Source organism: Episyrphus balteatus, chromosome 2 (assembly GCF_945859705.1).
Source record: "Episyrphus balteatus chromosome 2, idEpiBalt1.1, whole genome shotgun sequence".
NCBI classification, from domain to species: domain Eukaryota; kingdom Metazoa; phylum Arthropoda; class Insecta; order Diptera; family Syrphidae; genus Episyrphus; species Episyrphus balteatus.
Window position 1 is genome coordinate 2,027,357 of NC_079135.1, and position 116,930 is coordinate 2,144,286.

The 116,930-nt window shown below is 29.9% G+C and overlaps 1 protein-coding gene and 1 long non-coding RNA gene across 4 annotated transcripts; one reads left to right on the forward strand and one right to left on the reverse strand.

Annotated features, from left to right (window-relative positions):
* The first annotated feature begins 17,193 nt into the window (after positions 1 to 17,193).
* On the forward strand, positions 17,194 to 100,316 carry LOC129909199 (lachesin). 3 transcript variants are annotated; one of them, XM_055986230.1, is made up of 13 exons: positions 17,194 to 17,469; positions 36,568 to 36,650; positions 36,710 to 37,450; positions 63,417 to 63,523; positions 72,109 to 72,316; positions 72,477 to 72,644; positions 76,063 to 76,191; positions 76,754 to 76,844; positions 77,002 to 77,085; positions 83,793 to 83,902; positions 91,853 to 91,915; positions 93,646 to 93,888; positions 98,411 to 100,316. In XM_055986230.1, the coding sequence occupies exons 3-13, from the start codon at positions 37,336 to 37,338 to the stop codon at positions 98,497 to 98,499; spliced, it is 1,407 nt and encodes a 468-aa protein (XP_055842205.1). In that variant the 5' UTR covers positions 17,194 to 17,469; positions 36,568 to 36,650; positions 36,710 to 37,335; the 3' UTR covers positions 98,500 to 100,316. The 3 variants fall into 3 exon arrangements, with proteins under 3 accessions (XP_055842205.1, XP_055842204.1, XP_055842206.1); XM_055986229.1 differs by having other exon boundaries at positions 36,568 to 37,450; XM_055986231.1 differs by lacking the exon at positions 91,853 to 91,915 and having other exon boundaries at positions 36,568 to 37,450.
* Positions 72,509 to 76,171, reverse strand: LOC129909200 (uncharacterized). The gene is made up of 3 exons (XR_008771421.1): positions 76,061 to 76,171; positions 75,854 to 76,007; positions 72,509 to 72,617 (listed from the first exon to the last, which is right to left on the reverse strand). It is a non-coding gene; the product is annotated as an uncharacterized LOC129909200 (long non-coding RNA).
* Positions 100,317 to 116,930: the final 16,614 nt, after the last annotated feature.

The following is a 116,930-nucleotide window of genomic DNA, read 5'->3' on the forward strand; positions in this document are numbered from 1 at the left end:
CAATCCAATACTCCAATAACTTGAACAAGCCTGGTTTCGCATGTGTTCAAGCTAGCGAGATTCCACTGTAATTGCAATACAAATTTTACATTCAATGCAAATATTTTTCAGTTGCAATAAAATTTTTTTTTAGTTTCTAATGAATTTTTTTTGAATTGATATTTTCAGAATCGTTAATTCCTGGTTTCTGCAATAATTGCAAATGTTTAATTTACGCCAGTGGCATTTAACTTTATATCAGTAAAAAAGCAACTCTTGATTGCATTAATTTACAAACCATTTTTTTTTTACAATTTTGCAAAAAAATAAATACGAGGAAAAAAAAACTCCTGAAGGTTAAATTAAATTTAAAAAAAATACGATAAAAGTGAAACTAATCATTAGGGGTTTTTCTTTTGGAATACCTTGTCATTTTCCTTTGAGAATGTCTATACAATATGAGAATTTTTTAATGTTAGACAAATAGGTTTTATTTTTATTATTTTACATTCTGAAAGAGTAAAATATAAAATAGTAGCAATGTACGAAAAATCATAACCATCTTACAAAAAATAAAAAAGCAAACGTTAATGTTTTAAGAAGATTTTCAGATTAATTTTAAATGATTCCTTTTTTAGTAGGTACCTATGCACATTAAATTGATAAGAAATCTTTTTATTTTTGCAGAGTTTTTTTTTTTTTTTAGAAAATTCTTATTAAATTGAAAAGACGTTCATTTTAAATTTAACAGAATTTAAGTGGATTCTATTATTTTAATAAGGAATATAATAGTTTTAAACAGATGAGATTTTAAGAGTACATCATCATAATTTAAACTGCCTAATTTTTCCCTTGTAACAGTTCGAAATGAAATAAAATTTTATAAAAGGATCTTAAAACAAAGTGAATTCATTCATTTAAATTACCTAATTCTCTAATCGTTTGATATTTTTTTACAGTGTAGACCGCTTACCTTACATAATGTTTAAATTAAATTATTCTTTTGTTGACTCCTCCCCCCTTCTCAAATCCTTCTTCATACATAAAATGAACATTCTAATAGAAAAAAGAGACATTTTAAACATGTGCTCCGGGTTTTTTTCTTCATTTTTTTTTTTTGTTCGTAGCTAGAAGCCGACATCATTATTATCCTTTTGTAAAATTTTATTATCCTTGTCAGGTGGTTAAATGTATAATATAGCTTCATTAGTTTTTCTGACTAACGGCGATTTATGTGGGTGTTCGGTTTTCATGTGCTGCTGTGAAGTTTGTTCATTTTCTGTCTGAAGTGGAAGTTAGACGAGTCAACGATTTTTGTTCGATTTTAAGTGACGAGACCTCTAGGATACAATATTGGCCGTTTTCGAGACCTCTTGAAAAACTTAACCTATAGAAAAAAAAGAGTGTGACTTTTTTTTAAATCTAGTTCTCTTGTAACTGACAGTATTTACATGTCTATATAGTTTGGACATTTTCTTTATTGCTTCACTTTATACTTTCTCTCTTTTTCTGGGTAGAAAAAAAAAATGATATTACAAAGTAAATACCAAAAGGATTTGTCGTTTATTTTTCTTTTTTCATATATTCTATTTTTAAGTTTCTCTCTCATTCTCTGTTCATGATGCTCAAGTATCCTATGTTATAAGGGTAACAAAGCAAATATTGTATAGGACTTTTTGCTCTTCTACGATATTCATAACACTTAAATTTTTAAAAAACATGATATTTTCAATAGGTGGACCCTTCAACTGCACGCTGAGAAGAATATTGCTTTTTGAACTTTAGCCACATGGAAGTAAGAGCCATATGAACTTAGGTATGTTATATGATGATGATGACAATGGTTTCTCTATGTTGTTGCATATGTGGAAGAATTTTCTGTACTTTCTAGGTATTAGAGTTGTTTTTTTTTTTTCAAAACATGAGTATAGTTTTGATGATTTTTTACTTATAGGTGGTATTAGGATACCGGTAAAATATATAAGTTGTTATGTTTACTTTTTTATCCTTTTATAACTGTGTCTGAAAAGTTATGAAAGTTTTTTTTTTTTGTTTAAAAGTTGCTTTAGGTTTCTAGTGGAACAATGTTTTGAAATTGAAACTATTTAGAATTTGATGATTTATAATTTTTTTTTTTACAAAATGAAGGGTTGTAAAATAAATTAAGGTACCTTGTTTTTGGTCCTCTGTTGCTATATGTTAATTAACAGTTTTTTTTAAATAACAAAAAATAAATACATGGAAATTTATTTTATTTAGGGCCAATTTTTAAAAAGTCAGTTAAGCAGTCAGTTAGTACTTATTCCCCAGATAGAGAAGAAATCAATTTTTTAACAGTCAGATATAGCTTATACCTAGAAAAAAAACATTAAATAGAGGAATAAAACTATCTGCTTCTTTAAGAGATGAATAAAAATTATTCTAAGGAATAACCTCAACAAAAATAGTGTGTCAATTTTCAAAGCTGTTCTGAAAGAAATTTTGTATACAAAATACAGCGGAATGACTGTTTATTATTAGAAGATTGAAAATTCGAGTCTTAACGTGATTTGTGCATGTACGATTTTTCAACAATTCATAAGTAACAGAAAATAAATCCACGAAAATTATAGTGTAAATTAAAATCATTCTTAAAATACAATTTCATCATTTCACTGATTAAAATTGATTTCAACTAACAGCTGATTCTTGTTTCCATATATTTGGAACACAAATCATTACATAGAAGATGCTCTAATCTCTTTCTGTTCTCATCTGTCAGTTTTTATTTCAATGATCAACTCTTACCTCAAATGCCTACTTGCAGTAGTAAATTTCCTTGACAAGGTTTTCCAATGATGTACATTTTTCAATGATAGTTATAACTGACTTGTCAAAAACCACTCCACTGATTTGTTTCAATGATAAATTTCAATGATAGCTATAATTGGCCCCTTAGCAACCGAATTATAGTAATCTTAGTCGGAATAGCTTCTAATGTAAACTTTAATATAAAAAAACCCTTTGTAAAAGACGAAAACTATACGACAATGTGTTTCCGAAAATGTATTTTCGAAAATGTTTAATAAAAACTAACATTACGTGACGTTGCGTTTTCTGAATGTACAAAACTTTTAAGAAAATACTTCAAACACACACATTTTTTTTTTCCGACTTCCAAAAAGGAGGAGGTATTCAATTCGTCTGTATTTTTTTTTTTTTTTTTATGTTTGTTACCGCATAACTTTGGACAGAGTGAATCAATTTTGATAATTCTTTTTGTATTGGAAAGCTAGTGGCTGCAATGCGGTCCCAATTTAATTTCGTTCAGTTTAAGCCATAGGAACTATTAGAAAAACCATAAAACCCCGTTTTGAATCATGGAAGTCGGTTTTGTTTTTTTGATAAAAATAATTATAACTATATTACATTATTTTTCCATTCTTTTCTATATTTTGTTTCTCACAAATTGCATCAAACAGTTTCTAAGAAACTTTAATTTAGTTTTTTTACCGTTTTGATTGAAGTGAACCGTTTGCCGTATTTCCAATTCAAAAGCGGTATCAATTCTGTTTTTTAAGGTTGCTTTTATATATTCTGCTTTTAACCCTCTACTGCATGAATTATGAACGAAATGAAATAAAAATTTTTTTAACAATTTTTTAGTTTTATTAGGGGTTGAAAAAAGGTATTACATAAAATTTTTTATTTTTTTACATATATATAAATTTTTAGAAACATAAACCATATATGGGTTAGTATGCAGCAATCAGCAAACAATTAATTACCCATATATGGTTTAGTATGCATTCAAGGTATGTTTTGTAAAATATTTTTTTATTACATTGGACTTTCCTTATTCATGGAATTTATTCAAACTCTTTCTTTTATCATTGCTGCAGAAGAACCGCTTCATTTTCTACATGTACACAATACGTTTTCAGTCCCGAAATTTGATATATTGGTATTTTTGTTTGCCATTCAGGGATATGGTCGATGTTTTCAGTTAGTACTGAATTCAACGGCTTTTGCCCTTGGTTGTTGTGAGTGAATTGGAGTTTCGGGATTAGATGGGGCTGGACTTCCGTGACTTGTATATAACTGCCTCAGCTTTGTTTTGTTCCATCTCTGCTTTGATCACATGCCAAAGCTGAAGGGCATCATCTTTTTCGTGACATTTAAGGTGTTACAGATTTGCAAAAGTGCTCGGAGATGGCTTGTTTGATGTTAAAAAGGGCCAGAATCTGAAGCTAGATCGTCATCACTTCGAAAGCCATCACCAGTTTTAGCATAGCACACTTATTTTTTCCATAGAAAGTCTTCCAATTCATTTTACAAAAAAAAAAAAAATTCCTACAAAAATCAGTAATGTAAGTCGCCAACGCATGATAACCCATATATGGTGTTTTGGAAAAAACGCAAAAAAAAGACAAAAATTATTAAAAAAAAAAACAAAAAAGAAACTTCTTAAACATATAAAAGTATAATAAATTCATACGAAACTTATTTTTAATTGGATGCAACTTACTTATTTCTTATAAAAAAATACTTGAAAAGTTCACACTTTTATTCACTGATTTGCACTTTAGACATGCTCTTGAAACAATGAGTTTATTTCAGAATCACGACTCTCTTACTGATAATAAAAACCGGTTAATTATAAAAAAATAGACATAGTTTTATTAAAGTTTTTTCTTTTTGACATTTGGTGCAATATAACAAGAATAAATCGATATGAAATCGATAAACCATATATGGGTTAGTATGCGGTAGAGGGTTAACACGAAATTTAATTTTCAAATTTGTGCTGTTGTTCTCTTATTTTTTCTACTATTTCTTTTCAAAAATTTTGTCAGCTTGTAATCAAAGGATACCAATTCAACTCATTTCTTTATTTTATGTTCATGGGTCTCATTCATATCGAAAGATAAAATTGATAACAAATAGTTCCTTCAAATGTCCTTCCAAACAAAGTAAAGTTCAATAATATAAATAAATTTTAAGTACAATATGCACAGTACATATTAATACTAAAATGCGGTCATCAAGTCCTGCTGACTTGAACGAAAAAAATCTTTCAAAAATGTAATTCCATAATTCATTTGAGGTCATTAAATTGTATTTTGCTAACTTTTCCCTTGTAAAAACATATATAAAATACAAACTTCTCTGCATATTTATTTAAAAAATATTACAATTTGAACTCCATACCGCCACCATTATCTTTCTAATGTACCGCATCTATCTGCAACCGAAATTTGCCATAAATATTCAAAAAACGTTCGACCCTGAACACAAGTAAAAACGCAGAAATACTGCATCGATGCCTTCATCGGTGGTACCGTGTCGTCAAAGTCTTCATATCGGTTGGTTGGTATATAGTCTCCTTGGTCGTTAGTGTAACCTCTCTCCGTTCCACACTCACACACAACTTTCACACACGAAACTTCATGTTTCTTCTTCATTCATCTCCTAGTTTACATGTGCTACAAAGTGCTTTCCAATTTTTATATTCTTCAACAGCTGGTGTGTGTCGTTCAAAAATGCCAAAATACCAAAATCGACAACGTTAGCGTATATCGAACCACCATACTTAAAAAAAAATAGAAAAAAAAAAAAAAATTGAAGACAACATACAAAGTACAAAATAACGAGCATGCTGTGTTTCAAAATCGAACGGTGTCTCCCCTTGCCGCTTGCTCCCGAGCAAACTCTGATGAGGAACTTGATGCGATAGCTATGGTAATATCTGAGAAATCGCTAGCTCAATTCCGATTTGTTGTCTATGATGGGTAACAAATGCGATATAGCTTTGGCCCATTTGGAGAAGGGAGGTGAAATAGCTTCCCTTCTGCCCCCTCTAATTCCACCGACTATATGGTAGTAGTAGGTTCTGACATTTATTTTATGTACCAAATTTCCATTTTATTATCTTGGAAGGATAACAAAAGCAATAGTAACAAGAAGAAACAGAAAGAAGCGATTCCATAGAACAAAGACTGCTGACTTGTTCTGGTACTAGCAAAATTTTTTTTTACTTTCCTTCGTCTTTTGTTCAAGGAGGTTTTGAACCGTTTGAAACCTTATACGAGAACAAGGAGAATATAGTTATACGTGTTTTGGTTGTGAAAACATTATTGCATTGATGTGAGCTCTGATACAAAGGAAAGTATAAAAAAAAGATGCTTATTTTGATCTTGACACGTATGAATACTACACACTGGAGCATCAGTGGCTGTGGTTGTCTTATACTGTTACTCTGCAAGTACCTATATTCTTAAAATCTACATACTCCACTACAAGTTGTTTCGTCTTTAGTCGGCAAAAATGGTGAAATAGGTTTCCGAGTTAGTTGAACTTTTGGAATGACAAAGAGTTTTGAGGAATATTCTGCTTACTATTTCAATGCAAGTTTATGTGTTTTTTGTTAAATTCAGTTTTTTGTATGAATTCGATTAATGATTTTTTTTTGTAGAACAATGTCAGAGAATAAGGTTTCTTAGTAAAACAATTTTGGTTAAATGATAAATTTTATAATTTTTTGAAGTGAAAACTTCTTTAGTATCGTAGTGATTTGAAACAAGATGAAACTAAAACGCGACACGACTTCAACTTGTTTTAACTTTTTTGTTTTAATAGATAAATTAATGAAATTTGTACTGTAGATAGGTATAATGTAGATAAATTATAATTGTACAAAATTTCAATTAATTTCATATACAAAATTCGGAGATAACGGTAAAAAGATGTTCTTTTCCAACACACGCTATATCTTTTGATCAAGTGCATATACAAATTTGATTTAACTTTAATACGCATGTTGATAACATAACCTTTTATTTGATATTATCACACATAACGTTAAGTGCTCTACAAGTTACACAATCTTAAATTGAAAAAAATTTAAAAATACCTCAAAACACCTGTGGAGATCTGTTGGCTATGACCAGCTACCAGTGTAGGAAGTACCGTAAAATCAGTCTGGAAATTCGACATGGTTGACTTTAAAAAATTCTAACTTATCTTGTAGACATCTTTGAAATAAGATTTATACATAATTATACAAGGCGAAACCATAAGCTTTCACATGGTATAAAATTTTGTATAGGTTGTCAAACAAAAAAATTGATTTAATAGCATGAGAACATAAAAATAAATTTTTTTTTGCTTTTTTTTATGAAATTTCATCGAGTTTAAAAAATTCTAGCTCTTTTTGTAGATGTCTCATAGACCTGATCGATATATATATTTTGAGCTAAGACAATAAGCTTTCAGATGATATAAAATTTATATAGGTTGTCATATAAAAAACATGGATCTGAAGGTGATAGAATAAAAATAGGTTGATTTTTTCTATTTTTTTTTTTTCAAGAAAAATGATTTTTTAAGGTTTCACTTCTATCACGTGTGAATTGCACACATGATTTTTTTTTATAGTTAATTACGGTTATATTTATAAAAAAATTGAAAAAAAATTAATCAGTAAGTGAATTTTTTCATTTTAAGTAGGTAATTCTTTATGAAATGCTAAGAAAACCTTTTTTTGCGCTCGATTTCGAAAAGCACTTTTCAAGAAATTTCATTTGAAGTAAGTTATATCATTGTTAAACAATGTTGAAAATGGGCTCAAAAAAAAAATTATAACTAAGATGTTTTAGAAAAAAAAAAATGAAAATATTATTAAGTAATCGTTTCTTTTTAAATAAAAATATTTTGAATTAAAAAAAAAAAAATAGGTATACCTATAGGTAAAAATGTTAATCGATACACAAAAACAAAGTTGCAACAAAATGTACCTACTGATTCGTTTTCAAAAAATTGATTTTTCAAAAAAAAATTTGTATTTTCTTAAATACACACATTTTTCTGTTTAATTTTTTTAGTTTCAACACTTAGGCCCAATTTATTCACTCTCCATTATTTTTAAAGGCTCCATTAAAAATTATAAAACTGTCAAATCGCATACAAATTGTAAAATTTCCCTTTTTTAATGGCGACTTTAAATTTAATGGAGTGTGAATAAATTGGACCTTAGTTCATTTATAATTTTTTTTTTCACAAAAAATTTCGTTGAAATCAGTTAAGCTGTTTAAGAGAAAGTCAGAAATGAGGAAAGTGGTTCTATCAGAGCTACCGTTAATTAAGGTTAAAATTTTTTTGTAGGTACATATTTTAAAAGTATCTACGATGTTAATACTGCCACAGTACTCACGCAAATTTTAATCAAAAGTTTAAGAGCAATTTTTGGAAAAATAAAATTTCTTCATATTGATTATATCTGCCGTAAAACCAATAACTATGAAGAAAATTCATTTTCTGTTTATTTTTGTCCTTAAAAATAAAATTTCAATTTCACCTCTAGAGATTTTTATAAAACTCATATACATAACTCATATAACATATTATTTTATTTTTATTTATTTTTATTTTTATTTATTTATTTCGTTATTGCTTAATAACAGTAAGATACAATATCTTATAATTTAGTTATAAGCTAATTTTACTATTAGAGCAAGCATAATTTAATATTAAAATACCTACTTCAAAAAGGATAATTTAATATATAATTCTTCAAAAACTATTAAATCTAAACATTTCCTGCTGAATAATATTTTCTTAAATCCTTTCGCATTCTGTTTGTGTCTTGTATTTCTTTAATACATCGAGGTAAAGAGTTCCAAAGGCGTACCGAGTTTACGAAAAATTGGCGCTCCGATGTTAAAAATGAATATCGAGGATGAATTAAATGATGAGATCGATTTGAGGCTGCAAATCTTATTTTTTCAAAACAGTAATGAGGTTTGTGTGTTAACAATATATTGGAGAGCAAGATCAAAGAGCGAAACTTTAAGTAATTTTCAAAAGACATATCCAACAATCGTGATTCGAGACCGGCCAACCTATCATATTTACGAAGTCCATAAACATAACGTACTGCACTATTGAACGCGACATTCAGCTTACGTTTACTTACATAGTTGCAATTACAATAAATTTCGCACCCATAGACTAAAATTGGTATTATCAAAGTCTTCACAAGAAAAAGACGTGTTTTAACAGGTGTAAACGACTGAGTTACCCATAAAGTACGCAGAGCCCCATACACTTTACCCACGAGTGAATTAATATGGTTATCCCAAGTTAAGTAACGATTAAATGTAACGCCGAGATTTTTTGCAGTTTCTACGTAAGTAATGGGCACAGTGTCCAGAACAATCGAAGGAAAATAGTTAACATCAAGATTTTTTCTTGATATTACCAGACTCTTAGATTTTGTTGGGTTTAAAACAAGGCAATTCAACTTGGACCAATTTACAATTTTCTCAATATCTTCATTAACACAAAGAACTGCGTGTTCAATTAACCCAAGGGGACAGCTTATATACATTTGGACGTCATCAGCATACATATGGATGGAGCAGTTTTTAATGATGGATGGAAGTTCATTCACATACATAGAAAAAAGTAGAGGACCAAGTATTGATCCCTGAGGGACACCGGAAACGTTAGGCAAGAAATCAGATAATCTATCTCTAATTTGGACAGCTTGTTTTCTGTCACACAGATAGGAATAGATGAGTCTAGTGGCACTTAATGAAAAATTGAAATTTTGCAAAAGCTTCCAACACAAATTAACGTGATTGACTGAGTCAAAAGCCTTTGAAAAATCAAGGAGCACCAAAAACGTGACTTCATCCTTATCCAACTTTTGCCTTATATCTTCTGTGACGCTTAGGAGTGCCGTGATACAGCTGTGCTTTTCGCGAAAACCCGATTGTTTTGGAGTAAGCAACGTATTGTCTGTAAGAAAAGAACTAATTTGTTTTTGCAGAATTCTTTCGAAGGCCTTTGACAGGAATGGTAATACTGCGATAGGCCTAAATTCATCACCTTTGGCATTTTTGGGAAGAGGGATGATTTTAGCTAACTTCCAGAGACTCGGATACACACCAGACATAAGAATGTTGTTGAAAATGCACGTTAGAAAAGGTAGGACAATTGGCAAGTTTATTTTTAAAAACTTAGGGTGAATTTCATCCAACCCAACTGCATTTGACTTGATAGAGAGTATACTCTCGACAACATCAAGACTATCTACTGAATGAAAACCGAAGCCAGATTCATTTGATTCTACAACATTAGCAAATGGATTTATGCTTAAAGGTAAGTGTTGTGAAGGTAAGGAGACGAAAGTTTTGTTGAGAACATTACCATCCGCATCTTCAACTGTGCAGCCTTTTGACTTTCCAATGCCAATTTTTTTAAGGTTGGTCCACAACTGACGTCCGTTTAAGGAAGTACTAAGCTTGTCAGTGTACATTAATTTTTTGGCCGATCGTATTTCCATTATAACTCTATTTCTAAGGGAGCAATATATACGCCTTAACTCATTTAGTCTGTACCGTTTCCAATCTTTATAGGCATTATCCCGTTTCTGCATTAAAATTCGTATATTGTTGGTGAACCATGGTTTTTCGCAGGGTTTAAAGAGTATCAAATAAAGTTTTAATGTTGTTAATGTTAATATAAATCAAAAATAAAATTTTCAAAACAAATTTTTTTTTCAAAAATCGATTGTTTTTTGAAACTTTTTAAACTTGTTTCTTTTTTTCAAAAATTATTTATAAGAAAGTCTTTTATTTAACGACTTTAATTTCGCATTCTTTTTTCAAACGCTTCTTTTTTGGTGCTCAAACTCAATTAAATTTTGATACAAAATTATAAAATTTAAACAAATTAAACTCTAACAGAAAGTTTGTGGTAACAAGTCACCCATTTTTTTTTTGTAAATATAACGGGTTTCAAAGGATATCAACTGTCAGATTAGCTTAACTATGTTTGTAGCTTACCAAATTAATTTTGACTTAACTATGTATATTGTCATAGTGTCAACTAATAATATATAATAATTAAAGTTTTTTTTCAGAAAAAATGTTACACATACACCACAGTACCTACATATAAAAGAGAGGGACGAAGGCCACTTTTTCAAAGGAAATCTTCAAGAAATTTTATAAAACGATGAGAGATATTACGAAAAATAGATTCTATTTCCCTCATTTAACCCAGATGGGCAATTTTCAAAAAAAATTTAATCAAAGTAAGAAAAGGCGATTGAAAAATAACACCAAAAAAAATAATACCTAAGAAAAATTTGTTAAAATTTGTTGGTCTTTATTTTTCAAAATCCTATGTTCAATTTTAATAATCTTATAGACTTAAAGACCAAGATACAAAATATTAATCTGTGCATAACTTTTTTTTGCGGGAAATCAAAAAAATTGTTAACAATGGGAATCATAAAACCATTTTTTACCTACCAATTTTTCTTGAAGAATAATTCGTTAAATTCAATGATAACGGCCTGAAAATCAATAACTGAGGGATATCAATAACAAATGCTAATAACACGTTTATAATGTATTATAACTAATTATTCCAAAACAAACACATTAAATAAAAAAAAAATTGATTTTAATCTAGTCAACGAAAAATAACAAAGAAGTAAAGCTTTTAAGCACTTAAGTTCCTCAATCTTCACTTTTCATTCACAAATGATGGTCCAAAATAATGATTTCAACTTGCTACTTTCTCAGAATCATCTTAATTAAAATTCCAAAAGTGTGTATTCGAAAACAAATAATTTACTGTACTAAAATAAATTTCAATTAAAGCTAATTGAGTGGAAAAAAATCTCTCCATTTTCCAAACAAACATTGAATACGTGTTTAAACTTTGCTTTCGAATGTTAATGCCAAAACCACACTACTTGTCGGATAAAATTTCAAAAAAAAAAAAAAAATCAACCTTAAGCACGTTTTTCAAAACAATAACAAAATAATACGAATACATTTTATCGGTATTCACAAAAACATGCACTTTCAATTGAGACTACCCTCTTACCCTTATTTTAATCCCCTCAACACTCACATAGAGGTGAAAAAGTTAAGCAAATTGGATCGGCCGTGAAAGCTCCTGAGGATAGACAATTTAATTGATTACATGAACGAACGAAACGATTTTGTGGTTTTTCCAAATGGTAGTTGTGAAAGGGGATTGAGGGGGTTGGTATGAAAGTGGTGTGAATTGTTCGTATATATACAAAACTTAAGTCATATAAATTTAGTTGTATGTGTCGCCACCTCGACTCGCTTCATTTAACTGCACGTGAAGTTGATGTCTTCTCAAGTGCGAATGTTGGAAACAAGACCAAGAAGAGTCTTTGGCAATTTTACGGAACGGAACGTGAGGTATTCCCTTTAAGCTATAATTAATCACTCTATTGTCAAGGTGTTTTATAGGAATCGCTGCTGGTATTACGACAGCTTTACATCTACATTTGGCTCCCAGCATGAGTCCTTTTTTGCACACGCAAGACCGACAAGGCTGACCACCAACCAAGAACATTTTTTTTTATATTTCCATGAGTGGCGAGTTGATTTAATTAGTCACGAGTCGCTGTGTGTCCTTGTCATTTTAATTAAAAAATCACTGCTTGAGAAATGTGAAAATTTTAATTGGAAATTTATAGCGATACACCACCACCCAATACCAACACCTATAGAAAGCAGCAGCAAGAAGCAGAATCAGCATCAGCAGTCAGGATCAGAATATTATTGAACAAAAACACAAAAAAAAAAAGAAAAAAGGATGGGGAACATTTTTTGCTTATTCCCACACAATCAAAGTAATTGAGTGAAGTCATTAAGCGGTGAGCTTAATACACATTCTTCTTTGAATACATTCTTCGATGGAATATCCTTGCAAAGGAATTTAAATTGTCAGGAATTCAAAATGTAAATGTCCAACACAGAAATATTAGAAAGGGAATGTAGAAAATTGATTTTTTTTTTAATTTGCCAACAAAATTCACAGGAAGGTAGAAATTACACTTTTATATGATTCTAATTTAATATCTTATTGCAATTCAAGGTCATTGCACAAAATAATCAGTACACAGAGAAAAATAGACCACATAAAATAGAACAAAAACAATAAGATTTCTCTATGGTTTTCATCCAAGAAGGAAACCTTATTAAAACAATCGGGTTTTCCTTATTGTTTTAAAATCTGCAAAAAAAGTAAAAAAAAAAACGATGACCAGGCTGGGAATCGAACTGGAGACTTCAAATCATTAGTCGCCAACCTTACCACCTGAACCAACCTGCCATGAAAATATTGATCGCGATTTTTGTTCTACTGCTAAGTTGCAAAAAAAATCAACTTTTCAGTCAAATTTTAATAAGATTTTCTCTATAAAAATAATAAGAAATCTCCTTGAAAAAACCTTATTAATCGTTGATTTTAATAAGATTTCCTTATGAAATGTATGGAAGGTAAAACAATATGGCAATCTGTTAGTTTTTAGCGGGTCATATTTTTCTCTGTGTAGTTTTTGAAACTTGCGAAGTAGAAAAACTACAACTGGATAAAGTTATTCAACATTTAGAATTTGTATATTTTTTTAATGTTTAAATATTCTTACACCTAAAACTTTTATGAACACATGAAACACGTTTTGTCTTTAAAAGGAGGGAAATAATTTTTAAACTACATACCAGCAATTTGCATAATCGTATTTAATTTGCTCCCAGGAGTGTGAATTGGGGACGATTTTTATTTGTTGTTTTTTTTTTTTTAGTTTGTTTTTGTTTTGGAGGAAATTATTTTTTTTTTTTTAAATAGTTTTATGAAGTTGCATTTGTATGTAGTTGAATATGGGAAATTGGTACAATAGATAGAGCATATTTTTTTTTTCAAATTTTCATTTCAATGCCATATTCTTAGCTCATTCGTGCTGATAATGTGTGTTAAAACTGTGTCAAGGATAAGAAAATTTAAACGCATTGATTTGAAAGGACTGTTTTAATCAGATAATATTATTGTTTTAGAATTTACTTATGTCATAAAAGTGTTTAAAAATTACATTAACAAAGTGAACAAATGAAAAATAACGGACCTAATTGGCTTCCTGTTGGAACACCAGAATTGACATTAAATTATTTCAAAATTATGTCAGAAAACTAATATCGGTCATTATAAAACAACATTTAAAAAAATTTTGACAAGATTACTAAACTTGTGCTTGGTACTGAAAGCAGCATTGCAAAAATGTTCGATCTGGATGAAATTGGTAATTTGTGAAAAGGTATAATCTCAAAGAAATGATTTAAGATTCCAATTATTGGAAGTATATGAGCTTTCAGGCCAAAATACACCGTTTTTTTTTTAGACATTCCTGGTATTTTAACAATGTTACGTTTAACACTCGTGCCCAAAAATTTAAGACTCTCATTAGGCAATTATTAAAAACCATTGAGCGAAAAATCATTATCTTATGCAAAAAAGTAAATTTTCATTATTATTTTTTTCAAAAACCCCAAAATATCTGAATTAAGGAGCAAAAGGGCCTTCAGCATTTGCAAAATTCTTTCTTTCTCAATTTAAAAAAAATTTCAGAAAAAAATCATTCAGACCTTTCCAAAGGGGTTGGGGTTAAAATGCCTGCTTTAATCTTGTTCTAGCGCTTAACAGCTATTTTGGCACATTCTATGTAGTTCCTCATCAGATTCTTTACTGCAACAGCTGTAACGCGCTTAAACAAGATCAAACTGAAAATTTTTCAATCAATTAATTGCTACAAATCGTTTAGTTTGACTGTTCTATTATGTATTTTAACCCTTTCGAACCCAAGGTACGAAAATCAATAATAAAAAATGTTTTTTCGGTATTATCGGGTCAAAAACATCACAACTAAGAAATATGAATAGCAAAACGTTATTTTCCAAAATAATAAATAGAAAAACTAATGTGTTATTCTCATGTTCAATGTAAGTAACATGCACTGCCTATGACCACCAAAAAAAAGTCGGAGAACTGAGAAAATAACTTTTTATGAAACTATAATGTATGCTACTTCTTCTAAGCAAAAAAACAAAACACTTTCTGCATTAACATTTTTATATCTTTTTTTCAAAATTATGACCATATTTAAAAAAAAAATTTTTGCAAAAAAAAAAAAATGTGAATTTCAGTCCCTTTTTCTATAGAAAAAAATTAAAGGTATGATATTAAACTAACTTTTTGTAATAACCCAGTAACTAGGCACTATTATCTTTCAATTAAGCCATCAAAACCTAACCTACGAATTTTTAAAAAAATATTACATGAGAGTAACGCTGGGTCCGAAAGGGTTAAAAATTTGCCCTGCTTTTGTATTTAAAAAAAAAGTATTATATTGTATATTTGGGGCACCCTAATAAATATATGCGAAATAAGAAACTTTTTCAAAAAATACATTTTCAAGAAAATACAAACGAGATTTAAAAAAATCCATGAAACTGTTTAAAAAAAAATGATTTATAAAAAACAAATTTTTTTTTTTAATTTTGAAAATGTATTTTTGAAATATTTATAAATTTTTTTGTTGAAATCGGCTCAGCCAGAAAAGAAACTGCTTTAACGGTGTAAAAATATATTTTATTTGCAGGTCGGCGAAAATTATAGAAAAAATATTAACTGCACACATTTATCATTAAAATTATTATATTTTAATGCAAATAATGTCATTATTTTAATGCAAAAAAATTTCGTTTTGCAAAATTTTATTTTTCATTTAAAAAAAAAAATATTTTTGTAATATTTTAACTAATTTTAAGAGTTTAATAATAAACAGACACTGTGGCGTATACGTAACATTTTTGCACTGGACAAAAACCTTAAAATGTTTCTTGAATACCTGATAACATAAATAAGCATATTGGGCTTAGTAGGAAAAAGTAAAAATGTCATTTAAAAACTAGTTTCATAAAAAAAAATATAATTGACAAAATAAATTAATGTTTAAGTATGTACAAGTTCTGTTTCGCAATAATTTCAAAATGACAGAAAAGCTTAACAATATATCCAAAATTCATACCCTATTACTAATTTATTTATTACTTTGCAAAAAACTCAATTTATTTTTTTTCTGTTCATCTTCTCTATAACAAGCTCTAACAATTCTTTGAAACAAAGGAATAAAGAAAAATATGATTTATGTTACATTTCAAGGACAAAACATATATAAAACTGACATTCTTTTAACTTTTTTCTTTTTGAGACAGCACAGGTATTTCATTTCATATAAAAATATAAACGACGTCGTCTCTTTGTAATAGAAATGTGACTGTCCACCTGTCAGCACATGAATGAAAAACCACCTGATATCCAATTCTGTTATAAATTCATTCTCTTCCTCAGGCACAACTAATCCATCCACACAAAACGCACAACATTATAACACCCTATCTCTGGTTTGTGTTCCCATTCCATTATAATCCCCCCATACAACTCAAGTACAATCACACACCGAGGACAAGGGAATTTATGTCTTTTTTTTTTTCCACCGGCCTCGTTGAACGCCGCGCAAAAATGGTTCCTTGGCCAATGAAATTTATGCGTTTTCCCACACATCTGAATCTGAAATTCATCCTCGTGGGACACGAATGACAACAAAAACATTTACCTCCAAGCCACGTGCTTGCTGATAATATGCTCTGCTCTGCTCTGCAAACTGATATCAGTCAGAGTCGTCGTAGACTCTTTGCTCATTTTCGAACTTGTCCAAAAAAAAAAAAATGTCCTTTTTCCTCCACATGCTTTGGTTAGAAATGTCATTTGATAAATTTTTGGGATATTTTCAATGCACCAGGACGATAGTGTGTCCTGATTTTGTTCTGGTAGGTCCTGGTTTCGGATAACTTTACTCTTCGGTTCTTCTCTTCTTCAAAATTTCTAGTTCGGATAAAAACTTGATAACCTTCTCTGAGCGATTATGCGCATAAAATACCAACCCCCTTCTTCCGGTTTTACCAAAAGCAAAAGACTATGGTCCTTATGGACATTAAATTTTGCCAGCCGATAAGCTCTTGGAATGTATGTGTTGCAACTTGCACCTCAGTTATTTTTGGAGTATCGCCGGAAGTAGACGTGTTTTCCAATTAAATCAGGCTTAAATTTTTAATTTTCAAAGTTTTTTTCACAGTTTTCCATCTGTCTCGATTATCATCATCATCCAGTAGACCGAAAACAATAACTGTCGTTAACTTGTTTCGCCGTGTTCGGGGGGGTTCTCCTGTAAGGATATGAGTGTGCGGTGCTTAACTAAAAAAGTGCCTAAGTCTGATTTCTTGCCTCAAGTTTAAGTGAAGTCCTTTTTTTTTTCATTAACAAGTCCTCCCAGGGGCTTCAAACGAGCAGAAAATAGAAAGGAAGAAATAAAAAAAAAAAAAAGTGAATTAAAACAAAAGAAAAGGACGAAGAATCAAAAAAAATAAGAAAAAAGTGAAAAAAAGAGAAAAAATCTTTAAGAAAAGTGCTGTGCTTGTGGAGTTTGAGTTTGAGTTTCTGCAAGTTTCTCCAAGTTCTTCCGCACCAACAACCGTTTTAAAATATTCACAAAGTCATTAAAAATTTAATGGATTGAGGATACTCGTCGCTGTCGGCCTCAACATAAAAAGGATAATTCAAGTATGGCTGGGATTATTCGGAGAAGAACTTTTGTTGTTATTTTTTTGTTTATTCTTTCGTTCTTATCCAAGTTGCCTTCTCTTCCCAAAGAAGAAGGACTTAGCTTAGAGTTTAGTTGAGAAATTGCCCACTCCTTGTTTTTTTTTCTTTTTACCGAGTTTTTGTTTACATAAAAAATATCGTCGAACGTGAAAGAGGAGTCTTACCAAAGCACACCCTGAGAGTCCTTAATGGAGAAATATTTACAGTTTTAAGCTCTGTAAGACATTGTGTGTGTGTGTTTTTGATCTGATCGAACTTGGGATTGGGAAATACCGTTTCCAGACAGACAGACACTAAACACCAGAGAAAGGCTCCTTGCTCCTGTTCCTTTTCCACAATGTTTGGCATTGAGTAGAATGATGTAGGGGGTGGTTCTGGGGCTGCAATTAATTATGCCGTGTTACGATATAAGGGTGAAATGGGATAATATTGCAACTAACTGCACTATGCTGGTATATAGGATTCAGTTTTCGCACTTCGCAGCTCTGTTGCTTGTATAGAAGAGGTACCTCGTGCCAGTTAACTATTATTCACAAGAAGGATTATCGCTGTTAGCTGGTAGCTGAGAATACAGAATTAAACTTGTATTCCATTTAAAAGGGGAGGGGGAGGAGGGTTGTTGCTATAAAGTTTTGCTTTGCTTTTAGCTGATTGCATTAATTCGTTTGATTTCCGGTGCTAGACTTCTCCTGCAGTGTTATTAATTCCTGACAAAAGGGATGAGGATATGGATAGGAATACACATATTTGCTTAGAGGCTTTTGTACACATGCAACTATATCGTAAAAGGAATTACTAACATCCGTTTGTGATGAGTTCTTGGAGAGAGAGAGATAGGAGGAGAGGAAGAAGCGAGGTTTTAATTAGATGTACACCAGGTAGATGTATTGATTGTTTGTTCTTGTTGAAGGAGTTTTAAGTTAAGCAGGATGTTAATCGTTTTTGTAAGAAAATGAGTCTTATATTCATTTAACTTTTGTGTTTTTTTTTTTTCTTTCTTTGAGGTCGGAGTATTTATTTTGTTTGCTATAGTGGTAATTAAATGTTTTGTGAAAAAAAACTGAAAATTCTTGTAGAAGTTAGATAGAGCAAAGTTGAAGAATGTTTTGAATGAAAAAAATACTAGTTCCTCCTCTTTGATCGTTTTTTTTTTTTTAAGTAATTTTCTTCAGAGGTAAAGAGAATAGTAAAAAAAAAATTAAACCAAAGACATGCGAGGGTATGGTCGTAGTTCTCTAGGTTCTTATTTAACTTAACGTAATACAGAAAACTTTCTATTAACATTTTTGTGAGTATTATTATAACGAAAATTTGGATTTTCTAGACAATAAAGTTAAAATTAGTGTCAACCTTATTTGACCATTTTAGTTTTTGATGAATGGAGTTCTCCTACAAAATTAGTAATACATATTTTGGAAAATGCTTAAATAAAATAATTGATAGTTAATTTAAATAGAAAAAAAATCTAGGAGTTTTCTGTAAAAAAAATTAATTAAAATAAGTATGAATATTGCCCAAATATGAAAAATAAAATTTTTCAAAAACTAGGAAGAAACTAATATGATTTTTGAGTTTACTGAACCCAAATCTATAAAATTAGATATAAATATTTCTGGAAAATTTTTAAAAGTTGAAAATTGTTGGCCAGTGTAATAATTGTTATTTCGGGCGAAATACATACGAGTATGTTATACGTTTCATACAAAATTTTTGAGCTACTGCAATTTTCTCAAAAACAACTGTTACTAGCAATTTTGAGTAAACTTTGCACAATTATAATTCCAATCAACTGAAATAAAATAGCATTTTGAGTGTCTATTAAAGTACCTACTTTAAAAACCAAAAATGGTATTTTCGCAAGAAGTCTGTTTTTCAAATTTCTTTAAAATTTCTTTAGATTGCAAGTAAACTAGTATTATAATTGCTTTGACAAGTGGAAGCACATGCAAAACAGTTGTGTTTTTTTTTAATTTCGCTCGATTAAATTTCAATACACTCTAGGTGATATTAGATATTAGATAGAGTGTGATGAACCAATACTTTTAAGCTTCCACTTTACAATTTTCAAATTTTTGACGTGCCAAGTTCCTTGGATTTTTACTTCCCATATATTTAATATAGGTACAAGTATAACAACTAATATAAAGAAGTTTAATAAGAAAAAAACATTCTAAGATAGATAATGTCAAAAACGTGCCTCTATCCCTAAAACGATTTTCTTAAAAATTGGTAACTAAGGGTTTTGGGGTATTTCCTGGGGGAAAATCGAAATTTTATTTTACCACCAAAATTATTGGTTCCAGCCATACATTTAAAAATTAACAACTTATACTTATCTCAAGAATGGATCCAACGATTTTGGTTATAATGTTTGTGTGTTTTGTCGCAAATAAGATAGTACCTACTCAGAGAAAAAAAGTTAATATCAGGACAACTTTTTTTAATAGTTAAAAATGGTTATGTGTGACTATTTGAATGGTCAATTGAAGTTTTGTCCATATTAACTAAAGTCAAAATATCTAACAAATCTCTTGACTATTCATATTATAATATATGTTAGTTTGTAGAAAACTTCAATTTACTATTCAAATAGTCACACATAATATAAAATAGTTATCCAGATTATAACTTATTTTTCTCTGATTATATTCGAGCAAAAAAAAACTAGAATCTGCATTGAATAAAGTGAATTTCTTAATGTTTTTTTTTCAAGAAGACTTCTGTCTTAAATCAAGCGGACAATTCTTCTTAATTTCTTGATTGTTTTAATTTAAAATAATCTATTTTATTAAATTAGATAATATAATTTTATTTTGGATTTCAAAACAGATTTACCTAATCTGAAAACACATTAATTTAAAGTGGATTTCCATATGAAAATGTGTAATGCACTTGAACACTTTAAATATTAATATAAGACGTCTAAAGATAAATCTAAAGAAATCGTTTAAGACTTCTGAAGCATTATTATAGGAGCATCTTTTCAATTTTTTTGTATGAATAAAAAATGAGACTTTTTACTGGAAGACAAATAAATTTTATTTTTATTATTCTGCCTATTGAAAATTATAATCTGTATCTTTTTAACAAATTTAATTTTTTACTTTTAAAATCATTCACTTAAAAACTATCAAAAACATTTTCGAATTATTGACCACCATTCGCTTTCAAACTTAACTTATCATCTGCTGACAGAAAAAAAAAATAACTACCAAACATTTGAATCGTTTATTTCAGAAACGACATAAGTCCATGAGCATAAACTTTTCAGGAGCAACAAAAAACTGTTTTTTATTTAAAATTCCGCAACACTTCAAATTTAGAGTATGTTGAGTTATAATCTAGCCTAAGATGCATTTAGAAACCTTTAAAATATAAATTTTTTTTTATGTCTTTGCAGGTTTTTAAGCCTTTAAAGTCGGTGGACTTATGTCGTTTCTGAAATAAACGAAATTTTTTTGGTAAAACTTTTGTTTTTATTTAGCTATAGTTTTTGAACCCTACTTTCGATTTTAATAAGTTAAATAGCAGTAGATAGAGTAAATTTTTACCTTTTTATAGATGTATAACTTAAAGGCTTGCGTGTCATGATGTTTGCCAAAATAATTTAAAACTGGTAAAATGTCATGTATTTAACAGTCAAAAATGTTGTCACCGGGTGAAATTTTTCCATATATTTTGAACCCTTTTCTTTCAGTTTACGTATTTTGGGGGGTCTGACATACTTAATTTTTTTTCAGAAGATGAATAACTATACATAAATGAGAAATTTCCAAAAAAATTTTTTTTGAAAAAAGTGGACTTATGCTGTTTCTGAAATAAACGATTCATTTATATAATCGATAGATAATTTTCACATTAAATTTAAATGATTCCTTTTTTTAAGAAAGTCTTTTAATATCAACTATAGTATGGGCATAGAATTGATAAGAAATCTTTTCATTCTTTATTCTTAGTGTAGTTATTTCTAGAGAGGAATTGAAGTTCATTTTAAATTTAACAGGGAATCCATTTATTCATATGGATTATAAGAGAAGATAATACCGCGGAGTGCTATAAAATAATAGGGTGGAAATTGAATATTGGAAAAATGTTTTTAAAAAATTGAAAAAAAAAAAAAAATTTAAATACCAAAACAGGCCAAAAAAACATGGAATAAGTCAAGAAGAGCGATTGTTTGAGTTGTTTTGTTTTTTTAACGGTATTTTTTTTCGGGCTGAGATAGTCATATGCATTGCTCTAAATAAATACAGAAGATTAAATTTCCTTCAAAATGCTGGGCTAAAAAAGTGTTTTCATTGAAAATTAATCGAAGAATGACCATTCGAATTTTGAACCCATCTTTATTTTCCCATTTTTTGTTTTACTCAAGTAAAAAATAGACCACAACAAAAAATTTTGTTTTACTATGTATAACACTTTTTTGTTTTGATTACTCAAACTCTATCAATATAGTTAATCGATTGCTATCATTAAAACTTTTGTTTTAAGTTTATGTAAGTTGTAAAAACGGAATGAGCCCAACGTTTTTAAACCGTTATACCTGTCTACCAGAAACCGATAGTAATAAAATTTTTGTCTCATTCTACTCAAATCTACATTATCTATATTTTATCTGAAGGTCAAACATCTGAAAACCGGAAGATACAGAAGCTATTCAGTTTTCTGCGTTTTCCCAACAATTTTGCAAAATGGACTTATTCCGTTCTTACAACTTACGATTCAATTAAATACATAATTAACTTCTAAGCCAATTTTTTTTAATTAAGGCACTCGCACTAATCTGATCATATCACTGTTTTGTTTTTTTTTTATTTTCTGACTTTCTCGTTAAGTTTTTCAACATTTTTTTCAAACACATTTTTGAAAATAAATGAATAAATATTTTTTGAAATCTTCTGATAATTATTATTATCAGAGGATTTCCAAAAGTATTTATTAATTTCAGACCAAAAATGCAGACAGAACACCTTGTTTCAATTTAGGCAAGTGAATGGGCAAAAAGTGAAATGCAGAACGTGAAGTCTCAAAAACTAATTTTCAATGAAATTCTTTTTGATATTTAATCAAAAGTATGTATATATTTTAGTTATCTTGACCACTAAGATTTTGAGATATCAAACATTTCTATTTCCAATATCTTTGAGAAAAATGTTATTTTTGAAAAAAATTAAATATGCATAAGACGATAAAATACTGCATTTTGAGATTGCATAAGAAGTCTGGCAAAATTAAACCGTGATGTAATTCGACTTCAAAATATTAAAACAAAATGATCTGAAGAATTCCTAATTGGACTAAAATCCGAAAAAAAAATTACCCCATTTCTCAACGTCAGCTACAGCTCTTGTTCAAACAAACACAAACAGATGTTTCAGAATTTGGAGGGGGCTCGAGCATCTGTGCTGCCTCTAAATTTCTAAGATTTTCAGTTAATCATGTATATTATGATGAAATCAGCTAAATAATAACATGATCTTGAAGGCTTGGGGGAGGCTTGAGCCCCCTGAGCCCTCCCCCCCCCCCTCAATACGGCACTGTTTGACTCCTCTAGAAGATGTAACTAGCTTTCTATTGTATCGTTGGTACTTACCCCGATTCCATTTCAGTTTGCAATCTAAAACTACTGAATATTTCATTTGTCAAATCGGATATTTAAGACCTTGCCTCGAAAACGAGATAATGAGATAATTTCTATTTTATTTGCATTAAATGAATTAAAAAAAATATCAAGTTAATATTTTTTTTAAAACGCACCTTAAACTTCATTGTGAATAGGTCACTTCATTTCGATTGCTTCAATTCGATTTAGTGATCTGAAATCTAATCTCAAATTTGATTGACTTTTTACCCTGAAAACTAAAAGTGTGTAGGTAAAAGGTATATAAACTACCCATCTAATAATTTTAATTTTATCGAAATCGAAAAGCATCAACGATTTTTTAAAAAGTTACTGCTAGCCACTCAGTTTTTCATCCAACCAATTTTATGAACGAAAAAACAATTTATTTAAAATATCAAAAAGTTTTTTTTTTTTTTGTGAACAGTTCATTGCACTGCTGACAAAAAAAAATATATATAAAGTCAGGTAGTCTACAAAATAATAAAATGCAGTGGACACAATGTGGCCATCTGCATAACACACAATTATTAACTCAGAAAAAAAAAATAGCTTCCAGCATCAAAACCTCTTTCGGTAGTCCGTTCTACAAAAAACAAAAAAAAAAACTACTACAAACACAAAAAACAACACAACCAACACAAAAGAACTTAAAAAATTTAACCGATGATGTTCATCATTTCCATTCTGCACTAAAGTTGGCCATTCACACAAACTATTGTTCCTTTTTTTTTTTTTGTCTTTTTGTCTGGCTGTGTTGCTGTTGGGGGTGGTTTAGTTGGGTGGAAAAACACTAAAATAAAAATCACACAAAAAGAAATATAAGAATTGGGGATGCCGATGCTGGGAGCCGGAGTCGATGCTCATGTCGAGCCCAAATTGTCTAAAACGAAAATTGTATATACAGAGACAACAAAACCTCAACAAGAAAACATCGAAATTTAGGGTGAGAAGGGGTAGGGAGGGCCCAGGGAACAGGGAACAAATAAAAAACACACTCTTTTGGAGCTCTGTGGTGTGCTACGATACCGAACCAAAAGGATACGATGACAATGAGGTATCTTTCGGGCATTCTAAATATTTATTTTCAGCCGGGTGGTTGACTGCGTGATGACTGTATTTAATGGTAGTATGCCCGAGGGGTAACTTGTCGGTTGGCGTTCGTTGGTGTGTTGCTTTGTTCACCCCTTTTTATTGTTGAACGTCATATAAAAATGATTGCTCGAATATTCAGTTCCTACTCCTGTGGAATGCTGGAGAATAAATTCCATTCCAGTTGTCGGTCGGATCAAGAGCTAGAGCAGAAATCCAGGAGTGTTTTTAGGGGCTGTTAGTGAATGGTGATGGCAATGGTGAGTAATAACCGCACGAAAAGTGCTCTTTCGGCAAGTTAATAAAGTGGTCAATAAATGTCACATTGACTTTGATAGAATGCGGTATGTGTGTGTGTATGAGTGAGGTGGGGTTTCATATAATTCCCTCGACCTAATGGAATAATTTAAAGCTAATTTATGCAAATCCATAACAAGGATATCCGATTAAAATCACCACATAGTTATTAATTTCCGAAACACTATACTTGCCACTCTCTCGGACTCCCCAGTCTCTCGGTAACGGTATCGGTTTTGTACTGGAGACCGATAACGATATACTGCGGGAGAGACGACGGTAGATATCTGGCTAGCGGGTGAAATGCTGTGGTTTATTAGTAACAATGGCGGGCGGTCAAATAAATGTCCTGTGGCAATTCACAGGCTAATAAAAACAAACAAAGCCAGAGAGAGCAGGGTTTTAACGTTTGTGTTGTTTTGTTCGTCCGTCGTTTTTGGTTCGTTCGTTCCCCATGAACAGTTATTTTAGCTCATGTTGCCGTTGGATCTTGATTACGGTAATTAGGACAACTGATTTCAACAACAGTTTTGTTGTTTTGTTTTAACATTTTATTTTTATTTATTTATTTTGTTGCTGGAGTATTCCACTCGAATGACAGGAAATGCGTGAAATGGAGCAATAATTTGACTGCAATTACACAAAATGGCTGAGAAAGTGGTCAAATTACACGGCGTGATTTGGGGGAAAATGAAATTGTCAGCAATTTTTAAGTTTTTTTTTTTTTATTGTTGCTTCATTGCTAAAGGATTTTGCTAGAGGGTGTACAAAAAAAGTAGTTTGCTATTGGAGGTGAAGAGAGAAAGGGTTTTTTGATGGATTTTTAGAGTGATTGCATCGTTCGGTTGCACAATGAGGTATTGCTAAATTGATTGTTAAATGGAGGCAAATAAATTTTAAATCAACTGTTTTGGGTTTTATATATTTTTCGGTCTGATAATTCAAAAACTCAACGAAAAAAAAAAAAACAACAAAAAATAGTTTAAATACTGTAGTTAAATTGATTGAGTGGGTGCAATTGTGCTATGTTTGATTGCATTTGAATGAATTTTTTTTTAGATATGAGAAAATATTGTTATAGAAAATTATATTTAGCTACTTGCTTTATTAACTCAGTACATAAATAAATGAATATATTTTTAGGAGTTGTTAAATTGCACTTAAATAACTAATTATAAGTACTAAAATTCATTCTTGAAGAATTATCCAAACAAATCAAAAGTTCGTCAGATATATGAAAAAATGTCATTTTGTCCCAACCTTGCGATACAAACCCGCACTTTGACCAACTATAAAATTTTATTTAATCAACTCACGGAATTTTTTTGTATATCATTTTTTAGATAATTTTATTGTTAATAAGTCCTACCTTTGTCATTTTCTGTTAAAATGAATAACAATGGAGCTATTCAATAAAAACGATACCAATCTCTTTTCCAAGATGGCGGCTGTTCCCAACCTCCAATTTTCCCAACAAATTGACTTTTATGATAAGGACAACCACCCGAACACATTCCATGAAAAAAATTTTGTCCCGCGAAAAATGCGATTTAAATTACTAATTTCCCTGGGCTATAGGTACATAAAAAGTTTTCAAATTTGTATTAATTTTTACCATAGAAGCAACTACGTCGTTTATTTAAACTACAAAGATTAAAATAAAGCTTCTCCAATAATAAAATTTTGTTCAACACACTTTTTTCAATTTAATATATTTACATTAAAATTTATCTGGCTTAAAATTAAATATACTAGCTTTAGCTACAAAAAAAATGTATTAATTTTTTTTTTCAAATAATTTGTACAAGTTTTTTAAACTGATTGAGAGCTAAAAATTGCATCCAATATTGTAAGAAAATAAAATGCACGACTGGGTTGCACAAACTTGCTCAAGTTCAAGTTGCTTAAATTTTTAAGAATTTTATATAGAAATTTCTTGAATGTAGGTAGGTATTATAAAAACAAAACAAAAAAAAAAAAAATTAAAAAAAAACATAACATTCGTTTTTCTAGGGAATAAATCAGGTCTGAAATCAAATTGGGCTCCAAAACAAGTATGCAATTTGATTTGTTTTATAAAGATGCATTTTTAGTATAAAAATTTCAAAATCATTAGAGACGTTTTTAGAAAAAAAAAGTTGTTAATTAAATTTGGTAAGCATTTTATAGAAATAGCTGATAATTCATTGCCACGTTTTAAAAAATTAGATTTTTCAAAAAAAAAAAAATTCCAAATTTTTTTATAAATCAAAAATTGTTTATTTTTTAAATTTTATTTAGAATTAATATTAAAATTATATAACTGCTTCTGTATAAAAACTTTCAGTGAAATTGAATTTGAGTTTGGCAGCAAAACAGATTTGAAAAAAAAGTCGATTCTATTTCTGAAAAAAAAAAAAAAAAAAAAAATCATTAAAAACTATTAGGTACTTAAATATTTAAAAATTTATTTTACTTTTCAAATTTCATTGCTAGTTAAATGCAATTGTTAATGAGTTATGAGAAAAATAGTGGTGTAACCCACTTTTTTTCAAAAATTAAGTCATTATAAGAAAATTATTATGTAAGTTTTTCTTTGAACAATGCAAAAAGTGACTTAGTCCACTTTCATAATCATGGGTTCATATATCTATTTTAATGCAAAAAAAATACATTTATTCAGCTAGCTACACTCAAAGCTAGATGGCACCCAAAAAAATGTTGTTTTAAAAAACCTGCTTTTTCTTAAGTCTCTCGTAGCTCAAAACTGAATTTTATGGCTTACGCCACTATTGTTCTTATACCCTCGAATATGAGACACGTATCTATGTATTTATTAGTCTCATCATTTTCTTTCTAAAAACCTAAAACGAAGAATGTGTATCGTCATCATTAGTGAAGATTTGCATTAAGAACTTGTGTTTTAGCAAAAATTATTCTCATTTCTGATTCATAATTCTTTAACCACTTTTTACTTGCTCTATAGGGCAAGTATTGGTTTCGTGTAGAAAAAAAAAAATCGAGGTTTTAATCAAAACCAACATTACGATGATGGAGAAGATCAAAAAAGTGGTTTTCGTCATGCCGTCCGTCGGTCTGTGCGTCTGTGCGTGTGTGCGTCCATCTGTACATCGAGCTAGGGCCTAAACGGATGGATGGATTTACTTGAAACTTGGTACAGATGATTTTTGCGTAATACCCTAGGTCCATTTTTTTTAGTTTTTCAATATCTCTTTTTTAACGCATACCTCCCATATACCGTTTTCAAGGTATTGCAATTTTCTCGAAAACGGCTCTAACGATTTTGATTAAATTTGGTGTACGTTATACTCTTATTGGTTCTAATAAAACTGCGTTTTTAGTTTTTCTCAAAAAATTCGGAGAACGGAAATATGGCGTTGCCGTTTTTCAAAAATTGACATTTTTTAAGTTCATATATTTGATCAAAGCATAAGTCAATTTATTCAAAATTTTAAGACATCACTTTGAAGTGTAAAATGTATAAAAAAAATTTAAAAAAAGTTTTTGAAAATTTTTTTTTTTTAAATTTTGGATTTTTTTTTCAACTTTCGATTTTTTTAAAATTTTTTTTTTCTCTACACCAAACAAAATCTTTAATTTCCAATAGATATTTAAGATAAAGATACTTTGAACTACAAGAGCAAGTACGTGCGACCCAGTCGTGCATTTTATTTCTTTATATGAATGTTATGCATTTAACTTGCAGAGTAGACTCAATTAATTGTAAGTGGCTACGATGCACAATAACAAGAACAAGAACAAAAATATTTCAAGGCGAGCAAGTGTATTGAAACATTAAACAAAGTATACCTACCTGCCTCCTTACTTCAAAAGAAAAATTTGCTTTTTATTTCTATGAGATTTGTCCTTGGCCTCTAAGTTCATTTACTTTTTGATCACACTGCTAAAAAAAAACCATTTCTATAACAAAGAATCATCATTTTTGCTAATTTAGCTAATAAGAAAATTCTAACTCAACCTAAAAAACTTTATTTTGAAAAATTATACATGACCATGAGCTTAATAATTTCTATACTGTATTCTTAGCCATTTCGTTCTCAATTTAAAATGATCCAAATTTAAATAAACATTTAATAAAGAAAATTCGTTCAATTTATAAAAACGAAAAATTAAAGTATCTCTGGCTCTTCTAAAGTTGTTGGCGGAGTAGGTTTATTATTCAAACTATCCACTGGGAATATTCTAACAAATTAAAATCATAAAATAGCTAACATTGCTCGCCAGATCCACAAAATTCTCTCAATTTTAAACATTCCACATAGCCAAGAAGAATATAATATAAAACAGTAAAAATGTATATTGTGTTGTATATAGAAAAGATACTATCTTTTATTTCTCTCCGTCGTCGCTGGTTGAACACCATTTGTTAAACTTCTGCGCCTTATTTCAAAATAAAAAAAAAAAATAAAACAACCAAAACGTGCGGATATACAAGCAGGAAAGGAGAAAAAAAAAAATATAATAAATAAAAGGCTCCCGCGGGAGTCACTGGGCTTTGTAAATCTTCGGGGATACATTAAACAAACGATACCTTAGCTACCCCAACAACAGATAATGTTGTGTGTAGTAGAAGCAACAAACAGCAGTTAAAGTAACGATAATGTAGGTTGTTCCATTTCATTTTTATAAATATTTAATATTTCCTATTATCCTTTCGGAAAATATACCTTAATAATACTCGTATACCAGCTCACCAAAACCAGCTAACAAATACGACCTTTAACATAGCCAAGTTAAGAAAGGCGTTCATCGAAACAGAAAAAAAAAATAATACCAACAAGATAATAATAGCAAATATCCTTAGAGAAAAATATTAACGGTATCATGAATAATATCTACACGAAAACAAACAATTTCACATCATATAAAACAAATGAGTCGGAACCAGTGGGTGGGGATAAGGAGGACCTCCAAGGACCTAATTCGTATCTTTAAGAAACATTTCAGAGTCCTTAAAGTTGCAAAGTAATAATGTTCAGTTTTAGTACCGCCAAGTGATTTATAATGAAGAGAGCCCAGCTATCGCCCCCGTGCATCATTGTCATCGTGTCGTTGTTGTTGTCGTCGCTAAGCCAAAAGTCTGGTGTAAGGTGCGAAGCACTTTACCGCAGACAAAACAGACAGAACTTTGGATGTGGAAAATATTCAAATTGTTCCCTTAGCCAAGAAAAAAGAAGAAGAATTGAAACATTTCCCAGCAACAAACTTCACTTTACAGACACACAGTGATTACTTTGCGCTATTAAATTGCATTTGAAAGTTTTCCATCAGCTTTCCAGAGTACAAGCTGAAGGTACAACAGACACCGGAGAAGTATAGGAAGAGAAAAACAGAAGCAGGAGCATTTCGGTGAAATTTCCCAATGGATTTCAAGGATGAGCCCAAGAAAATTTGAACGAATTGTTCATGTGTCGGTGTTCTGCTTCTGGTGCCAAACAACAGAACTTTATCCAAGTGGAGAGTGTCGGCATTGTGGTGAAGGAAATATATTTCTTGTTTTTTTCATTTTTTTGAAAAGTCAGCTGAACAGAATTCCAAAACGAAACAAGTAGAGTTTTGTGGTGATAGAGACCGCGAGAAGTTCGTCGTGCTAGTTTTTGTGATTAAAACTACACTTTGATCATGGTTGGCAGTAGTTGCATGGAAGACAATAAGAATAATGTACTTTTTGGCACACGCCAACGAAGAAGGTGGAAAGTAGATTTAAGCTAGGTTGAGAATTTTGTTTTGAAAGTTTTGTTGCTGATAGTTATACCTTCAGGTAATGGTTCAAATAGGAATTGGAATTTTGGTTTCTTGTCTTCATCAATACCAGTCATTGTCGGGATTTTTGTTTAGGAAAGTATTGTCTTTTTTAAGTATTTTGTGTATATTTTCAAAAAATTACTACTTTCAGCGTTGAATTTTATTTAAAAATTGCTTTACGTACGTACGTCATGTTAACATAGCTTATATTTTCTTTTGACAGAAATTAAATGGATTTAAGAAATCAACAAATTACAAAAAAAATTTCGATATTAAAAAAATAAATTTTTGGATTTAACTAATTTTTGATAAAATTATCGAAAACAACAGATTAATTTTTTTTAACATAAATGAGTTTTATGTGCTAATCAATATTTTCTACATTATGCTGGCATACCAAACTCTTTTTAATTATTTTTTTTAAAAGATTTTTTATGACAAATTAGTTTTTTGCAAAAAAAAAAAAAAAATAATAACAAAATTGCTCTAATCACTTTTAAATAGTGATGAGTTAAATTCAATTCATCTCACTATAAAGTCGATAGTTCAGAAATATCCAATTTTAATTTCATTTAGTTTCAATTTACCTAAATTTTAGCTTTAATTTCATGGACTTCACCAAAACGAAATTGTTGACCAACAAGATTAAGTGAATTAATAAGACGTGATAATAGGTAACGCTCTTACCATATTGATTTCAAAATGCATAGAACACAAAAAACTTATTTCAACAAAATACTCGATAACACTTCATTGAGCTAAAATTGAAGAAAAGATTATTTTTAGCAAAGTAGCAAATTTATTTATCTTGACTTTGATTACTTTATAGGTACTCTTGATTTGTTCTACAAATAAGTCCGTAGATGATAAAATTGACCTCATTGATTCTAGCTTGAAGTTAAAAGTTTTAATGACCCAAATTCGACAAATCGAAATGAAAAAGCCAAATATCCAAGCAGATTATTATTTGTCTTTATAAAACAATAATAACTTAAAATCCAAAAAAATTTAAATATCATTGATATCACTGCCAATCGAATAACAAAATGAAAAAAGGAAAAACATATTTTTTAAAATTTTATTATTGAACAAGCAATTATCGACAAAACCGGTCGTAATACGTCTTTGCAATCATTGAAAGATTTAATTTTTATCGCCTAAAGACTTTATTTGACTAGCCCAAACTGAAAATTTTGAGACTAGTTTTGTTAAGATTTAGGTATTGACTGGAAAAAAATATCCCAAAAACTTATTTTTCGTAATTTTTTTTCACAAAATAACTGGTCAGCTAAAAAAAATATTCATACTTACGTAATTTTGAAAAAAAGTGCCCAATTTCGTTGAAGTTTAAGACTTACAAAAAATGTTAAGGGTGTAGCTTGTAGGATGAACGCTCTATCTGGTTCTCTATGTTCTATATTAACTTAATTTTTTTTGAGGGAAACCCCAACGAAACAAAAATCTTTTTAGTAGTGTTTGTATAAATTGTCCGATTTTTCGTCTAAATTATGATTTACTAAAAAAAAAACTCCAAAAATATTATCAACATTTTTTATAGAGTCGAAATTATGTATAAAGTCATCTACTTAAACTGTAATAAATAAGAAAAAAACAGAAGTCTAGACAAAATTTTGGTCTTCGTGATCAAAATAATACTTTCAAAAGCATGATATATACATTTTTTTTGGTAATTTATATGCGATTAAAAAAAAAGATGTAAATTAACTGTTGAAAAATTTAAAATATTCCTAAAATTGTACAACCAAAACAAATATTTGCTATTTTTACAACCTGTTGAACATAACAATTTTAATAGGTCAGACATACATATATGTATTTATATATTTTGAAGCAGAGATCAGAAATAAATCTCAACCTTTCGAAAGGTTCCTTAATAACTCTTATTTGTTGCCATTTTCAATAAAGGTCGTAAAATAACCTTAACCGAAAAAATTTCGGTCAAGGTCTGAGAGAAACCTTTATTTTGTATTTTTTTATGTTTCGGTCAACTTGTGAGATTTATCGCTGAGAGAAAAAAATAAATCTCATCTGCAAATGTATCAATTCCTAGAGACATGGGAGTGGTGCTATATAAAAGATTATATTCTCAGCTACCCGATAGTGGTATAATCGGGTTTTTGGATTTTTTGTTTCAAAATCCCGAGAAAATCGCGATTGAAAGTTGAGGTAAATTTTTTTTTTCGAAAAATCCGCGAATCCTTGAACGCTCCTGGAAGCTAAGCCGCTTAAGAGCAATTTTTGGGAGCGATGCCAAATGATAGCTTGTGTCATGGGCCTACGCTTTGCACATTGTCAGATTTAAAAAAAATCATCTTCCATGTTAAACCGCCACATCATGCCTATTTTTTTCAGAATCGGGCTTAACTTTTTTTTTACCTTTAAGTTCTCCCGGTTTGAGAACACGTGCACCTACAGGGATGGGAGTTGTACCCAAATGTAGGTTAGAGTCCCCGCTCCTTTTGGCAAAAAAATTTTTTTTCATTTTTTTCCAAAATTCCGAGATATAGCCATTTGAAGTTGGGCGGGCGAAAACACTTCTGGAAGCTGAACGCTTTGAGCTAGATATTATAACATCGGTCTCCTGAAACATTTGAAATTGCATTGGTTTTGCTTGTCAACTCAAATCACAGTGGAAAACACATTTTCGTCTTTAGATTTTACTCTTAACGAAAAGAGATATAATCTTGGGTCTAAAGAACTTTGAGAGTCTATTTAGTTCATACATTATTTAATACATAAACTTAGAAAAAACATCCTTTTCATATTTATTTTTGCAATATAAAGACATTCTTGACATATTCGACATTTTCCTTTGAATTGACCATTTTTGATTTATTTTCAGCGAAAACGGTTAAAGGTTGACCTTTTCCATTTATTTTTTTTTTTTTTTTGTAAAAATCTCAACTATATTTAACTTTTAAAAATATATTTAATATTTAAAAAAATAAAAAAAAATCTCAACCGATTGACTGTCTCTGATTTGAAGTTACAAAGCAAGTAAGTCCAAAGTGGGGGAATATTTTTTTACTACAATAAAATAAGTTGTAATGTCAAGCTGTAGGTAAATAGTTTCCATTCCAAAAAGCAGAATAAAAATTTTAAATTCTCTAAGTCTGTAGGCATTATTCAAAATCTTTTCAAAAATCTTACATCACAACCCAAAAACCAAAACTCATACAAATTTATCTTAAGGAAATTATATTTAAATTTACACCAAATTGCCTCAATTCATTAAATTTAATAATTAAAATGATACACTTGCTATACAAAACCAAGTCTTTAATTCAAGATCGTCCTTTGATTATTACATGAAGTTAAAATTAACTTAAAAAAAAAGATCTACCTATTAATTTTATAGAATACCTACATCATCTGCACACACAAACACAGACACAAAAAGAAGAGTAATAATAATGATACTCAACGCACATAATAATGTATTTTCCACTTAAATCACCCTCAATCCATCACAAGTCGACATACATAATCACTCATTGTCTCATGTTCTAACAAAGAATTAATCTACTTCCAAGGGATAATCATGTCTGTTTGTTTGTATACATTTGAAGGCAACATACCATCTAATACATTGACTCAAATAAATGAGCAAACGGAATGTAATAATTCCAGAAAAAGGATTCAAAGTGAGAGAGAGAGAAAGACTAAAATCGCAATTTAAAGATTTAACCGACCGCACACACATATCCATGAGGTTGATTTATGAAAATATAAACACATTTATAATCTCCCTTTTTTTGCTCCTTTTTCTTTTGGGTAAGACTCCGCATCTTCTAAGAATTCATTTCAGGATAAACTAAATCACATTCATATGAGGAAAAAATGTATCCTTTTTACGATGTTGTAATCCTCGAAGTGAAAAGGATATACGAAAAAGGAAGATGTTTTTTTTCTTGAATGAAAAATCTGCAGACAAAGCAGAATTACAAACAGTCAAATGTTATAAATGAAAATTTGATTTACTTTCCAACACCCTCCGTTTTTCTCCTCCAAATGGCAAGTGCATGGGTGATTACACCCATGAAATATAATCTAAAAAAAAACGAACCTCAAAGATGCAGAAGAATTACGAATCATTTATTAAAAAAAAAAAAATAAAAATATAAAAAAAAATACTTTAAATGACAGATAGTGTTTGCTTCTGGTACTCCTTTTTTTTTTAAATCCACATTCACCTCAACATCAACAAATAACCCATTGGTCCTCGCCTTACGACGATGATGATGAACATCATGATGATGATGATGATGATTTTTCATAATTTATTTCTCACCGGGTCGAGGAAAGGGATACCAATTTTTTTTTCGCTTTCAGTTGAGTGCAAAATAAAATAAAATCCGCGTGCATCCTAAATGATTTAATACACAAATAAACTGCAAAACCCGGTTTGCCACGTAATAGAGTTCTTTATTATAACCCCCACAAAATTACACTGATAGAAAATATAATAAAATGAAGTAAAATGTAGTTAAAACATTTTTTTTTAATTTATTTTTTTTTTTATTTTAGAACAAAAATGCAATAAAAAGAAATTATTTTTAGAACTTTTTTAAAAGAAATGTTTAATTGAAGGTTCGGTTATGAAATCCAAAACAGACAACTTTTTTCGAACCCTTGTTAAGATTTAGAACTCTGCTCGAAATTTTAGAACTCTGCTTTAAGTTTTTTATTTATTTTGAAATTTGTTGGATTTTCTTCGCGTTAAGATTTTGTTGGAGCCTCTGTTAATGAGCTATCAATTTTATTTATGAAATTATGTACCTAAACAGTCTTGAAAGGTATATTTAAACTCTTCAAAAAAGTTTGAACTGGTTATTAAAAATAATATTTTTAGTTCAGTTGCTGTCAGCAGACAATTGTGTGTATAAATTTTCTCGGAATATAGAGCTTTGTTAAAGGAGCAGGTTTTCTTTAAGTACGTTTACTAATCAGTTCAGAGTTTATGTGCGTTTTAGTACTCTTCAAAAACTAATATTGCACTGCACAGTTTAATAAGTAATTTCAAAGAAGTCTTTTTCGATGCCTTTAAAAATGTGTTCTAAATGTTATGAAACTTAAATGTTTAATTGTTAAATTTAATTAATAAAAATAAAGCAAAAAAAAAAAAGCAAACATTTCTAAAAAGTTGACACACCAAATGTATTTGAACAATGAACAAAATAATGAGCAAATACAACATTTGTAAGATGTTTACAAGTTTTTAACATCAAGTTTAGTTTTTGGCAAAAGGAGTGAATTTACTCGTTTGCAGATTAAATTCACTTTAGTACTAAAAATAATATTCTTTTAATTTCTTTAAATTCTTTTGCTATACAAATACAATAGAAAATTATTCTTGATTCGAAAAAGGTGAATTTGATTTGCAAAAAGATGAGTTTGATTTTTAAGTGAATCAATCGAAATTTACAGATATGGAAATGTGTACTAAATTTAAAATATTAGATTAAATTTTTAGAACATGCTTTTTAGTACCTTAATATATGTGGTTAAATGTCATTAAAATTAATAATAGTGAGTAGGTACCTGTTTTCGCATAAATGTTCATATTAATTTTGGTACTAAAAAAATATTATAACTAAAAAATCATGTAGGTAAGTTTTCTGAACAATTAGTAGAAATAAAAATGCGTAAATTCATTTTGGATAGTCTCAAACAAATTTTTAGAGTTCCTTATTCAAATTGTGTTCTAAATAAGTCCAAAGGTGGCAATAAGTCGAAGTTAAGGCTTAATATAAAACTAAGGGCCAATTTTTCAATAGTCAGATAAACCTTAGATAGAGCTTATTCCTAGGAATAAAATTTTTTTTTTATATTGATATTTATTCCTCTGATGATAGTCTAACTGACGATTGAAAAATCAGGGCTAAAGCTTTTAAGAAAATTGGAGGGATTGAAAAATACAAAAACAGATAACTTTGAAGCTTAAGCTTTAGCTTAGCTGTGTTTTGATTGTAAGACAGAATTCGTTACTAATTTTTACATAAAGTAGTAATAATATAAAATATACAAAAATCTTCTGTTTTAAATTTTAGAACATATTTAAATGGATACCAAAAAAAAAATATTGATTGTACTAAAATTCTTTCAGCGTATCAAAAACTCAACCTTCATTTTCCCCATATTTTAATATTTTTGTTGAGTTCCTGCCCTATTATTGTTTTCAACCATTTCAAAAAAATAAAAAAAAAATAATATTAAAATAAATAAAAATCATATTTTTTTATATATTTTCTCATCGACAGAACCCAACTATGACGAGGCAGCTAGCAAGTCATCCAGGAAGTTGATGCCTTTCTCATCCATAAATCACTTGGAAACGTTTTTTGTATACAAAAATTAAAAAAAAAAAAAAATGATAAATAATAAAAAAAATCACCAACACAGATCATTGACAGGATAGCCAGCTTCCGAAATCAGAGATGTGTGGTGTTGCCCCAACTCCAGCCCCAACACAAATTTCTGACGACGACGAAGACCAGAGAGGCTTCATTCGGCAAACATCAACTAGGGAGACACAACATCCTCAACAAAAATAAAAAAAAAACTCTCCCAACCATCAGACAAGAGTGAATCAACAATAAAAATAACCCACCCATCCAAAGCGCTACATCAAAAACGCGAGAACCAATCCACTGAGTGTGATTTATTTTTGAAATTTAAATAAAAAAAAAAAAAAAAATAAGAAAAAATAAAACGAATTAATGCGCGCCGGGGCAATGCAGTGAATTACTCATAAACGAAAATCGATGCGGGTATTAATAAATCAAAAGATATTAAAGTGCCATAAGGGAGGGAAGGACGTAGCATTGTTGTCGTCGTCATCGTCTATACGTTTGACGAGTGAATTCGAGCGTGACTATAATTTCTCCATGAGGACCAAACGACTAAAGTTCGAAAGTTGTTATTAAGTGATTTCCGGTGCCAGAGTCGCAGCCGAGGGAGATATTTGCATTTTATGATTAAATTGTGACTTTAATGTGCATCGATCAGAAGTGGAATAGGTAGTCGCAATGTTTCTGTTAACCGTGATAAAATTGATATTGATAGCATTGAACATCTTTCCGCATCGTTTCACCAATCGGAAGGTTATGTTTGTGATATACTTGACCAATCTTGTGACACATGGTGAGTTTTAAATATTCAAAAAAAAATTTCATTTTTGTATTAATAAAATGTTTTGGGATTTAGGGATAGGATTTAAGAATCATAGGTTGGCAGAAAAACGAAAAAAAATGCCTACTTACTTTTTTGTGAAAGCGTATTATTATAGCTTTTTATGTGTGATCAAATATTTCTTTTCTTTCGCAAAAGAAAAAACACCCTTTTACTTAAAAATAATAGCAGAACTTTTAAGATTCTCACTTTTTCTGTCCAAAATCTAATACCTATATTTTTTAAATTCCATTAAAACCATATTTTTGCAGTGGATTTTTAACGATAATTCCTCTTAATTGTTTAAACTGTCTGATTAACGAAAATTCTTGATTTCAATACAGTACCATTTAGTATTTTTTTTTCTGAAATAGTAAAACTAGTTCTCTCCGGTGCAGGGAACTAAGTCCACGGGAACTAAGTCCACTGAGGGACTTCGTTCTCATTGAGTGGGAACGAAATCCACTTTAGGGAAGTGGTTTTCTTTCCCATTCAAGGTGGGATTGAATTCCACTCCCTAATGGGAACCTAGTACACACTCAAAAAATCAAAAGAGAATTTATTTTCAACAACGATTTTTTAACGAAAAACGAAAGTAATCAAATAAGCGTGATTTTTCGTAAAAGTACTTTTTAGTAAAAAAAATCGAGCAGGGGCATAAGTCCCGATTTTATGATATGTATTCTTTTTAAGTTGATAACACGGTGAATTGGAAAAACTTTTGCTCACATGAGAATCTATTTAATTTGTACAAGCCAAACTCGAAGCGGAAACAAATTTTGCCCAGGGGAGAATCAATTTTGAGGTGTGAAAATAAAAATTCGCGCGAATGTTTTTCCGCTTCGCGTTTGCCAAATTATAACACATCACTAACATACAAACATTTGCGTCTGCCTGGCGATCTAACAATACCTAAGCAGAGGAACGAACTTGCGTGAGCGGTCCACTTAGGATACTTAAAGTCGCCAATGTCGGGGTCTTTTTAACTAACTGAAACCTTGCCCGGCTCGCTTCACGCGTTCTCAGTATTTTAAATCCCTTTTAGGGTTCTTTATTCCGCTCATGGTATGTAAAATCGCCAGGAAGGCGCCAATAACAACACTTTTTTAAGTAAACTGTGCTTTGTCCCGTGGATGTTTATTTCAAATTAAATGGAACTAACATCCAATTGGGTTAGTTCCGTGAGTGTTACTTTCTTTTCAATTTCTTGAAAACTGGATTTCGAAATGAACTGCTGATTTTCCAGATTCTGTAAAAAGTCAATTTACAAACTCGCGACTCTTTTTCTTCTTATTTTACTTCTTCTTGGTGAAATGGGAATTAAGTTAACATTCAGAGGGAACGAAAACCACACGTTTTTTTGGGAATTAGATTCCCACCTAGCATGGGAACTTACTCCACTTTACTAAAGTGGGTTTCGTTCCCACTGAGTGGGAACTAACTACCTCAGTGGACTTAGTTCCCCGCACCGTTCTCTCCACATAAAAGAAAACAAATGTCTACTTTCCGAATGACACTAAAAAATAAAAGGAATGACTGATTACTGGGTACACGTACTTGCTCTTAAAATACAAATTACTAAAAATGTCTAAAACTTTTACATACAAAAATTGTTAAATGTATATGAAGATAAAAAAATTAACAAAATATACAAAAATCGTTCATCAAATGAAAAAAACAACCCTTTTGATGAAATTGAGCTCCAAAAGAAGTATGTAGTTGAATTTCTTTTATAAAGATGCATTTCGAAATCGTTGGAGCGGTTTTTTAAAAAAACTTATTTTTTTTTTAAATAATTATTTGAAAAAAAAGTTCAAAAACTTATTTGGTAAACCATTCTCTGGCAATAATTATTCAACATCTAAAACCAATTCAATGACCCGTTTTCGAAAAATCGATTATTCAAAAAAAAAAATTCAAAGTTCTTTTAAATTTATATTTTAAATCGTTCAATAACACTGGTCAACAAGGTTTTTGCCACAAGAACCAAAATATACTTTTCTAGTTGTTTTTGGGGTGCTAAATCCGAATCTGAAGTCAGAAAAATTTGATTGGCCTTCGTTTTTGAAATATTACCGTTAGAAAATGTCAAAAAACGTAATTTTGGCTGTTTTCGAGGTTATGTTCTTATGTGGAGTAATTAATTGTGAATAAATTTGTAACGGTGCCAATAAGAGCTAGTTTTATTCATTCAAAAAATGTTTAAATCTTTCCGATATCTCTTTTATTGCCCGAGATATTTAAAATTTAAGTAGCGGTCTTTGAATCAGAAACAACACTGGCCAACCAAATTACACTTTTTTTGCCACAAGAATCAAAATATACTTTTCTGAAGGTTTTTGGGTTGCTGAACTCGAATCCACAATCAGAAAAATTCTATTAGCCTTCGTTCTTAAAATATTACCGTTATAAAATGCAAAAAAGGGTTTTTTTTATAACGGTTATATTTCAAGAACGGAGGCTAATAGAATTTTTCTGATTGTGGATTCGAGTTCAGCAACCCAAAAACCTTCAGAAAAGTATATTTTGATTCTTGTGGCAAAAATTCTGTGGCCAGTGACTTAAACTTTAGATTAAGTTTAGTTTCTCTTTGACTTATTAAATGAAACTTAAGATATCTCGAGCAATAAAAGAGATATCGGGAAAATTTAAACAGTTTTTGAAAGAAGAATATCTGTTCTTATAATAACCATTACAAATTTGTTTATAATGAATTACCCCACATAAAAACAGAACCTCGAAAAAAGCCAAAATTACGGTTTTTGACATTTTCTAACGGTAATATTTCAAAAACGAAGGCCAATCAAATTTTTCTGACTTCAGATTCGGATTCAGCACCCCAAAAACTACTAGAAAAGTATATTTGGATTCTTGTGGCAAAAAAAAAGTTAAATTTTTTGACCAGTGTAATTGAAATAATAATTTGTGAGATAGCCAGAAATAAAAAAAACGGTTCTATTGGAGGTACTATTAGTATCGATTTTGAAAAAAAAAACATAGACCTTGTTTCAAAATTAATACTTAAATTGTTTGATCAAAATCGTAGGAGCCGTTCTTGATAAAATTTAATTTTTAAAATTTCCTATATGACAGGTATCGTTATTTTTGGTTCCAAAAAAATTAATTCAAAAAACCCTTTTGTACGGGATCCAAAAACTGCTACATACAAAAAGCGGATCGGCTCAGGGAATGGGAAAAAATAAATTAATAGTAGTAGTGTCCCCCCGCAACGATTAAATGCCCCAATTATGAAGTTTTAATATTTTTTATATTATTTATAATAGGAAAATTTCTTGGATCCAAGCTCATTCAAGAAGTTTTTTGTTTTTTTTTTCTCTGAAAAACGAATTTAATACTTTTATCAACTCTTATGAAAAAATTAATTTTTGGATTTTTAAAATAATTTTGAAAATTTTGTTTGATAAATAAAATTTTCGAAAGCCGCATATTGATATTTTGATTTAAGATTTCTTCAAAATGGCATACCAATTTTATTTTAAAACACTTTTTTCAAATTATTTATAAAAAATTAGTTTAAAAAAAACCACTCTTACAATTTTGAAATTTTTTTCTAACAATGCATATTAATAAAACATATTATTTAAATCATATTTTTAGCTATGACTATGTTCACTTTCATAATTAAGGGCACATTTAAGTGATGCTTCCATCAGTTTTTCTGCTTTTTAATTAGATTATTTCCCCCAACCCTAAAATTTCCAGATTATCAGAACTCAGAGCTTCTTAAATTTGACCTCTATACATAAAATGCAAACATTTACGTCATAACAGTAATGGCTTAATTTGTTATTTAGTAAAGAAAGTAAGCTCAAGATGATAATAAAGGATTAATGGTTCCTCGATGAATCTTGAGTTATAAATTATTAAGAAGAAACACTCGCTTCATAGATTGATTTCAGCTATAATAAGCTCAAAATACACTCCTCCATCCACATTTCCCATGATAACTCCTTTTATTTTAGTTACAGTAGAGACGAGAATATCTACATTCAATCTACATCTTATATCTTTTTATCTATTATCTTTATCTTTACGTCCGAATAACTGCCAGCTGCTTTTCATTCCATGCGGATGGTGGTGCTCTCTGTATAACTGTAAGTGAACATCTTAATTTGTTTCAGAGATCAGAATTGTATGCTCCACGTTCTAGCAAACTCCTTTGCTCTTTTTTTTTTTTCACTTCGCATAAGCTTCTACTTTTTGTGTTTCTATGAATCCACTCTACTTGTTTCGTGGTATCTAGTGTAGCGTCGTAGTCGTAGTCGTAGTCGTCGTCGGCAACGTCTACGTTGGTCGTCGTAGGATTCGCTCTTTCGCATACTGAACTCCAAACAATTAAATATTTATACTTCAATCTACTTTCGCTGATATACACGTTTTTCGGAATTTATACATGTAATAAATATAAAAGTGGGGTATAGTAGTCGTCGGTCGTAGAGGAACACACACACACAAGCAAATATTCAACTACAATAATACTGAAGGATTGAAGAAGAAGAAGCCTCTTGTTCCATTCCTCCAACACAGTCAGTTGAACACCAGGAATCCCTCTCTCTACCCATTTTGTACATAGAAGTCCTGTACCGCTGCTGATATGGTTTGGTGTTGTTTTGCCTTTTTTTTTACGTTTTCTTTTCATTTTACTCAAAAAAAAAAAAAAACAGGAAAAAAAACATTCTTCGACTTGAAAACCTCACAGCTACTGCATATCTACAAAATACACACACATTTCGGCACACTGAGCTGAGTCCTTCGAGGCCAGAGAAAGAGAGAGAGAGATCCTTATCAAAGTGATGGGGTATGGCAGTATAATACTAAGCACTTAACGTTTCCCGCTGAATTCTTTAGGGAATGCGGTGTTTTTTTTTTTTCTTCTTTTTTGTTTAACCAAAGCAGGGGTCGGGAAAAAGGTGGTCTCTTGGAAATGTGGTGTACCGTCATGAAAACTGAGAAAATGGAATTGAGGAAAATTTGAGGGGCTCTCATGGGGTTTTGATTGTTTTTTTTTTTTTTTCATTCATTTTTCTTCTCTATATCCTTTATTTACACAAAAAGCTATATCTACATATTCTCGTATGCAGTTTAATTGCGTGATTTATTTTAAATTAAAAATGCATCGTGTTTTCTTTCATTTTTTGTTTGTTTGTTTAAATGGCACAACATCCAGGATCGTAAATTATACTTGCCCTATATAAACAATGTGGTGGATATCACACTTGTGATTTTTTGAAGAATTGGAGGGGTTGATTGTTTAATTAGCAACCAGGATATTCATTTTGTATGACTTTAAGCTGACAGCTTTTTAACGAACTATTTTTCATCAACCTCGTAAAAAGCAATGTCAATGACTTTAAAGACAGATAAATTTAGACTGCAATATTTGAAAATACTTAAATAACTGTTTTTACTTATCAAATGTTATTGCATTAAAATAATAATTTAAAAAATTAAATTAAATTTAAATCAAGTTTGGTGCTCAGCTCTTTCGTTTTCTTTAATCGATCAAATAATTTCCGAATTTTTTTACTACCGAACTTAAAATTTCAAATTTTTACGTAGCATTCATGAAATAAATCTCCATTTTAGTAAATTGTGTGACCGTTTTCTTTAAAAAATATCGTTTTGTGGTTAAAATATGGTTAAGTTCCTAAAAAAACGTTTTAAGCAATAAAAACCACAAAACTGAATTTTTGATTTTTTCTCTCTACAATCATGAAGTAGTTTTTCCAATACATTAAATTTTAAAACAAATTCTGTTTTCATAATTCTTTATTAAGTTCTTCCGGAACCCTATAACTTTGGTACTCTTGGGTTTCCGTGGTTTAGGTTTAAATTGCTCAGAAAAAGTATTAAAATTCCCTGCTGGTTTCGCCTAAATATACTATCTTACCACACATTGTTTCCTTATGAAATAAAATCCTTCAAGTAAATTTAATTAGAATTTCATAACCTAACTTAATTACCTGTGTGATGGTTCATTATAAACAATATAATTATTATTTAAACTCTTGATTACAGTTAAAATATTAATTTTACTCTGTTCAAATAATTCCCACCCATAGACACAAACTATAAAATCTTTTGCACAATGAAAAGCAAGAATATAGCATTTTAAACATATTTTGCCAGAAAAACAAACACACACACTCACACATATTCATCCGCACATAAACAACTTTATATATAAAATATAGAAAATAAATCCAAAACCACAACCATATCCGAAGCCGAACCGTCAACATGGAGGCTTAATAAATGGTTTCCTGGTGCACACAAAGCCAAACCTTAAAATCATTTTTTGGCTCTAAAGCTCTCCATGTGTGTTTATATATATGATATATGTCATAATTTATTCATAACTTTCTAATCATTGCTTCTAAATATGAATGGGAAGCAGCATATTGTGCGTCTGGTGGAACAAACGTTTTTTTTTTTTGTTAACCATCGCATACACAAACAATAACTCATAGAAAATGCGAATCCAACTATAAATGAATTAAATTAATAAATGGTCGAGGGAACTTGGAATAAGATTATAAATGATTGGTTTATATTCCAAAAATGAAATAAATTTTGACAGTTATATGGAGAGTTGCAGATATATCCGTAACGTAAACCCGTATTCATACTCTCATATATATGGTTTGGTGCAATAGAAATGATTTTGAAATTATCTTATGCGAATGTTTTTGTTTATGTTTATCCTTAATCGAAAATAAACATTTTTGTAATGGTACTTGGAAAGTTTGTGGGACATTGTGTATATGGTTGCCAGGTTGGATTGTGATAATGATTTCTAAAATTAAATTAATGTTATTCCACAAACAATAAAACACTACTATTTGATGACTGATGAGTCCTTTCGGGGTTTAAAAAAATTGTAGAATCTTTTAAATGCACCTTAATGAAGAAATGTACATTAGGGTGCAGTGAAAAAAAAAGTTGTCTTATTTTTTGTTCTACATAGCCACAATGGGTGCCATTTGAAACTTAAATAACGGCTAAAAAGTTTCAGATCGATCATAGAAGTTTTAGAGGGTTCACAAGTCACTTGAAAAAAAAAAATGAAAATACCATAGAGGTTACTGTTTTACTCAGTTTTTTTGATTCGAAAAACATGTACATTATTATTTATTGTTCAATTTTCATTAAAAAATTGCGATTTTATTGACTTAAGGCCCTTACTGCAAGAATCCATGAGCGGCAAGCACTCCCAACCCCCATGATCCAGCCACGTAAAAACAAAAAATAAAGAAATTTCTTAGACAAAAATAGTTTTGATTTTTTGTTAATTTCTCGAAAATGACAAGATGATTTTGGATGCGGTTTTCCGTTTTTCTTAAAAAACAAATAACAGCATCGAATTTTAAAAACTTAAGTAGTACTTATTTACATAAAATTTTGAAAAAAATTAGTTTGAAATTTTTAGTTTTCAAAATTTTTATTTCGAAAATTAATTTTTCAAAAGCTGTGTCTGAAAATGGCCATATTAAACATTTTTGTAAAAGACGAAGTTTTTGGCTTTACAAAAAGGTATAGCACGTTATTGTAAGTATAACCGTTGATTTTTAATATTTTTTTGTTTCAAATTAAATAATTTCTTTTTTAAATTGCCCTTCCCCGCTTAACGAAGGGGAATAGACCCTCCTCCCATACAATTTTTTCTTGTCTCGACCGAACCTACACGCTCTAAGTTTTTGGCACATTGCACCATCTCTTCTGAAAATTGCTTCCAGTACATTACTTCCAACAAGCATGTACATTTTAAAGGGCGTTGTGAACCCTCAAGATATTTTTTGATCTGGCTGAGATTTGGTATGCTCTTTTTTGATGACTAATTGCACCCGTCCCTGGTATGTAGAAGAAGAAAAAAAAAAAAAAGTGCAGTTTCACTCCACCCTAATCGTCCCCTTAAAAGCAAAGTGACATAAATCAAAATTTCAAAAGTTTTATCAAATAAAGAATGCTTAAATTAGAACCAACATCTTAAAAAATTTTCATAAGTAGGTAAAATTATTTCTGAAATTTTTTTCTAATTTTTTTTTTTCTAAAACGTTCAGGGAATAGATAGAATAGAATAGAAATCCAAGATTTTTTTTTCATTTAAAATGTTGATCGTTTCCCTTAAACAAATTATTTCTACCCCGAAATAGCGTTTTGGGAATTATCTGAGTATTGGCCAAAATCAGAGGAAATGGAATATATGTACACCTTCGTGTTCTTTGCAATTCCACATATAGCACAATAATTTTGAAAAATAAGTTTTTACAATTTAAGGAAAAACCTACATTTTTTCAAAATATTGTGTTTGAGGAGCACAGTTAAAAAAAAAAAAACACTTTATTCATTTTTGTTATTAACAAAAATAAACTTTTTAAAAATTTTTATCTGAGTATTGGCGCTGTTGTCGTTTTCTTCAATTTTTTAATTGCGATAAAGGTAAAAGATAAAGGCCAAGTTTAGGATTCGGAAAACAATCGAACATTTTTACATTACATTACGATGATGGAGAAAGATGGTAGTTAACAGTTTTGTGAGATTTCCTAGAGGACAAATTCAAATTTTTTTAGGACCAAAAGTAACGGTACCTGTCATACAGCGGAAATGGAAAAATTATTTTTTTTTTATAAAAACGGCTCTTACGGTTTGGATTAAAATTTGTGTGTATAGTATTACACATAAAAGCTTTCTTTGGAAATAAAAAAAATATTTGTTGTACCGTTACTAACGGTACGTGCAGTAGAACGGTTTTTTTTTTTTTATTTATGAATTTCTCGTAAACAACAAAGCAGATTTTGACCAAAACTTTTATACAGAAACGTTACAACAATCATTATATAGAAAATTTTTAAATTTTTCAAAAAACACATTTTTGGATTTTTAAAAATATTTCAAAATCTTTTTTTGAAAAATCAAGTTTTTGAAAAAGGGTTGATGAATTTTATCGAAATTTCGTTTTTATGTATTGAATACTAGTTTTTTTTTTTTTAAATAGCATACCAACTTTTTTTTTAAATGTTAGAAAATTTTTATATATACAAATTTTTTTTTTTAAAAACGGCTCGAACGATTTTCATTTTTTTTTGTTCTTCTAAAAATTCCTTTTTATGCAAGAAATCAAAGATTTTCTAAAACGGTGTTTAATTACCTAGTTATAAAAACAGATTAAATTTTTTTAAACTATTTTTGAAAATCCTTAAAAATATAAAATTTTACATAATTTTCTTCAGTAAAAAGCACTAGAGTTACTTTTACCAAAGAATACCTACCTTTTAACTTTGGATTAAAAGTATATGAATTAATTCAGTTTTAAAAAATTTTAAGCTATTATGAAAATTAGAGCCAAAAACAAAAATGATTAAAAAATATTTCTTTTTTGTAAATAGAAAAAATCAGAAAGGATTAAGTTAAAAAAAAAAACAATGTATTGTCAGATACTCATGAACAAACCAATAAAAACTGAAACATTTATGTTTACAATTTTCCTAATTGGCAATCATAACCATGGTATTCCTTTGAGCACATTTTGTAAAAAATTCTGTTTCCTTTTTGTATTTAGACTTCATTAAAAAAAAAACAACCACCATTATGTACATATACTCGCACATAAAACCCGGAAAAGATATCAGATCTCAGATGGCAAAGGATATTTTTCCCATGTTTGAGTAATGTTACGTTCCATCTATAATACCTATGGTATAACCAAGCCATACGAAGAAGAGCGAAGGTGAAACAGTAAACTTCTTGACTTTGAATGATGAATGGCGCCAACGCTAACGCCAAAGCCAATGCCCACCCACTCTAATATCCACCTTATATTCTCTCAAACAAAAACACACATTGTATGTTTACTCTCGTACACACATCTGCATATAAACAAGTATATTTTACATACATATACTCTCTCTCACTCTACTATTATGTTTAGTACTTCGTGAAAGTTAAGTGAATGAATGAACACATCCGGAATTGAATTATTCAAATGTTAGCTTTGTCCTGTTTTGCCCTCACACTTCCTTCCAGGATACGACCTTAATTCACTTTTTATTATATCATTACTACTTATGGCAAAGTGTATGGATGCGATATAGGTAACGTGTGTTTGAATAAGTGTGAGCGAGTGTGAGTTGTGAGTAGAGCTGTCGAAGCTTACAGGAGGGGGAAAACTGGTATATCCATTAAATGAAAATTATAAGACCAAAGGAGTCGAGTCAAAAAGCTGTCATGAAAACGACGAAACAAACACAATGGATACAAAAAAAAAAAAAGTTAGGGGAGGAGGGGGTAGAGAGAGTTAAAGCAAAGTCGAAAGCATCATCATTGGTGATGGGAAAAATCGGTTTTCCTTTCCTTATTTTTTTTTGTATTTATTTTTTTTTTATTTCTGTTGTCGGAACAGAGCCCTCCTTTATTTCGATACATTTTTCTGGCCGTATAATGGAAAGTTGCCGCTTTTAGAGAAGAACGAACACGTAAACATTTTTTTTTCGTCGTATCGTTTTCAAAAACTTCTTAATGGGACTGTTGGTTCTCTCTCTCTCTGACAAAAGTAAGGGAAGGAAAGTGTGATGGTGGGGGATGGCTTTCTATATGTATTTATAAAGAGATTGCTTCGGAAGAAGAATTTTACCACAGAAATGATGAGGGTTTCTCATCGGTTTTCGTGGCTTTGTGCCTTCTTGGCTTTCTTATTTGCAGCAATTATAGTGAAAAGTCGTTTTGTTTGTGGGAGAGGAAAATGAGGTTTACGTTAAAAGGGAAGAAGGAACTTGTGGTACTCAAATAAATTAACAACGTTTATTACTTGTTTTTTTTTTTTATCTCTGATGGGATATATTGGGAATAAGTTAGGGGTTTTTCTGCGGTAAAATAACTTGAAAAAATATTTCAAATTCTTAAAGGCATCAGTTTTTGAGAGGATTGGAAATAGAATTAGAAAATTTCGATCAATTAGGACATGATTCTACCAATCAAGAATATTTTAATGCCTTGAGATTGAAAAATTACTGCAAATTTCTGACAATATTCCCGAAATTTATCTCTCTTTCCAACCTTTTCTAAAAAAATTTAATTGAGATGAAAACCATCTTTCACAATTTCCTCTAAAATGAATTTTGCGTGTTTCCCATCAAGATCCTGTATAAATAAATCCAAATAATATCAAAAAGTTCTTACCCCATCTTCAATCACCAATTCCAGACCGGTATTATACCTTGAAGACCTTTTGGGCTTTATTTTCAAATTGTTTACTTCTCATAAACATCAAGCTTCACCACTCTCTCACACTTTTTTTCTGGGGCGAAATCCATCAATTTATGAAATCCTTTCCCATGGAAACAGGAGCAAAGCAAAAAAAAAAAAAGGAAACCTCTTAACCTCTTTTTGATATCAATAAGCCAACAATTTAAGGCCAAAATGGAGTCCTTGACCGCAAACTAAGTCAACAGTATTTCGCCCTCATCATATCGTCCTTATCAATATCATCGAAGACGCGATAATATCAAAAAGAAGGGAAGAAAAGTGCCCATCAAGGTGGAAGAGAGGTCGACCAGAGAAAAGTGTTTCCTTAATGTAAACATTTCCATCTTGGTCCCATGTGCGACCGAACAACCTCTATCGACCCACTTTTAAGCTATATCGACTTTAGGCAATCATTCCAATGACTATCTTGGGGATTGTGTCATGTTGCCGACGACATTTTCGTCGTCGTCATTGTCATCGAACTATACTGCGGGCTGATGGAATATCAATATAAAGGATTTGTTATTGTTATTGGCCATTCAATAAGGACTCATTTCCGGGGTTTGTGTTTATGGTTATTTATTATTGAAATAACTTAAAGGTGGCAATCATAAATTTACGGGGCCAAAATTTTTGTGATTTTAAGGCACATTTGTGAGTAAGAAAAATGGTTCAGTAACCTTTTGATAAACCTAAAATAAATTAATTGCCATATTTTGCGTGAAACATTTTGTGTATCACGAACATAACGCCCTCTAGGGGTCTAATTTCCCTTAACCATATTAACCTATACACAATTATGAACAAGAGAGTAGATTTTTTGTTTTATATTTAGCTGGAGGCGGATTAATGAATGAATTTCAAACGAATTTTTAAGTAATTGGTTTTGAAAAAAAAAAATAATAATAATAAAAATGGCGCCCAATTAGAGGGTCACATGACTTTACAAAGTCATGACATTAACTGTATGTAAATTGAATTAAACATGCAATGGCTAGATTTTTTAACACTTCAAATGGACAGTCTGGTTTGATGGTAATTTGGTGTTTAGTGGCCGCAGTTAACGATAATAATACCAAGTTAAAAGGGTGTTACTTTCTGGAAATAATGACCAAAAAGTTAGTAAAAGAGTGTGAAATTCTGATTAATCTTTGCAATCACATATAAATGGTTGTTATTTATTTTTTCTATTCTCAATTTGTTAGTTTTTGTATATAAATGGAAGAAAATGCTTATTAAAATTTGCATGAAAATAGCCTCAATTTAATGTCATTTATTTATTCATGAAACAAAAAGATCCGATTTGGGTCAGTTTTTTGGGAGGGCAAAATGTACCTACTCTCAATAAGCCGATAACATAACAATCGGACATGCGTTTCTTGAACGTAAGCAATTTTCTTCCAATATAAGAGGGAGAGCTTGTCCTAGTTGTTGTTATTAGATTGTGGTATGGGTAAGTGTATATGGATGGTCTCTTTTGTGAATATGAAAAGATACACCTACTCTTATATTTTGTCTCTGGTTTTCGGCCTAAAAGTACTTGGATTTTCCTTTTTTTTGCATCATATTGGTATTAGGGTATATATTGGTTGAAATCTCAGTGATAAGGGGATAATGGTTGTCAGTTAGTATAAAGACAATAGCTCCCTTAGGGAAAACATCATGTTTGAATGTTTTAGTTAGAATGTGGGTATATTTGCTTTTCTTTGTTATAGGGTTTTAGGCTCCATGATGATTTCGATAGAAAAAGAATTTTTGGGGTAATTGAGTTGTGAATAATTTGCAATAAATAAATGTTTTGGGCGCAGCAATTGTTTTGAAGAGTAGAGAGAAAAGGAATATGAAAGGATTTCATTTGTAAAAGAGAATTTGTTGTCAATGCTTTTAACAATTCTGTTTTTTTTTCATTAAGGTACTCAGAACTGTTAAGTGCAGCTTAGTTCATTGTTAGAAAATTGATGACAAATTTGTAAAATAAATTTTGCCTCAATGAGTTTAAAATCGTTTGATAAAGTAAAACTTTTGTACCAATTCCATGTTGCAGATTCAAATTACTAATAAAGATTAAATAAAACATTTTGTCCTTTATGAGGCTTCTATCAGCTCTTTGAGTAGGAACTTTTGAAATACAGGGTGTCCCAAAAGTTAACGTCGAAACGAAAACGGTAGATAGGGTAGGTGCTGACAGTTATCAGAAAAATATTGAAAAAAATCGCAGCCATATATATTGTGAGTTATGGGCATTTGAAAAAAAAGTCGAAAAAATGGTCACCCTGTGACGGTTTTTCATGTGCCGTGGCTACAAATCTTAAGTTTTCTCATTTTTTTCTTTCGTTACGGAACCTTGAATAACCCTGCTCCCAAATGCATTAAAAAATTTTAACTCAGCTGCATCAGTTTTAAAGCAAAAATTACTTTTTTGCCCAACTAAGTACTAAAAAAATTTACATGACTCTAATTCAATGAACCGTACTGTAAAAAAAATGCCCTACGATGTTTCGGCAAATTACATTAGAAATTGGTGTGTTCAATTCTCTTTTCAGAATGGTATAACATTGTTGAGAATATTCCATAAAAAACCGAGATAAAATTTATTTTCTTAAGAAATCCGACTTTTTTATTAGGTAATTTGTCCATATTTTTTAAGTTTTGTACCCTTTCAGAATACAAAAACTTAAATATATGGAAAATTCATTGAATTAGAGTCATGTAAAATTTTTTAGTACTTAGTTGGGCAAAAAAGTACTTTTTGCTTTAAAACTGATGCAACTGAGTAAAATTTTTTGAATGCATTTGGGAGCAGGGCTATTCAAGGTACCGTAGCAAAAGAAAAAAATGAGAAAACTTAAGATTTGAAGTCACGGCACATGAAAAACCGTCACAGGGTGACCATTTTTTCGACTTTTTTTCAAATGCCCATAACTCACAAAATATATGGCTGCGATTTTTTAAATTATTTTTCTGATAACTTTCAGCACCTACCCTATCTACCGTTTCCGTTTCGACGTTAACTTTTGGGACATACTGTATATCTTATCAGGCTTTCAATGTTTTAAAATTTCCTAGAGATTCACAAAAAGTTTATGAAAGAATTTTAACCTAGGAATGATTCAGGTGGTTTTCTTTATAAAACGTTTTGATTTATGTTCAAAGAGTAAAAAAGTAAAAAGAAAACACTTTTTTCAATAATATTAGCAACCGTTTTTTTGTAATACAAAATTTCAAAAATTAAAAAAAAAGTAATAAAATTATCAATCGTTTTCGGAAAATTGATAATAAAAAAAAATTAAAAATGTACCTACCTATGTATTATTTTTTAATTTTTTTAATAATTCTTTTAATATTACGGTTCTTTAATCACAATTTTGGTTACAGAAGCAACGGTAGCATCTGTAGGGGTTTATAGAGAGAAATTACACGGTGTAACACTCAAAATATACGCGGGCGGAGACCTATCAGGTTTTGTAGAGCTAGTCGCACTGAATACGAAACGGTATTTGGCAAAAAACGGTTTTTTGGACCTTCACCCATTGAAAAAATTCTAGCTTCGACAATTTTTTACCCAATTTCGATTTTTTTACAGTTTCTGATAGCAGATAAATATACATTTTTAACAATGTATAAAACATGTAACTCGGTTGAACCACTTAGAATTTATTAGTTCCCAAAGTTAAAAAATTCTATTTTTTTTTGTCATTTGCCCAACTTCGGCATCAATTTAAAGTATATGTTTTCAAAACAACATGCTATTTAAAAAATATATTCTAAAACTTTATCTATTTCCCAATTTATCGAGGTATTTTTTATGAAAATCACTTCAAAATTGGCTTTCTATTTCAACCCAGATACAGAAATTCGAACTTTTAGGTATAGAACAAAAATGTTGTTTCGGCACGTAGTAGGATAACTTGGGCGCCAGGATTTGATAACGGGTTTTTGTAGAGGAGCTCAATACAAAAATTTTTTTCTTTGTGAGGGGGGTCTATCTCTCCCGTTTAGGTGGGAGGGGTATTTTTCTAAAAAAAAATTATCAAAATAAAAAAAAATCATAAAAAACAACGGCAACACTTACAGTAATAAATGATACCATTTCCGAAAGGCAAATTGTACATTTGATTCTAATTTTTAAATCAATATAATATAACCAATAGTTTTTGAAATAATCGATTTCAAAGTTAAAAATAGGCGAAAAAAATTTTTTTAAACTCATTTTATACTATTTTTGTTCAGACTGTGAATTTTAGTAAAAAAGTTACTCACACAGAAAACTGCCTCAATTGATTCCTTATCGAACAGTGAAAACTATATGTTTCTATGTCTTCTAGTTTATGAGAAAATTGAAAAATAAAAACAAAAAATATTTTGAAAAAAGAAAAATCTCCGCCCGCGTATATTTTAAAACCTCATTTTTGTAACACCGTGTTATTAGTTGGAGAATGGGGATAATCAGACGCTTTTGTAGAAAAATGTTCCTTCAAATTTGTCAAATCATTGATTAGAAATCAAGCAAATGGTTCTATGAGAGATACCGTTAATAATATTCCAAAAAATATTTCTTATACATCAAAACTTGGACCTTATACCAATAAAGCCCACTGTTTTTAATTGCTAGGGCAAGTTAAGGATTCGGAAAAAAAAATCGAACTCGGGATAACAATTTTACATGACATTAAGATGATGGAGAAGGCCAAAAAAGTGGGTCCAGAAATTCTGTCTGTCTGTCTGTAAGTACCTAGAGTTACAGCCTAAACTACTCAAGCTATTTTCTTCAAACTTGGTAGTTAACAGTTTTGGGTGACTCCCTAAACTGACGGACAAATTGAAATATTTTTTGAGGACCAAAACAAACGGTAGGTACCTATCATATAAGGGAAATAAAAAAGTGAATTTTTTTCAAAAACGACTTTAACGATTATGATTAAATTTTTTGTTAGTTTAACACAAATACGAGCCAACTTTTAAAATAAAAAAAAAAATATATTTTTATACCGTTATTAACGATACCTCTTATAGAACTGTTTTTTTGATTTATGAATTTCTCGTAAACGACAAAACAAATTTCAACCAATATTTTTATACAAAATACGCTAAAATAAATTTTATTTAAAAACTTTAAAAAGTTTTCAAAAAACACATTTGGATTTTTAAAAAATGTTTCAATTTTTTTTTTTTAAATTGACTTTTTAAAAACGCGGTTGAAAAATTTTATCGAAATTTCGTTTTTATGTGTTGAATAATATTTTCTTAAAAATGGCATACCTACCAACTTTTTTTTTTTTTGAAAAATGTTAGTTAATTTGTATCCATAAAAAAATATTTTTTTAAAAAACGACTTTAACGATTTTCGAAATTTTTTTTCTAAAAACTCTCTTTTATGCAATAAATCAATTGTCATGCTTGGTTTTGTGTAAAAGATTATTTAAAATGGTATTTACTCCAGTCAAAGCGTCATTTGACCTTGCGATGAGAGGCACTGTCTGTTTTTATTTCATGGATCGATGGGGGTATATTTAAAAGGCTTAACCCCAATTTCTCACCACCTGATCATTCTTTTTAGCGGAGTTATTCACAAAAATGCATTTTTTGGGATATTTTACTTCCAAGCTAATATCTTTGCTCCAAATTGTCGTAGACCAAAAACTAAACATACATTCTCTTTCTTATAATATTTTCTATCGTTGTGTGTAATTTCATTGTATTTGAAGGAGTAAATACAAAATGGCAGCCATTTAAAGTCAAATTCCTGTTGTTAAAAAACACATTTTTGTCATTATTTCGAAAAAAGCTTATATCATGATTGACATTTTTCTAACCTATTTTGTAGCCCTGTTCATGTTCTGCATTTTACAGAAAAAATGAGCTCTTTATCACCAAAGATGGCCGAGCTATTGATAAATGAACGCATGCAAAACCGGTGCGAAAACACCCAACAATATCGTTTTTTGGGAATAACTCGACTTCAGAATGTCCTACGGCAAAAAATAAAGCAATGAATTGTTCGTTACAACATTTTCTATCAATTTAGTGCACAATCTTTTTGTTGAAACAAATAAAAAATAAGTAATATTAAGTCAAAGTCGTTTTTTTGTTTAGCAAACTCTTGCCTTATTATTTTGCAAACGGTGCGAGTATTGGCTAAGAAAATAAAATATTATTGTAGTCCTTTAAATTATCTACAATTAAAAAAAAAAAATTAGCTTTCTACGACCCACGGGAGCCGAGGTATTATAATTTTAAGAAAGCATTAATCCGTACGAAAATTCAAAAAAATTTCCCTTGTTTATGATTCGAATACTAGTTCTCAGTGAGAGGGGTTGTTTTCATTGTTTCTTGTTATAAGAGAATTTGTCTTATGTTTTTTCGTTGGTCATTTGGACCTTTTTTAAAAAATTAATTACTCGGCTCGTGTGGGTCGTAGAGAGCTAATTTTTTTTTTAAATTGTAGATAATTTAAAGGACTACAATAATATTTTATTTTCTTAGCCAATACTCGCACCGTTTGCAAAATAATAAGGCAAGAGTTTGCTAAACAAAAAAACGACTTTGACTTAATATTACTTATTTTTTATTTGTTTCAACAAAAAGAATGTGCACTAAATTGATAGAAAGTGTTGTAACGATTAATTCATTGCTTTATTTTTTGCCGTAGGACGTTCTGAAGTCGAGTTATTCCCAAAAAACGATATTTTTGGGTGTTTTCGCACCGGTTTTGCATGCGTTCATTTATCAATAGCTCGGCCATCTTTGGTGATAAAGAGCTCATTTTTTCTGTAAAATGCAGAACATGAACAGGGCTACAAAATAGGTTAGAAAAATGTCAATCATGATATAAGCTTTTTTCGAAATAATGACAAAAATGTGTTTTTTAACAACAGGAATTTGACTTTAAATGGCTGCCATTTTATATTTACTCACTCAAATACAATGAAATTACATACAACGATAGAAAATATTATAAGGAAGAGAATGTATGTTTATTTTTTGGTCTACGATAATCTGGAGCAAAGATATTAGCTTAGAAGTAAAATATCCCAAAAAATGCATTTTTGTGAATAACTCCGCTAAAAAGAATGATCAGGTGGTGAGAAATTGGGTTTAAGCCTTTTAAATATACCCCTATCAATCCATGAAATAAAAACAGACAGTGCCTCTCATCGCAAGGTGAGGCCCTTTTTTCCGACGCTTTGACTGGAGTAATTGAATTAATTTAAAAATTAATATTGTTCAGTAAGAAGCTTTAGTATAGTTACTTTTACCATAACAGCAAGGACCTACGAGCGACCCCAGTCGTGCATTTTATTTTTAATTGTTCGAGCATGAAAATAAAAACATTTGTGAGTTTTTGGTTTTAAAAAAGGGTTACCTTTGACAATATTTGAAACAAAGCAAAGTAAATTAACCATAATAACAGCGTTATGGATGTGAACGAATCAATTTTTCCTTCTGCTAATTTTATACAGTATTTTATTTAACTGAGAAAATTTTTTGACCAGCGTAAACATTCTTAAAAAACAAATTTTCTCCTGAATATGTGCAACTTCATTGAACCAAAAAAAAAAACATGGTTGAAATAAAATACCTAAATGAAATCATTAAAATGTACCTATTTTCTGTCATTGTTTTGAACTTAAAGTGACTTCCTATTTTTGGAAGCAGACATAATCAAGCAAACCTCACTTAAACCACTCTATATCACAATCAACAATATCTCGAGAACAAATTTGTTCATCGACTTTTTATATTGATTCACACAGATCACACAGGTCGATTTAAATATAAAAACAAAATGAATGAAAAAATAAAATGACACCATGCTTTCCCTAAAACGTCTTTTATCTCCGATTTTTATCCCAAACCCAGCCAATCCACAGACAGACAAAAAAAAAAAAACAAATTAAATTTAATAAAAAAAAAAAATACGCACAGCATTTTGTGAGAGAAAAAGAGATCCTTTATTTATGGTCTACCAAAGAAGATAATGTGCCCGAAAATGTTCAACAAGGCTTCTAAATTCTCGCACACTTGCCCACATCCCCATCAAACACACATTCACACGGAATGTTTAAAAAAAAAATACCGAAAAAAAAAAACTAAAACTAAATCGGGCCACTTTATTCCTGCACTTAATTTGCACAAACTTTCTCACAATGTACCCACCAGCAGTGCCACACCATCATACTGAAGAGCTTCGTGCAAAAGTGCCTACAAAGTATGCCCCAACGACGATGATATGGCATAGAGAATATATACCAGGAAATATAATATCTTCCAAAGGAGCACACTGATATAACGAAAAAGAGTGTTTTTTTTTTTTTACTTCTTCCAGTTAGATGTTAGTCCTTTTGGCCGATATCCAAATCGAGCTATTTGTTGCCGCTATCTTAATGGACACCATACCATTTCACTTTCTCATAGTATAAGATAGACAAGACATAGAAAGTAGATGGTATAGAGAAGAGGAAAAGAATGCTTCAGACCTTGGTCTAGAATATCCTTGATGGCTTAGAAGTTTTTGCTTGGAAGATGCAAAGCAACCGAAAAGAAGAAGATCCCAATCCGAGAGCCAATTTAACAAGCACTTCAAATGAAAGAAAAAAAAAACATAAACTAACACACACACACACACACAGGCACATCAGATATAGTTGAATATATTGGGGAATAGAAGAAAATCAGTGCTCTGAAGAAATCATTTCGAAAAAAAACCGATGATTCGCCTGGCGTGGTACCTACATTAGAGGCTATTACTTCTACCAAAGTTGTTGCGGAAGAATGCACTCTCAATTTTACCACAATTTTTCTTTTTTTTAGAACAAATTAATGAAAATGGGAACAAGTCGCTATTTTATTTTCGATTTTCTTTTTTTTTTATTCTTTTCATTTTCTTGGTGATCATTGTGATAATTGGATTGTCGATTACAATCAAGGCCATGAAAGTACTACACAACATTTTTATTTTATACCAAAAACTATTTCGAACGTTGACATTATTGGATCAATGATTTTGTAAACGAAAAGGACTTGTTTTTTTTTTTCCAAATCAGTGAATTCTATTTATTTGAAAATTATTGTATCGTAGGATGTTTTTCTTTCAATGCAATTTGGCATCAGGACATTTATTTACGGTTCTGTGCAAATAGGGGCTGTAAAGGGCTGTAATTACAAAGTATTTAGTTCAAGATTGTCAAGTTGCCAGTTTCTGTCAATGATTTTCAGCCTTGACATTTTCTAATAATACGAACTTTTGAACAATCTTTTTGGCAGCTTTACATTTATGGGTAAAGGGTATTTATTTTATACTCATTTACCTCAGGGAAAACTCAAGGTATTATTCCCAAACAATTCCCTGCCACATAATTTCATTAAATTCAAAAACCTTTTATTATCTCCAAACAAAAGATCCAAGCTGCACAACCCTTAACTACTTAAGTAATATAAAACTATGAATCAGCGTCAAATCAACATCATGAACATTTCCCACCAAAGTAAAGCTGTCCTTCTATTTATTTATCTTTATAGTTTATATGAAACTGAATCCTCATCATCCTTAATATTCTTCCTTCTTTATGTATCCGTATATCCGTTTTCTATACTAACACACAAACTGGTCATACATATGTCTGTGAAAGTCCCGCTGCTGTCTCGTTTTGGATTAAAACAGCAATCCACTGGTCATCACTCTTTCATGCTCGACCAGTGTGTGCCTAGCATTTGTTTCTGACATAACTCATTATCCTTAATACCCTCATCACAGGGAAGAAACTAAGACAAATAACAATAAACGTATATACCCTTTTGTTTTGTTTGATTAATTCAACTGTATTATAACCATCAGTGTTCTTCTCTCTCTCTCTCATCTCTCTCAGAGTTATTCTCCACAGGTCTTACAGAGTGTCTTTCTTGTTTTGTCGGAGATATGGCATCCCAAGTGAATATTATGGTATCCATATGCCACCAGCATCCTTCCATTTATTTATATAAATATGGAGACGGAAACTGACCAGAAAAGGCAACTACAGCCTCTTTCACTATAACCACCTTTAGTCCATCATCATTCTCTATCTCTCTCTCTCTGATGGGGTCTTTGTTCAACACTGAACTGCTGCTGCTTAAGGACAAATAATTCCTGTGTGTTCTGGATAGGTGACTCTGATGATGGTCTCTGGGTTCTGGGGGAGCACGATTCAGACATTTGTAATCCTATATCCTTCTCGGAAGACGGCAATGATGACGATTAAGGAACAAAGTGAAGGTATTGTTTGTTATATGCTTTGCTCTGGATGTCATTCCTGGCAGGCATACAAAGTGTAACTAGGCTGTGAGACCAGAAAGAATTGTTCCTAGATACCTTCTTTTTTCCTTTAGAATAAGCTCTATCTGGATACCAATATGAACGTGACTGAAAAACTGAACACCAGTTGTGGCAGTGCCATGTTAGATGATGGGGACCCATGTCATTTAAATGTTTTGACAGCTTACACAAATTTGTCAAATACTGGACCTCTTAACAAAAAATTGTATAAAGTGGACACACTTGTTATAAAGCTGTTTCCTGACTTTGGAAATATTTAACTTGCTTCTAAGTCGGTATTGTTGTTTTTGTTCAAAAGAAATAGAGACATACAACCCTGCATAAAAACATATTTTTATTATAACGAAACTAAAAGGTGAAGTTGGTCAAACGATTTCAATTTTGGTTTTTGGCTTATAAATAATAAGCAGAAAATCACTTGTATATTTCGTTATATTTAAGTTTCAATAGGAAAAGATGTGGTTCTATATCTTTCTAAAATATAATTAAGCTTGATATTAGCTGTTCTGATAGAAAATGTCACGTTATTCCTCGATAAAAAAAAATCAGTAATTTTTCGGGCTTGAATTCCAAGGAAAACATTTTTTTGAGCTTATCCCCTTTGGTACGTTGTTTTAAAACAATCCGTAACACATGATAAATATAACCAAGGATAAAAACAGTCTGTAAAAAAAGTTGGGTGGAAGGGTGTTTGTTTCGAAGAGACACTCAAATCTGTAATTGGTCCCAAAAAGCCAATGATTCATTTTATTTTTGGTTTCGATGACAAATTGAACATTTATACTTAAGTTCTCAAACGTTTTACACGAATCATTGGGACCAATTATACAGATTTTACTGTCTCTTCGAAAAAAAAACACCTTTTCACCAAATTTTTTTTAATAAGAACTCTTTATTCTTGCTTTCTATCCCAAATTCAATGTTTTGTTTTTTTTTTTTCAAATTTCATCAGGGTGACCCATCATTTTTGTTTTTACTCTCAAAAGTAACATAATTTCTAAATTTCAATAGCGTACCACAAGTTTTACTCTAGTAATAAACACTTTTTCCAATATACCCATATTGTCTCTACACCTAAAAAAACACCCTTTCACATGAAAAAATTTGTATAGATTTATTTTATTCGTATTAATTGGAAAGAAAACATTTTTAATAAATTTCGTAAGGGTAACTTTTATGCCATTGATTTTATCGGGCATATCGCGGATTTTCCTTATTTCCAATAAAAAAAAAAAACACCCTTTCACCTAAAATATTTGTATAGACGCTTAGGTTCTTGGTTTCTGTTTCTGTCATACATAAATCAAACATATGTACCGATTTTCGTTGGTGTATTAATTCCGAATTTCATCATTTCTTTAAAAAAAAACACCCTTTCACTCAAGATAATCTTGTAGACTTTTTAGATTCTAAACTTTTTCACCAAGTTTAAAAAATTAATACAATTTATGTCAGCTGTTACGATACCTTTGTCACACATAACTCAACTCATAAAAAAAAAAACACCTTTTCACCAAAAATATTTTTAGAAATTTTATGAATCCGAATTTCATTAATGTATATTGTTTCTCACATGGTTTTTGATAATATTTACCTGTTGAAGTCAAAAAACAAGCATTCTTTGTTTTTAATCGGCAATAACTTTTCTAAGAGCAATTGTATTGACTTTATTTTTATGTCATAGATTCAGGATCATGATGATAATGCACAAACAATTTTGTTCACTATATTTTTTACCTTCACCCCCTCTAGGCCGCGAAAAAACACCCTTCTACCCAACTTTCTTGTATAGACTTTTTGACGTGATAACGTCTTATAAATCGATGAACCATGGCAGCCACCACAAAAAAGTGACGCCATTTTCTAACGTTACACTCTCGCACTTTCGCAGTGCGGCAAAAAATTTCAATTAAAAATTAAAAATAAACTATTAGAGATACAAAAATCTTCTATAGCTTATTTGAAAGAAAATAACCTAAAGCTTAATTTTTAAAAATTCCGTCATTTAATAGGGTAAACAGGGGTAAAACGTAAAGATGAAATTTGAGCTAAAATTTAAACGCAAAGTCGTAGAAATTTGATTTTTTTGCTATAGATAGATGAGACTAATTTAAGAATAACTGCATTAAAGAAAAAAATTCTAAAAAATTTTGAAACTAAGCTATAACGTTTTGTTTGAACGTTGTACACGTGTTAGGGCTATGACAAAATGATAATTTTGGGTAAAAGACATTTTTTTTGACAATTCTAAAGATTTCAGGTAAAAGATGAGGGGAAAAAAAATTAGGCGTCTCATACAGATTTTTTTCCAACACTCTGCATTTCGAAATATGAATTTTTGAAAATCACCTTGTTTTTTAGGGGTATTATTGGGTAATTTTTGATTTTTAGCTTTTTTTCGGAGCGTTCAGAAATCTCAAACTTATATTAATACTTATAGTTTCAATCATTTTCGTAAACACAACTTTGAGATAACAGTAAAATAAAATTTTAAAATTCAACAGGTTATAACTTTTGACCAAGAGCAGATAGAAATTTTATTAAACTTTTATGAGCATCCTGATACAATTACTTGTCATTTGGTATATCACACATAAAGGTAGACTTACTACAAGCTACAAAATGTTAAATCAAGAAACTTGCGAAAAACCTCAAAACACCAGTGAAGATCTGTTGCAACCAGAACAGCCACCAGTGTGGGAAGTTCCGTAATCTCATTTTGGAAATTCGACATGGTTGACTTTAAAAAATTCTAACTTCTCTTGTAGGCATTATTGAAATGAGATTGATACGTCATATGAAAGGTGAAATAATTAGCTTTCACATGGTATATATTTTGTATAAGTTGTCAAACAAAAAATTGATTCCATAGCCTGAGAACATACAAATAAATGTTTTTTTTTTGCTTTTTTTAATGAAATTTGATCGAGTTCAAAAAATTCTAGCTCTTTTTGTAGATGTCTAATAGACATGATCGATATATATATATTTTGAGCTGAAGCAATAAGCTTTCAGGTGGTATAAAATTTATTATAGGTTGTTATATCAGAAAAATAAATTTTTGGGTGATGGAAATGATTTTTTCACATTTAAAAAAAAAGGATTGTTTTTAATAATTTATTTTAATACTTTTTGCTCATTGTAAAAATTTAAAAATGTTTTTATTATTTAGAAGAAATGTTTTGGCTTTTTAATGGTATAATTTTTTTCTAAGCTTTTAAAATAAAAAATTAATATAATGAGAAAAGAAAAAAGGTAATTTTTTTTAGCTTTTTCTTATAAATTATGATTGTTTGTAAAAAATAAACACTTCAATTGACTCATTTTAAAAGCACATAACCTGTTTTCTTACGACGTTATCACGTAAAATCATCGTCCGTAAACTGGCTTTACAGACAACCTCTTTTTATCCTTGGTTCTCATCCCAAAAAGAAAACTTTTTGCCAATTTTCATGAGTGTAACAATTTTTTTATTTGTTGATTTTATGTATACTTTTTTACGTGTACTAATGAGACAAAAATAAATTTTAGATACTTCGACAAAAATTTTAAAATTTGAGCAGTATGAACCATAAAAAAGTATTTTTTTCACTTGGGCCTAATTATATGGCAAGGTACTGTAGATTAAGTATTAAATCTAATAAAATTTATCTACTCAGAAATGGACAAATTTTGCAGGTCACTATGGTGTATGCGTAACATTATTTTCTTAAAAAAAAAAATGATATTTACGTTGACCGTTAACTAAACAATTTTTAATCGTTTCAATGATGTTGATAACTAATTCATGCATAGTCTAAAAATTGTAAAATGACCTAATTACTTCAATTGCATTATATAGCTATTCGAAGTAATTTTCAGGTAATATTTGAAAAATAAATCCTTAGAATAAAATCCGGTTTATAATCTTTTAAATTATTTTCACTCAATTAATACACTGACTCACCATATCAAGTCAATTAAACCTCGCAAACTCTTTCTACCCAATTAATTAAATTAAATCCCATTCCAAAATTTCTATCAATTATGCATGAAACTGTCTATAAAATTCGTCGCGTTCACTATTATACTGTTATGAAGCTCTATGTAAAACGTTTTAATTAAATTTGATGCTTAATTATGCAAGCAAAATTCCAAGTTTCCTTTATCATATCCTCTTCCATTTATATAAAATAAACCTCCCCCCAAAAATGAAAAAAAAACTATACTCTTATACCTTTATTATAGAGCCAAAAAGAAAGGACCCATATTGATGAATAATATTTCTTTTGTTTTCTATGTAAAATAAAACATTTAATATAAATTCTATTTTTTGTTGTTGCCTTTTATTTTTCTTATTTAATTCACTTTCTTATTTTTTTTTAGTTATGATGGATGAACCACGTTTTGCTCAACCTATTCCAAACGTAACAGTTGCCGTAGGACGTGATGCCAATTTGCCTTGTGTTGTGGAACATCTTGGAACTTACAAGGTAAGTGGTTTGGTTATAATATAGAAAAAGAGGGAGAGAGAGAAAGAGACTGAAGGAGTAATATTTAAATAAATACAACATTTTTCAACGTAATTGTTTTTTTTTTTTTTTTTAATTCAAGGTTTTTTTAAGCTTTGTAAAAGTGCACTTTTCTTCCTTTGAAATAGGGTTTTTATGTTTATATTTTGTTAAAAGGATAAAATGGAAATTGAAGATGATGATGCAAATAGTGACCTCAAAAGCGTATAGTTAGCTAAGGAAAATTCAATATTTTATGTTGTAATAATTTATGTCTCTGTAATATCAAGGGTGAATAATATTCTCGTAATAACCTTTTTTTAGCAATTAAAGTGAACAAATTAGAATACATTATTAGAAGAACAATTTTCATAAAATTTGTATATTTTAATCGATATTTGGCAATCCAGTACATAAATCACTTTCATCATAGTCACATTTATCCTCGGGCTCATTACTGAAACACTTTGCATTTTGAACTATCTGCTTTCCATCATTATCCGTTGTAGAATACTGCATACACAAACCAAGAGGTCTTAAAGGTCTGATGTTACCCTCACCATAAACAACCAACACATTCCAATCAATAAATCCTTGACGATTGTTGTTCAAAAAATCAACCATATTATTTTCTTCCTCCATCCACGGGGATCTACCATGTTCAAGACTGTATTTAGTCAAACTATTAATTTGGGGCACAAAATTCCAGACTCTCATCATTCCACCACCCAAACTCCATGACAATAAATGACCTGTGTTGTCAAATGGTGCATCGGGATCGTCCTTACTCTTAGCGATCGCTTCCATATCTTCCATTTGTTTTTTAACTTTGTCGGAAGTGTATCGTGGCACCCCACCAACAGGCTTATTTGGGTAGTGTATAGTTGCTTTCAAGACTAAAGGAATGGTAATGGTTTTATTTTTGTAGTTAACATCTTTGACAATAACTTCAGTAAAAGGAGCTGGTGGATTTGGAATGGCATAAACCGAGACCAAATTGCGATGTCCTTGTATTATTTCAGCTTTAGTTACCAATGGAAAATGTTCCATAAAATCATGATGAAGATGCTGTCTTTTTGTTCGAATTCCAGCACAATGATCAGTATTTGAACTATGAATCAAATGATTTTTAAAATAAGATCTAACTGCACACGTTTCACTCGGAGCTTCATGGAAAAGAAAAATTGATCATTAAAGAAAAGAATACAAAAACAAGCAAAACTCAAAAAAATATATTTCTTACAATCTCGTCTAGTCCGAAATTTCGCACTGAATGCTTCTGTTGTGTCACAAAAAAAAAGAGTTAATTGAGTGAAAACTGCGAAACATTGAAGAACAGCATTGAGTTTGTTGTTTTTCATGATGACTAGAATTTTGTATAATAATTTGAAAAAAATAAGTAAATAAATAAAGTTGATTAATACGATGATACTTCACAGATAGTTGTTTGAAATATAATCTTCGTTTTAAATTTCCAAAACATTAAAGGTTAATAATCTCGGCACTATCAAATATTTGTTATCAGCTAAAAACTAAACAAATTTATATGGGTCACATGAGCTACTTCTTATAATAGTCGAAGTTGCTTAGAATGCTTTAAGTATTTATTTTCAATAATAACATAGGTACAAAAAAAAAAAAAATTAGTCATAGAAACCACATATTTACATATTTTGAAAAAAAATCATAATGGAAATGTGTTTTTTTTTTTATATGAATTTAATTTTATTCAATTTAAAAATTGAAAGCTGATTTTTAGCAGCCCTTTTATAAGAATGAGTAATTGAGGCAATATGACAAATTTGGAACATTGATGGGTGGAGCCGAAAATTATATTGGATGAACCAAAGCAAACATTTTTCATGTTTTTAAAAATGTTCATAAAATAAATGATAGCAAAACATTAAATAAATTTTTTGAAAAAGATAAAATTATTTAATTTTTTTTTTTTTTTTTGGAACTAGCGCACAGTGTGTCGTCCCCTTATGATAAATCATGTTTTTTTTTTTTGTTAAACATTATTATTTTTGCTATTAAATATAATTTAGAAGTGTCAACTCATATGAAAACATATTTATCTTACAAAATAACCTAGGTTATGTATTCAAAATATGATCCGAAACATGAGAACCTCGGAAATCGAAAATATTTTGAGAAATTTATGCGAAGCTTTCAGAGTGTATATTTCACGTTTGGTGAAAAATATAAATTATTATATATGAGTTATTAAAATTTCTGTGATAAATAGCCAAACAAATTTTTTTTAATTTTTAAACTTAATTTAAAAAAAAACATTGAAAATTATATCGATAATTTTTTTATATTATTTTGCCTTAGGTCTATACTTAATATTGGTAAAGTCTGGTCTGCTTCTGTTTGCGATTACCAGAGATATTTACATTATTATGTGCTACGAGTCAAGTACTCAAAATAATTCATTTTTTGAGAAACAGCTTCAAGGGGATCACAAAAATAAAAATATCGATGTTTTTAATAATTTTTAACCATAAACAAGTAACAAAAAGCTGTTTATGTAATTAAAAATATTTTACATATTGTTTTCAACAAAAAAAAACATTATATTTTTCTGCATACTAAATTTTTTATATAATTACTTGACCCGGCCGAACTCTACTGTGTATTATAGCGTATTCAGATTCACCAACCTCGCTGATATAAGAAGTTACGAAAATGCCAATAAAACGTTATTTCAAAATTTGAAAGCGATTGACAAAAAACTATTCGAGATTTGCTATGAAACGCAAATATATACACGATTTTTTTTTGTATAGAGAAGATAAACAAAACAAGTTGACTTCCACTTAAGTTTTCTCAAAGTAAAAAAAAAATATTGAAAAGATTTAAACGGGCATTAAAAGAAAACATTTAGGTCTTTTAGAAACTGTCACAAATTTATTTAAAATAAATCACAACGTTCAAGAACATAACCTCAAAAACTGTTAAAAAACGACATTTCAGATTTTCTAACGGGAATATTTCAAAAACGTGATAGAATTTTTATGACTTCGGATTCCAGTTCAGCACACCAAAAACCTTACGAAAAGTATATTTTGGTTTATACAGGGTATCGGGTAGAAAATGGATAAGCCGGAAATGGCTGATAGGTGCACTTTTGACTGTTCTGAAACCGAATAGAAAAAGTTTCTATCGCAACCAGTGTACTTTAAATTTTATCATCTTACGTTTTCTTTAACCACAACCACGAATGAATGAATTTTATTAATTTCTTATTTTTATAATTTTCTACAAAAATTGGCTCAATACATAAGAAGTTAAAAGTTTTTAAAACTGTTGCATCTTTTCTTTAAAAAAATTTTGAATTTTGTTTTTCTATGCAAAATGTGAAACAAATTTTTTTATGAAAATTTTCAAACACCTGTGGTATAAAAAAAAATCCATAGGAAGTTACTAGGAAGTTATTGGTACCAAAGTGCAAAAAAAGGCTATTAATTTAATAAATTATTTTAACTGTAAAATCTTAAGTTTTTCAAGTTTCTGCCACAAATGCATGGATTCCATCAGTTTTTTTAATCAGTCATATTTAACAATAATTCTTCCTACACATAACTATTAAAAAAGTGTTATAACCGTTGAACAATGGCTATAAAAAAATAATTTAACTTTTTTTTAATGCAAAGTAGAAAAAAAAATATTTGTTTGCTCAGTTTAAGCATGGGCATACAATTGTGCGTCGGGACAGCTTGTTTTGAGTTTTGACTTCGTAATGATCTCGTTTTAAAGAAAAATTGAGATTTTCGGTCCCGTTGGCCCAATGCAACCTCATCAAAAATGTTGCAATGTTTTCGAATTTGTGTTCAATTCCCAATCTTATTGGGCTACGAAAAACATCCAATATTTGTTAGATGCAATTTAATTTACAGTTAATATTGTAAGCCACTTCTTATTTTATCTTTTAAACTGGTTATTAGCAAATTAGCAAACAAATATTTTTTTTTCTACTTTGCATTAAAAAAAAAGTTAAATTATTTTTTATACCCATTGTTCAACGGTTATAACACTTTTTTATTAGTTATGTGTAAGAAGAATCATTGTAAAATATGACTGATTAAAAAAACTAATTTAATCCATGCATTTGTGGCAGAAATTTGAAAAACTTAAGATTTTACAGTAAAAATAATTCATTAAATTAATAGCCTTTTTTTGCACTTTGGTACCAATAACTTCCTAGTAACTCTAGATTTGATAAAAACTTTTACCATTCCGCAATCCCCTTTGGACGCGCATATTTTTAAAAAAGTTGGCCACCTACGTTCCTATGGATTTTTTTTTATACCACAGGTGTTTGAAAATTTTCATAAAAAAATTTGTTTCACATTTTGCATAGAAAAACAAAATTCAAAATTTTTTTAAAGAAAAGATGCAACAGTTTTAAAAACTTTTAACTTCTTATGTATTGAGCCAATTTTTGTAGAAAATTATAAAAATAAGAAATTAATAAAATTCATTCATTCGTGGTTGTGGTTAAAGAAAACGTAAGATGATAAAATTTAAAATACACTGAACAAAAAAAAGGTAATATTTTCTAAACTGGTTGCGATAGAACCAGTTCAATTTGTTAATTTGTAACTTTTTTTTTCTATTCCTGCCATAAACACACAAATAAAAAATATCAAAACTCCAAAAACTTAGCTGCAAGTATTTATGATAAACTTTTGTATGGGCTCGACACACTGTGTAGCGTTTTAATAATAAATCATTCCAATAACATGCTTTAAGTTAAGAAACAAAATTTATATCCTATTAGTTTTGTTGAAATAGGTATGTTTTTTTTTCATGCGTGAAAAAATAATTTTATCAGAATTCCATTGAAAATTAACTATTTCAAAATATGTATTAAAACTTAGTGGAGTAAAACAATTTTCCTACGGAACCGGACCGATCAACTCCAGTTTTATTTATTTATTTTAAACAACGGTAAATTATTAAAACTAATGCAAATTTAAAAGATTAAAATTTGCGTCGTTTTTTTTTTATTAAATTTTAATTTTTTTAAATACGTTCCTTCATAGGAAAGTGGGAATTGGTTTTCTGATAAAATGATCTTTATTCTTGGAAACTACATAATGTACCTACTTAGTTTCAAATTCCTAGATATTTTTTCCGAATTTTTCTTATTTTCTTATTTTTTAATCATTAAACGATCATTTTTTGGACTGAGATAAAGTCTATAGAAAGTCTCTAAGAAATATTGAAGATTTTTGAATGGCATATAAAATTTGTTTGTATATAATATCTTTTCTAGCGGTTTCAAGGATTTATAATATGTATTTTCTTTCTGAAAATTCTGTGATGACCTAAATGTAATGTATTTAAAAATTTACTTTTTCTCCATAATTAAATTCAAAATTCATGGGAACACAAGTTCAATGAGTAATCTTAGGTTGAACCAACAAATAAATTGAATATAAATTTTAAATATACATACTACGCTTATTTTTGAATAAAAATGTATGTTTTTTAATTTTTTGACATTAAACGTGTAAAGCGATTTTTAAAAAAAAAAGTCTGAAAAAAATGACTGTTTTACCAAGCTAAATTTCTAAAATTATAACAATTAAAAATCTGAAAAATGTTCACATGATAGCTACACTTAATAAAATTGAGACTGTAAAGTTTTAAATTTTTGAACAAATCGTTTGGCTGGAATTTAAAATTGATCGAATAAGGTCCAAGAGACCCCATGTTATTCCCAAAAGAAACTTCAACCGTTTGGCGGCACGTGTTAGAATTAAGTTAGAGACTCGAAAATTGGGGAATATTTTTTTTTAGTTTATTTTCAACCATATAAGATCCTAGGAGCATAGAAATTCTAATTATTTTAAAATAACGAGCACCTTATTGTGCACCTTGCAATTATTCACATCATGAAAAGCCACATTTTTTATTGACGAAAAAGTAGCATAGATTCCGCAGTTTTGGTCAAATTCAAAAAAAAATACGCCAATTTGTGCCTAATTGTTTATTCTTTCAGAATATAACCTTACTTAATTTTTTTGTTTGATTTATTTTGCAAAAAAAATTGGGTAAAGTTGAAAAAATTGAGAAAAAAATCACTTTTTCAAGATTTGTGGGATAAAAACCTACACTTAATTTGTTTAAACAATAGACTTATATACATCATTCAAAAGGAATGGAAATCCTCTTTATAAAAATATATAACATATTGAGAATTGTTAAAAAAATGACTGAGATATTGATAGATTACATCGTAAAGTCTGTAAAAATGGTTTTTTTTTTAATTACAAAAAAATGGAGGGTTCCAAAAATATAACAAAAATATTTTTATTCATTGTTCGACCATACAAAAAGCCTACACTATTTCATTTCTCGGGTGTATTTTCAGTGTCGCACCGTGTTATAGGTATATCTTTTTTTAATACAAAAATAGATTGATGCAGCTTATTACACTCGAAACTAGATGGCACTCAAAAAAGTGTTGTGTTGAAAAAAACCCTGTTACTTACAATTTTTTACAAATCCAAAAATTATTATATTTATCAAAACCCTTTTTTAAATTCACAAAACAAAGAACAATGAAAAATTGTTTCCAAAACAGTTTGTTCCACTTTATACTTAATATATAATCTAATCACCATTCAATTTTCCATTTTAAGCATACCTCTTTACTAAACAATACAATATGCCCTAAATTTCATTATATTATTGTTTTTGAATTAAAAAAAAACCTAAATGCCAAATTATTTCGCAGATAAAATCAAACTTTCAAATGAAAACACAATGACCAAAATAATTGTCCATATTTTTATTGCATCTTAATTATTTTGTAAATATTTTTGACATTTTCCATAATGCAATTTTAAATACACAATAATTCTAATGAAATTTTAAATAAATGCAAATCCAATATCGATATGTCCAAGTTGTTCAGTTTTGTCGTCCACATTCAAATATACAATAATAAAATAAATTTTTGGCTATTGTCAATTTTTGAGATTATCTAATTACAGTTTCTAAGTTAAGTTGAAAACAGTTTGTTATTACTGTTCTCATTGTTATTTATTTATTATAAAGCAAAACAATAACCGAAATAATATTTTGAGATAAAAAAAAAAATGAGGATTCCCACACAACCACACATCCCCCTTTTCTCTGATGGCAACTAAATCGAGTTTTAAAAACAAAACTTTAATCCCCAAAAGAGCTCGTTTCCTCGAATCAAATCCCGCAGCCTATCGATACATTTGTATATGCATGCATTTTGGCTGGCATGAATTTGGCGGCTAGGACAACTGCATTGGAAATTGGAATGGGGGAAAAACAGGGGGTAAACGATTTAACGTCCCCTGACAGACGACAGCGACGCACGGGCCAAAAAATCACTATGAATCTTTTATAATGTGTATAGAGACATTAAATTGTCATGTAGCGGACAGGGCATAACTCTGTATAGCCTCATGCAAACGCGAACATGCTCGGAATTATGATATCCAATTCGAAACCCAAAGGATTTGAAATATTAAAAGTTTTCCAAGCCAAAACATACATTCGCATATATATTCGATTGGGGGAATGAATAAACGCATGCACAACAAATATACGTGCGTTGCGGTGACCCCATCATCATTGCCATCACCTCTCTATACAACATGAGGCTCATATGCGAGGCACTTGACATAAGCCATTTCCGGCGACAGGGTACACCATAAGTGGCGTTCCATGAAATTCTACTCCATTATCATCATAGTCGAAAGCAAACATAATAAATGGTCGAAAGGCACGCCATTAGGCGAGAGAGAGTATAGGTATCCTGCCAACAACGCAAAGCAACGCAACGCAGCAGGGGATAAATGCCAACGAGAACGTGAATATTGACAGTTTAGCTGTAAAACTTTTCCAATTTACTCTTGGTTATGTCGAATTACTATGTGGAAATGGAATTTATGTCCTTTTTCAAAGAGACCATATGTTTCCATTGATGTTCCAAAAACGGCCTCGAGGTGTTGAAATCTATGCGCTTCGGCTACTTTGGCAAATGAAACTCTCGGGGCAATCAGTTTTTCGCTTGATGACAAGAGTGAATCGGGATTTAATAGAAATTTGGATTAATTTATTGTGTTACAGGATCAAGGACGAAATTTTAGAATTTCATTGCAGATGTGATAACACAAAAACAATGAATTTGCATAAACTAATATTTAGTTATTGTTGTATTGTATAGGTTTTGGACACTCAAAAGTTCTTAATAAATCGTTTGCTTTTTCACCCTCTTCAAACCTAAATGTGTATCAAAAATGCATAGGTATTGAATAAATTGACAAAACAAAATAACACAACTCTATTCAAATTGTCAATAAAATATATAAATTCTGATACATCAATAATACAAATTCCACGAGTAGATTTTTCTCAGTTTTTCTTTTTTTTTTTTTGATTTTTTTAACTTTTCGTTCGTTGAAAAAAAAAAAAATTTATAAATTGTCATTTTTCCTACCGGAAATAAAAGATTTACGATCAAAGTTATGCATCATCGTCATCGTTATTGGTTTCATTTTTTCTCCAAACAGGTAGCATGGATTCATATCGATAGACAAATGATTTTGACAATTCATCGACATGTCATCTCCCGGATACCACGCTACAGCATAACATATGACAATGCAAATACATGGCTGCTGCATGTGAATCAAGCACATCAGGACGATCGAGGATATTATATGTGTCAGGTTAATACGAATCCGATGATTAGCCAAGTTGGTTATTTGCAAGTTGTTGGTATGTTAAAAAAAATTATATCCACATTTTTCACTACAATTTCCATAAATTTAATATTTTTTTTTATATTTATTTTGGATTGACACCAAAAAAAAAAATAAATAATAAAAAATAAATTCATTCAAATAAATATAATTTCATACATATTTTTTTTCCAAAGTTCCACCAAATATCCTGGACATTGAAAGCACACCATCATCGGTAGCAGTTCGAGAGAATCAAAATATCAACATGACATGTCGGGCGGATGGCTTCCCAGCGCCAAAAATTATCTGGAGACGTGAGGATGGCGAGGAAATTGCTGTCGAAAAGAAGAAGAAAGGTAAAGGTAAGAAAATCGTGTCACAGTTTTTTTTTTTTTTTGTATGAATATTTTTTTTAATAGTATGTTTCCAATAACATGGTTGCCAAATTTGTTAATTTTAATGAATCTTAAATCAATTTAACTGCAATATTTATTTTATACTTATTTTTATTCGAATAGGAGTATCAACAAAGTTTTATGACCTTATCATTGTATTTACCAATGCCGAAGTAATTTTTAATGTTTCTATACAGAAAATCGAAAAACTATTTTATTTTAAAATTCACAAAAAAAACTATGAATTCGATATAAAATCTCAAAACTTGCAGGACTATGAAGAGTAAGCACACGAAATTTTTTTTTTTAATTTTATAAAATAACTAAGAATTTAATAAATTTCGGTATTTTTGATTTTTTATTTATATTTTACAACTTTTTGAATTTTCCGATCGGCTGTTACATTTTTTTTAATTTTTTAAGTAAATATGGTGGAAAGGCCTCGATATTCTAAAAAATGGAAAAAAAAACTGACAAAATTTTATACTAGATGTTGAGAAAACTTGTGTTCTTATAACGTAGGATTAGTCCATATTGTGATGTAGGTATTACAAAGTAATTTTTCTTAATTTTCACTTTATATGATGCTGTTATAAAATCAATAATATAAATCTCGCTTGCTTTAGGTTTCTTGTGGATATAACCCAATTCTTTTAACCTCTCTTTTTTTATATGATACTGTAGGGTTCATACTTCAGTTTCAAAATTTCGAAGCAACTTTGAAAAAAATGTGAAGTAGATTCAAAATTTCGGAAGTAGATTTCAAAATTAAACTTTCAGAGTATTTTATTTACAAAAATTTATTCTAAAAAAATTATTTTTCAACAAAATTGTTTTTCTGAACTTTATTTATTTAAGAAAAAAAAAAATCATGTGTGCAATTAACACGTGGTAGAAGAGAAACCTTAAAAAATCATTTTTCTTGCAAAAAAAAAAAATAAAATAGAAAAAATCTACCTATTTTTATTCTTTTACCTTCAAATCCATATTTTTTATACGACAACCTATATAAATTTTATATCATCTGAAAGTTTGTTGTCTTAGCTCAAAATATATATATCGATCAGGTCTATGAGACATCTACAAAAAGAGCTAGAATTTTTTGAACTCGATCAATTTCCATCAAAAAAAGCAAAAAAAACACGTATTTTTATGTTCTCACACTATTAAATCCATTTTTGTCCCTAACAACCTATACAAATTTTTACACCATCTGAAAACTTATTGTCTTAGCTCAAAATATATATATCGATCAGGTGTATGAGACATCTACAAAAAGAGCTAGAATTTTTTAAACTCGATGAAATTTCATCCAAAAAGCAAAAAAAAAACATTTATTTTTATGTTCTCATGCTATTAAATCAATTTTTTTGTTTGACAACCTATAAAAAATTTTATACCATGTGAAAGCTTATTGTTTCACATTGTATAATGATGTATAAATCTTACTTAAAAGATGTCTACAAGAGAAGTTAGAATTTTTTAAAGTCAACCATGTCGAATTTCCAGACTGAGATTTACGGTACTACCTACACTGGTAGCTGGTCATCGCCAACAGATCTGCACAGGTGTTTTGAGGTATTTTAAAATTTTTTTTAATTTAAGATTGTGTAACTTGTAGAGCACGTAACGTTATGTGTGATATATCACATAACGCGTTTTCGTTTCATCTTGTTTCAAATCACTACGATACTAAAGAAGTTTTCACTTCAATAAAACGGTTAGCTCAGCATAATCTTACAAATTTTTGATCAGGAATTCTTCAAAATCAGTAAAAATTACTTTGATACATTTTATTTATATCTTGAATTTGAATAATAATTGACCTCCATTCATCTTTTGAGATTTAAGTGGAGCTTTATTTCCTTAGGTCTTCTTAGGTTGGTGGTCCAAAAGAAAAAGACCGATTTAGAGAACGTAGTGATAAGCCAAGATAATGCGAACGCAATTAAGTTGTCACCCCTGCTTCCTGCTCGAAAACAATTGAACGAAGTCACACTTGAGAATTCCAAACCAAGAATTTCGAATTCCATTTGCATGACAGGTTGCCTCATCGATTTGGTATGTTGATTATTATTGTTTGTTTGCTTTAGTTACTATAAGTTGTCTTTTTGAGGATATTTAGATTTAGAAAACACTACTAAATTTGGTCACCAAGGCGTATACGTACTTTTTTTTTAATTCGTAATAACGTCTAGCTTAAACGTTTTAGCTGAAACCTCTCTAGAAAGTGAAGTGACATTATATGGTATTATTTGTTGTTTCAACATTTAGTACACCATATTTATTTAAAATAATTAAAATATCTGTCTGTAAATTACCCTACTAACAATTTTGCTTCTATAATGCTTTACACAAGCAATAATTGCATCTTTAAAGCTTTATAGAACCAAAGTTGTTTGTCGGGTATGAGTAAAATCAGTCCTGCCATATTGCTACTATCGAAATTTTTTGAGGGAAACTAAAAACGCAGTTTTGTCAGAATAGCAGAAACATTAACGTAAGAGAAGAAAATTGCAATTGTTCGAAAACATCGTAATGTTGGTTTGGATTTAAGTTTAGTAATTTTTTTTACAAGCACAAGGACAGCAGCTTGAGCAAGGGTTGAATGTGGCCTTTCACTCTTCTAGTAGCTAGTATCGGGAATATTGACTTGGCATATCAGTAGCCTGGAAGAAGATTTTTTATCGCTTACGATAAATGTCGGTTAACCTAACGGAATATTTTTTTTAGATACTGATAATGGTGAAAGAATTTTTATAGGCTCTCGGAAATTAAATTATAATTTTCCAATTTGAATTTAATTCATCAAATCTGGCAACCATGTTTATTGTATTAATGCAAAATGTAATATAATAAATATAAAGTCCTTCCCAAATGTCATATTTGGCCTGTTTGCTGTCGCACTCTACTCAAAATAATAAATGTAAAATGAACGACACTTTCATATATCGCATGAGAGCCAAAAACGACCGATGCGACTCTCTACTCTACTCTACCAACACGACACATATGACAACATTCGAAAAAGGATATATGTATATTTATTTTACTACTGCAGAATATACACCTTCTGTTGTCGTTGTCGGTGTATAGTTTGCACTAACGATAGAAAAATTGTATTTATCTCTTTTTTCATTTTTTCTTTCTTTATTTTTTTTTTTATGAAAACTTACGCCATAATATTTTGACCTGGACTTTGGCTGGATATACTACTTCCTACAATATGGATGGTCCTTTCACGTTATGACTTTGGTTTATTCTGTTGTTGTTGCTGGGTGTTGGTTTGGGGGACTATACTTTGACATCCGGCTCTGAACTGCCAAAATCCTTTCGACGAAAAAATATCAAAAAATAAAATTTATAAAACCTCATATACACACAGTTTTAGTGTACGATGGAGAGGTCCTGCCTCTGACAAAAGTTAGCCGAAACGAGATGGGAGCGTATCTGTGCATAGCAACAAATGGTGTCCCTCCATCTGTGTCCAAAAGGATTATCTTGGATGTTGAATGTAAGTTTTTTTTTCTTCTTCAAAAAAATGATTTTCTTCCTTTTGATGATTTTTTTTTTCTAATATTTTTTGTTCTTATCCTGATCATTGTCCTTCGTCGTCCTCTCGTCAGTGAAGTGAATTTGAAATTTGCTTCTGACAAATGTTCATGCATATGACATCTATTGCCTTGAATTGTCTATGATGATGACGGTACTAGAATAACCTGCAAAAGAACAAAAAAAAAAAACGTTTGTATGCCAAAGTGAGCATTCAGGATCGTCGTCGGTCGTCGTCGTATTCGTATTTCGTACTCCTCGTCATCATGTCTCGTTAGCAATTCGTGGCGCGTTTGTTCGAGGAAAAAAAAGGTAAAAGTAATCTCGAGTCCTGGCATGACGAAGGAAAATGACGACAGTTTTATTTAAATTTATTATTTTTTTTTTTTCGTCCTTTTTTTGGGAATGAGAGGGGTGGTAAGTTTGATTTTTTTTGGTCTGGGGGAAGGGGGGCAAAATGTGTTTGCAAGGATGTTATGTCTGTGTATGTAACGTAAACGTGTGTTTTTCTTTTTGTTTTGCAGTTTCACCGATGATATGGGTACCAAATCAACTTGTTGGGGCACCAGCTGGCACTGATGTTACTATAGACTGTCACACGGAAGCACATCCAAAGTGAGCTTATAATTTTTCACTTTTTCTTTTCCTGCACAAGTGTTACTTTTTTTTCATTTTTTTTGTTCTTTTTTTTCACTGATGTATCCGCCGTATAAATTGAATTCTAAAAATCTTTGAATTTTTTTTTTGAAAATATCTTTCTCTCGTTTTTTAGGGCAATCATTTATTGGGTATACAACTCGGTGATGGTACTTCCGAGCAAAAAGTACAAAACAGATTATACAGAGAATTCATACCGGTAAGTCTTAAAAATATCCTTTCTAAATTTTTTTGTCTGTGTGTTTTTTTGTGTGTCTTAAAGTTAACTGAGTGTAAAAGATGAATAATGATGTGTTTTGTCTTGAAGGAGCTATTTTTCATTCCGTTTTAGGAAGGGGCTATAGAATTTTAAACTTTTTTTTTTTCATCATCACTTGTGTTAAGTTTTATTTCAGAAATTAATGTTAAATGAAAAAAGGTTAACGTTGGAAAAGAAAAGTTTCATTTTTTTTTACCGAATTTATTGTCTTGCAAAAGAGTTTAGACAGTTTTTAAGGTTTTTTTTTTTTGTGGACCTATAAAACGCCTTTTTGAATTAACAATGTGTCTGCTGGTTTTTGGTTGAATTTTAGAAATTAGATTTACCACTTTTTTTTCTTGCCAAGAGTTTTGTTGTCAATGCATTTGAAATTATAAAGTGGTTTGTAATATTTTTTCACCTTGGCAAGTCTAACTTAAGTCACTTCATCCTTTGACAAGTTTATCAAAGAAATTGGATTTTTTTCTTTAAGTAAAGAAATAATAGAATTTTAAAAGTCAAAACCACAAACAAAACTTATTTCCAATATTTGGGGGAAAAGACTTCCTTTTTTTTTTACTTTTTTTTCAAAACTCAATACTTTGAAATTATTTTTTGGTTCTTTTTGTGTTCCTCTGTGAACATGTTCAATGTTCACTTTCAATTAGCTCCCCTCAAAGGTATTTTTATTCTTAGTTAAAAATCGGTGAGGCGTCATTTCGTTTACTATTGAAGAGTTCAATGATGTTCTTTTGGTCTTTTACACTTTGCACAAAGAAAAATAATGAATTGCAGTGTTTGAGTGAAAAAAAAGACTTGAAAGTAATGTTTTATTTTTGATTTTTAACTACTTCAAGGAGATCTTGACCTGATTAAATTATTGTAATGCTTATTATATTGCCATAATTATTTTTCGTAGCTTTTTCGACTGTTTGATTTTTTTGTTACTGAAATAAATGAAACATCTATTTGTATTATAAATGTGATATTGAATTAAATTGAATTAAAAAGCAATACAAGATAAATCAGTGATTATACGCCGACAATTTGTATTAAGAGGTTATATCTAGTTGTAAGCGCGAAAAAACGTTCTTTTTTGCGGATTTTTTGTGAAGAGGCATTTAATTATATAAACATAAAGAATACAAATTGTATGTATTAAAAGAATTCGATGTGTATTTAAAAAAATATTGGGTTCCCTTATTTTTGTAGTAGATCTCCTAGACGACCTCCAAAAAAAGGTTTCTGGCGGTGAGCAAGATATCTCTGATCCAAATCACCTAAAATTAAGAAATCCAAACGATTCATTTCCAGGACAGACAAAAACAGGTAATGAACGAAGGAATAGTCAAAATTTTGATTTTTGACAAAATGGCGGCTTCCCAAAAAAAATGTTTTTTTTTGACGAAAATTAAAGTGCTTTAAAAAATCGAATTATTTTCAAAAACTTTATTCCTTCGTTCATTACCTGAAAAAAAGTGACAAAATGCGTTTAAAAATTTTGGGAACCATGTAAACTTAGTTAAAAGTCTTCACAAATACGTATTTTCTTGGAAACTAATTCCTGTATCAATGTGAAATTTTCAAAATATGCAAAAAAAATATTTGATTTTTTTCAAATTACAACTATGTATAACCTCTTTCGTAAGTTTTTGTAAATAATTAAATTTTTTATCGATATGAATCCTTTAAAAAAATTAAAATATTGTAAGAAACTTAACACTATTCGAAAATAGAGAAAAAAAAAAGATTTTTGTTGTTTTTACTAAATAACTTATTTTTTGCTATGAGCATTTATGAATATTGAACATATCAAGGAAAAAAGAAGATACCTTAACTTTTAGCATAATGGCCAAGAAAATTTAATTCGGCTAAATTTTCAATAACTACTTTTTGTTGTTGTTGTTGTTGTTGTTGTTGTGTTATTAAAAATCTTTCTTGAACACATATTGTTCCAGTGGCTTAGGCCTAAACTCGAGGTATATTTCAGACAGACAGACAGATATCGTCATGCCATGTCTTATTGTTATGTGAAGTTCGAATTACAATTCCTTAACTGGACTTTTAGTACAAATAGCTTAATTTTACCGCAATCTGCGTACTTGGCTTTACCACCAGGGCTACCTTCGTAGATTTTCAAAAAGAGGCCAAAAAAGAGGATTTTGTTAAAAAAAGAGGACCTAATAAAAACAAATGTGAAAATAGAATAAGTTAAGTACGACAGTCACACGAATAACCTCATTTGCGCCTTTTCCGAAGCGCAACACAAACCTTTTAACACAATTTTTTAAAATTAAAATTGTATTATGTTCATACAATTTTAAAAACAGAATATTATAAAAACATTGCTTGTGCATAATTTCTTCAAAAAAGAACACAAAATTTATCAAAAATAAGCTTATTAAAATCAAATCAGCGCTAAACAACAGTAACGTATGTATATTTTTTACAATTGAGTCGTTATAATTGAAAGTGGTATAGGTCACATTTTCCTTGATTTTCAAAAATATGCCAATTTTTTTAATCAAACGTACATAATTTTAAAAAAGAGGAAAAAGAGAAACTAAAATATCAAAAATAGGAATTTTTTGACAATTTTTAAAAAGTGGATGGAAAGTGGATTGGGTGAAAAAAAGAGGAAAAAAGCCTCTTTAGAGGCGCAAAGGTAGCCCTGTTTACCACCAAATTAGAATTTTCGTCGTTATACTATTCTTACACTCAACCAATAAATTTAATGTCAAATTTTCCTCTTTGGTTGGTAGTTCGTTTTGTAATTTCCACGATTTCTTCTGCTATAGTTTTTAGTACAACAATTTGTTCATAAAAAAAAATAATTATGAAACTCTAAAAGTAATTCCTTTTTATAATCCTTAAAACGGTAAATTTTGTTTTTACTCAGTCCATTCCAGGGTTTAAAAAAAATATTTCTTTTAATGCATATGTTTTTCATTAAAAATAAAAAAAAAAAAAATATTTAGGTACTGCAAAAATGAAAAAAAAAATTGCATTAAAAAAATTTTGTATTGCAACTGGAAAATGTTTGCTTTAAAAAAATATTTATTAGAAATAAAAAATATTTGTATTGCAACTGAAAAATATTTGTATGAAAATAAAATTTTTACTGCAAATAAGAAATATTTAAAAAAAAAAAATTATTTATAATGCACTCATTTTGCATTGAATTTTTTTTCCAATGCAGAAAATTTTTTATTTGTAATAAAATATTTTTATTTGCAATAAATATTTATTTTATTTTAGGTATTTATTTTTTTTTGTTAATTGATATTTTTACAACCCTGGTCCAGTCCCTAAAAAGGCGTTCAAATATTTTTTTTTTTTTCATTTTAACAACAGAAAACATCGAAATTAATATTTTTGCTGAAAATCTTGTTTTCTGATGGCTTTCCATTTGAATCAAAAAGGCATATTACAAAATTTCTATTTTCGATGCTTATTTCCTTACCTTTCTAGCAACATACTGACTGTAAAATTAAGGTTTTAGAGAATGTTGTTAAATATTTTTAGTACAGTGTTACTTTTATAAACCATTTTTTCTGTTTGAACTTCCTAGTCTTATTGCTTAATATCAAAAAGGCTGACTTTTCGCTTAAAAATCATAATTCTTGAAATCCTTAGAGATATGCATTTGTATTTTTGCAGCCATGTAGTACATAAATACATATTTCAAGAATGAAAACTTTGAAAAGTTAAACGTAATAGACCGAGAGCCGGCAGCATATTTTGGCAGTTTTGATATAACCGAAATTCGAGTGTGCACATATCTAGATATGCACCAGAGTATCTCAACGGAAAAAGTCTGGCAGTGATCTTGTTCAGCTTTCCCTTTCCAGACGCATCCAAAGTGCAGCAAAAAATCAACTTTTGGCGTTTTGGTATAACCGAATAAATGATACACCAAAAAATCATAAAAAGTCCCCTGATTTCGAAACTGTGGGTACCGCAAGTTTCTTTTTCAGCTTTCCCCCCGCCAGACCGCTTTAAAGCATTTTTAAGTGCATTTTTCTAATAAAAAACCTAATTACTTATTTTCTGTTAGGTATAACCGTATGATGGTAACAAATTAATATTCTATGTCTATTCCAGGTCCAGAAAATATAATTTTTAGCCAGCTATTTTTCAGCCTTCCCTCTGCCAGAGGCATCCAAAGTGCAGTCAAAAATCAACTTTTGGCGTTTTGCTAGGTATTAACCGAATAAATGATACACCAAAAAATCATAAAAAATCCCCTGATTTTAAAAATGTCGGTACCAGAAGTTTTTTTTCAGCTTTCGGCCCGCCAGACCGCTTTGAAGCATTTTGAAATGCATTTTTCTAATAAAAAACCTAATAGCTTATTTTCTGTTGGGTTTAACCGTGTGATGGTAACAAATTAAAATTCTATGTCCATTCCTGGTTTAGAAAATATAAGTTTAAGCCAGATATTTTTCAGCCTTCCCTCTGCCAGACGCCCTTAAAGGTTTCCCAAACAGGTTTTTCCATACAAAAAACACCTAGTTTCTGTTTTTTTCTTATAAAATTGAAATAATATTTTTTTGTTTAGAGTAACCATATGATGGCCAAATATTAACTTTCTCTGCCTTTTCCTGATTTAGAAAATGTAAGTTTAAGCCAGTTTTGTTTCAGCCTACCCTCTGCAAGACGCCCTAAAAGGTATCTCAATAGTACGGGAAAGTTAGATTTTGCTATATGGGGGTCTGGGAAAAAATCCGAAATGCATTTTGACTTCAGGGATCGAAAGAGCATAAACCGAGGGATCGTAAGAGTCTAAAACCACATTTTGTACAACGGTACCAAGAGTCATTTTGTTTGTCCCTATACAAAAAATTGCAATTTTTTTGAAGTTTTTTGCCTACAGATCGAAAATGGTCTGTCAATATGACAAAAATAAGAAAATCACTTTTTGACGTGTTAAAAAAAAAAAAACACCCTAACTTTTAAACCAAAGGGATATTCGAAAAATGTTATTTAACATAATATATTGTAGAAAATTAAATTATTTCAAGTTTTTCATACATTGTTTTTCTGTAGGTTAACGTGAGTTATGCGAAAAACTAAAATTTTTATAAAAAAAAAAATGGCGGCTAAATGACTCTTGATGCGATTGTACAAAATGTGGTTTAAGACTGGCTTAAACTTACATTTTCTAAATCAGGAAAAGGCAGAGAAAGTTAATATTTGGCCATCATATGGTTACTCTAAACAAAAAAATATTATTTCAATTTTATAAGAAAAAAACAGAAACTAGGTGTTTTTTGTATGGAAAAACCTGTTTGGGAAACCTTTAAGGGCGTCTGGCAGAGGGAAGGCTGAAAAATATCTGGCTTAAACTTATATTTTCTAAACCAGGAATGGACATAGAATTTTAATTTGTTACCATCACACGGTTAAACCCAACAGAAAATAAGCTATTAGGTTTTTTATTAGAAAAATGCATTTCAAAATGCTTCAAAGCGGTCTGGCGGGCCGAAAGCTGAAAAAAAACTTCTGGTACCGACATTTTTAAAATCAGGGGATTTTTTATGATTTTTTGGTGTATCATTTATTCGGTTAATACCTAGCAAAACGCCAAAAGTTGATTTTTGACTGCACTTTGGATGCCTCTGGCAGAGGGAAGGCTGAAAAATAGCTGGCTAAAAATTATATTTTCTGGACCTGGAATAGACATAGAATATTAATTTGTTACCATCATACGGTTATACCTAACAGAAAATAAGTAATTAGGTTTTTTATTAGAAAAATGCACTTAAAAATGCTTTAAAGCGGTCTGGCGGGGGGAAAGCTGAAAAAGAAACTTGCGGTACCCACAGTTTCGAAATCAGGGGACTTTTTATGATTTTTTGGTGTATCATTTATTCGGTTATACCAAAACGCCAAAAGTTGATTTTTTGCTGCACTTTGGATGCGTCTGGAAAGGGAAAGCTGAACAAGATCACTGCCAGACTTTTTCCGTTGAGATACTCTGGTGCATATCTAGATATGTGCACACTCGAATTTCGGTTATATCAAAACTGCCAAAATATGCTGCCGGCTCTTAGACTATAAATATCTTCAACATTTTTAATTTTTCTATAACTATATCAAAAGTCTAAACTTTCAGGAACTTCCAACTATAACCCTTACCCTTCTAACCACGTCTTGTTTTCTATTTTCTTATCACTTCTTGTGAATAGTGTTCTACACAAATTGAAGTTGTCTGCAGAGTACTTAAAATTCCCCTGCCAACCACCCCTAGACAACAAATTCCCTATTGGCTTAGAGAAAAGTGTTATTTGTAGAATAACAAATGAGTATACAAGAAAACATATTTTCCTTTTTTTGTTTCCTTTTTTTTTTGTCGATTTATCGATAATAATAATCAACCAATCGAAATTCCTTGTAATTCCCAAAAGTCCTGTTATACCACATCGAGCACAAATAGCATCCTGTCCCGTTCGTTGCCTTTGCGCCGTGTGAAAAACAAAACTTCTTTATCAAACAAAAGAAAGAACAAAACAGTCTCCTTTGTGTAGTTCTTCTTGTTACCTACGAGCATATATAACTTCAGCTGCAGCCAGTACTCCCCAATCTCGAGCAGCTTTGTTTCTTAATATCCGTTTATTCTTCTAACGTTGTTTTTTTTTTCTTTTTTTTTTGCTTTGCCATTCCAGAGCGCACATGAAGTTAACGATAAGAAATTTACAATACGGAGACTTTGGCAACTATCGATGCATCTCGAAGAATTCACTTGGGGAAACAGAAGGATCAATACGAGTGTACGGTAAGTGTGTATATATTTTTAGGGTTACAAGTCGGTGGAAGGATGGTTCCTTTACCTTCTCCAAGCATACCAAAAAAAAAAGGAATGCAAATGTTGTATGAAGTAAAATTCTACCCCGATGAAACACAAATCCTCGCCTGCTGCATCTTCTTATTTCTTTCCATTCCCAAGGCATCCCTCCTTCTTCTCGTCCTGTTTAAAAATACATACTGTTTTATCTCCTTTATACTCTGTGCAACACACAACTTGAGGAGCACATCAACATTAGCGCTGCTGCTGATTCCCTTGGCTTTGGTCTGGTTCAAGAAACTCTTTACCTCGTGGCTTTATTTTCCATTTTCAATTTTACCCCCCCAAAACTTCTCTTCCATCTTATCCCCACAATCTTACCTTTGTGAGTTGCCTTTTTATTGAACATGCAATCCACCAAAATCTATAATGCAACGTCAAGGAGCTTTACAACAATCCCTAAGCCCCATTCATCCACACTGCTGCCGCCCAAACCAACATCGAGCTCAAATCAGCAGTAGAAGAGGTCAAAGGGGAGGTTGGACAAACTTTCGATCAGAAAACGTCTTAAGTTTATTGCTTTCCTGGTTTCTTATATCCTTCTCCAAGCAAAATCTGACTATCGGTATAGATTGGGTAGAAGAAAATGAAAAAAAAAAAACATAAAGAGCCTTTGGATAGTGAAAACAGGACAGGACGAGGACCAAAAAAAGGAAACCAGCTCCAAAGTTTGTCCTTTTTCAATCCAAACATTTCTGAAGGGAAAATATTTAAAATATTGATGATGATGGAAAATTTTCAATTGCCAGCGACCGATGGCATCGCAGCCAACGAAGCCATGCTGCATGTCTGTATGACAGGACGAGAATATGCATGTCCTTTGGATTTTTACACAGAAATCATTCACTGCTTTTTGGTTTATTTTTGGAACAAAAATTTACTCTAAAATTTGCAGTTCATTTGATAATACTTTTCGGACAGATGATTTTTCCAGTTTTATCGTACAGAAAAAAAAGGAAGAAGAAAAGAGTCTTTCAAAGAAACTAAAGAAGATATCAAGTTTTTTTTTCAATTGAATTTAAAGAAGAAAGTTTTTCCTGCATTTCCTTCCATTACCAGGAACCAAAACCAGTATGTTTGTTCATTTTTTTTTTTTTTAGAAAAATACCAGATAAGCATCAATATTTGCAAAATATCCTTTTTCATTTTTTTTTTCCATGAACCATACCTAAACCTATATAACTACCATGAGTTAGAATATTTACATAGGTGCTTGCATAGCATACATGAATGCAATATTTGCACAGATGTTTTAGATATTTTATACTTTTACCGGATGTCTAAGCGTTCGGTTGGAAATGGGACTTTTACTAATTTTTTGATACCAAAAATATAAAATAAATTAAAGAATTTTTAAGATTAAGAGTGAAAGCGTCGATGTGTGAATTTTTACTAGGCACCAGCTGATTTTCCACACAAATTGTTAATGGACATTATAAGATTTCTATAGGTAGGAGTTAATAATAATATCGGGAACTTCAATTCTCCTGCCCTAAAATTTGTATATTTTCCGATCAAGTTTTTTGAATAACTACAATGATCCAGCATTGTCAAAAAAAAAACAAACATTCACTGAATTATTCTCAGTTTCGCCAAAAAGAAACATTATTGTATGATATCTTGATAATACAGTAAAATAAGGAGAAAAAAGGTTTAAATCTCGGAATGAATGTTAGTAGAAATGTTTTTTGCTCAATATCTTCCTTTAACCATTCTATAACATAACTCAAAAGTCTAGAAAAATCTCATGTCCGCTTGTCGCGATTTCAAGGTCAAATCGCGAAATGGAGATTTTCAAAATCAGCAAAAATAGGCTATGGTATTATATACACATATGATACATGATTTCAAGGTATTTTTTAATGCTGATTCCAAAAAATCTAAAATCAAGACAATCTAACGTCTCTGGAAAAAGTTATACCTGTTTTTCATCTGTCAACTCATATTATTATAACAGTTGCAAACTTACTGCCGAAAAACCCTTAAAAGTTATGGTAGATGAACCGAATTTTGCATGAAGATTTAAGAATCCATCATTACTAAAAATCAAAACAATCCATTACAAAAAATATATATACCTACGAAATAATGGTATTTTTTGATGGAGGGGCAAATTTTAGGATATGCACTAAAGAAGATTCTTGTTCATCTTAGGAATAAGTGCTAATAGGCTAATTTTTTCATTTTAATCTTTGTTTGGATATTCTTTAACTACCCTCAAAAATCTAAAAAAATCTCATGTCCGCAGGTCCTAATTTTCTTGGTTTGAAGATAAGGTGCAGATTTGAAAAAATTGAAAAACTACTCTTCAGATATTTGTGTCAGATCAACATGAATAAGGTACATTACTTTTCAGGGATGGTCATATTGATTTGTTTGTGGGTTTTGTTGGAATCAGCGTTAAAAAATACCTTGAAATGATATAGGTTATGTTGGTATACATATAAGAATCTAAAATTTTCTTATTATTTTTTTTAAATCTGCACCTAACTTAGTTTAACCTGGAAAATAAGAACTTGCGGTCATGAGATTTTTTTAGATTTTTGACATAAGTTATAGAATATCCAAACAAAGATAGAAACAAAAAAATTAGCCTATTAGCACTAATTCCAAGATTGTACCAGGATGTTTTTTAGTGCACATCCCAAAATTTCCCCTTTTCTCAAAAAATACCATTTTGTCATAGATATAAATGTTTTTTTGCATTGCATTGTTTTGATTCTTAATGATAATGGATATGAAAACCCTCATGCAAAATATGATTCCGCTACCATTAATTTTAAAGGTTTTCGGTAGTAAGTTAGCAACTGTTATAATAATATGGGTTGAAAGATGAAAAACAGGTATAACTTTTTTCAGAGACGTCAGATTGCCTTGATTTTAGATTTTTTGGAATCAGCATTAAAAAATATCTTGAAATCATGTATCATATATGTATATAATACCATAGCCTATTTTTTCTAATTTTGAAAATCTCCATTTCGCGATTTGACCTTGAAATCGCGACAAGCGGACATGAGATTTTTCTAGACTTTTGAGTTATGTTATAGAATGGCAAAAGGAAGATATTGAGCAAAAAAAATTTCTACTAACATTCATTCCGAGGTTAAATCCTTATTTGACTGGATTATGAAGCCTTTTCTAGAATTTAAATTACGAAACAAAATAAATCGTAATTTTACTAAGAAGTGAAGATCATTAAATCTATATAGATTTTATGTTAGGTACCATTTGTCAATAATTAAATCGTTTATTTCAGAAGCAACATTAGTCCATGAGTATTTACTTTTCAGGTGCAACAAAAAACTGTTTTTTTATGTTAAAATTCAAAATACATACTTCAAATTTAGAGTATGCCGAGTCATAATTAAGCTTAAGATCCATTTAAAAACCTTTAAAATATAAACTTATTTTTAAGTCTTAGCGGGTTTTTAAGCCTTTAAAGTCGCTGGACTTTTCTTGTCTTTTCTGAAATAAACGAACTTTTTTTGGTAAAACTTTGGTTTTTCTCTAGCTTTTGGAACCTGCTTCCAATTTTAATAAATAAAATACCAGTAGTAGATATAATAAATCATTAACTTTTTATAGATGTGTAACATAAAGGCTTGCGTGTCATGATAGCTGCAAAAGTAATTTAAAACTGGTAAAATGTCAAAAAAGTTGCCACCGCGTGAAATCTTTCCATATATTTTGAACCCTTAACTTTAAGTTTTCGTATTTTGAGGGGTCTGACATGCTTAATTTCTTTTCAGAAGGTAGAATAACTATACAAAAATAAGAAAACAAAAATTGAGAAAACTGGACTTATACATTAGGGTGGAGTGAAAAAAAAGTTGTCTTATTTTTTGTTCTACATAGCCGGGATGGGTGCCATTTGGAACTTAAATAACGGCAAAAAAGTTTCAGATCGATCAAAGAAGTTTTAGAGGGTTCACAAGTCACTTGAAAAAAATGAAAACACCAATGAGGTTAATTTATGGAGTTTTTTTGAGTTTTTATTGTTTTACTCAGTTTTCTTGATTCGTAAAACATGTACATTATTATTTATTGTTCAATTTTCATTAAAAAATTGCGATTTTATTGACTTAAGGCCCTTACTGCAAGAATCCATGAGCGGCAAGCACCCCCAACCCGTATGATCCAGCCACGTAAAAACAAAAAATAAAGAAATTTCTTAGACAAAAATAATTTTGGTTTTTTGTTAATTTCTCGAAAATGACAGGATGTTTTTGGATGCGGTTTTCTGTTTTTCTTTGGGTGGAAAACCCTCTGGAATTTTTAATTTTTGCATTATTATTTTTTTCTCTAAAAATTTCATTTATCAACCGAAGAAACAATTTTATTGGTCTTAGCCTTGAATGGAGCCTCAAAAGACCCCAGATAGTCCCGAAACCCATGCGTTCCGAGCCTACCACTGTACAAAAACGAAAACTAAAACGCTTTTTTCTCGAAACAAATTTTTTTCCGCGCCGTGTAACGTAACTCAAAAACTAATGAAGCTATCGACTTAAAATTTAAAGCAAATCACTCCTTGAATCATTGGCCATTGCATGAACCTAAAAGTTGAATTTAATTTGTACAGTAAATATTTTTTTTAACTACTTCTTTGTAAGAAAAACACCTTTTTTTTCGTTTTTTTGATTTCTTATTTTTATTTTTCATTTTTAAAAAATAATTTTAGGTTCATGCAATTCGTATTAATATCATCTAACAGAAAAAAAAAATTCCCTTTTGATATAAGATAGTTTCCTGGACCTGTGCGTTGCACGCCGCAAACTAGAGGCGCCAACTTTGAAGGGCTCTAGAGCCGCCATTTTGTTATTTTTGGATTTGAAAAAAATTGTATCAATACTTAATAATGTCTTTTAAAAATTTTAATAAGTGCTTTCAGTTTTTCATAAAAAATTATTGAAAAAGTTGTCGTCCAGAGGGTTTTCCCCCCTTAAAAACAAATAAGAGCATCGAATTTTAAAAACTTAAGTAGTACCTAACTACATAACATTTTGAAAAAAAAATTAGTTTGAAATTTTTTTTTTCAAAATTTTGATTTCGAAAATTAATAATTCAAAAACTGTGCTAGAAAATGGCCATATTAAAATTTTTTGTAAAAGACGAGGTTTTTGGCTTTACAAAAAGGTGTAGCACGTTATTGTATGTGTAACCGTTGATTTTTAATATTTTTTTGTTTCAAATTAAATAATTTTTTTTTTAAATTGCCCATCCCCGCTAAACGAAGGGGAAGGGGTTATTAGACCCTCTTCCCATACGATTTTTTTCTTGTCTCGACCGAACCTACACGCTTTAACTTTTTGGCACATTGTTCCCTCTCTTTTGGAAATTGCTTTACTTCCAACAAGCATGCAAATTTTCAAGGGCGTTGTGAACCCTCAAGATATTTTTTGATCAGGCTGAGATTTAATATGTTCTTTTTTGATGACTAATGGCACCCGTCCCTGGTATGTAGAAGAAGAAAAAAAAAGTGCAGTTTCACTCCACCCTATTATACATATATGTCGTTTCTGAAATAAACGATTCAATTTACAGGAAGATCTGTCAAAAAAGTGACAGTAGATGTCAATTAATTTGGTAAAGACTTTATTTTTTTTTTTCAATTTAATGATGATACAAGAAAAAATGCTTGAACCAATTCTTGTTTCTGGCAAAAGTTCGATTGAGTTGGAAAAAAAATGTGAGCAAAAATTATAGACAACTAAATATTCTGAAACCTTTTTTTAGAATATTTTTTAAATAACCTCAAAAATTTGCATTTATAATAAATAAAATACAAATTCAAAGAAAGCATTTTTGGAATCGATATTTCAGTAATGAGTTTTTTTTTATAATTTTTTCATTACAAAACAACTGATAGTGAAAAAAATTGGGAAATAGTTATTAATAACTTTTAACGAAGATAAATTATATTTTGTAAAACTTTTAAAATTTCAATGGTTTTTTTTTTCATTCAAAAAAAAAAAAATTATTGATGCACAAAAAAAATGTTACTCATACACCCCAGTGATCGTTTAAGTTTAAATTCTTTTAAAAGAGTTCAAAAAAAATGTTATTGCAAATAAAATAAAATACATGACTGGGTCGCACGTACTTGCTCTTATGGTTAAAGTTTCTTAGGATGTTAAAGTTTCTTATATCATTCCTTAAACAAAAAAAATCTTGAATCAATTTTACGAAGAATTGTAAAAAAATATTAATTTTTTTTTTAAACAATACAAAAACCCTTTTAAATTATTTTAATCTCCAAACTGAGTATTCCAATTAGTTTCTTCTATAAGAAATGAAAGAATTTGTGGATTTTTTTTGCTTTTTTCAAAAATTGTAGGAACCGTGTTTTTTTGTTAAATAGTTTTTTCTTAATAAAAAAATTTAAAAAAATTTCAAAAAAGATTTGGTATATTATCATGAAGAAAATATTATTTAACTAATAAAAACAAATATTAACCGGTTTTCAAAAAATCAAAAAATTGGTTTTAAAAAAAAATTTTTAATTTTTTGGTTCAGAACATGGCACAATGGGTTGTCATACTAACTCTATACTTCACGGTTAGTGATTTAAGAAATAACGGAATGCCACACTCCGAATAACTTACTTTTTATTTTATAATTTTTGAAAAAGAAACAAAAAATCATTTTTTTATCTAATACCTATATTAAATAATTAAAACTTCAACATTCGAAGCAACTTTTACTATAAAACCAAACGTGCTTACGAGTCTTGCATTTTATTTAGGATGGTTTGATTTTGGCCACTAACAATTTTTATGTAGAAAAAATATTTTAACAACCTTGTGCTCAAACTTTCACCCTTCATGCGATTTACAACTATCAATTGATAGTTGATAAAAATACTTATTTAATTACTTAATTAACAAATTAATTCTCAGAAAATGGAAAGAAACTAGAAGCAAAATTTTGATTTTTCGTACGATTTCGAAAAATTTCCATTCTTTCAATAAATTTCAGCTTTCGTTCAGCTTAAGAAAAAAAAAACAAAACTTATAAAACACTTTCATATGAAAATTATAAAAAAAAATATAAAGCAGATATTAGAAGAAATTACCAAATTTCCTAGGTACATAAACTAAAACAAAATGCGTTGGTACAGAAGTTTTAGGACGATAAAAAATTTGAAATTGAATAAGTATTAAATATATTTACTTCTTTATTTGAAACAAAACTATTTTTGTGTCTATTCCCTCATAAACCATTTTGTATAAAACGTCTACTGTTTCAATTTTATCATGTAAAAAGTTACAAAAACACGTATACGCCACCGAGTAAGTAGCGAAAAATTGTTATTCTCAGTAGGAAAAACTTAAAAAAATCCATAAGAAACATCCTTAATAGAAAATATCCTTATCGTCTTGTATATTTTCTGCATTGTGTATGTGTGCAACTAGAAGAAAAAACTCTTAAACGCGAAAATAAGCGAGAAAATTGCTTCAAGATTACATTTTAATCCGTCGTCGTCGCATAAGTTTTTTCTTTTTTTTTTTTTTTTGTTTGGTTGGTAAAAATTCAAGTATCCTTTTACTCCTTATAGGTACCTTCTCCTTATAAACCATTTCACATTCTTCATCGTTGCCAAAACTAATTCTTTAAGCTCTTTCAGCACATTTGTTTTGTTTTATACTTTGTTTTTTTGTTTTTTATTTTCTTGTTGTCTTTTCTTCTTAAACATTTTTGATCCGCATTTTTAAGGAATTATAAAAATAAAATACCTTTCCATGTATACCACGACTATAATACCATGTAACCTGTACACGTATATAGATGAGATATATGAATAGCATCGTAATGTGTAATATTATCCTGGTGTACCTTACGAGTGTTTTTTTTTTTTTTCTTCTCTTGTATTTTTTTCAGAAATTCCTCTGCCATCGTCGCCATCGAAGCAAGTAACACATGCAGTTGTTGAGCCAAAAGAGAGTAAGTTAATAGCCAACTCATGAAGGTTTTATGAGTACTTTATCACAAACACATATACAAACTATAAGCTTAGTTTTTTTCAGAAGAAGAAAACAAACAAAAAAAAAAAATGTAAAAAGAAAGTAGAAAGCTAGGGATTTTTACTATTTTTCTAGAAAATGACATAAGAAAGGACATTCATAGTGATGACAATGTGTGTGGTAGAGTGTTGTAGGGATATTTGTGTGTAACCTCTTACGTTCTAGATACAAATCACATCATTTCGTAAAAATGAAATAGTTTCACTTGGACTCAGTGGAGAGGTGGGACTATGGTCCTCACTCCTCATCATGACGACAACGAACGAAAATTCCTTTTTGTACAGAGTAATCCTTTCATAGAAAGGATAACATAAATGTAATAGGTCCTTTTTCTATATGATAGCTAGAGCTAGGTAGGTAAGTACCTTTTGGCCCGTTGCAGCAATATTTATTCTTGGCCGCAATGAAACAGACTTCTCGAGGAGGATGAGAAGAGGTGACCGACGACGACAATGACTAGGACTACGACGACAACCGAATGTATGATTCCTGAGACAAATCGTAAAATAAGAGTTAGGTCTTGTCCGAGCAGGAAAACCATTGTTCAAGCTCATAACCTTTCTTTTATTTTTTTTTGGTCAGTTCAGGTCGGTGGTGGTACGGTGTCTATGTGTCTAGTGCAGTTAAAGTTTTAGCTCTCTGGTGAAGCCACAGCACATAGATTCTTGTCCAAAAAAGTGGGTGAATTAGTTTTTAGTCATGATAAATGGCATATCCTTTAAACATCCTGCCATATCGTATCGTGAGTAGATTTAAATTGCCGGAAAATTAAACTTAAGTCGGTGGAATGGTGAATAAAAAACCCTTTTTTTGCCAAAGCTTTCAATTCCTTTGTCATTTTTAAGTGAGTCCACTATGAATTATGGTTGCCAGGTAGTTTTAATTATTTGTGTAGGTTATTATAAGTAAAAACAAACGGAAAGCGACAAACTAGAACAGAGTAAATTTTACTCTTTTTGTTTTCCAGCAATAATTTACCTGAATTACCGTCAAACGACTAAGGAAATCCTTCCTTTATAAATTTTGCAAATTGACAGGTGTCAAAAAGTCAAATAAAGTGGATACTTAACTGTTTTAAAGTCATTAGGATAGTTTTTTTAATAAAAAGATTGATTGATTGAATTCCTAGGTCTGGCAACCCTACTCTTAGTTTATTTTTAGCATTTTTTTTTTTGTAGCTGACCATCTGCCAGTCAATTTTGTGTCCTTAATTTCTTCATTGTCGAGGATTTTGAGGATTGTATTGGACTTATTTGTTTTTTGCAAAAAGGATATAAAAGGTATAAACTGGACTCTAACCAATTTTATTTCTCAATTGTTTTTTTTTTTTTTTTTCATTTTTTTTCTGAGAACTGACTGACTGGACTGTTGAATGAGAGGGCATTACTTACTGCTTATTGATGAAAATTGGTTGCGGTCGAATGAGGATATAATATGTTTCTTCACGTTTGATTTTTTTTAGAATATCCTTTTTTTTTGCTATTCGAACTTAGTCCTTCTAATATATGCAGATTTTGAAGGGTTTTTTTTTTTGGGTTTTATATATTCATAAGTCAAAGAATAATCATTAATCTCTATTTGATGTCCTTTTTTTTGTGCTGTTGTGTGCTCTTCTTTATCCTTTTATCATTTTTCTCTTTGTCGATACAGATAATATAATTCCTCATCGAAATGAGACATCTAAAGTGATACAACCAGAGGTATTTCCAATGAAATCGGATTTACTTGGTAGTCCTGGTGGGCCGGGTGGGAGTGGCGGATCAATGGCGTCTGGTTCGAGCTCATCGTCATCAGCATCTGGTGGGTCAATAGATAGAAAAGGTTCACTGGCGATAGGAAAGAGTATGTTTTATACAGAAAATCCACCAAAGGAGTATGGACACTCCTCAAAAGGTTTGAGATTGTATTTTATTGTTTTTTTTTTTTTTTTTTAAGTCTTCTTAAAAGCTATAAATAGATAGATTTAGGTATAAAGAAATAAGGAAATTTTTACATTTTTTTTTTATTTTCAATGCATTAATCATGATTTAAGTGCTGACACAAACTGATTGATGAATGAATTTCGAGAATATTTTTATGTTGGATGTTTTTGAAACTTTTTCTTTTTTTTTGTATTTATTTATTGAAAGTCAGTACCGGTTTCCAATTTTTTTCCAATATTCTAGGAATAGAAAATGTCAAAATTTTAGAATGCAGGATTAAGGTTTATATAGAAAATAAAACAATAGTTTTTCGCATAAAAAACAATACCAAATTAAAATTCAAAAAAGGTAGAATTTAGATTTGAATAAAGCTTTTTATTTGAATTTTGCTTGACATTTTTCCAATTGAAAAAGGCAAGTTTTTGTGTGTATTATAACTTTATAGGAATTAAAAAAGTACATCCAGAATAATATAAACAAAAATATATTTTTTTTCGAGGCAAACAAATGCAATGTTCACTTAGCTTCCTTAATTATGACATGATTCATTGAAAATTGCAAAAGAACACAAAAGCTACAAATTAGTCCCATTTCGTACCAATTTTTTTTTTTCGAAATATATAAGTTAAATTTTTACGAGAGAGTCAAAAATCAAGAAAACGGACTAAGCTGAAATCAATAGGTTTTTGTACAGAAGCATAATATTAAAATAAAAAACACTTTATTTTTAAAACACATAAATATTCCTTTTTTGAAAATGTATTTTTTTTGAAATGGGTTGGTGATTTTTTTCCAAATTCAGGTTTCATCGAAATACCAATTTTTTTTAATGTTTACGCTCTTTACTTGCTCTTATGTCAAAACTTGATTTGATGATTAAAGCTTTTTAATATTAAAAAAAATTTTTTTTAAAGAAAATTTAAAACCAAAAACTTAAGAAATAATAAAAAATAAAACAAAAACATCTCAAAATTATTGTAAGCTCCATTAGAATTACGCCATTTAAGTTCTTGTTCGTTCGAGCAGTTTTTTTTTTAAATAGTCTTTTTTATATAGATAAAAATTAAAAAAAAAAAACAATCCATTAAAAACAAAATAGTTAATAATCGACATAATAAAAATAAAGTTTCAATTTTTCATCCATTTTCAAAAAATTGATTTTTCCAATGAAAAATTTTGAACTTATTTTACAAAATCCAAAAATTATTTTTTTTAATATGTGTTAATTTTATCATAAGATTTATAACAACTTTTTTTAACAAAAATGTTCATTGAAGTCGGTAGTGCCACCTAGCCAAAAGTCAGACATCAAGAAAACGGGGTATAGCAAAAATATGAACGGTGTTTTACGGTCCAAAAAATATTTTTTTTACTTCAAAAGTATGACCATATTTGCTACAGCCCAGTTTTTAATCAAAATCGTTATAGCCGTTTTTTTTACCATTAATTTTGGTCCAAACAAAAATTTAATTTTCCCTATAAGAAATAAATTATAATCATGCCTCAATTTTTTATTCCATATAGTCCAAGCGGCGACCGTCGAGTTACTTAGCTCATAAGGTTAGAGGTTAAAATTAGTGTCAAATGAAAGATAAATTGATACTGAAAATAAAAAAATAGGGTTGCCACTTCTAAAATGGGAACTTCCATGTGGCAACCCTATTTGAAAGGAAAAATTGTCACATAACTAATACATTCATATCTTTGTTATTTGGCCAGATAAAAGTTTTTTTTTAAATGCCAAACGAAAGTCAAAATATTAAAAAAAAATAATAAAATAATATAAAGGACGTGACCCTACAAATGTGGCAACCCCATCCAAATGAAAACAACACTGACAAAAATCTTCTTTGAACAAAACAGTATAACTTTTTATGCACTAGAAAGCTAAACTAAACACCATATTTTAGATAATACTCCCTTCTATTTAAAAAATGTCGGGTGCCACCTCGCAAATGCAGACAAGTACTCGGCAACCCTACTCAAATGCTAAAAAACGCAAAAATCACTTGTTTTTTGGCCAAAGTGTATAATATTTGATCGAGTTAAAGGCTGTAAAATACATTATGTTTAGCTTAGACTCTCTTCTATCTAAAAAATGTCGGGTGCCACCCCGCAAATGTAGACAAGTACTCGGCAACCCTACTCAAATGCTAAAAAACCCAAAAATCACTTGTTTTTTGGGCAAAGTGTATAATATTTGATCGAGTTAAAGGCTATAAAATACATCCTGTATAGCTTAGACTCTCTTCTATCTAAAAAATGTCGGGTGCCACCTCGCAAATGCAGACAAGTACTCGGCAACCCTACTCAAATGCTAAAAAACGCAAAAATCACTTGTTTTTTGGCCAAAGTGTATAATATTTGATCGAGTTAAAGGCTGTAAAATACATTATGTTTAGCTTAGACTCTCTTCTATCTAAAAAATGTCGGGTGCCACCCCGCAAATGTAGACAAGTACTCGGCAACCCTACTCAAATGCTAAAAAACCCAAAAATCACTTGTTTTTTGGCCAAAGTGTATAATATTTGATCGAGTTAAAGGCTGTAAAATACATCATGTTTAGCTTAGACTCTCTTCTATCTAAAAAATGTCGGGTGCCACCCCGCAAATGTATACAAGTACTCGGCAACCCTACTCAAATGCTAAAAAACCCAAAAATCACTTGTTTTTTGGCCAAAGTGTATAATATTGGATAGAGTTAAAGGCTATAAAATACATCCTGTATAGCTTAGACTCTCTTCTATCTAAAAAATGTCGGGTGCCACCCCGCAAATGTAGACAAGTACTCGGCAACCCTACTCAAATGCTAAAAAACGCAGAAACCACTTGTTTTTTGGCCAAAGTGTATAATATTTGATCGAGTTAAAGGCTGTAAAATACATCATGTTTAGCTAAGACTCTCTTCTATCTAAAAAATGTCGGGTGCCTCCCCGCAAATGCAGACAAGTACTCGGGTTGCCGAGTACTTGTCTGCATTTGTGGGGTGGCACCCGACATTTTTTAGATAGAAGAGAGTCTAAGCTAAACATAATGTATTTTACAGCCTTTAACTCGATCAAATATTATACACTTTGCCCAAAAAACAAGTGATTTTTGGGTTTTTTAGCATTTGAGTAGGGTTGCCGAGTACTTGTCTGCATTTGCGAGGTGGCACCCGACATTTTTTAGATAGAAGGGAGTCTTAGCTAAACATGATGTATTTTATAGTCTTTAACTCGATCAAATATTATACACTTTGCCCAAAAAACAAGTGATTTTTGGGTTTTTTTAGCATTTGAGTAGGGTTGCCGAGTACTTGTCTACATTTGCGGGATGGCACCCGACATTTTTTAGATAGAAGAGAGTCTAAGCTAAACATAATGTATTTTACAGCCTTTAACTCGATCAAATATTATACACTTTGCCCAAAAAACAAGTGATTTTTGGGTTTTTTAGCATTTGAGTAGGGTTGCCGAGTACTTGTCTACATTTGCGGGGTGGCACCCGACATTTTTTAGATAGAAGAGAGTCTAAGCTATACAGGATGTATTTTATAGCCTTTAACTCTAGCCAATATTATACACTTTGGCCAAAAAACAAGTGATTTTTGGGTTTTTTAGCATTTGAGTAGGGTTGCCGAGTACTTGTCTACATTTGCGGGGTGGCACCCGACATTTTTTAGATAGAAGAGAGTCTTAGCTAAACATGATGTATTTTACAGCCTTTAACTCGGTCAAATATTATACACTTTGGCCAAAAAACAAGTGATTTTTGGGTTTTTTAGCATTTGAGTAGGGTTGCCGAGTACTTGTCTGCATTTGCGAGGTGGCACCCGACATTTTTTAGATAGAAGGGAGTATTATCTAAAATATGGCGTATAGTTTAGCTTTCTAGTGCATAAAAAGTTATACTGTTTTCTGCAAAGAAGATTTTTGTCAGTGTTGTATTCATTTGAATGGGGTTGCCACATTTGTAGGGTTACGTTCTTTATATTATTTTATTATTTTTTTTTAATATTTTGACTTTCGTTTGGCATTTAAAAAAAAACTTTTATCTGGCCAAATAACAAAGATATGAATGTATTAGTTATGTGACAATTTTTCCTTTCAAATAGGGTTGCCACATGGAAGTTCCCATTTTAGAAGTGGCAACCCTATTTTTTTATTTTCAGTATCAATTTATCTTTCATTTGACACCAATTTTAACCTCTAACCTTATGAGCTAAGTAACTCGACGGTCGCCTCTCCGACTAATAGATAGTTTTAAAAATAGAGTTTTTTGTTTTCATAAGAACACGAACGTGCAAACCAGTCGTGCATTTTATTTTATTATTCAGAGATGATAAAAAAAATAAATTAGTTTGGATTTTTTAATGTAGAAGCTTAAATAAATACACTTAAGGTTATTTTAGCTTTAAGTTTTTTCCATTTTTTTTTTTAGTTTTTATTAAAACTTGTTTATTCTTTGCGAAAAATATTTAATGAGGAATAATATTATCTTTTTTTTATTAGGCTCTTCAGTACTGTACGGAAGGGAATTTTCCAAAATCAGCATTTCTCTATTCGGCTTAATAACACTATTTCTTCGGTTGAAAACATAATAAAATATTAATTAAAAACACAACTATAAAGCTTGTAATTTAATGCTATATCAAAATAAGCTATATCAGCTCTAAGTTTTGCTAAATTGGTTCCAATAATTTTAATTCTTTAAAATTTTAGTTCTAAAGCTTTATGTACATACTCCTAGTTCTTAAAACTAAAAAAAAAAAAATAACTAATATTTAATTTTATTTTGAAAAGAAAAACAAAATAAGATACAATTTTTGCTCATAGATTTTATATTAGAAATTCTGACAAATAATATTTAAATTATATTCATAGAAAGATGGAAATTATCAGTTTACAAAAATGAATTGAAAATAACAAAGATAGGCTTTTATCGGATTTTAATTGTATAGAAAAAAATCGACAAAATTATGAAAGAAAAATGTAAAAAATATGTAAACAAACTTAAAATATTATAATTATAGTCGTTACAACTACAAAATAAAAAAAATAAATCTTATAATTGTGCATCAAAGGAATTAAAGCTTAAATAAATTGTAATCAACAAAATAACAGGATACTATGGCAGGATGAAAAAAATATCAAAACCAATTTTTGTTTAAAATGTTCTCCAAAACATATCGAAAATTTCAATTTTTATAAATTCATATCCTCAAACATATCCTTGAACATATCAAAATTATTTTATTTAGATTTTTTTTTTCAATTTTAAATACCTACATAAACAATTTAGATCCTGTGAAATATAAAATTGCTTTTTTTTTAAATTCTTCATAAAATTTAAAAACCGTGCAAATTCTGCATCATCTCCTTGATGATGGACGGACGCGACCTGAAAAATGCATTTATGACAATTATTTAACACAACATCCGATTAATATCGTCACAGTATGCATATTGTAATGCAACAATGGCGGACAATTATTCGTCCTGTTTCATTACAGTAAATTCACGTTTTCCATCAAACCGTAGCAGAACATGGAAAACGGCGCAGTTACACACAGTTAAACGGAAATGAATTGTACATCCTTTTAAATCACAAGAGACCGCATCGTGATCCACCACTACCATGACCATCATCTCCAACACCGCACCCTTCCAATTGTACCATACGACCCCCACTATACACAACAATACCTACATTGCGGATGCGGAAGTTATGTCCGTGAAAATGTACAGATAAAACAATATTATAGTATACCTATAGGAGCAAAATTATTATTACGTTATAGTTAATATATAAATTTTTCTTTTCCACCAATACAACAGCAATATAATGAAATTATTACAAATTCCTGTTGCGTGCGCGTTTTAAAGTAATGTAATTGGCTGTGTGTTGAGTTTAATTCTTTTTAGCATGAAAGCAAAAAAAAAAAAAAAAAACGAGCGAGAGAGTATCGAAATAAATGAAGATAAAGAGGCAAATAAGCCCTGAATGATTTATTGATAGTTGTATACAGACAGACAAACAAAGCAAAAAAAAAGAAATTGATTAACAGTAAATATTTATCATCTGAGACATTCCATTCTTCCATTAATACAAAAAAAAATAAAAAAATAAAATAAGTCGGAATTCAGATGCCAACAGAAAAAATATATTTAAAGACAAGTAATTAATTAATTTTAATTATAAAGTAGTGCATTAAGTATAAAAAAAAAAGGATACTCAATTAAGAACCATGAGTAATGACATATACAATGTCATAAAGGATGAAGGATAATTTGTTAAAAAGCAAATAAATAAATTAAAAAATATTGTAAAGTTTAATTTTAAGTAAAAAAAAAAAAAAAAAAACAAACATGACAAATACTTAAATATACTTGTAAATATACAAATTAGACTCATATTGTTGCCTAAAATAAATATTAATTTTGTTTATAAATAAATAAAATAAATTACTAGAAACAAATTTAAAATAAACTTTTAAGGATTTTTTTTTTTATTTTGTAAAAAAAATACTAATTTTTTAATTTAAAAAAAAAAATTAAATAAAAATACGAACAATGTTATATACAAAAACAAAAAATATAAAAAATGAATGTAAGAAAAAAAAACAGTTTTAAATAAAAAAAATATATATGTATGAAATCTATCAAATAAATATAATTATTAAATATATCAATTCATTTATCGATGAGAATAAACATACAAACAAAAAAAATTGAAAGCGTAAAAACAATGTTAAATGCATGAAAAGAGATTTTAAAAGAAAAATAAATAAATAAAAATTAAATAAAAAAAAAATGGAATTAAAATGTAAATTATATAAAAAAAATTTAAAACAAACACAAAAAAAAAAAACAGAAGAAAATGGATCATAATGAAAAATATCTTGATTATAATGAACTATATATACATGAAAATATATATTTAATATGCTAATTGAATGATTTGTTTTATTTAATTGGAATAATTGGATGATTGACTTTCCTCCAGGGTATCTTCAATATTTATTTATTGAAATGGGTAATCAAATAGAACAATATTAATTGATAGATACTCATTCTGATTTAAAAGGTAAGAGAAATTGGAATATAAGTTAGAATTGCTTGCGTTTTAAGGATGATAGTTTTAACCCTCTACTGCATGAATTAATATTAGCGGACGAAAAAATTAAAAAATGCTTTACATGGGTTCTTTGGGTTGTTTCAAAACGGTTTTCATTAAAATTTTTTTTTTTAATTAATTTGTTTAAAAAATTTGTTTATAAGCCAAATTTGGCTTCGTATGCATTAAGGGGTAAGAAATTTTACTAATTTTATTTATTCAGATTATGTAAAGAATACAATTAAAAATATCAAAAGATAAATATTTATCATTTAAAAACAAAATAATTTAAAATAAATACATTGCATTACAAAAAGTTAAGAATTAATTCAAATTTGGCTCATTTTAAGCCATGGAACCGAGAAAAGCAATTTGTTTTTTCCGTTGAATATATTTTTTTCTGGTTCACATTCTTTCCACTGTCGAAGTAGGTCTTGCTCCAACATTTTCACCCACTCCCAGATCTTACAAAAGCTAAGAAGTAATAAAATTATTGAAAAATATTATAGGTGGGCCCCCCTTTCCCTGAAATTTGTGTGGTTACGCCGCCGGAAATGGGGTTAACATGTGAAAAATGTCTCTAAAAGCGAAGGGACTCCATTTCTGAATAAAACATAGCTTCCAAGCAAAATAACAATGTAAAGGAACAAAATTTACCAAAAAAAAAGTTTTATATATTGTGTAGATTTACAACCCCTGAATGCATACGAAGCCAAATATGGCTTCCTTACTTTTTGCCCTCCCAAGACCAGGCCAATAACTTTTTTTCAATAAAAATTGGTTCATAGCATACACAATTAGACAATCGATCCTAAATAAATTTTTAATTCCACTTTACTTTCCAAAGAAACGCAGTAATTAACACTTAAAGTATGAATATATTCTGCACTTTCGATTTCAATGCACACGACTGATCGACTCACCTGTGATCATAAAATACACCTATATTTTGTGTCGGACACACGAAAAAACTATCTCTATGGGTTCTCAGAAACACAAAGAAGAGGATTGTATTGAATCTTTACCATTTTTTTGTGACAGAGAAGAGAAAAGTGCTTTCAAACTGACAAAACCATATTTGGCTTCGTATGCAGTAGAGGGTTAAACATGTCAAATGTGTCAGATAGGAAGAAATATTTCTTGCAAATTTAAGATTTGACTCAATTTCATATAAAAAAAATAGAAGATATGATGAATCTACTCATGTATCGAGCTACAGAGTAGACGTGTTATTTATTGGCTGGCAAAGTAATCAAATTAATCAACTCATTTTATATTCGATTGTACTCGATTGAACCATATAAATTATCTAAATCAGTTTTCTATCTAAACAAACAAAATCAGTGACAGTGACACTTAATAAAGTTGTTTAAATCCACTCTAAATCAAAAAAAAAATTTAATTTTCATTGAAATAATTTTGTTAAATTCCCTTGGTTTCCTTACTGTTCTTTTTTTCTCTTGCTCATACCTTAAAAACATGTCGCATACAAAACGGTCAAGATCTAACTCCCCGTCGAACCTCAAGTCACCTGCAACATCACCAACTTCATTGCAACAAAATTCCAAAAAAGTTGCAATAGACGAAAACATATTGGGAACAATAATGGACGAGAAACTCAAACGTCAAAGTGACCTCATAATTTCACTCATAACAAATAAATGGAAGGAGAATAATGAAATCTTGAAATCACAAATGGTAACACAATTTGCCGAATTAAAGGAGTCGATTTCTGACATTAATGTAAGAGTAAATCAGCTTGAAAATAATGCATCTACTTTAAATAGTCAACATAAGACCGTCAAAACCGATATTAACGAAATCAACACCTCTCTATCTAATGTACACAAAGCGTTGGCCGACGCACAATCTCAAATCTTGGATCTGAACTCTCAAATAAACACATTCACACTAAAACAAGAAGAAATGGAAAACAAAAATGTTTCACGCGATGCCATTTTATTTGGAATACCCAATATCACAAATGAAAACATAAAATCATACTTTGAACACATCTGTCAAGTTATAAGAATACAACCACCAACTTTAAAAGACATCTTCCGTACACGCCCGCACCCGAACAGCAGCACCACAACCACCATCATCATTAAATTCCAATCTGCATACGATCGTAATTATGTCTTAGCATCGATTGCAAAGTTCCGCAAAGATCAAAATAGACAATTAAAACTAAGTGATGCTGGATTGGATTCAAACTCGAATATTTACTTGCGCGAGTGTCTAACAAAAAACAATAACAATATTTTGCATGCGGCACTTCAGCTAAAAAAACAGAAGTCACTTTTTTCTGTGTTTACTATGCGTGGTAATGTATTTGTCAAACGTCACCAAAACGAAGATGAAATTAAAATCGAAAACATCGCCAAACTTAACGACATTGCCAGCCTACAATCATGAATTTTGCAGTATTATTTTTATTTTAAATTTTAATCCAGTTGTTGTCAAACTTTTTCTATTAATTAATTTTAATACATTTTTTTTTATTCTCTTTTTTTTTTCTTTTTTATTAATTTCATTTTAATTTCATATAATTCATTTAAAATATTGTTTAATCTCTCCTTTTATATTATATTACATTTTTTTTTTTTTTTTTCTTTTTTAAATTTACATTTGCTAAAAATTATTCTTTAACCAAAATGGTTTTAAAAAACAATTTTATTTTTATTTTAATACATCTCCATTTTATACTTTACTTTTTTTATTTGCAGTTTTTATATTCACTGTCCTTCATGAGTTTGAGTTTGATGAGTTCTTTTCTGAACCTTTTATCAGCGCTTTCCCTTCATGTTATGTCTTTTCCTTTATTTTTATTGATTTACAACAAAAATGCAGTCAACTTATGAAAGAGGAATTTCAGCGAGTGGATCTAATCACGGAATCATGCGTTCGATGTTAGATGTTTTTTGCAAACAAAAGAATGGACTAAGGGTATGTCACTTAAATACTCAAAGTTTAGCTCCCAAATTGGATGAGTTCAAATATTTGTTCGAAGGCTCTAAAGTAGACATAATTTGCGTATCAGAAACTTGGTTTTCTAACCAAATTGAAGATGTGTTGTACAGGGTTCAAGGTTATAGAATTTTTCGTGGAGACAGAGTGGGAAGAGTGGGTGGTGGTGCTGCAATTTATGTGAAAGAGGGAATAAAATGTCGTTTTAAATGTGCATCCACAGTAGGTGGTTTAATAGATTATGTTTTTGTCGAGATCAAATCAATACTTGGAGATCTTCTTGTCGGATCTGTTTACAGACCCAACAAGAATATCGACCCAAATCCAGTTTTCGAACTTTTAGAGTCAATTTCATTGTCGTGTCCTAATATCATAATAGGTGGTGATTTAAATAGTAACCTTCTAGTAGAGAGAAGTATAATTGATAGCATGAGTACACTTAATCTGACCCCGGTCAATGTTTCCAGCCCTACTCATTTTACCGCCGATTCAAGTACTCTATTAGATGTCTTTTTTGTTAGTAACTGCAATGACGTACTTTTTTATAATCAATTAACAGCTCCCGGATTTTCTAAACATGATCTTCTTTTCCTGACATACAATTTCTCGGTAAACTATTCAGTTCCAAGTTTCCAATTTAGAAATTTCAATGCAATTGATTACAGTCAATTGGAAATAGATACTCGAAATGTCGAATGGGACCGTGTGTTATACATGTCATCGACTAATGATCAAGTAAACTTCCTCAACACGAATATACGCTCTCTTTTTAATGCACATGTACCAATTAAAACTAAAATTATAAAATATGGACTTCACCCATGGTTTACAACCGAAATTCGACTTCTTATGGAGCAACGTAATAAAGCCTATAAACTTTGGAAGCGGTATCGGTTAAACAGTCACTTACAGTTGTTTCGATCTTTACGTAATAATGTGGTACAAAAAATAAAAACATCTAAAAAAATATTTTATAGCAACAAGTTAAGTCCATCGCTTCAAGGTCGCCAGCTCTGGAAAAACTTAAATGATATAGGAATTGGAAAACAAAATTCTATCCCCGATGAAAACCTGGACTTAAATGCACTCAATCAAAAATTTACTAATTCTGCTTTACCTACTGTAAGTGTAGATACGACAGACTTGCCTCTAGTTAACTCCGCTGTTCCAAGATTTGAGTTTGAATGTGTAGATGATGTTGAAATTGTTTCTTCTTTGATATCTATTAAATCAAATGCAGTAGGCTTTGATGAAGTTCATCCTAAATTTGTAAAAATAATTTTACTAGTCATTCTTCCATTTTTAGTTCATGTTTTCAATAATATAATAACATCTAGCTGCTACCCGTCCCAATGGAAAATCGCTAAGATACTACCTTTTAAGAAACATAATAGCAATGATTACAGACCGGTTTCAATTCTGCCCTTTCTTTCAAAGGTTTTTGAGCGAATATTACAGAGGCAAATAAATTCACATCTGCGTTCAAACTGTTTGTTGACTCCAATGCAATCTGGGTTTCGTAAACTCCACAGTTGTATAACTACTACAATCAGTGTAGTAGATGACATAAGAGAGTCGATGGATGAAGATAAGGTAACATTTTTGGTTCTTCTCGACTTCTCAAAAGCATTTGACACTGTTGACCATACTAAGATGTGTAACAAACTATCATCTCTGTTTAGTTTCTCGAATTCAGCTGTAACTCTTATGTCATCTTATCTAAATCATCGAAAGCAAGCGGTTTCAGTGAAGAACAGTACATCTGATTTTCTTTGCACCACTAGGGGAGTCCCCCAGGGTTCAATTCTGGGGCCAATTTTATTCTCGATGTATGTGAATGAACTTCCTTCTAAAGTGTTATCTTCTGTCCACATGTATGCTGACGATGTCCAACTTTATAAAAGTTGTCCTTTAGGTATGATTGAAGATGGTGCGCATGCAATAAATAACGATTTGGATAGTATTTCGACCTGGTCTGAAGAAAATGGATTGTTTTTGAACCCTTTAAAAACAAAATGCTTGGTTATTAGCAAAAAGGTGTTGGATCTTTCCTACTTTCCTGACATTAATCTTAAAGGTTCAAAAATAAACTATGTTGAAAAAGCAAAAAATTTAGGAATAGTGTTTAATAGAACCCTTACATGGAATGACCACATTAATTCTACAATTGGCAAAGTTTATGGTGTTTTAAGGAAACTTTGGATGTCTCATAATTACACTCCACAAAAAATACGTATGTTGCTGGCAAAAACGCTCATACTTCCCATTCTTTCTTACGGTTGTGAAGTTTTTAGAAATTGCGATGCATCTAGCAAGAGAAAACTTAATGTTGCGTTCAATAATACCGTGCGTTATGTGTTTAATCTGAGACGATTTGATCGTGTTTCAAACTATTCGAAGTTATTTTTAAATATGCCATTTGATCACCTCCTTGCCTATAGGGCATTGGTTTTACTTTCGAATGTGATTGAAACTCGTCAACCTAGTTATTTGTTTGATAAGTTACGCTTTGGATCCTCTAGCAGATCTCATCAACTCATTTATCCACGATTTACATGCTTAACATCTGAGCGACAATTCCTAGTTAGCTCTATTCGCCTATGGAATTCTCTACCAGGGCAAATACGGAGGTGCGGCGGGACTGAGAGATTCAGGATCGAACTTAAGGCTCACTACTCTAATTAATATATTTTTTTTTTTTTTTCTTCTTCTTTCTTATATTAAAAAAACATAAATGGAGATGTATGTTAAAAAACTTAAAAACTTATACATTTTTGAAAATTATTATTATTATTGTTATAAATTATAATTGTTTAATATTTTTTCAATTTTGCTTTTATTTTTTGTAATTTTTAATTTATTATATTTGTATACTGTTATATTGTCATAAACGTATATTATGTTCTGTAGCTCAGCTCAATCAAATTTTTAAGCTTCACTTGCTATAAGATAATTTAAGTCTTAATGTGTAAGCATTTAATCGAAATAAAACTAAACTAAATATAAAAATATGAGTCTAGCATGTTTTTAAAAAAGTTCTTTTTTATCTTTTCATCGGCAAGCATGAGAAAAAGCCGGAACAAAAGTTTTTTCCGGTTATTGGAGTGTTGAACATAGGCCTAAAAAATGAAAAAGTAAAAAAGTGAAAGTTCTAAAAATTTTTAATGATTTTTAGAAATGAAAGACTAAAAAAAAAAAATAAACACCTTATGCAATGCTTTGTTTTTGCTCTAAAAATCAATTTTTAAGCTTTTTTTCTTTTTTAAAAAGTGGGCAAAAAAACATAGGTAGATACATACTCGTAGGTTTGACTGGTATATTGAAAATTTTCACAAATGAAGGGAATCTTGTGACTATTTTCTTTACTAAAACCGAAATATACAAGAAACTTGAAAGCTCAATAATCATTTTTATCAAAATAATAAATCCGACTTCCATGGATATGGTTTTTCTCATAGTTTCTATAGCCAGAACTGAACGAAAATGAGCACACTGCAGGCACCAGCTTTCCAATACAAAATGAATTATCAAAATTGGTTCACTCAGCCCAAAGTTATGAGGTAACAAACATAAAAAAATAACATTGTTTTAGGTGCAGCTGGGCAAAATATTTTTTTTGGAAGTGAAAATTTCTTAGTATCGTAGTGATTTGATACACGATGAATGGAAAAAGCGACAAGAAAAATCAATTGATTATAACTTTTTTGTTTTAATAGAAAGATGAATGAAATTTATACTGTATATAGGTAATTAAATAAACTATAATTTTGCATGATTTCATGTTCAAAATTCTGAGATAACGGTGAAAAGATAATCTTTTTCTAAACACGTTATATCTTTTCATCTAGAGCACATAATTAACTTTGGAGATCTGTTGCCAGTGTAGGAGTACCGAAATCACAGTTTGAAAGTTCGAAATGGTTCGGTTTGAAAAATTGTGACCTTTTCTATATGTCGTACAAATATGATTGATACATCATATTAAAGCTTAAATAATAAACTTTGATATGATATAAAATTTACTATAGGTTAGCATATAAAAAAATGAATTTAAAGGTTATTGAAGAAAAAAAGTTAGATTTTCTCGATTTTTTTTTTTTTTTCTTTCAAGAAAAGGGATTTTTTAAGGTTTCACTTCTACCACGTGTGCATTCTACACATATTTTTTTTTTTTCGTATACTTCTGAATTCTGAAGTCAAAATGAACCTTTCATTTTTTCTGACCAGTAATTAGAATTATTAAATTTTAAATACTCCGAGCTATTTATATTCCTTCGTTTCAATGTAGATGGCAACCTCAAATTGATGATGACATGCCTCAAAGCTGTGCATTTTATTTTGACACAAAAAAATCCGCAAAACTATTAGCTTATTGAAAAATTCAAACTTTTCAATTGATTTAAAAGAACAGTTGGTATTGTTAAGTTCAAAAAGAAAGATCCTGAGAGTTCCGTCAAAATGAAAATAGCAAGTTGATCTAATCAAATCGGGTTCTGGAAAACGGTCAAAACTGAATATCGTAAGAGAAATCCCAATTTTACATAAGTTTCTTTTAAATATTCTTTATTAAGCCTTATTTTATTAATATTTATCACTTATCAGTTTTCAGCTCTCAGTAGGTATTTTAAAACCTTTAAGTTTTAATACCATTTGGGTTTTTCTTAAACCAAAATCAATACATAAAATATAACACCATGCATTTTTTTTCCTCCACAAAGGTCCTTACATGAATATATGTACATAAGAGCATTAGCTTCACATATCTATATTCCATGAAGTAGAAAAAGAAAAAATTTATAGACGAACGTTTGAAAATATAACATTTTACAACAGTTTATCCTCGGGATCAAAAGAAAAGAACGAAAACGTGTGGATTGTAAAACGATTTTTCACCTTTTCTGTTCCACTCCTCTTGTGGCAAGTGTTGAATTTTCCATTTTAAGGTATACACCTTCAACCTCTTTATACGTGTATGTGTGTTGAAGTATTATTGATTGTGAATTATATGCAATGTACTACAATGCAATGTGCTGAAGGAGTTTTTGAAAAAAAAGAAGTAAAAATTGAATAAAGAATAAAATTCTTTGAATTTTCTGAATTTCTTCTGGATTACAGTCGGTCAAAAAAAATAATAAGATTACAATAAAAATTGACAATTGAAATAAATGATTCGGTAGAAGTGGGATCTATCAGTGTAAAATTGAGTTAAGGAGATTTGAAGAAATATAAATAAAAGTGGAAATACAACTATAAATCTCATAATACTCGTATAGTAATTATAAATACAAACATTTTGCATCTAAGAAGCTTGTTTCCCAAATAAATATTTCTTTATCTTTCATAAATCAAAACAAGATTTGCAAGGGTTCCACATGGATTCATTCTAGGGCCATAACTCTTTTGTTTAAATAAGTCTTTTATATGGAATTCAATATTTTGCAAATTAAATTCATCCTCTGTAATAAAATTTATATTCTCTTTTATTTCTTGCTAAGTACCTACACATAATTTGATTTTTTTTGTCATCTTAATATTGTAGAAAGTTATTCCAGTCTTACGAAGGGTGAATTTGATTTGCAATTTGATCATAAAATGATTGAATTTAACCTTAAAATTTTTGATTTTTATTCCAAAATTATTAGATTCAAATTTTTTAACATAGTAAAAATAGCTTAATGTGCCAAAGATCTAAAATTAAAAATGTGTAAAATTTATATTTTATTTCTTCTTTTGTCAAAAGAATTTTAAAAAAGTTCTCATTAGGACCTAGCTTAAAATATAATTACTCTACATAAAAAAACATTTCTTGACAGGTACAGAATCAAGTATAAATTTTAATAAAACATTAATATTTGACATAAATTGAATAGATTAATACATTAATTCATTGATTTCAATGGTTTTCCTTAAAAAAAAAAAAAAAAAAACACAAAAGTTCATAGAAAATCTGTCAAATGCATACAACTGATTCATAACCAAAAACTCATTTTATCGGAATTCAATAATATTTCCCCAAGACATTAGCATACTTACAACAAAACCAAACACAAAAAGAAACAACCCCACAATCAAAAATCATAAATTGAAAAACTTTCTTATAATATTCATTTTCCAAAGAACATACATAAATACCGACAACCAACTCGACTACTAATACCCATTTTCCTAAATCAAAAGTAACAATTTTTCTTTTTCCATTTCTTAAGAAATTTACCAAAAAAAAAAAAAAGAAAAATATTTTCTTGGCAACCAACACCACTCACTCTAACTAAGGACTATAAGGACTCTTTTCTGGAGTGAACAAAAATCTCTTTTTAATAGCTTCCTTCCTTCGAATAAATATATAAAAAAAGAAACAAAAAAAAAAATGTGAAGCATACCAATAATAGCTAGGCTCCACCATCATACTGCTGCCAACAACATATCCTCCAACTCCAACCAAGTCGAGTAGAGTAGAGGAGTATACCTATCAGTAATCGGGCCAGGAACTAAATGTGAAAGCCTACTAGCTCAATAAATGTAAATACGGTGATTTCAAAACAATTTTCCACAATTCAAGCTTCCAGCAACACCACCATCATTATTTTTTCGTTTTTTTTTTGTTCATGTCGATGCAGGAGCCAAAAACAAGGATATTTAAATTTTACTAGAAACCTTACAAGAAAAAAAAAAGGGAATTTTGGAAGGAAACGCGCCGCATTTTCGAAAATATTCATTCCCTTAAGAGCATCTACAAAATATACATTCAATATGAGGACACCGAGCGAGGCCGTGCAGCATACCTAATGTTCCTGATTTGGCCACAGCTCATACCTCAGAGTTATTTTTTTCCCTCTCTCTCCTTGGTTTCTTTAACTCACTGAGTTTGGATGGGTTTTGGGCATCGAGGCACAAAGTCACTCCTGGAAGAGCCTAAAGAAAAAGTTTTTGGCACTTCTCCAGTTCAAATACAGCCTGCTGCTGCTGATGCTCCTGCTGGTGACTTTAGTTGTGTGTGAAACGAGGGTGGTGATTATAGTGTGACCGTTTGGAGAATTTTGTACTTTTATCACGAATCAATAAATTTTACAAAATTTTTATGCCAGTTGTAGGAATTTTATGAAAATTTTATTTGCCAGAATATTCAATGATATTGGAGATATTAAAAAAAAACTGTGAAATATTTCAATTTGTTGGTCTAAGAACATTATTATTTTCTGCCATACGTCTGTCACCTTAAAATTATTTTCTCCCTTTCTTAAATAAAACATAAAATATGTACTAATACTTTATTATAATATTTTGTATGGCTTTACTAATAAGAAAAATTTAATTTGTTTTCATAATATCGTATTAATGTTGCGCCAGATGGTGTCATTTGGTTTCAGTTACTGAACTTTCAAACAATATAATTTTATGATAATCAAAAATTTTATTTAGTTTTGATGGCCCAAGAACATGTTTTTGATATTTCATAAAAATTAAAATCTGCCAGTCACTACCAGTTCCAAGGTCATTTTGTTCAAATTTTACATATCAAATGTCATTTTGATCTTTCGATCATACAATCTAAGCTAAATTTTCAATACCAACCGTTTTTATAATACGCTTGTCATTGTGTCTTGTTATTTTAGGTGCCAGATGTGCCAGTTACTATTGCCAATCACGTTAAAAGACATAATTGGTTATATTTTTATACAAAATTTTATTTATTATTGTTATCTTAGAACAAAGAAATGTTATTTTCTGCCATACGTCTGTCACTTTACTAAATTAATTTTTTTCCTTCTAAGGAAAAACAATAGACTTTTATAATTAAAATTCATTTATTGCTTTGCTAGATTAAAAATTCGATTTTAATTAAAAATATCGTAGTTCTGTTCTGCCAGATGATACCAGTTGCTTTAATATACTAATATTTTAAAAATAAAAATAATGAAATCTTTTCAGTTTTGTCTACCGAATCCATTAATAAGAATATTTTACTCAATTTTTATAATACTAAGCCATTTGTATTTGATATATCACATTTTTTTTTTTTTTGGTGCCAGTCAGTGTCAGTTTTATGGTTTTCGTGTTCATATATAACACAAATAAAGTTATTCTGAATATTTCCATAGTTAAAATTTCAAAATCACTTATTGCTGCCATACGACTGTCATGATATCTTTATAACAAAAGTGTCAGTTGTGCCAGTTGCAATTATTATAAGTTTTGAAAACTCATATTTAGTTGTATTTTTCGATAGAATTTTTTGAATGTAACTTTCGAATATAGAAAAGTTATTTTCTGCCATACGTCTGTCAATTTTTTCTAAAATTTTTTTTTTTCTAGAATATTTTCAAGATAGTTTTATAAGAATTTAAAAAAAATTGATCAATTCAATTAGCAACTATTGCATAAATTCTGGTCACACTAATATTAAAGTTGGTGGTGGCACTCGTGGCAGCAGTCAAAAGAGCATTAAGCGAGCATAAAAACCCACTTGAGGACTTTTTACGCTCTTATGCCCGTTCCGTAAATTTTACTTTTTTTTTATATATATTTTTTTCTTCTCTGCCTTTTCTGCCTCTTGCCAAGTTATGCCACATCCACAAGTCTCTGCCGCCGCGCTGCTGCCGCCTACTTGTTGTAAATAACATCATCATAATTTTGTCAGTTTGCATTATCTTCCACTTAAACTTTGGGAACTTATTAAATTATGGCCATGGTTGTGGTAGGATTGGGGGCGGTTTTAAATAGGTTTTCAGCTGATTCAGCGGCGGTAAAGGCGATGGTGGCGCGGCGTAGTGGTAATAGCGGCAGGCTTTCTTCTTTTTTTTTGGGAGGGTAAATTTGAGGGTAAGCTCAACTATTATATTCTACAAAATCGAGGTGGAAATTTCAAATTTAATAGCTCAGAGTTGGCATCTTCTATGATGGCGAGTGAAAAACATGATATAAATCTAAGTTCAGTTTAAATCAACTTCCTGGCTAGAATAAAAAAAGAAAAAAGGATGAGGGATGATGATGTCTATGGAAAGAATTGTTAAGGGTGGCCTTAACGAAAAATTGAAAAAAATGAAGATGCAAATTATGGGGGATCAAGTGAAAGAGAGAGATAGACAGTCTTTTACTTGCGGTGGAATGGTTTATAGTATCGTGATAGAAAACAAGTAAATATTTTAATTTTGCGTTAATGGAGCCTTCACAGAGTAGACTCTCAAGCTCTACAATCACGAATAAAGCCGATGCTGATGATGATGATGATGGAGATGGACTTTGTTATTGAAAAGAGAACTTAGCTTGAGAGTTATTATTTCTTTCTAGTGTCCTTGTCCTTATTTAAACTTTTTTTTTCTTCTTCTTTTTTTTTATTGTTTCTTGTTGCTGCTTATTTAGTTTTGCTTTTAAAATTACGCTTGGACAAGTTGTCAGGCTTTTGTTTTTTTTTATTAAAGAGGACAGTCGTTTTAATTAAAGGCTTTTAAGGAGTTGAGAAATGAGATAGTGATTTTATTTGATTGGAAGGTCTATCCAATGCGGAGATTAAGGTAGGTATAAGTATTATATCTATGGGTTTTCTATATTCTTAACTGTAATCAGTGTAAGTAGTGAAGAGCAATCAGTATCAAGGATTTAGAAGGTATTTTTTGTTTTGTTTTGTTAGTCAAATAAAAGGAACGCAAAAAACAGAAAAAACCAGAAAAGAAAGAAAAGAAACTTGGCTTTAGAATTTAGTTTAGAGATTTTTTTTTCTGGTAGATTTATTTTTTTTTTTTAAGGAAAAGGGTATTTACATTGCAAGTATAACTCTGAAACTTTTAAATTTGAAAACCTAAGATCATTGGTGGATAACAATTGTATGTTTGGATAGTAAAAACTCAAGCATGAAATGGCATAAAAATAAAAAATAAAAACGTATACGCCGTAGTGACCGCAGAAGAAAAATTAATAATACATTCAGTAAACTAAAATTAAGGTTTTTGACAAGCATATTATTTTAACAATTGAAATTCTAAGTAGGCTAAGGTTTAGCTTTTGTTACTATAACTATTACTATTTTATTTCCCTAGATAGTCTATAGACCCTTTTGAATGGAACAAATTCGTTCAAGAATTTTTATTACTGATTATGATTCCTTGGCATAAAAGAATACTCCAGCCAAAAGTGCTACCAAATCCATTTGGTGCATTTCTGAGAAAACCGCAACACTGGTCGGTTTTCAGTTTTTTTTTTTGATTTAACTCGAAAACAAAGCCTAACTTTGAAATGGTTCAAAGACATTTTTCATAGCAAATTAAATTTTCTGTCATGTTAAGATGATTAAAAAATTTTAAAAATTATTTTTCACTGAAATTCTAACCTAAAATCAAAGAAAAAAAAAGTTAAAAAATTGACGATTTTATTTTTTTTTACTAAATCAAGGGGCATTTTGTGTATGTAGCCGGTACGTCCAAACTTTGTACTTATGAAATAAAGTAGAGGTAAAATCCTTTGATAATATGCAATTTTTAATTTATTTTGTCAAGAAACAACTTAAATGTACCTATTCAAAAATTAGCACTTTTTCCAAATTTTTGACTTTTTTAGTTAAAAGCAAGTTTTTAAAACTCGATAAAAACGTATAAATTGGTAACTTTTAGACTTTTAAAGTAAACATACTTAGAGGGATTGATTTAATATAAACTAAATATGACAAACAAACAAATTTATTTGCATCCTTATGGGCTTGTGTTCAATTTTGTGTATGTGCATTTTTATAAATACAGATCGAATGGATCGACGGTCTATTGCATAGAAGAACATTTAATACCAACTCTTTTACTGTTTTCAATGGCCTGAAAAACAATTCTTGTAAAATCAGCGACCAACGAAAAGTTTCTCTTGAAAAACGAAAAAAATATTCAAATAAGTTTCAAACAACATAGGCCAGGCAAATTAGTAAATCAAATTGCATTTTTTGCTTGACAAATTTTTTTCATGGAACGTCTATGTGCGTATCGTAAAAATGAATTTTTTGGGATGGTAGAACATCGGGAACAGCCACCATCGTTTAAAAGAGGTCGGTGCCGTTTTTATTTCATATCTCCATTTTTACTCATTTAAACCAAAAATGTAAAAGGACAGATTTATTCCGTGAGTTAGTTAAATTCAATTTTATAGTCAGTCAAAGTCCGGGTTCTTCTCGCAAGGCTAGGACAATATGACATTTTTTCAAATATCCAAAATTGAAATTTTAGTTTTTAGGTCAAAATTAACGGTAGCTATATTCTACATCCTCCTTAGCTTGCCGACCGATTGTTATATACATTTTGGAACAACCCGTTTAAGTAACTCTAATTTTAAAATAAAGACAAATTTTCAACAAAAAAAAAAAAATTATTTTTGGATTTGAAAGCTAACATAAAAAAAAATATTAAAAAAACGACTTAAACGATTTTCAAAAATATTTTGTTACACAAAATATTAAATTGCATACTTGTTTGGAAGTCAAAACCAATTAAGGAGATATTTTTGTAACTTCTAACCGAAATATATACTAGGGGTATTCACGTAAACGCGGAAAACCCATAGAAACCGTAGAATTTTCTATCGGTAGAAATGAGCTGTCAAAATTTGTATGGGAAAAATATTCCGCAAATCATAGAATTTTATCTCACAAATTTGAAGCAGAAACCGTAGAAAAAAAAATCTGATAAACTTTGGGTGTGTTCAATCACCTATCTGGAATCCCCGTATATGGAATATCTTTTTGAACGCGATTTATGTCTTATTATTCACATAACCACAAATAAAATATGTTAATATTGAAAAGAAAATATTATTTTATTTGAGCAAATTACATTGTTTTATTGTTTCATAGTAATTTGCAAAATTATCTTGACTTAATTTTTTTAATAAAACAAATTTTATAATTTCAATTTGACGTTCAACAAACAGCTGTTTGATTCCCTTGTTTACGCAATTATTTTCTGCTGGGGTGTTCATTTAAACCTTTTGATTAATTTTCTATTTTTCTGCAAAGTAGAAAATTATCCCGTTACGTGAATACCCTTATTATGTATTTTTAAGTTAAACAAAATTTTATGATTTAAAAAAAAAAACTCCTTATGATTTAAAAAAGAAATTCTTTTTTCAAAATTCTGCTTTTCAAAATTCTGTTTTTCAAAATTTTGTTTCTCAAAATTCTGCTTTTCGAAATTCTGTTTTTCAAAATTCTGTTTTTCAAAATTCTGTTTTTCCAAATTCTGTTTTACAAAATACTGCAGAGTTTTGTAAATCATCTCCTCACAATTTTTGTTGTTTTCATTGTTTGTTTGACAAATCAATAAATTAAAAAAATATTAAGAAAAGGTGAAAATGAAAAGAATGTTCAAAAAATTGATTAAGAAAAGAATATTTTATATCCTTCTTTTTAGTTTCTAATAGTTCTCAACGGTTTTTATTAGCGAATTATTAGCTCAGAATTTAATGTAAAAAAAAATGCATTTAACTACATATCATTAAACTGGAACCTTCCCCTTTACCAGAATCTATGAGTGGTACTTGCATCGAGGAAACTCAGAAACTTTCCATACTCGGTATGAGTTTGACAAACCACTTTTTACAGAACTAGCAAATATTCGATATCAAGAAAAACGTCCTTAAAGCATACATTCTACTGAAATCCGATCTCTTCTTTTCCTCGAAACAGAAAAGATATTTCATCAGAAATAAACATGTGATTGAAATATTTGCCTTCACATAGGTCGCATTGGAGTTTTGATTATATTTTCGGTGAATTGAGTTGAATTTTTCGCTTTTTCCATACAAGCATCTCTTTTTGTTGGAAATGGAAGTTTTAATTTCATAGACATTTTGACTAAGCTTGGTGCCGCTTAGTCAAAATAGCAATTTTGACACTTTTGTTACAATGAAGCCAATATAGGTATTTCTTAACATTTCCGATTGAAGCTTCCCCAATTTTGTTCAGCATCGTTCCTT

Bases quoted from the DNA above. Each gene is read 5' to 3' on its own strand.
- LOC129909199 (XM_055986229.1), top strand. From the start codon at position 37,336: ATGTTTCTGTTAACCGTGATAAAATTGATATTGATAGCATTGAACATC. The intron at 72,317-72,476 runs GTATGTTAAAAA...TTTTTTCCAAAG, and splicing joins TGGTTATTTGCAAGTTGTTG to TTCCACCAAATATCCTGGAC. The intron at 93,889-98,410 runs GTTTGAGATTGT...TTTTTTTATTAG, and splicing joins GTATGGACACTCCTCAAAAG to GCTCTTCAGTACTGTACGGA.